Source organism: Ylistrum balloti, unplaced genomic scaffold (genome assembly GCF_031769215.1).
Source record: "Ylistrum balloti isolate Yb309-2 unplaced genomic scaffold, AGI_CSIRO_Ybal_v1 Utg369832, whole genome shotgun sequence".
NCBI classification, from domain to species: domain Eukaryota; kingdom Metazoa; phylum Mollusca; class Bivalvia; order Pectinida; family Pectinidae; genus Ylistrum; species Ylistrum balloti.
Genome location: NW_026781994.1, coordinates 487316 through 631494, shown reverse-complemented (window position 1 = coordinate 631494; position 144179 = coordinate 487316). Strand labels below are relative to the sequence as shown.

Sequence of the window (144179 nt, the reverse complement as noted above, 5' to 3'; positions counted from 1 at the left end):
TTCGATTTTAAATTTTTAATGCTATTTCTTATAATTTATGTTCATCATAAACCCATTCCCATGATATCACTGCCATGCAGATATGTACAACCTTTGTACTAGTTCCAATAGCTACCTTGATGTGCTAGCGATAACCTTTTGGCTTTTTTGTGATTTGACTGGCCCCGCTGGTGTGATACTGGTAGATGTCTGATATCGTTCCTGACATAAACAATCTCCAGCCACACTCCTGACATAAATCTGTTGGAGGAATAGTAATGTTGGTGAAGGCTCAAGTTATTGCTGTCGTTCGTCATTTTGACAAGGACGGCTGCAGCTGTATCAGTCCATATCTGACGAGTCATAGAAGGACGAAACAGCTATAAGATGCATTTTATATCAGCTGTACCAGTCCATACGCTGACGACTCATAGATGGACGAAACAGCTATATGATGCAGTTTGCTTCAGCTGTATCATTCCATACGCTGACGAGTCAAAGAAGGACGAAACAGCTATATGATGCAGTTTGCTTCAGCTGTATCATTCCATACGCTGACGAGTCAAAGAAGGACGAAACAGCTATATGAAGCAGTTTGCTTCAGCTGTACCAGCCCATACGTTGACGAGTCGAAGAAGGACGAAACAGCTATTGATACAGTTTACGTCAGCTGTACCAGTCCATACGCTGACAAGTCAAAGAAGGACGAAACTGCTATATATACAGTTTACATCAGCTGTATCAGTCCATACGCTGGCGAGTCAAAGAAGGACGAAACTGCTATATGGTGCAGTTAACTTCAGTGTTTGGTTATCTATCTATCTTCACAATAAGAATAGCCATTAAAAGAAAACGTGTATGTGTTTTTTTTATGATATATAAACCTCAAAGATGCATTACGTCACAATTGTCGTACAGAAATTATCGCAGAAAATGGGTTTTTTTGCATGTTACACGAAAGTCTTCTCCGCTTATCCTTGGAATTCATTGTAACGTTAATTTTATCTGCCAATGTGTGACGTTATTCCATTATCTAAAAGCTGACGTCACAATACTATACATACCGTCATGAACTATACCACAATGTAACATTACATCTTCTGGATTTTATAAATAAAAATACATAATTAGTGATGTGGAATGTTGCGAACGTTTTTACGATATGTTTTATTCATTCTTGATACCATATTGAATATAAATTTCATGCGTTCAGGTTTGGTAATGATCGATTTCTAAAAGTGGCTGTCTTATGACGAATGGTGTCAGAAATACACACCAGACATCTCCAACAAGTACAAAATAACACCCATCACAGCAGCCGTCTTAATTGATATTTGAAGTTTAATTAAAAGTATGATGATAAAGAAAAAGTATACCACTCAATGTCATTTTAAAGTGCTTTTATAATGTGCTAGAAACAGAGGCCGGTGACGGGAACATCTCAATCCGGAAAAAAATGATATTCGTGTTCCATGATTAAAGAGGAGTACATATACATGAATTAGTTTCACTAATTTAAATCAACGACAGAAAGGAAATTATAACGTGTAATTCATATTAATCACTCTCAAATTAATTTTTTTAAATGTAATAAATTGTATCTTCAAAATATATTGAATGCTGGATAATTTCATTGTGAAGTGGGTAAGACAGGCAAACCTAAGTCGCAGTATGTGTTGCTTTTTGGTTTAAGTTGGAATTGCAATGTGAAAATCTTAATACATATGCTGTTTTAATTATTGATATCTCACTGTTATCAACACCACAGCAAAGAAAATACCGATATGTTCATAGAATCCCAATACTAACTTAAATTTAATAAAATTAAGGCAGCATATGAACACATTTCCACGGACATTCCTGAAAAAAATATAAGATAAAAGATCAAGCAAGCGTTCTGGAAGAGTAAGCGTCTTCTGCTTAAACGATGATACCTGTTATGTTAATCTTGATCAATCAAAGGAAGAAATATTAGGATCCCAAATCGGGAACAAGGTATGCAATAATGCATTCGTAAAACTTCCAAATAATTTTCATTAATTCTCATCTCTCGAATCCATAAAAATATTGCTATATTTGCTACCGGTATAAATTGAACAAAAACAACAAGAAAATACTAACATGTCAACATAGTCATAGGGCAACCTCAAATTCAATTAAAGTAGGGCAAAATATGAACAAAAAGATGATTTATAGGAGATTCCTGAAAAAAGAACAAGAAACATAAGACCAAGTGTTCCGGGGGAGTATGCATCTTCTGCTTCATCACCTGCAATGTACACCTTGTTGGATTCAACTTTAAGCTAAGATCAAATACCAACATTTTCGTACATTTTAACTACTTAATGCTACAATATGGAGCTTTTAAACGAACGTACGATATTTTCCAGCCTCCATCTCTGTAAATTTAGTCACACAGTGTCTGTGTCATTTTATTTGGATGCTTTAAATACTTTTAAGACATTCAGGATTTTTTTTTCGACACTTTCTAGCTAAAGCTGTCGCCATAATTGTATTTTACTGATACTGACGGTTGGCAGTAATGGGATAATAAAAAAGAAACCAGCGTGAAATGAACTCACAAATAGTGACTGTTTAAAAACCTGTTTATTACATTGATCACGTATTTTCATCAATAATAGTGTTCGATTTTATTTCCAATAATGTTAATCCTTAGTCGACCTCCAAAGGATCGCGTTGTTATTGCTTGAGACAGTAACTTCCGTGTTAGGTTCTAATTCCTATCACACAGGCTGACGTAATCAATATGTAGCTTGTAGCTCGAACTATTTGACCGTATTTGTGAAACAATTCCGGTCTGTTTATTTCTATTGTAATTCTAACCAATTCTGATTGATGGGAATTTCACAAAAGCCGTCATCTCTTAATGGAATTATTGGCAATGCTGTGATATTGAGAGAAACTGGTCGTTCCTGTACTGTTCACTTGAGCTTTACCATCTCATTAAGAAGACAAGACATATATTTGCTGCACAATGGCATCACGTGTAATAGTTTGTGTTTGCCAAGTCAAGAGTCAGGGCTACATAAGACTCCTGTACAAAGGAAACATAGCTAAGATAATACAATCAATACAACATTAAAAACCATTTGTTATTCAACAACTCTTAAAATAAAAATACATAAGGTTAAACAATCTACATTGTAGGATTTTTTAATGGAATAACGTTTTTATATAACACTGAATATGATTATACGATGATATAAGGTGATTATGGTTTCGGCTGATTTTCGTAGGTTTAAAATTGTTCTGTAACAGGTCGTTTAGATATATTATAAACACCAAGATATGTGAACACATTTACATACATGTACACGTATCTATGTCAACACTTGAAAACGAGATAACTATACTGATATCGACAACTTAATAAATAGACAATATTAATCCTATTCACAATTCGGCAGTAACGTCATTAGATCTAAATGATTTGAAGGATATTTGAAAATGAAAATTCTCGTATTTTTCGATCCCTTCCCATCATCTTAGTATTGTTCTAAAATTATTTCAGTTTAACTTGATCTTGTAATTGATAATCTTGATAAGTACGGAAAATATCTATTAAACTATGTCAAGGTTAAGTTATTTTCCGAAAGGTTTCTATTTTGGGAGGCTATTAGTTTGTTTCTGTGACAGTTTGTCACGATATGGATATCCTGATGTCTAAAGGTAAATAAATAAACAAATAAAAACACTTGTTTTTCGCTGTCATATATCATTACGTAATATTTCACCAAGCGGGAACCATGAAGAACGAAACAGCTGCATGGTCTTTTATTCGGCTTTACTTCATCTGATTCTAAAACTTATCCACCTATGTGTCTCTTCTTTATTATATTTTAACTCTAAACACCATTTTGGTACAATTATTCGGTGAAATATTTGGCAACTGTGAACAATTTTTACTATTTGCTATTTATTAGTTCCTGTGAAGGCAATCTGTAACCCCTTAATTAAGGGCTATCAATTCTTTAATGTGCAGATTAATTAGAGTATAATTTCCTCGGCCTTTCCATTTAAATGATATTGCAAAATCTTTACGACAAATCAATGAATTTAGGGGCTTCACTACGATAGAGCTATCAAACTTGATCATCACATTTATGTGAATAAGATTAGTTCATATTCTTCAACATTTCAATTTCAACTAGTAAATAAAAGAGTTTGTGTAAATATTCCTTACTCCTTACAGAAGCAAATCTATTCAACATAGCACAGATAATTAGATTTGGCAGCAAGATATAACTGACGATTAGAAGAAATACCATTTGATACTTGAGTTATGTCATCTGATTGCATCCTTGGAAGGTTGAGTCTGGGGTGTCAAGCGTAAATTAATGTATTCCTTGATTTGATGGTGCAGAAGTCTCATCTTGAAATAGTGAAATACAAAAATAAAATCCACTATCTCAATTTAAATAATGTTACTTTCAATGCTAAGATAACTCATGATTTAACATAGTTTCTATACGACGTTAATTCAGTTTTTAACCGCAATAGTTTAACTTCATAAAGGTTTTATCGTTATATTTGCGTAAACTATGCGTTGACATATACGATCAAATGACAACAGTCTCGTTAATATGAAAAATCAATTTGAACATTTCACTGAAAGCATAGTTTAAAGAGTAACCTTTCTCTTCCATGCCCTTTTCTTCATTAAATGAAGTAAAGTTTCCTTAAAAAAGGTATGAAGTTTTTGAAACATTCATTCTCTTAAAAGGTTTTAAACACTGTGGTATTCGAAGTCAGGTTTGGTTCACGTATATGTCAATAATCTGAGTAATGATACATGTATCCACTTAGATGCAACGTCGTCATTGCGTATAATTACCAAATTCTTCAGATCCAGTCAATTCTAAACCCACAGCCCAAGGAACAAAATTTTGACATAGATACCACAAAGAAATAGACAAGTTGCTTATAAGTGTGCGCTGATTCTGGCGGTCGATGTCTTCAAATTTGGGAAACAATACTTGGAGAATAAGACCAGGTGTTCTGCTAGGATAAGCGTCGTCCGCTTCATAGATGGCACCCTCCATGTTGCAATTTCACTTCCTCAGTTGAAAAAAAAGGAAAACAGCAACGGAACAAGGAGGCAAACGAACGAGCATCAAACAGTGATATAATTATTTTGATTGTAAAACTTTTAATTTCCAACACTCACTCCAAACCCATTGCATCCATTCATTTCAAATACAAGCAAATGCTGCAACAACTGAAAGTAGACAATCTAAGGGATACACCTCCGTCAGCCCGTTCTACCTCTAATTATAACTACATTTGTTTAGTCCAACTGGGGACAAACTAACTGGTGATTTAAGCAAAACGTTAAACTAAACTCTAAATATCGTAAATATCGCGAAATTCCCTTCTTTAGTTGGATTGACTTTCTGAGTGGGTTACATCCATTCGGTCCATCATTCTTCAAAAATCTTAAATTCTCAAAAATGAAAACATAACACAGATCTGACGTACTCAGTTCAAATTTTTCCAGCGTTTATTGAATTTGAGTTTGGATTATGATTATGTTGATATGTTTTTTTCTTCTTGTTTTTATTCACTCTACAGCTCTCGAAACTCTGTGTTGTGAGTGTATCTTATGTGTCGGTTTCCGAAGTCTTGCGCGAACATCATGATATTGGGAACAATCCTTTAAACATTGAATCAGCTACAACATGTAAATACTATTTGGTTTGGGAAGGAGGGATGTTGCTATCCGGATATAAAATGAAATACTTTAATTGAAATATCACGCGCTTATCCTACACTTTGGGGTAGCTTTACAGTCGCCATAGTGATCTTATTTAAAAATATTGTATTTCTTTGTGCGATATGAAGCTGGACGTGTTTGATGGTATTAAGTTTGCCTGTTGGTTCCGTTGTTGTATGCCTTGTTCTCAATAGAAAATGTGATATATTACTTAATTGAATTAGCATTTTTTATCTGGCGGTGTCGTCGATAAAGCGGTAAACACTTATCCAGAGGACCTGATCTAACTCTCCTTATAGTTTTGGAGAAATCTCCATGAAAAGCTCTTTTTGGTCCATATTTTGTCCTAATTTTATTGAAGTTGAGTTTGTGTCATTGTTATGTTGACATATTGGATTTTTTTCGTTGTCTTTAAATATCTCTAGCAAGTGACAAAAAGAAATGTCTGTTCTGCATGAAATTTGAATTATAGATAAATTATATTGATGGCATCAGAGCAGAAAATGGAATTGCTTGTTATACTGCCAAAATTTCTACTTAAAGTTTAATTAATTCTACATCGAAATCATGTTGCACCAATTTTTTCCCGGTGAAATTAACTTTATCATTTTCGGATATTAAATTTGACTATCCTTGAAGGATTCACTCCAGTAGTTCGAATATTATCACCAGTAATAAAAATGAAAACTTAATAATAACCGATATTTGATTACAAGAGTCGGTTGGATACTGAAGAACATGAATATCGGTACATGATAACAATATTAGTGGTTTAGTATTGCTCGGGTTTACACGAAGCTTTTTAATGTGTGGTAGCCAGATCTATATTAGAACAGGCTTATCGTTGGTGCTCGTGCCTTCTGTTTATGGCCCAGTGATGGTCATATACCACTGTGCCCCGTCCTATAACAGGGACGATAATACCGGTGCCAGATAAAGTCATAACTAATTCATAACCTGTCAATAATGCATCTCTTTTATCATTTTTTTCTTTGGAAAAGTTCCACTTTATTTATTTCATAGTGATATTATGTAGCCCGTGTTACCTTACGAATAACTACGTTCTATACGAAGATATCATTTTCTCAATTTTGAATATCTAACTAATTATGATATCATCATATCGAAGATTACAGCGACGAATTAATATTGTACGTAAGACGCACATCTTAATAGCACATAGGAGAGCAATATTAAATATGAAACTGCATCATACAAATTATTTCGGCCTTGATACAAACATAACCAAGGTTGAACTGAACTTAACGGTTGATAAAGCAGATCAAAATCCTTCTAGTATTGATTACAGATTGCTGTCGGTAGCGTTTTAGAAAAAAAAAACACTAAGAAAAAATAGTGCCAAAATCATTTCATCACGAGTATCGAAGAAAAGGCTATTTAAACATATCTTCTTGTAACATCTTTGATTTCATTTTCAGATATTCCAAACATATATGAGGAATAAATTGAATGATCACATCAAAAGTATTTAAAACCAGTTCTAAATACATCAATGCCAATAAGATGCCAATATATTTGGTTTAGTATTGTGTCTGTAAGCAGGTTTTTTTTAAGTTTGTACAAAAGACTCACAACTAAATAGCATCTTTTCAATACAAATATAGAATAAGACTAGAGCCAAACAATTAATCAAACTGCACAATACAGCTGCTTCGTCTTTCTAGAACTCGTCAGTGATGCTAAGGGCGCAAACTTTGAAACATTGGAGGTGACTCATAAATTAAAACGTGTCATCCAATTACTGCAAACTTCGGGCAACAGTGTCTACCACCTGCAATTTCGAAGATTATACAATACGAACACAAGTTACCTTTAAATAGCCAGGGTCATTTCAAGGCTGTGTACAAATTTAGCAGCTGACGGTAACCTCACTGAATGCCATGCGACAAGCTATCGCATGTTTTAAACCAGTTTAGTGTTTTCCCGATGGTACAGGAAGACCTTTTGTCACAGCTTCCTGACAGATAATCACTCCCTGGTTGGCAATGCAACCAAACAATTCGATTTCTCAAACGAGTCTTATGCTATATGACCAATAGTTACATGTCGACCTCTTGGTCTCGTTGTGAAAAAGCCTTATGCGATATTTTATGCGCGTGACTTATTATACCCAAGTTTTAATCTGAGGATGTTTCATTACTAGGATTTCATTTTCACGGCGAGGCATCTTCAACAGTGGTAATTTACTGTTCAATAACACTTATTATACCATATTATTCATTTGTTGCGTTCATACATGTATGTTGACCTCGACTTTGAGTAACAGACGTCATTTGTCCAGACTTTGTACCGAGTTGGTAGGTCATTAAGTTGTTGATACCGTTTAGTGTCAGTGATCTATGAGCTGATACGGATAACAGGACATTTTATTTGGTATAGGCCTATTGGTTTGATGTAATATACCCATTATTGCTCTCATCCATTACTTTTTTATGAAGACTTTGAAAAGTGACTTCTTGTCATGCCATTGTTTGGTTTGTTTTTTATATGATTTATTGTTGTAACGATTGTTGCTGATGATATTATCAATATGTATATATAGATATAGGACATCTCAACAAAACATTACATCATACTTTGTTACAATTAAATTGTCATCGTGCTAAACTTTCGTCCACTCATTGTTTTCGTCCTTTTTACGTTTGAAAGTATGAAAGCTCATTGCTTTAATGCTATGTCTTTCAATATATATCCCTGTTGTAAATTCTCTTGGAGTCGGCTGATTGTATCCAAGACAAGCTTCTTTTTCTTTAAAGATTAATGCATAATTTTACACTTGTACATTATTTAGGGAACATGTACATGTATTTGTAGTAATACAATTATACGGTTTTTTAACTGGTCACGTTAGCAGCAAAACTGATTAATTCTGACAATAAATGTCTCAGACGGTATGTCAAGTTTCTCTCGGTTGAATTACTCGAACAACGGTTCGGTAGATTCAAACAAACACTACTTGTAAATTTCGCATGTGGTTTATTTAAATCAGTCTTAAAAAACTGATGATATTTTATTGAATTCAGATTTTAATTTCAGCCTTGCACAAAATCTCCATTGAGTGGAAATAAATAAACCTTTAGACATGCGATTTACCAATGAACGGAACATAGACATGATGTAGAGATACTTGAGCATGTGTACTGAGATTTAGAATGCGAATTGTAGCATATTAGGAATTGGGAGCAATGTAGGAACTGCAGAAAATAGTGGCCTTCAATCACCATAAAAGAATGCTGCAATGGTCTTGTTACATGCATGGTTCACTCTGTAAACTAAGACAGGACATTATTTAACCGTTGTTTCGCTTTTATGTTAGATTTTAAGAAAGATTTAATGGAAGGCTGTTGGAAGATACAACAAGAAGATTTTATTTCGTGAAGTGCATCTATAAAGTCCTGTGGATTTATACTCAGGTGATCAGAAATGCTTGTATCAACATTTTTAACCAACAAACAAAGTTGTTTAGAGAGTTTCTCTCGTGCTTTAACAGAATCATTAATTGCAAAGACAAAGATTGTATTAACACTCCAATATTGGATTCCCTGTTATTGATAAAGATGATTCGGTGGCTCGAATCCATGTCTACATGTAACAGACAAATCCGGTTTGAATAATTCCATGTATCATTGTAACGTTAAATAAAACTATACACAAAGTGCACTTTTAACACTTTTGAAACATTGGTTGATATATCATTTTTGTTCCTTGTTTGACCCTCCCGTCTTCATGCTTGATTGATTTATTGATATTTTAATTCTACAACGCTGTGTTTGCCTGATGTATCAATTTCCTTTCCAAATGAAGGCATGCCATATGGTTAAAACACCCTCACCATGCAGGTTTTTACTCACTGATGCAATATATATATATATATATATATGAGAACAATAATCAGAAACGCGATGTGCATTTAAGTGTAAAGCATGAGCGCTTTTATGTATTAATCTTCAGATGCTTTACACCATGTACTGTCAGGCTTACATGGTTGCCTACATGGTTACAATCTATGACGTCATCATGCTTTACACTTAAATGCACATCGTGTTTCTGATTATTATTCTCATATATTGAACCGGACACTGAGCTGTTGATATTTTCATTATATATATATAATTCCTTGTTTGATATGTAAACCAGGTATATACTGCATATCATCTGACCGTGACCCTGGAAGGAATCTGATTCTTGTACTGGAGTGACGCCCACTACTATCACATATATCCTACTAATAGACATGAGTAGTTGTTCCCCTCGGAGTTACGTCTGTGGTAGACTGACTTGTCGTGGGAGGATTCTGTCACAAATCTTCTTATAGTACTAGAAATTAGAGTCTCAAGCTTAATTTAGATATGGTTGCATATTCCTGCAACCATTTGTTTTTTTTGTTGAAATAATTATCTCGCCACACTGTCGACTTATCATGATAGTTAAGTCTTCTTATCATGATAATATAAGTCGAATTATCATGATGGCTATCTTGCCGGTTGATATAAATAACTTGATACATCTCCTAAATATATCATGACTTTACCAATCGCATCTACTGCTATTACTGAATCATTTTTGTGCGTTATGTTAACAACAGGACAGAACTCGGGATACAATGTGCCTTTAGACATTTACGGTGCAATATTGATGCAGGCACGGATTCACACGTCGTGACTGCTTCAAATAGACACCACAACTCGACACACCTCGGGCCTTTTTTGTGTTAGCAATGATAACCACCACGAGTCTCTTTGTTGTAACAGCCCGTCTCTGAACTACTGTACTGTACGCTTCGATATCACATAGTCGCAACTGATACATAACAATGTGGATTAAAAACTCATAGTTAAGGGTATATAACTATATTAATACCACAGATACAAATTAGATATTATCATTCAATGGCGATCAATGATGGAAATTATAATCAATTTAACACTATTTAATCCTCCATTAAGTCGTCCTGGAATTTACCGTGAAAGTTTTTTTTCTGTCACTGTTAAATGAATTAATAGAAATGCTGAGGTGGCAATCCGCATTTAAGATTTTAAAACATCGATGTTCATGTAACCAAAAAAAAAAAATAAAACACTTCGTCAATGAAGAAATACTGCCAGCAACTTTGATTATAACAGTTACAAATATCGCTTAATCGAGTCTCCATTATGTTATTACTTCTTTTGTGTAACAGATTGGTAACATTATCAGATTGGTAACATTAACAGAATTGTAACATTATCAGGTTGGTAATATTAACAGATTGGTAACATTAACAGACTGGTTACATTAACATATTCGGTAACATTATCAGATTGGTAACATCAACAGACTGGTCACATTAACAGATTTAGTAACATTATCAGATTGGTAACATTAACAGACTGGTCACATTAACAGATTCGGTAACATTAACAGATTGGTAACATTAACAGACTGGTCACATTAACAGATTCGGTAACATTAGCTGATTGGTAACATTAACAGACTGGTTACATTAACATATTCGGTAACATTATCAGATTGGTAACATTAACAGACTGGTCACATTAACAGATTCGGTAACATTATCAGATTGGTAACATTAACAGACTGGTTACATTAACATATTCGGTAACATTATCAGATTGGTAACATTAACAGACTGGTTACATTAACATATTCGGTAACATTATCAGATTGGTAACATTAACAGACTGGTTACATTAACAGATTCGGTAACATTATCAGATTGGTAACATTAACAGACTGGTTACATTAACATATTCGGTAACATTATCAGATTGGTAACATTAACAGACTGGTTACATTAACATATTCGGTAACATTATCAGATTGGTAACATTAACAGACTGGTTACATTAACATATTCGGTAACATTATCAGATTGGTAACATTAACAGACTGGTTACATTAACATATTCGGTAACATTATCAGATTGGTAACATTAACAGACTGGTTACATTAACATATTCGGTAACATTAGCTGATTGGTAACATTAACAGACTGGTTACATTAACATATTCGGTAACATTATCAGATTGGTAACATTAACAGACTGGTTACATTAACATATTCGGTAACATTATCAGATTGGTAACATTAACAGACTGGTTACATTAACATATTCGGTAACATTATCAGATTGGTAACATTAACAGACTGGTTACATTAACATATTCGGTAACATTATCAGATTGGTAACATTAACAGACTGGTTACATTAACATATTGGTAACATTATCAGATTGGTAACATTAACAGACTGGTTACATTAACATATTCGGTAACATTATCAGATTGGTAACATTAACAGACTGGTTACATTAACATATTCGGTAACATTATCAGATTGGTAACATTAACAGATTGGTAACATTAACAGACTGGTTACATTAACATATTCGGTAACATTATCAGATTGGTAACATTAACAGACTGGTTACATTAACATATTCGGTAACATTATCAGATTGGTAACATTATCAGATTGGTAACATTATCAGATTGGTAACATTAACAGACTGGTTACATTAACATATTCGGTAACATTATCAGATTGGTAACATTATCAGATTGGTAACATTATCAGATTGGTAACATTAACAGACTGGTTACATTAACATATTCGGTAACATTATCAGATTGGTAACATTATCAGATTGGTAACATTAACAGACTGGTTACATTAACATATTCGGTAACATTATCAGATTGGTAACATTATCAGATTGGTAACATTATCAGATTGGTAACATTAACAGACTGGTTACATTAACAGATTCGGTAACATTAGCTGATTGGTAACATTAACAGACTGGTTACATTAACAGATTCAGTAACATTATCAGATTGGTAACATTAACAGACTGGTTACATTAACAGATTCAGTAACATTATCAGATTGGTAACATTAACAGACTGGTTACATTAACAGATTCGGTAACATTAGCTGATTGGTAACATTAACAGACTGGTTACATTAACAGATTCGGTAACATTAGCTGATTGGTAACATTAACAGACTGGTTACATTAACAGATTCAGTAACATTATCAGATTGGTAACATTAACAGACTGGTTACATTAACAGATTCGGTAACATTAGCTGATTGGTAACATTAACAGACTGGTTACATTAACAGATTCAGTAACATTATCAGATTGGTAACATTAACAGACTGGTTACATTAACATATTCGGTAACATTATCAGATTGGTAACATTAACAGACTGGTTACATTAACAGATTCAGTAACATTATCAGATTGGTAACATTAACAGACTGGTTACATTAACAGATTCGGTAACATTAGCTGATTGGTAACATTAACAGACTGGTTACATTAACAGATTCGGTAACATTATCAGATTGGTAACATTAACAGACTGGTTACATTAACAGATTCAGTAACATTATCAGATTGGTAACATTAACAGACTGGTTACATTAACAGATTCGGTAACATTAACAGACTGGTTACATTAACATATTGGTAACATTATCAGATTGGTAACATTAACAGACTGGTTACATTAACAGATTCGGTTACATTAACAGATTCGGTAACATTAACAGACTGGTTACATTAACATATTCGGTAACATTAATAGATTCGGTAACATTAACAGACTGGTTACATTAACAGATTCGGTAACATTATCAGATTGGTAACATTAACAGACTGGTTACATTAACATATTGGTAACATTATCAGATTGGTAACATTAACAGACTGGTTACATTAACAGATTCGGTAACATTAGCTGATTGGTAACATTAACAGACTGGTTACATTAACAGATTCGGTTACATTAACAGATTCGGTAACATTAACAGACTGGTTACATTAACAGATTCGGTAACATTAACAGATTCGGTAACATTAACAGACTGGTTACATTAACAGATTCGGTAACATTAACAGATTCGGTAACATTAACAGATTCGGTAACATTAACAGATTCGGTTACATTAACAGATTCGGTAACATTAACAGACTGGTTACATTAACAGATTCGGTAACATTAACAGATTCGGTAACATTAACAGACTGGTTACATTAACAGATTCGGTAACATTAACAGATTCGGTAACATTAACAGACTGGTTACATTAACAGATTCGGTAACATTAACAGATTCGGTAACATTAACAGACTGGTTACATTAACAGATTCGGTAACATTAACAGATTCGGTAACATTAACAGATTCGGTAACATTAACAGATTCGGTAACATTAACAGATTCGGTAACATTAACAGACTGGTTACATTAACAGATTCGGTAACATTAACAGATTCGGTAACATTAACAGATTCGGTAACATTAACAGATTCGGTAACATTAACAGACTGGTTACATTAACAGATTCGGTAACATTAACAGATTCGGTAACATTAACAGATTCGGTAACATTAACAGATTCGGTAACATTAACAGACTGGTTACATTAACAGATTCGGTAACATTAACAGATTCGGTAACATTAACAGACTGGTTACATTAACAGATTCGGTAACATTAACAGATTCGGTTACATTAACAGATTCGGTTACATTAACAGACTGGTTACATTAACAGATTTAGTAACATTAACAGATTGGTAACATTAACAGACTGGTTACATTAACAGATTCGGTAACATTAACAGACTGGTTACATTAACAGATTCGGTAACATTAACAGATTCGGTAACATTAACAGACTGGTTACATTAACAGATTCGGTAACATTAACAGATTCGGTAACATTAACAGATTCGGTAACATTAACAGATTCGGTAACATTAACAGACTGGTTACATTAACAGATTTAGTAACATTAACAGATTGGTAACATTAACAGACTGGTAACATTAACAGACTGGTCACATTAACAGATTGGTAACATTAACAGACTGGTTACATTAACAGATTCGGTAACATTAACAGATTGGTAACATTAACAGATTTAGTAACATTAACAGACTGGTCACATTAACAGACTGGTCACATTAACAGACTGGTCACATTAACAGATTGGTAACATTAACAGACTGGTTACATTAACAGACTGGTCACATTAACAGACTGGTCACATTAACAGACTGGTCACATTAACAGACTGGTCACATTAACAGACTGGTCACATTAACAGACTGGTTACATTAACAGACTGGTCACATTAACAGACTGGTCACATTAACAGACTGGTCACATTAACAGACTGGTCACATTAACAGATTCGTTGACATTAACAGATTTAGTAACATTCGCCAAATCATAGTATTACACTTACATATTGCTATAGTTCAAAATATACTTACAGTGTATATATTTGGTGTTATAACCGATCATATCTATGGAAATTCCACGGTAGTGATAATATAACTTACCATCCAGATTTTGACGTTTGATCGATCAAAGGTTTTTAATTTGGTCCTTAGTATTACTGACGACTCCTAGACTCTACAATATCTAATTCTAAGTCTGTATTTGATAATATACAGATTACCTGAAAAAATGTGTTTTTATCAATAATCTATATGATCATACTTCAAATACTGAAGAGAGGCTACAAGGTAGTCAGTGTTCATATACAATGTGTTACCTCATCACGTTTTTGTGTACATGCATTGTTTCATCAGTTGTTGTGCTTAAAGCTATTTCCATTTACTAAGTTTTGACTATTTCATAATTTCAAAAACAAACAGTCACGATTTCTGGTTCACTAAATACATCTATATTTTATAAGAAGGATCTAAAGGCTCGAGAAGTTCCGAGTTGTGATGTCCATTTACGTAGCGTATCAAAATACATGACAGTTGATGGCATCGGTTATGCCATGATGAATTAAGACGATATAGCAAGTTATTTTTGTTTATCCAGAGCAATGTATATACCTTTCGAAGAATTCGACTTGATTACCATTATGTGTCGAGTTAAGCAACATGATATGTCGACTTTATCATCATCATTTAACATCATAATGTGTCGACATGATTATCAAGATGTGTTGACTAATATTAACCATTTTAACAAGAGGTGAATAATAAGGAAAAAATTGTTAACATGAGCATTATACAACAAATCTAAAGATGTGTCATTTGAAACCAGCACCCTTTTTATCGTTATCTAATTTATCAAACAATTCTCCAATAACGAGAAATATTGCACATATAACCCCCTCCCCCAATATATATATGCTCTTGTAACTTGTATAAGGGTTTGTGATCAGGTCATTTACAAATGCCCCATACTAGTAATCACTGTTGGTGTAATGCTCAAAATGGTCCCAAAGATAAGTAATAGACCTGGAGTAAGTTCCGAATTAACTCAATCAGGTGGGAAGATTTTTCAAAGTGCTTTCTTTTAAAATCGATCACCGGAATTGAAATCCTATCAGAAGTCCTTTGTCTTTAGCGCGTCAGGTTTTCCACTGAAGAATTCAACATTAAACGATGTTAAATGCCTACGTGCGTATTGTTTAAACTGCTATTTCTGTTGAATTATTTTAACGAATTGTAGTCTGCCCAAGATAAAAGATGATTTATCAAATTTATTGCCCAGCGCACAGGAACAAGAGCCACAAGGATGAGCAATATAGTCGGAATCAATTTCAGTCCTATGATACAATAATCTCCCGACTCACATCCATCTTCTCTCTCGTTAGGGCATAACACCATTCATCATTGGTCATAAATATTACTCTTTTTTTAAAAGTTGGCTCAGCTCATGTTTGAAATATTAAATGCCAAAGAGATTATATCTAAGGTCTTTGATTTTCTCATATTTTAGATGCCAAACGTCTATTAATAGCGAAAATTAAGATGAAATATTAGAAACCCCTTAGACCTGACTAAGTTTTTGCAATTAAGACTAGCTTTTCTGATTGACATAATATTCCCAAAAGCCATGATCTCGGTAGTTCAATCGGTATGATCCTGGTTACCGAGTCACTGTGATCTCTTTTGCCCAAAAACCGCTACTAAGGTTGCCAGTAACTATGATCTCGGTCTCCTTTCCAGAAACCGTGATATCTTTTGCGGTAATTTCGGAGCAAAGTAACAGTTGTGGATTGGCCATGTTATTGTGGTATCTGTTGTATAGCAACAATGATATTCGTTACCCAATAACTGTGATATGGGTAGCCAAGTTAATGTAGTCTCTTTTGTCAACCCATCTCTGCCGTCAAATCACCACGATCTCGATTGCCAAGAAATTGTAATCTCAGTATTTGAGTTGACAAACAAATGAGAATCACTTGTAGATTTCGTTCAGACTGTCATCAGTGTTACATATAGCGACATTGTGATATACCGAAAATCTAGAATATAGTAATTTACACTGCGACTTTCCGAGGAATCCACTGTATAACAACGTATTACACGTATAAATTTCTAGGTAAATAATTGACACCGATTGTGGCATCGCTTCTATTGAGGCCAAGCCATTCAGTGAAAACACCATTATCACCTACGTATAAGGTAATGTTTAAGATGAGATAAATGTCTTGTATTGATTTCCCACTGTAAGGTTGATCCAATAACAGAAAGAAGCCTTAGACCTTAACAATGTTCAAATAAAAGTGACGGCCTTTGTTCTTATTCCTTTGTCTCAGAGTCTCACGGAATAGCCACCTTGACGATGATTTAATCTTTAGGATTTTTATCAGTATTTTCATATGTTGAACTCGATACACGAGGAAGATTTCAATTGTGTCTGAAAAAATTGTGCTTTGAAGTATTTCTGAGAAATCAAAGAATTTAGCAGTATTAAATGTTTTGGTGCAATTTATAGAGATAACAATAAATAAAAAGTAACATTACTGTTCGTTTGTATTATCACAATGATATTGTAGATGTCGACTTTGGACAAATATAATAATACGCTACAACCAATGCAGGTTGATCAAAATAAAGGTCAACTCCCAAAGTTGGCATTATGGCTTTGGTTTTTGTGATTCGTGCCATGAAACCAAAGTGCCTAATTTATTACTATCGAAGTTTATGTTCATTTCCTCAATTAAAATGTGAATGAATTTATCCATTTGTTTGTTTTTAATAATCTGTAAACCTTTCGAATTTTAGTTAATGAGTCAAGGCTTTCTAGCTGCGCTGCTGTACTAAATCATTACTCCCGTGGTGTTTCATTTGTAATTGTCGTTATAAATAGTATGACCTTGACGTAAAATGAATAGTTATGACAGCCATTCTATAAAGATAGCGATTGTAAAATGAGAAATCAAATAGTCGAGAAGGCGTCGAACCAATATGAAGATATCTGATTTCGGTCGAACTCGCAGTTGAAATAGGTCTTCACTCAAACTGATGTTTGTAGTATCTAATGGAATCGAAGATGAAACTGAAACCTCGCAGTCATTTCATATGGATTCCTGCTTGTTAATATCTATACATGATCTGATCTTGTTAGTGACAAATCATGTCGGAAGAATGGAGCTGGCTGTTTTAGAATAAGGCCTATTTTTACAGAATCCCCTTAGAAAAAACGTCTCTCTGAATGGTATGACATAACTTTATAAGCGTGCAATTACCTGGAATAAATTCGCAAAAAAATATTCACCGCGAATTTCGACATAGATGATAAACACATTTTATATCTATCGAAAGCTAAACTGCTAACTTCTGATTTGAAAATTGCGGAGGTTAATCAATTTGGTCTACGGAACACATCTATTTTCATTTACCTTCCAGCCCATGCCCTGTGTAAATGCATTAAACATGAAACTTGATACAGTCAGTCATTGTTAAACATATTTAATTAGTTTTCGTTTTCTGAATTTGACAGCAGATACGGAATTTCAAATCTCAAAGTTAGGTGCTCAACCAATATTAGATTTCAGCCAAACGAAAAGACAGAGGGGAAAGGCCGAATATATATATCAATTTGTGTTATTAATGCATAAAGTTTTTAGACCAATCGATCAGTAGCTTAATGTTTTCGCAATGATGTCACTTTATAAAATATGTTGCATTTTAATCAATATTGTATCTTAAAAACATGATATGGTCCATCCGCGAGGAAGAAACCAAGCCAAGACGTAATGTGAGATTGGGGATTTACTGTCAATTAATGTCAACCGCTGACGGAGCAGAGCGAACCAATGGCAATGTGGTTGCAAATTACAGATTGGAAAATTAATAGGGAAAATGAGGACACGACGTATGGTTCATGTTTTACTTTTCGACACATGCAGTCACACCTGCATCCTTACGTTAGCCTCTAGCTTGAGAACATAAGGAGTTAGCTGCTCTGCCGTCCCCTTCTTTTCCATTGTCTATGTCGTTCCAAACAATTCTGTTGAAAGTAAGATAGGAAGGTAATATAGAACACATTTTGAACAAATACGCTTTTCTAATTCTTTAATTGTGTGATATCACCATTGCGCTCTTCAAGGTTCGATTACTGAAAACGAACTACAATCGATTGTTTGGGATTTGTGATGTTATAACTTATTATTTCTCAAACTTAGTATATATAGATATATTTATGAATACTATTTGAGTATATTTCGACGCTTTTAAAAGGGCACAGCATATTAAACTGGTGTCTATTCAACATGCCATATTTCAAACTGTAATAGTGGTTATTTGGCGAAGACGGCGGCGCTCATTGAAATAGAAGCACAATGCATCTAGTCGAAAGGTTTCTCTTTTGACATTTAAGAGTGACTCAGTGGTAGAATTCTTTTTTCTTTTCTTTTTTAACTATCATAATATTACATATGAATAAAACGATAGATAACAAACGTCACGGAATGGTGGAAATAGTTGGGAGATTGAACAATGAGACAATGAGCTAATGGAGAAATGGGTGTTATGGCCGTTTATTAAGTTAAACTACATCAACCAGCGAATCGAAAACTGTAATTGCAAGCTTTCGAGAACGTCTGTCTCCTTTATCAAGCAAAGAGTGCTTGTGACGGTTTATTCAGTTTTCAGTTGCTGTTTCTGATAATGATGAAAACATCTTCTTAAAGTATTCTCATATCTCATTGGCAACATCAAATCAAATGAAATAAAGACCTGTAGGCAAAATAGACGAAGAAATCTCATCATCAATACAAATTAATATTTACGAAATCTTTTATTTATTTTAGAAAGCACTTTTAGTGTTCCATAGTATCATCAAATTTACAACTTCATATTAGCTTAAACTTTGTAAAGTGATGGTTAATTCTATCGATTACTACGCAAATTTACATACACACTTTGTGTGAATTACAATTAAACCGTGGAACTCGCTCAATAGCAATACGTGATATGATATCGAAAATATCTTCAGTGTAGAAAACAGTTTGACTGAGTGATCGATGGATATCAGAGGGCGCTGATGGTTATGGCTTCCGCTTGTGATTGCATTTTGGTGTTGGCAGTCTTGGAATTGCACCTGGCTCGTAACTATGTACTTGTTCATCGGGTCGCTTTATACTCTGTGAGGTACAATGGTTACCTCGGTCAAGACAGTAACCAATTATTTATGTCGGGAAAATTGGATTTTTTCAGTACTTTTATTTCCCAGCGTCCACATGTAATTATATTGCCTTTGTCCTGAGATTATGTCTGGGTTTACAAAATAAGTTTACAAAACGTTGAACTAGACATTTGGTAAAATAGCGATGCCTTTGCATACAAACTACATTTGTTTACGAATTTTTTTTAGAGATAGGTTTTCAGTCTTTTTTTAAATTTCGATAACAATTTAGTTAAATTATAATGATTTTTTTCAAGTAATCGTTATATCAGAATAAGGAATGTAACTTTCAAAAGCCTAAGATCAGCATAAATTTTCACCTTGGAATTAGATGATGACGTTTATGTATATTCATAAATGAACATAAAAGAGATGTTCAAAACAAAACGATAAAACTATCGATTCTATAGTATATGTGAGGTAATGAAAACAACATGTCAACAGAATTCTCATGTCCCTTTCTGAGTGCGAAATAATTGAAGGTTTTATTAAGAACTTAAAGAACACAATGTATAAAGATATCAGAATTGGACAGCATTTAGTTTGAAATTGTCGCGAGCTGAGAGTCTTGTAATGTCTAATAGGATCGGAAATAACCCCTCCGGGATTAACATCACTAAAGACAATATGGATCTGGCGCACAAATTCAATAATAAGGGCATCAACATTTATTTCACATTTCAAAGTTATCTAACTCCAAATATTATCTGACATGAACAGATCCTCAGGCTAGTGTGATAAGATAACAATACACAGCACGTGTTAATGCGGCCCTAGCGGGTTGTATAAAACAGTGTATTTTATACGATACCAAAATAAAAACAATTTGGTGGGTTTTTTTTTTTTTTTTTTTTTCATTGTATTGCTGATGTTAGTCTACAGTATCGATTTTCTTTTCTTCATCAGTTAATCAATGGCTGAATTAATACACTTACACACAGTTTACAGACCATGAGTAGAAACTTCGAAAGCAATGTAATAAATCGGTCTTGGGAATGTCATCTCGTGATATATGTGTCTGCATGACATACATTCATACCCACAATTCACTCGTTCTGTCTGGCTTCAAGATTTGGACAAAGCCAATTTCCTAGTTAATGATTGGTTCGTCAAATGGTTAAGGAAGTGCTTACCCTTTGGGAACACTCGCTTCCGGTATATGTGTGGCGTAGCCTTATATCTAATATTTGTGCTGACGTTGGCTCAAATTTGATGGTTTGGCGTTAAATTTATTGTCAGTGTTGACGTTGGTTCAGATTTTGCAATCAATATCGGGTTTTCGTTTTCGTTTTTTTTTTTTTTTTTTTCACTTGGGCTCTGTTGATGAGGTACGGTGTTATAGACATGTAACATTGAAACGTTTAACGGCAGGGATAATACGATTTTCATTTTAAAACTTTTTTGCTGAGAAATATAGAATTCTATCAATTTGATCAATACTGGTATTGTCACTAGAGCGGTGCTGTCCTGCATCTAATTTTCCTACTCGGATGCAACTAAAACGAACGTTAAATAAAATGTTTTTTCATCAATATGTAAATTGGTATATCAAAATATTTTTGCCGGCTGACTTGTTTTTTGTTTCCGTACCAGGCTGAATTTATTGAAGGGCTTATCCATACAGGTCACAAGGACACTGCAAACCCATTTGATTTCCCTTTCAGATATATTGATGACGTGTTGTCTTTAAATAACAAGACAGCTATCGACCATCATATATACCCACCAGAATATCAAACACACGATAGACGCTTACTCTTGTGGTACACGCGGTCTAATTTTCATTGTCCTTTTTTAAGAGTCTGCATATAATAATTATTTTGTTTCTATTTTGACCTAGTTTTATTGAGTTTGAGTTTAGATTATCGACTATGAATATGTTGACATGTTTGCATTATCTTTTTTCTTTTGTTTTTGTTTTTTTAACATACAGTTCACTCGTACAATAACATTACATATCTATATCTACGCTTTCATGATCGTAAGATATATATATATATTTATCAAAGGAAACCATTAAATATTATCGATGTTAATCTCTCCATATTATTGATGACCATTTGATCTGGCTGCTAAATGACAATATTGCAATATATATACTTAGCATATGCATAAAGAGGTTACAAGACATCCCTACCTGCAGACAAAGACAAATATATTTATATATTGATTTTAAATTGTTTACAATGAAATTCTATGCGATTTTGACCTGATTTCTTATTAAGGCGTCTTAACTCTTCAATATGACAAGTTAATTGAGATCACAACTTTTTGTTTCACTTTATCTAATATGTTAATACATGGGTTTAAACTAATTCCTTAATTCCCATTTGATTTTTTCTATATAGTTGGAGTAAATTGAAATAATTTCGGTTATCAAGTTTAAATATCAGGAACACAATTTAAAAATAATTATAGTGAATGAAATAAGTTGTAATGTTTTGTGCACATACGAATTTCCCTTGTCCCCATATACACTAGGATATGATATGTGAGATGAGTGTAATGATATTCGTAAAATCAACAAATGTGTTTGTTTTATGGGTATCTATTATTACAAACAACTGGATTTCAATGACGTGTACTTGTCTTGTAGGGCCGGTGGATCCTTGGTGGGAATAGTTATAGGGTCATTGGTCGGGCTCGGAGCCTTCGCCTCCATTTCTTATGTCATATGTTCCATCTGTAATCGTGGAGGAATGCAAAACTCAGACCGTCCGATCATCAACCGGCGGACACGCCCACAGGTGGCCTTTATACGTACAAGGACAAGGATACCGAAAGGTAAGTTATCTGTGGGATCAATTCTCTACAATCTAAATCTGGCGACGAACAAAATGATGACAAATGAAAAATAAGTGACAAATATCTACAATGAACTGAAATTCTAATTCATACTTGGTATAGGAAAAACAGAAACAAGGACACGAGGAGACAAATAAAACTAGCAATAGTAGTACTCAAGAAAAAACGGAGAAACACTTTTGTATAGTGAAGTCAATGATTTTTAACACTCTGAAGCAGTCGATTTCTTTTCAATTACTCTTTTATACATTTTCTTGTCACGTTAGTGATTTTAACTATATTACCAAGACATAATCGTAAAAAAGCAGCTGTTATGTTTATAAAAAATATGAATATCATCAGTAAAGTGCTGCCTAGACAGAGTATTGGCACATCAATTCAGAATTGTATTCTTGTGTGAAACTTTGCAAAAGATATTTTTATTTACTTTCAGTTACTCATGAAATGTTCGTTTGTTTTAGGTTTTGTGTCGTTATTGCTTGTCCCGTTTTTATTTGACAGCGAGGCCTCGATAATGCATAGCTACAGCAAACTTTTTGTTATGTGTAAGAAATATGAGGATTGATTGAATTTAAACACCCGGACATTTTTGTGATAAATAAAAAAAACTCTCGTTTTATACATGTACCTCTTTTTCTCGTACAAAATATTTACCTGAAATAAAAGACGCCTTATTGCATCATTATAAATGACTGCCTTTATTCTTACATCTCGGTCAGTGAATAATTGATTAATTTCTGTCATGTTTTAATTCAATACTTTCGTATTATAGACAAATTGAGGTTATTAAAGTTTATTTCCTTCAGCGAGACCAATAGGGACAATTTCCCGCAAGCTTTATGAAAGGCATAATGGCTTCAATTTCGTAATTGTGTTTCCATTTCTAAGCAGCAGTATTCCTGCTTCCACCACTTATGGTGCTGACATGTGTGGCAGTTGATTTGATATCCCAATAACAAAACAAAAACAAACAAAACCAAAACAAAACAAAATAGTTAACTCTATGTTAAAATGTTCATCAAAATTTAAGATAGGAATATTGATATCGACTCTGCTCGTAAATCATCTTCATTTTACATGTATCGTGGGATAAACAACATTTAGAGGTAATAATGTTTTATGATTTCAGATTCCATTCCCTCCTGTACCGACCTGTGGTTGCTGGAGGGAAGCACGAGCGCCAATAAATTATTACGCCCAGTGCAGCCTCCCCGCCATTATTCCCAAGGTGAGAGGGTGAAAGTGAGTGTAATTTTATAATCTTAATAGTTATTCCAACGTGTATATAACGCAGTTGTAATATACTAGAAATTAATTGTCGCTACATGATTATTAGCAAGTCTAATTAAGTTTCGTTAATTTTTCATTAGCACGGTCTTGAATATTTAATAATTGTTGATTGCCGTTTCCAAATAATTTCTCTCCGATATAATTCTGCGTATTGTTCATTTGGTCATTTGTTTTACGGCGTCTTAAACATTTCATTTAGGAATCTTTTTTTGCATACACAACTTAAAAATGGTTAAACAACTACTGATATAAAATGTTTGTAATTAATCATTATAGCGATGTTTGTGTCTTCAAAGTACCTAGAAACACAATTCAATTCTGCAGAAAAAAACATGCGATGAACAAGAAACTGCTGTTCTTTGGCAGCGTAGGTTTTCCTATCGCTCTCCGTACTGCAAACTAGTGTAGAGGGAGCTGTAAATTCGCGAGCCCGATACACTAAAATATATTGGCGTTCTGATCAAAGGCCCTTATCATGTACATGTTCCTGTGACCCAATCAAATTTTAGCGTGATGTAACGCATCTCAATGTTCGAAAACGAATGCTGTCGCTGCCACACAGTTTGATGTCTTTCGTTTAAGTATTGCAGTGTTTGACTCCCTATCCCCATGGAGGTGAAAATGGCGCTTTTTTGTCTTTGTTGTTGGCGTTATTAATTGTATCATTGAGAACGTTCATAAAACCTCGCTTTAAACTGAAGATAAATGAACAATAACGACGAAAATATAATTTAAATGACGTTAGTAGGTATCAAACGGACAACAAACTGATATCTGTTAGACCGTGCCACACACAACCTGACACCGCGGGGAGCAAATATTACCACCAAATTTTCTACAGCTTTTATCAAAATTAACGGTATTATCCACCAACAGACCTTTAAAAAACAAAAATATTCTTAATTTTGATGGTGTTTATCTTAAGTACATCAAGATGACAAAAGTTTTTTAAAACGGATTCCTGATAAGTAAAACCTTTTATTTTGAGTAGGATACTTTCAATTGAGTATGTCTTATATTCCGAACAATTACTATTTTGTCACGTGATCTTTCAGAACCGAACATGAAAGGAGAAGTATACAGCTCAAGGTGTCCTACTTACCTTCAAGCGGGTTTTAGATATGACGTGGCTCTGGCTGGTTATCCTCCACCAATGTACTCAGCCCTGAAACATGTACAGGGACTGACCAAAGGATGACCTCTACCTGGGAATGACCTTTACCATGGGTGGTCCCTACCGGTGTTACGCCAGCAATCCGTCCATCCCCGTGCCAACAGTTCAGCTCAATGTGGCGCTATCAGACTTTATTTTATCAGAGTAAACGATGAAGATATTGTACATCGCAATTTTTCTCTCATCTGGATTGGATAAAAAATGCACTTTGCAGTTATTTGAAGCGTTGGGTAGAGTACGTGTTTGATCACCGGAGACAGTCGGGACAGTTAAAAACCGCCAGTGGGACGATTGTGTTACAAGGAAAGACGAGAAAAATGCTAATTAATTTCAAAGTGAGGATAGGAATAATCATTAGGAACGCATGGAACTTTATGGATGGAGGTCGCCTGGTGACCTATCAGTGTCAGGCATGGTTGTGATGCCCCGTGGAAAGACATTGGAAAGATATCATGACATACTCTCATATTGTTGAAAATGGGTAAAGCATACCAAATATGTGTGATATTGGACATAACGTGCTGTCTAGTTGTTATTTACGTTTGGCGACTTGGTGTTTGGATCAATAGCGAGCTAGGATTATGTCACCGATAGATATCAAGCATCATCTCGTTTTTCTCAACCCTTGATAACGGTCATCATTGTATTATGTAGTAAAATTTATCTTATGAAGTTCTGAATTAAAATGAAAGAAAATAAGAAAATACATGACAAATAAACAATACCATGCACCCTGGAAGTAGGCGCTAGTAGAACGGTACGTATATCGCTAAGGTAACTTTACTTTGTGTGATAACAGTGAAACTAAGTTTACAAAGTTAAAAGGTGTCATAATGTCTAGGCATTATTTAATAATGATACAAAATGTTTACCCTCGGTCGTAAAAAAGTGATAACATTATTGCTATGTACATAAACAGAAAGTATTGGAACTGTGCCTACAGTAAGGGGACTTCATAAATAATAGTTAAAAAAACTGGTCTGTGTAACAAAATGCATGATATCAATCATATCGTTACGTTGCAAGAGTAAAAACTGAGGGTGAACAACGATGCCAATAAAATGAGGGTCCTGGAACTTTGTTAAGTGAGGTAAAACTTTCTACAAACTGAGAAGGGCTGTGTAGCACTAGTTGTAAAGTGAGGGCAGTGTAATTCTGTTTACAAATTGAGGGCTGTGTAACTATCAATACAAGGAATACAAAATAAGGACGGTTTAGCTTCGTCGACAAAAGTGAGTGCTAAAGAACAAGGTTTATTACTAATTATAACATGATGGTTGTGCAACACTGTTTACAAAGTGAATTTTAAGGTGTGTGTAAATTTCGCAAAGTGAGAAGGTTGTGCAACACTCCCTACAAAATGAGTGTCGTGGAAGTACAAGTATATCTATAAAGTAAGGGCTGTGTTATTCTGTCTTTGATATGATGACTAGGTATATACGAGTGTTGGCTATGTCACTTTATTTACAAATTAAGAGCTGTGGTATCATAAATACAAAATATAGACTGTTTAACTTTGTCCATCAATCGAGGGACCTTGAAGCACTGTCCAAAAGGTTATGTAAACCAGTCTCTATAATGAATGCAGTGTAACTCAGTCCAAACCGAGAAGGTTTATTTTAATACACTCTACAAAATGAGGGCTGCCAAACAATGTCAATAAAGTGTAGGTTGCGTAACATTTTTCGTAACTTGAGAGTTGTGTAACACATTCTACGTGGTTGGACTGCATAAAATAGTGTGAGGGCTGTTTAGATAAGGTTATAAAGACCAGGCTATGTAATTTTTTCCTTGATGTAGGGACTGTCAAACTATGATTAAAAAGCGTTGGAGTTGTTGCCTTGTCAATGTATGGTCGTTGGAGCTATATCTTCAAAGGAAGGATGGTTTAACGATGTTTACAATGTGAGTGTTATGAAACTATATCGACGGAGAGGGAACCGTGTTACAATGTGATAAAAATGAAGGCCGTATACACATGGAAAAAGAGAAATAAATCTTAGCTGCAATATCAAGCAAGGAAGGAAAGTGTAAACGAAGTGTGCAAAGTGAGTGTGGTGCAACTTTGTTTTCAAATCGATGGCTTCATGTATCATGACATCATACTATACTACACAATTCAATCATAACGTCATAATTCTCTACTTGTGCTATAAATATTTGGTGCTTATGGGCAACAGATATCTGCATAGTATTTCATGCGTTAGTACCGTTTATTTTTAGACGGCTTGTGTCATTTTCATCATCATCATTATTATCATAGTTATAATAGATAAATTATTTCATTATCAATCGTGTCATCTTTTACACATTTTAGAAATGCTTTATGAAGATATCCATTCTGTATTTGTAAGCCTTGTAGATTGTATAAAAGACATACATGTATATAGCACCTTGCAATACATATTCACAATCATGTACCGAAGGGCCACATGATGAATTAAACTGCATCACACAGTAGTTTAGTCCTTCTGGGACTCGTCATTGAGTGTTTAAATACATAGGAGGCGACTGGAGAAACTGAAAATTGATCGAAAGAAATGTCAAAATTGATATGGAAAGGCGCAGTTACCCCATAATTCATATAAACGTAATTTTCATCTGATTTTTTTCAGAAGAACATAAATTGCATGTATATATTGTAGATGAGCGATCTTCAGGATTTTTTTATCGCTTTTATTCACTTTTGAATCCGCATCGATCAAGATGAAACAAATTGTTGAGTATTTCAAATGAATGTTCAGTTAATTGAGTAATATGTCAAAATATTGACCAAAAGATGGCATCACTTTTAAGATTATATATTTGGCTAGATAGACGTTAGTGTCTTGTTTGATGCATATATCCGACAAATCACAATACAACATGTAAATAAATAGACGTTACGTACTGGTGAATGATTATATGACCATTTATCGCAAGACAAAAAAAAAATTAAAAAAAAAAAATAAAAAGAATTGGCATTCTTTTAACTACCCCTATATTATACCACAGTTTGTTTTCGTATTTGGGAGAAATACATGCCAAGCACATGTAACGCCTTTACCTCTATTGGACATTTAATATTTAACATTGTGATTTCAAATATAACTTGTGAAGCTTTAATCTATAATGACTTTCAAAGCATATTGTTGTGGGTTTATTTTTCTCCTTTATCTTTATTTTATATCAACGTCAGTAATCCATCATATTCTTTGATGGGGAAGTTCGTTTAATGTATTGTCACTGTCTTTTTTATGTGGTAATTTTCAGTCACTACTAGATGAAGGAGAAATGAAATATATATTATTTTTGTATGTCTTTTGATATTTACCATAACTATAAAACTAACTATGTCACACAACGGTACGGTAGTTACGTGGCCAACAGATTATGATACCGGTATTCCATATCCCAGGAATATATATAACTTTGGTTGGAATAAAAAGGAGTTATTTTTTCAAAGTAATGACACGATTTTCATATGCTGTAGACATGTCAAATAAGCATAATTGAGTGGATCGCAGTCCTTGCCTTGTCTCGCACGGATATCTTGTGAATTATTCGATTTGACGGTTGGTAGCCGCCCTGTGGTCCCTCGAGTGTGTACATCGATGTTCTTCCCGATGTTTTACGAAGTTGTCGATCCATTAGTCAAAACGATGTCTTTACTTTTGGCAGGTGGAAACGACAGAGGTACGACTTCGATGTACGTTAGCTGCGGACATCATCGATTTTTTCCGTGTCACTGGTCAGTTTAGTATGAAATATTCCTTCTTGTGTGTGATTTGGTCATATCGATGATAATCTCTGCCTGAAAATAAGTACTTCCGTTGTGAATGACACAGAGATTAACAGACTAATGATTGTCACGACTCCTGCTGGTGGATTTATTAACTATTCAGGCCTGGTATGTTGCGTAGATATAATTGAACAACGTTACTTCCTGCCATTACGTTGAAATTTAAGCATGATTGTTCTTTTTATGTATCGCGCTGAAATCGCTCTGACCACGTCGAATCAAGAAAAAAAAAACTTAATGTCACTTGGAAACGCATCGTCTGTTACCGTTAACATATATACGTACAGATACTGAGGTTTATTTTACCGTAACATGTTCAATGATGCGTGAAATGACCATACCGATCACCACGCGGTCCCGACACTAAAACAAGAAGAAAATACTAACATGTACTCATAATCATAATCCAAACACAAATTTATTAAAATTAAGGCAAAATATGAACAAAACAAATATATTTGACACTCATGTGTTTAATTTTTACCAGCTTACATTTTCGGAAAAAATAATCACTGTGATTTTGTAATTAAATGAAAACAAGTGTAAAAACAGATTAAGAAAAAAATACTTCCGCTAAAATGAACCAAACAAGTTGGGGAAAAATGAAATCATTCAATTAGCGGCAAATTTTTACAAGTTTGGAATATCCACTTGCCTTGATTACATGGCCATTACGAACAGATTTTAATGATTGCAGAATGCTTTGCAATATTGTGTCTTACAGTATCATCGAAAACATCTTCACATAATGTTTTACAAGATGGATGTAAAGATGAAGAAATATTGATAAAGATGGAAAAACACTTCTTAGCTTGTATAAAATTGCAATTGAATAGATCTATTTTACATTTGTGTATTGAATTTCCAATGGTATGTCTTCATTTGATTGCATTTGTCTACAAATCCTCTGTAAAGCTTTAGCACTGATTCCCTGTATGTTCAAAGTCATCAGGCAATCATTTGTCAAATGCTACAAGCCTATCGGTGTTGTGTGTGAAATTATCTAGAAGTCAACATCCTCATTTCATGTTTTAAAAAGTCATATCTTCCAAACAGTAAGAGGGAAAAACGAACATTTCGTGCCGAGAGGCTTTGAAGCCGTAATGTGTTTAGCAAAATCACAATAGGCATTCTGATGACATTACTTTTAAATACTATTAACATTTATTTTTTCCAGCATACTTCAGGTAAACGAAAATTCAAAATTCGATTTGAAATTCTATCGAATGCTGCTTCTTCAATAGTATCCTGGGACTATTAAACACTGCATAAAAATTCCAGAAGACGAAATAAGATGTTTTAATGTTGTAATAAAGAAGCTGAAATATTTTGTACATGATCTAAGAAAGTGTTATCTCAATATTCAAACACAATTTACATGGTAGTTGTAGCTCATCAGTAGGTTTTGTTGTTGGAAAATCTTAGCTTAAGGAGATCTCCTCTTTATCATGTATTCAAACGTTACATGTATAGGAATTTGCTCGCCTTAAAACATTATGCATTTTCCTGATGTACTGTTAACATGATTTACCGATAGAGTCAGTATGTACTGGGTGCGACAAATGCATATATGATATATGAATGTGACGTCATGATCATGCTTAAGATTATCATTCTTAAAGAGATGGAAAATCACACATTTTTTCATGATTTAATTATCCAATAAAATTGGTATGACCGTAATGTTGTTGACAGTTCGTTTATTTATTTGTTCTCGTGCGAGGCAAATTGATTTCACAAGGAAGTCAATATGTTCAAGCTTGGAAATATTTCAATTGATTCAAAATCGCATGGGAATACACGATGTTATCAACGGGGATGATAGAATCAGGAGAAGACGTGTCACAGGTATTAGTTATCGCAGTCGGTGTGAACGGCTACATGTGTCAGCGCAAGACATCCAAATTAAAGTCGACCTCTTATATCAATTATAGCCGTTGTGTTGATCCGATTTATAACCGACGTGTTATTGTCAACATGTACACGTCAACAAATAGGACTCCACGTGCTGTAGCACACATTTACAGCCGTCTTATTGTTAGATACAGCTAATACAGTCGAGACATTATGTTGACATAACTCAGTCCTTGTTATAGCATGTACGTTAAGATAGAAGTCTTCAAACCGACCTAGCGGAGTCGACGTGCTGCAATTGGCAAGCCATAGCCGATGTATTATAGCTAATGTGTCTATGCTCATGTTACAAACGACCTATTGAAGCCGATGTCCCTGTGTCATCCGTTCTAAGCCTTATGCGTTAATAAATCCAAAAATGTTCGTAGCTGAGCTGTACTTGGACCGTTTTTTTTCATAAGATCTATGGACACGTATCAATTTGTATTGATCTAAGCCACAGTATCGGTTTGTGTATATATAACTTCATTTAGCTGAAAGGTATAATATCATGAAATCCCCCGGAGGAAACCGTAACAACTATTCGTATTGCAAACACCCTTAGTGACCCTTCGTAACTCTTTGGTCGTCTAACGTGTAAACCAATTGAATTGGCGGGAAATCTGAGTAAATTAGTCTGCTGATACGGCATCTGATCTCCCATGCCACTCTTCAACATCGAAAGTACATACTATCGTATAACCAAGAAAGTTAGAATTGTTCAATACGAAGATACACGCATAAAAATATGCCAATGATTCTTCCCTTAAACATAAAATACAATTACAATGTCTGACAAAGAAGTATTAACGGTTTTCACAAGTCTCTACAGGTTCAAGTGGTGAAAGGTCTCAGCATACCGTCATATTCACACCAACATAAAGCTGTGTCCTTGATCAATATGAACGCCGTTAGTGGCACTATTACCCAGTGCAGCTTATATACCTTGCGCAATAAAATTGGAAACACCAATTCGTCATTGGCTTTCAGATTGTGCGAGCGTAAGCTTTAAGATATAACAGATAACTTGATAAATTTCTCTTGTCTCAAAGGTGATACTCTCTTGCCTCAGTAATCGGGTCACCGTCTCGGAAATGCCAAGACTGAGTTCTAATTTTGTGTTAGGTAAGGCTTCTTAATATCTCAAATGTAATAATTTCTTGTTAGGAATTGGATAATTGTTGCAAAAGATTTTTAAACGTAGTGACATTCATATTTCTAAATAGTTATGTCCGCCTACCGAGTGTTTTCTTGGATTAGATTTACAAGGCGGGCGTCGTCGATGAAGCAGAGATGTTTTCTCAATCAGAACATCCAAAGCGCATAGTGTTATTTTCCTTGAATGTTTTCAGGAGTTGTCCTTGCATAACCAGAAATCCAGGGTTCTGAACGGAGTTTATTGAAACAGTGATTCCTATAGGAAACATCGTGGTCGAAGGACAAGGGTCTTGGGTTTGAAAGATAGATACGTTTTGTCTAAATTTTCATGTTTAAGTTCAATCTCCTCGCGTTCTATAATCAGTTTATTAATGTAATCCTGGTAAAATACTAGCCGCACTATACCACTCTCTTTAGCGTCAGACTAGTAAGTCAGGGGTCCCGGGTTCGATTCCTAGCGGAGGCATTGAAAAAATAATAACATGAGTTACGTTGGAGGAATAGTGCTTAGCCTAGTCTAGACTGCGTTAATTGTCTTATTAGTCAAGTCTCGTGTCACTGTCTGCACTTGTGTTGTCAAATATGAAGTGCCAAGTGCTTGTGTCTATGTCCTGTCGCCTGTGACCTTTTATATTAACCTTTACCGGTCATATGACTACATTCCTCAAACCTGTTTAACACCTGGGACATGCAGTTGGGGCTTTTTACCGCCCAGACTACTCACCTGGACACATCCAGTATATTCCATATCAGGTTGACTAGATCAGGTACCATAGCGTGACCATTACCTAAGCCAGTAAGGAATGGAACCCTTGTCGCTTTGATAGAGGTGTTATTTTGTATGAACGGAATAGACCTGTGCATCGGAGATACTGAGTTGCGTCGTGCCTCTAAAAGTGGTTATGAACAGAAAGTCGGTATATTGTGTCTGATAAAGGGACTCCTAAAGAATAGGTAATATATTACAATGGATTCGCGTAAAGAATGTCTTGATGCATACGCGTGCATGCATTCAGAGAAATAAATCCTTTTGAACACTATACATGCTATTAGCACAGTAAGATAAATTATGATTTGTCAAATAAACATTGTATTGCAGAACAAATTCTTGCAATGTTTGCTTCCTTACTATGAATCAATGATCAGGTTACCGTGTATGAAGCGACTGATTGTGGATTAAGACACTGTCTAATTCTGCTTCATTCTCTGCTAGCATGTCATATATGGAGCCGGGAGTTAAAGTTTTCGCAGTTTCCATAAGGTTATTGATGATAGGCTGCCCAACATCAGACGCTGTGGTGCCAAGATACAGGGTAACGATAATGAAAAGGTAATAAATTGTATTTTCTGTGACGCTCGGCTATTTACACGTGTGCAATGTCGTATCATAACTGTGCAATTTGATGAAACCTCCGGTCTTGTGGATCAACCCATGTAAAACTCATTATATATTGCAATTACTACTTTATTAAGTTTAATGGTGTTCTAATTTTGTCATTTAACTGAAATATATCCGGATTTAAAACTAGTTCAATAAAAAACACCAATCAAAGCGTCTGCTATCGATTTAAAATGCCCAAATGCAAGGATATTTTATAAAGATTGCCTCTCAATGTATCGGATTTATCGGAGTTTAAGAACTCATTTTCGTGTGTTTGTTTTAAATACTTTATACAAGCGACTGATATAGGTTGAATTCCTTACTACGTTTGACATATAACACATTTAAAACAAATTAAACAATAAATTGTGAATCAGCTGTTTCGTCCTTCCAGGATATCAGTGATGCCAAAGGTTTAAATTGTGAGACCCTGGAGGAATTCGATCACAGGGAGGCCCCACAATTAAAAACGTTGTTCTCGTACATCTGATAATTTCAAAAGATCGTACATTGGGTTTATTTCTGCAGTGTGCCACTATTCGAATGAATTAATGCATGCCATGCAGGTCACGGCTAACCTCGAGAACTAAAAGTACACGAGCAGGGTCTAATGCTTGCAATATCGATGATTGTACAAAGACACACAAGGGAATAGCAACTTTCGATACAAACTAAAATCTATATCCGGTTGAGCAAAATAGCATCGTCCAAAATACAAAAACGCAAGAGTTGAGATCAGACAGCTTAAAAGTTGATAAGAATGTGATCAGTGGGTCTAATTCTTTACAAAAAAAAAAAAAAAAAATGATGCTCGACATTAGTATTCAGGAAATTAATTCTCTTAAGCTGGATATGCATGTATTATCGGAAATATACAGACAAATGAGATTTTCGTGTACATACAGAGTCATGACTGTAGGCAAAAATATATAGACAAATCTGAAGTGCTTAAAACGTTGTTGTTGGTTTCAGTTCAGAATCGATTTTAGATATCGTGTTGATACACATGTTACAGTTATAGAGCTTCTATCCCAAAATAGATACCAATATACTATATAAGTAAATGTAGATGAGTTTGAATACGAGTAATCAAATAAACATTGAAAAGAGTCGGAATGCTAGGGGCCCAGCATCTTGCTGCCAATGTTAGCTCCTTGTTGCACATGCATTGCTAGTAAGGCGAAAATTACCCCTCGGAAACATACAAATATCAGCAGCACTGAGTGCGTGAATTCCCTAAGCCTCCATGTGTAATAAACGATGGAGTGACGACAAATGTTCTGGTCAATAGAGACGAGGCGTCGGCAGGTCTTCGTTTACATACATAAATAGCTAAGTAATTGTATTTAAAATCAATATCCCGGGTAGGTTGAGATTTGTTTCCAGGAGACGTACGACCGTTATTAGGTTCCAGTCAAGACAGTAGTGTAATACATCAACTTGTCTCCCCTGTGTCGTACGCAATACACGTAAAATGAATTAAAACCCCCATGTGTCATCAAGTGATGTTCCCGACGTGCAGGTACATGACTCTTAGCGCCTTCTTCGTTCTTTGAGTCACATTGCGAAAGGAAATAATATTACAGATATCGAATGCTTTTATGGCGGTATACGTACCTGACCTAGGAACGTATTACCAATATGCTATTCAGCAGAAACCACATATTATGACACTTCATTCCGTGACATCTTGACATTGCGATGCCTGCAATGGCTTTATGAAAGGGAGATGTACAATACAAGTGTTGCACTTTAAGTGTTAAAAGACGCACTCATTCACGACATGACTGTTGAAGAATGTCTCCCTTCTGCAATTAAATCTTTTTGTTATATTTGAAATGAAATTTCTTATATTTTAGCGTCACGCACACATCTGAGTTTTTGATCAAACATTTTGGTTAACTGTTTTATATAATAATGAATTCAGTTCTTGCTATTATAAATCGTGCATATATATGTGTTATTACGATCATCTGTATAGATAAAACAGGTCTGCTGTGTTGCTTTTATTGCTTCAGCAAAACATTTAAGTACAATTTTAATAACAGAATTGCTCAAAGTTTTCGTCTTTTTATGTTATTATTTGCAGTTCTTTGATAGTCAATGTTTTTGAAAATGGGCAACCACCCAGACGTTCTTCCTCTTTCTTGATTAATTATGCATAAAAAGGGGTTGACGATGTCTGGTTCCAATATGTCAAATCGGGCATCCTGTGTTACGCATGTTCTGGCTTGCTCACTTTTAGAATATGGGTGTAAACGATATCAGAAAATTGGTATCCTTTTTCTTTTTCACATCGATTATCAATGGTCCTTGTCATCAAATCATGATAAATTGAGCTAGTCCGAATTCTATATAGACCAGACCTGAAGGATGCATTCACTCGACCAAGAAGTTGCGTGTTCTCTGAAATCAACTTGTCCTAGCATCTCGTCCGAAAGCGTTCATGAAATCTACGAGCATAAAGACTTCTACGCTTCAAGACTCCACATTCGCTGCAAATTTTAAACTAATTCCTCAAGAGTGCTCAAGATTGTATTCTTCACATGATCATTTATAAATTACAAAATATATCTTAAATGTAGCCGCGTTGAAATATCTTAATGGACGTTAAACAGCAGTTGATGTTCTGAATAACTTTCTATACGAGTACTATCTGATATTGGATAAACTATATTTCAAAAAGTTTCAAAGAAGTGCCAACCAAATTTTATTCCAAGAAAGGCTTTACACTCCATCTGTGCAAATCAAATCAACACATTTGAGGAGAAGACTGCAGCAATGTTCTTTGCACGTCTAAGTTCAAAGCTGTCATGCTTCTGGGAACAGTACAGAAGCATTTAATGCCAGATAAAAGGAATGTGAAACGACCATATATCTCATTCAACAAAGTTCTTTGTGTCTGAAAAAATATATCTACAAACAAGACAGGATTTTCTGTATTGAATCAAATGAGACATAATGGGAGTTTCCTTTGAGCCATGACCGGGTCGCACGAATGCCTTTACTTCCTGCCAGTGGGACGTTGCGTGTTATGTCGCTGTAACATAACTTCGTGTTGTGTTCCTCTCCAACCGATGTGTACGGTCGGAAGTGGACGTCGGTATCAGGGCCGACGGCATTATAGTTAGACACTAGATGGCGCCACCAATCAGCAATAAGCGTCTTGTCGCGTTACGATGGATAAAGTAAGGATGCCTTACAGTGCGGACGGTCCGATGTTTGTAAAGATTGCGGTGCTGTAACTATCAGGATGACGCGTCCGTCCTATCTATCATAGACATAACAACAGACTGGAGAATACGCTTTCATTTATCAGAATAATTCGGAAAGTAAGGACTATTTCCATAGTAAATTCAGTAAATCTGATCCAATTAAAAATCATTGGCAACATGCCAGTTTACCATCAGCTGATAGTATTTATCATCTGTGTATATTTGACACAGAAGTGTGTAATGTTCCCATACCAATCCTCAAAGTTTTAATGAGTCACTGATATAATTATTTGACTTTTGCTGCTTTCTCTTTCTATTAATTTTGTGTTGGAATAAATGCCTAACATTTTTATGGACCGTTATGTTAACAATATTACAATCATAATACAAAAACTTCATGGCTCAATTGTTGTCCTTTTTATGTTGCCTTTTATCGGATATTGCAGTATATGTATAAGATTTATTTTCTTCCTGAAATCCTGCCCAACTGTAGTCTTCCAATTTTGTTATTCTCAATTTCCGCTAACCGTGCTTGGAATGCATGCAGTCAATGGCACCAGTGCAGCAATACATGATTAAGAAGCAGTTGTGTGAAAATGCATTATCACAAAATATTCATTTAAATTGCTTGTCTCGTGTCTCAGGTGACTGTCACCAAGTCTGTGTTAATGTAAGTAAAAACAACTCTTTGTTGAAATTCTAATCAGAGTGTTCTTCCAAAACAACAATTCTAATTACATCTGGTGATATTCCCATGGATCACCCATCGCGAGATGAAAGAAAAGAGCAATGGATTCTACATCTCTATTTCTGCTTAATCTGTTACACGATTAGGGGTTAGTCATTCTAAAATACTCACCCACATTCAAAGTTTGTGATTTTTGCAATAAGCAACTAGCTCTTTTGTAATCCGCGCCACATTTTCCATGAATAGACGAGTCGTTAAACAATTGAGTGGTTAAATTATTTTTTACTATAATACATCAGCACATATCTTTCACAGTAATTACCAAATTTACTTATTCCTATGAGACATTCACATTTGAGAGAATGAAGTTAACACCACAAGCCTTTCTTATTGTCAAGATGAAATGCATTTTCATTTTTCAATGACAAAGATCATTGAATGAATAGCTTAAAACACATTTCCTAAACTTTTATATCACAATTAGGAACTCGTTCGATAAATTAGATATGGCATGGCCACATTTGGAATATCTATTACAGGGAAATACAATTGTCATCCCCGCAGTAAAAGAACCCTTGTAAACATTCATATTACTGTTATCTTAATCAACTTGCCAGTATTACAGTAGTGGTTGATATCTGCTTGTTTGATTAAATGTACAGAAATAGCATAATAACTGAGAAATAAAAAGTAAATAACGCAATTATATGAAAAACAAGAAAACAAAAACAAACAAAACGAACAAACAAACAAAAACAAACAAAAACAAAAAAAAAAACAAAAAACCAAAACAAAAACAAAATCAAAATTTGAAAGATCAGATTCAGACATTATAGAATTCAAAAAACGTAAATTTATCTAATTCGTGGTTCGTTCCAAGTAGAATTTATGATTTTAAATATTTTATAGAAGATTTATGCCATTAGTGATTTTGTCAACACACGTGCTTGAGCAGTTAAATATATCGGTATGCGCTGGACTGCTATGATTAACAGCATGACACTCCATCTTTTTGGCTATATTAAAATTATGATATTGTTCATGTTGTAAATGTGTCTGTACAACATGGTTGACATTTTTGTGACCCTGTCTACCATGTTAAGCGTGACAAAATAGCAATACTGGATATATAATTTTCTTGTTATTGATATATACCCAAAAACTCGTGATTCAATTATCGGAATGGAAATTAAAGCATAAATCAGTTTATTTCTCCAATTAAGATGCGTAAGCAACACAATGTCGATACGTACATTGAAACAGACTGATTATTACGAGTGATGACGATCGTGGAATGGTTGTTAAAGGAACATGGATATAACAAGCAACGCGATACTTTAACTGGGACACATTGCGTCACTGTAATATGTCCATGCCCTTTACAGACATGATATATAACAATGATTACCGTTCCGCCACCATCTACCTTAAGGGCGAACACGCTGTCTTACAATGACTTATAAAGCCAATGAGGGCATTTCATTAGTATAAGGAGCCGCCGTCCTCGTGTACATTTCAAGCATTGTATGGTAAATGAAGTTATTTAACGGACCGGATCTACCTCAACGATTCCCCAGTAATTAAGGTCTCCGATCAAATAATGATCATATGGTAAGGCGGTATTCTCATGGGATACAGATTGTACGGAAATAAAGAGAATGGGCCGTCTGGATTACTATTACTACCAAAGATCAGGTTTTTTTGGCCGGTTTCCTATAGGATGGTATTAAGAAAGGTCTGGTATATTTGATATGCTGTTGTTGTCCAAAGCTTCCTCTATTCTAATGCAATGACGGAGAGGAAAAGTGTTGTCTACTTATGTAAAACGGTTGGAGACAAAACAGATGGTCGCTGTCTGTTTATTCCTTCAGGTGCTGGCGTCACCACAGTCTGAATAGTCCAACTCCTGTATAGTTTCCTCTGTATCAATATGTATCTACATGTTAGGATGTTGGTTTCCATATCGCTAAAATTTTGTAATTGTGGCAAGATGATAATATACACATGTATTTTAACATTCTTTGGAAATATCAATATTGAATGTCATATCTATTTTTTAAGTATTGTAAACGTTACCATCTCGTTTTTTAAATGTAATTGATTTCGACCAATTTTGGATTTCCTCCGTCGCCTCAACTGTTTAAGTGCCTAAAGTCACTTACGATTTCTAGAAGGATAATTGTATGATGAGGTTATTTCACTGTGTGTCCTTTGTAAATCTTTGTAAGACAATATTACGAAGATATTATTTACTAGCTTTCTGCATCTTTGTTTGCTTTGGGCCATACTTGAGACCTGGATGGTTACCTTACCAAGTATCACATGAGATACCAGACGAATGGTATCTACAGCAATTGAAGCATCGAGTTTTGTCAAATTTCCTGAGAAAGACAAACAGCCTCGAGTAGGGATCGTCCTTGTGTAAGTTTTTTAAAATTACTATTACATTGCAACCGTTCTCAGTGCCTGTGCAGAACCATTTTTAATTGAAGAGAACACATTTTTGTAATTATTATATAAAAGGCACTTATATGAATATTAATAATAACAGAAGAAGTGTAGTATGGTAAGTGACTAATGATGGAGTATTTGACGCTAGATTATGTAACTATTGTCTCAGATCCAGGATCTCAACTTTACCTGAGAGATATGTAACAGAAAGGACACGGTGAAGCTTTGGCATTAGATGTTGAGCAAGGTATGAAAACATGAACATGCTGCTATATGTTTATGTATCAATGGTTTGAGGAACAATGTTACAGTTTATATAGGAGAAAGCCTAATTAAAGAAATAAAGTATAACGAAAATTTGATTAAGGCAACAAGATACAAGAATAAAGGTAATGATTCAAGTGAGTAACGAATTGATTAATGGTTGTGTAAAAAGAAGGGATTGCCTAGGAAGGTGTTACTGGTACAGGGGAAGTGATTTAACGTGATTGAATTACAGGACCCTGGACACCCTCTTGCCTACCATAGAGAAAATGGCTACGGGAAAGTGTTTAAAAGCTTGCTGGAACAATATCAGAGACACACTTTGATTTCACAAACTTATTGAATTAGCGAGTCCCCCAATTTGTTTCCAACTGAACAGGCCAGAAGGAATTTCTTGGGAGAAGCAATTGGAGACAATTGGCGATTCGTGTACAATGTTTGTTATCACGGAGACGGATGTTGATGGCCACTAAAGCATTTGGCTGCAATTAAGTCGAAGACACGAAAATACAACTATAAGTACAAACCGGTACATGTACGTTGAGAACAGTATAGTGGATGAATCGGAAACTTAACAGTAATGAAACCAGATCTAGGGGCCTACAAAGATAAATATATAACACCATCCACATGATGGGGACATGCATTGCAAAGAAGCGTATATACGTACTTACGATCGTTCAAAACATTTGCAGGACTTCAGAAACGTGCTATAATAGTACGTGTAAGGAGTTTCATGACTGGCCAAAAATATCACTTTCATGTGAAGAGACGTTTTAACATGGAGCAGACATGTCGATGAATTCTTAAGATAGTTAAAAGACCAAAGTTCACTATCCACAAAACAGACGATACACACAACGCAGTAAGCCATTTGTAGTATACATTAACCAGGGATTCTGTTTTCAACCTAAATTATATTTCATTGTCATTCGACGAAAAGAGATCAGATACGAATTGTCATACTATTAAACCTGAGAGCATACATGTCATCGTCTAGTGCAAAGTATACAGAATGTTTGCTTAAGATAGATTAGATAATTTACTTTACTCCAATATGACCGTCAAAAAATAGCAAACAAAAAATACCTTCATGTCAACATAATAATTATAAAAAGTCAAATTCAATAAAACTAGGACAAAACATAAACATTTAGATTTTCACTGATAATTCCTGAAACGGTACACGGAGAATAAGACCAGGCCCCACTTGTATAAAACATCTCAACTTGAGATTTCCTCAGTCGAGATTTTCCTCAGCTGATATCTCCTCAAAAACGGCTTGCATAAAATTTTCTCAAGGAACAGGAGGAAGTCATCGGCTAGGATGTCCTGAAATTCCTTGAGGAATTTTCATACAAGATATTTTCAAGGAGATATCAGCTGAGGAAAATCTCGACTTGAGGAAATCTCAAGTTGAGATGTTTTATACAAGTGGGGCCAGATGTACCAACTTATCTCATACGGCTTTGTCAGTTCGTCAAAGACAACCGCTATGTGAATCTTGATCAATCCAGGTAAGTAATGTCACGTTCTCAAATGAGAACAACGTATACAACAACGGAATCAACAGACGATTTTACAAATATCATACACGTTCATCTTAGTTTCGCACAGCGAAATAGAAAATTTCTCAATTAGATAACTATGACTTCCAAATAATTCTGATTTACCTGTTTCTCTTGACATTCAGTGTTACTAGTTTGTCCATCACAAAAATCATGATAATGGGAACAGGCTCTTAGATACCGAATCAACTGAAACTTGTAAAAGTCATACATGTGAATATAGGTTGGAATGTTGGTGGGCTGCTATCCAAATATAGGAAATTCACAAGGGAAATCACCTTATATCATACAGCTTGTTGGGATGCTGTTCGTGTTTGTTTCGTTTAGGAAAAGATTGCGATAAGCGACTAATATGGATGAGTCTATAGTGTCTTTGATTTCCAGATCTGGTGGGCGTGGCCAATAAATCCCTTGTTAATTAAAGACATAACGTCATCAATATATCTGCCTGCGTAATAAAACCATTTTTCAAGGAATTTGTGACTTGTTTTGTTAATATATCAGATATATTCAGCCTCTTATGAAAATCAAAAAAAAAAAAAAAAAAAACCAACACTGGTCTAAGTTAATTCCCATTAGTTTATTTGCATGCTGATATATGTTTCGAGAAATTTAGGTTGATGAAAGTAATGCTGAAGGATTAGGGTTGCCATAGTGATTTAATCGGGAAATATACTATTTCCTCGTGTCATATGACGTTTCATGTGTTTGATGTTTGTTAGTATACCTGTTGGTTCCGTTTTAACCATGCACTCATATGGAAGACATGAAATTATTTACTTGGATTGACGAAGGTTTACATGACACGTGTGACTGCTGAAGCAGAAGACGTTTACTCTAAAGGAATGTATGTTTCTCCTTGAACAAGTCCCCGTGTAAATCTTTATTTTCCTTATATTTTTCTTTTTTTATTGACTTTGAGTTTGGACATTTATTCTTTGACATTTTTCTAATAATGTAGGGAAACCTTTTTATTTAAAGCATCTCGTATCACCTATAGAGGAACTCAAATGTTCTGGCATACAACCACTGAATAGTCTCTGAAAAAAAATCGTGAATGGCGTTCTCATACTAGACATTGTAATTTTGATAACGGAGAAAAAAAGGTAGTTTTGTCATTATACGTTTTAGCTTAATATCTTTGTTTTGTAAAATAATGAATTAAATTAATCGTTAAAGAACACTCTGAGAACAATAATAAGAGACTGTGGAGTACAGGAAACCTCCTGCTTTAAAGAGGGAAGACACATCCACTTTATATACTCGTTGATTGTAAGACATTGTAGGACACTATAGGGAAATCAGAAATCAAATAAAGCAAAGACGGTTTAACAAAAACTATATTACACGTGTCTACAACACTGAACAAAGGAGAACCCTGTAGTCTTATTGGAGCGCCATACCTTCTGATAATGGGCGTTACGTAACATGTGATGACACGTGGTAATTGTGTTCTCGTTGTGTCAGGCAGCCGGAAGGAAAAGACGTGTTTGGCATGTACAATGTAAACCCTGCTGCTCCACTGAAATATGCAGCTCCAGGGAGCGTAGGCTATACATGTTTGGCTCTTTAGATAGGATTTAAAAAGTGCAATTTTGACAAAAATGCTATAATATCTTAGTATTGAAGTATAAGTGCGGATGCATTTAATATTAAAGAAATAACATCCTGATTTGCTACATAAACAAACAACCGACACGCCAACAGAATCTTTATTCTAACACAAATTCAATGGAACTAGGGCAAAATATGATCATGAGAAGGTTTACAAGGGGCACTCACGGAAAGGTACGAGGAATAAGGGCAAGTAATTATGAATGATTGTTGTAATAAGTGTTGTCCTTGAAATATAATACATCATGAAGCTGGATATATTGCCCGGACATGTTTTCATAAAAAGGGATAGCTTCCAATTGATGTATTGCACGGAGAGTTGTGAAGCAGAGGCTGTCAACCTAAAGAAGGCGTTTGTGTTGGTTTATCAATTGGGAAGAACCTCTCGGGAAGAATAATACATATTCGCGTAAATTGAAATAAAAGCTTGTTTGTTAGTCAATGTATAAGCTGCTTACTGCTTATCTTAATGAGCGAAGATAATTGTCGTCCTGTTATTATCATCAAATGAAAGTCAAACGAAATTAAATATTGTTACAACTCGTGGTCTGGTTTCCCCTGTTCTAAATAATTAGTAAATCCCCATGGATGACTCTCTTAAATAAATTTCAATCCTGTTACAATGTCTAATTAACGTTCCATAGAAAAATGAAAAAGTATTTTACAATGATAAAAGGTATGTACATCAACATTACATTATATGATTATTGCCACAATTTCTAGGTTATGATTGTACAGTTGTACGGGTCCCCGAGATATTTGTTTTCATTAACCACACATCGCTACAGCGCCGGATTCCCAGGGCGAGTAATACAAAGCATTGATTAGCAATCGTCAAAGGTAAGTAATTGCTAGTAAATACCGGGTTTGAAATTGTTTATGGGTCATTTGATTGCATAGGTCTGCATCGATCGACAAAGTATGGCTCACTTTCGGGTTTCTTGCCACACAACCTGTCAGCAAATGTGATTCAATCATTGCAGAGACGAATGGTAAATGAAAACATCCCAAACGAGAGAAAAAGGACACACGTTTCCCTTGCCAACCTATTTCATTCATTTGATTATTGACATTTATAAACACATGTATAAGACTATTTTTATATTACATGAAGCGAGGTCACATATACAATTTAACCACGTTTTGGTTTTTATATGCAATACCATAAAAAGTTCGCTTCGCTCGCTTATAATGTTTATCTATATATAATTGTCATTAAGAAGTCAAACAATGGACACTGTAATAAACAATGATATTCATCCTATGTGTAATTCGAATCACAAAGCCTGTTTTGGTTTGTTACATAGCCAAGCCAATTTCTATAATGAATTTATGATTACTTGTTCTAAATATTATCCAAAGAAAAAATAGCTTGATTTTTTATTATATTCGTTTTTTTGGGTTTTTTTTTTTTTTTTTTTGCGGTAAATGATTTCCGCTCAGCTTTAACTTTCCTCTTCGTGGATTAAAATATTGAAAACATCAAATATTGAAGCATGTTGAATATCATGTTTGTGAACATCATTAAAGGAGCATGTCTTCATAAAACATGAAAACTGTTCCTAACTTCATAAATTGTTTAACATATTGGATAGCTACATTTATCGTATGTGAAAGCAGAAGGGTAAAATTGTGTTCGTGTGGGTGTTATGAGTACATATGTAGGTAACATGTATAATATATTGTGATATACAGCAGAGTGCACAAACATGATATTTCAGCATTGTGTTATGGTGAAAGGTTATTCAACACAAGATAACTGAGGTTCTAGAGAGAGTAACAGATGCGTATCGCCTGATTCAGTCCCATTACTTACAATAATAGATTACATTTTCACATGATGTACTATTTCCTTAAAAAAATCACTCCGTCACACAATAACATATAAAATAGTATAAGTGCATATGATATATGTAAAAGTCTCGAGTTAACGGATAGACAAATATCCTTTTAGCAGATAATAACTTCGGCGTACAAGAAAAGACATCGTGTTGGTAATACTAGATGTAGTTTGTAAAGTGCATCAAGGTGCATGTTTCTTAGATGGTAAGATTGTCAACTCAGGGCCTGTATGTCAGCTTTTTGCGTGTGGAGTGGCATTCCATCTTGGTGTGAAACATGACGTACCGTGTGCAAATATCACCTAGCATGCCACTGAGAAATAAAACTGATTGAAAATCAATATATCGCACTATGTTATAATATGAACGACTGATGTTGTAACGTCATACACTGTTATTGCATAGGTGATTTATATTAGATTTGTTCATATTATTATTACCACAACAACTATACCGTAGGTGTTAACATGGTCTTTACACAATAACAAAATTGATTTTTCATGGTGTGGACTAGAAAGCCCTGAGAATTCCAAGTATACCAACAAGAACGTGTCTAAGATGAGAAAGTATCATGTGGAAAAATCAAAAATTGATTTATATCAGAACAATATTTTCTGAACGTAAAATCTTGTTTGAAATGAGGATGTTGCATTAAAATCAATAAAGGAATGACATTTCGAACGACTTTTTCAAACATCTTCTTTGATTATGGAGATAGCACACAGGAAGAAAAATTGATAGAACCTTACTTTGTAGCGAGATGCAGAAGCGCTGTCAAGACCTGACAACAGGAGATATAGGCTATATAGAACAGCTATTGAACACATCCAGGTCGAATCCAAAATTATCGATGCTGCATGTCGTATGGAGATCAGAGATCGATATTAAGAATAAAGACATATATCCCAGCGTATCTTAAAGTTTCACTTTTTGAATTGACAGCATAGACTCTTCATTAATTACCATTGACCTAATTTTGCAAATAAAATTTATCTATCTGAAATTATGACATGTATATCTACAAATATCAAAAGATAGCTCATTCTACTTTTCAAATTTAATAAATAGTAAAACATGAAAGTAGATCAGTTGCATACTCATTGTGTGTTTACACATGATTGCAGAATCGTAGAAACGGCATCAAAACCACTCCTTAATGTTAATAATTTAGATGGTTAGTGTAAGATTGTCGGATGCTGTATTGGTTAGTCGCAGGAAGCAAGCCAGCAAAACGCCCTCAATCAGAAACGTTAATGTATATAAAGGACTTTCATTTATCAAGGGAGTAGACCTAGTGACATTGGACACACTTGGCACATTGTGACAGCTACTTTTTTTCCAAAATAAATTTTATGTGTAGGGAATGCTGAATTGTTTTTCGTTTGATATCATCTATAGATCACCAGAATGACAGAATATATATACAGACATATATTTATATTTATACATTGCCTCATAAACAAATAAAAAATGTAAATCTTAACATGAAATACACCTGTGTTCAAAAACATTCGGGAAATATTTGCGTGTTTTTGAGTCGGTCGAGCTTTACGTTTGACAACAAGACGACATAATTTTAATTGGCCACGTCACGTGATCTATTATTCTATGCTGTTTTCTGGTAAGAATCACGTGTGGAGAAGTATTTATATAGAAATTACAAATAACCTAAAATGCACACTGAAAAGATGAAACGGAAATCCAGCTGATTTAATATAAGCTTCATTTGCGCCGAAACTGGAAAATTGGAGAATATTTCAGTGTGACTAGAACGAATCACTTTTCTTGGTCAAAGCTACAAAAGATATATCATCACTGGAAAAATTATACCATTATTACTGTCTACATAAAGGTTTTGTGGAATTTTATCGAACTGATCTATTTCTTTATACCACTGACAAAACGTAAAGGCGATGATTAGAAATTTTGATCCACAAACCCACAAATGAATCGCAAATACCAACCCCTCTGGCAAAGCAGAATGCCGACGTTTTCATTAAATTGGTCTGAGGGAATGTATTTTATACAACATTACATTGAGCAGTTCAGCAGTTTTAGTGCACATTCACTGTCAAGAAAATCAATACTTCAAACCCAGTCAATATAATAATGCCCTACCGGGGTTCTTTAACAGTTCTAGTTTGTATCAATTCTATTTTGTTAATAAAACATTTATTTAAATTAATATCCTTAGTACAATCTGTGTTTTAATGATAATGCTGCCTACAAAATGCACGGGTATATAACATGATTCGAAGGTTCAAATCATCCTCTTGGATGCTGCAATCGTATACTCATCATTTTTTAAACAAAAGTTCAATAAAGGACCTTTTATGAAATTAAAGCTATTCAATTCTTCAAGACTTGGAGGAAAAGAAAAGAATGGACAGTCAGATCTATCTATGATCTTATAATAAAGCAGTGGTTTGTGAAGTAATTACTATCTCTATGTATCAAAATTAAAAATTAATTATTGACAAAGGGAAGCAACTCTAAGTCAACACATGATTCCTGTGTTGCTCCATCGACCAAGACGTTGAAGTGATAGTGTTCTTTACATGTTAATGTTGCCGAGTAGTGCCTTATCCGTCAAACAGAAGAAACGTGTTACTGAAGATTTATAACAGTTTCAAATGATATATATTTTGCCAAATACTTGACCATATTTTTTTCACATAATGAAGCTGACGAAACGCGTCTCGATATTCCAAAAAAAAGTCACTGATTGAGTGTTGCACTAAGTACCTAAGTATGAACAGTACAGGAGAAAATGTAATATTCACAGTGTTTTCTGAAGTGATGTGAAATATAAAAACATGATACGTGTTTAAGTTTTCTTTATATTATCTAACATCCTATTAACAAATATTGTCATTTGATAAAGAATTTTCTGCCATCGTGTGAGTAAAGAGGTGTGTTGAGTTAGAGATTTATTTTAGAGGAGGACGGTGCAGCGATATATTCGTTCTGAGCTTCTAGCGACACCGTGGTTCTGAAGCCTACATTATAGTGCTGCCACATTGAAATATACTGACGAAGGTCCCATGCAGGACAACGGGCAAACAAGTCGTTACACTACCACACTGCTCAACGCTAAACATGGAGTAGTAATTACCATATCTACTGCCTCAGGTATGTCTCCACAGGCCTACAGAGCCAAAAGCCTTTCTTACAGCGCGAACACTCAACTGAAGGTCACACGTGAGGCATTGGCAAAGAGGACAGGAAGAAAAAAGATCTTAAGAAAAGAGAGTAAATATAAAGATACCAAAACAACAAAGAAAATATTAACACGTTCAAAGGAACTTAGCTCAATCTCAAATTCGATGACCATAGATCAAAACATAAACAAAACACAAATTCTTTACACCGAGACTCCTGAAAATGTAACAGGAGAATGATACTAGGTGTTCCAGACAGGTAAATGTTCTCTGCTTCATCGACACCAACCTTGTAAATCATAGCCAATCCAAGTAAGAAGTGGCAGGTTCCTAATCGAAACAAGGTAAGAAACAATAGAACCAATGAACATAACATATGTCCAATCTCAAATCGTTATAGGAACTATGATATTTCCCAATTAGACCATTATGTCTTTAAGGCAAATGATACATGTATGATATAATTGGTCACGATTTGATATACATTTATTTGGATTTGTTAAATTGTAAGTATTTCCGGTGTTAGATAAAACTGTACTTATGTTTATGGTCTTAGTGTTAATTATATGTCGACAACTTGCGACAAGTCATATCAAGTCATCAAGCCATGACGATACGAGAAAATCTACCTATCAATATTGGTCAGTCAAATTATACCTTAACGTGAACGTCATTCATTATAAAGTTCCAAGCTATCAAAAGTGTGAAGCAGTCAAACCGTACTCACTCTTTTGAGAGATTTTAAGAATGTACCTCTCTTTAAGACCCCCGCTATTGCAATATCCCTCAACATGCAATGGATAATGGTAGGATGGATATCTGTTTTCAATCACGGACATTAAAGGAAGATTAATATGGTAACAGGATGTTTATTTGGTTGACAAAACCCATACAACATAATCAGTAATTAAATCTGAAGCCTTGTTTTACAGCAATATCCTGTTTTTAAAGTCGGTTCATATTTTGAATCACTTAAATTTGACTGGCAATAATATCATCAAAGGTTTTAAATGGTCGTGAATTATATTAAAACCAAAAGCTAACGAGTAAAATCCACATCATGACTTGCTGAACGATGAAATCGCTTGCATATTTACAGTTGATATCAGCACAAAGTAAAGTACCTTTTTTCTGTGAACTCATAATGTGTTGACTTCTGCTGTCATTTGATAGTTTTACCCATTTATTGTAATTAGAAACATTTTATTTCTCTATTGCTTTCGAATCAATAACCTCTTGACAATAATGCGTTCACAATGTGCCTATAACAGTAAAGGTACAGTGGTATGAAATCGCACTAATAACATGATAAATATAATTGCCACATTTCCTGAGAATTTCCAGCGGGGAAATTTGTCCGATGCTTTCCTATTGTCATTGATTATTTTATTTCATTTCTGAAAATTAAATGTTGGAAAAATAAATGGCATTTTTAAGAATAAAACACGTGTGTTTTATGTTTGTGGAAATGTATCGTTTGGTATCTAAGTAGGATATTAGTCTCATATAAACATTCTTAATGTTTTGACACATTCAACCTCAAAAAGAATAGTTAATACACATTTGATGACACCTCTTGAATAAAAAGTAATGATTTCAAACATCTGAATGCATTTTACATTCTGAAAAAGGTAAGTACACATTTTTTTATTTCCAAATACTAAAACGCTTTCTTATGATCTGTTTTTTTTTTTTTTTTGTTTTTTTTTTTTTTTTTTTTTTTTTTTTTTTTGTTTTTTTTTTTGTTTTGTTTTTTTCGTTTTGTTGAATCGTTTCCTAAAGTCATACTAACTTTTCCGGGAGAGATGGATTACCGCGTAGGTTGCGATGAGTCATAGTGGCAGTACCGCTAAATAGGAGAAAGTAATCATCACAATCAAATCATTGTTAGACCTTTGCTTACCGGTACACACGTATATTGCCGATTTTCGAGAAGTATTTTTCAAAGTTGATACCTACTATTGACATTTGCACTTCAGTTCAAATAAACGATAGTCTGTTTGATGAAAGGCTAACTCTACTGTTGAATTAGTGACTCATAAACAAAAGACCATCGAAACGGACAACTTGTATGGGCTGCCGTCAGGTGCTATTTTATTAATGAAACATCCGGACTTTAACCCGAATCTGGTATTTTTTAAACCATTTAGTATCCACCACTTGTAATCAGCCTTATTATTGTCTTGGTCAACGCCTTTATTTGATTCTTTGTAAAATGATATTAAAACATATAAACAAGATATATGAACAAGATATATAAACAAAAGAAACATTTTTATAATACTAAAAATAACAGTAAACGCACTTTGTTTCTTTGATTCCCTATGTTCACTATATCTTGTCAATCTAAGAAAGGTAATAACAGCGAAAGAACTTTGCATATTAGCGAGCACCGATTGTACGTAACTTACTATCGCACAGGGAAATTGGGTGATTCCTATAGAAATGATAATTGACTTTACGAAGTAGTCCTGATCAAATCTGAGTCTAAAGGTCATCGGTGGACATGTTTAATTGAAATATTCATATTGGAAACAATTACGCTGTTTAAAGGCGAAAACACTTAGTTGTGTAAATACCGTATACTTGAGAACACGGTTGTCACTATCTGGAAAATAGAAATTCACAAAAGCCCGTATACATCGTGACGTTCATTATAAAACTAAGTTGAAAAGTTCCTCTGCTTATTGCATATTATGGAGAGAATGACACACAATGTTAGATCGTGTCCTTGAATTCCTGTTCGTTTGGTTACATACAATGGTTATGGTTTATTAACTGTTACTTCAAATCTGGACATTATCAATATATCTAAAAGCAAAATTAGTGAACTTTTCGAGTTGTTTCTTTACGATTCCATACTCTGGCTATTTTATCACGGCATGAGATGCACATTTTGAATGTGCCGTACTGGCTGCTTTGAAAAAGAAACCTCTCATAACCAATGGAAGAAAACTTTCCTTTACTGAAAAAATAGTATATTCGTGTACAGAGCACAAATCATACATGTTCTTATAAAGGACATAAAAAAGGTTTTCTGTAAAACTTTGCCGATGATCTTTTTGATTTAAAGATATTTCTGTTTAAATTGGTATAAGAACAAAACAGTAATAATATTCTAGACAATGGATTCATCTACAGAACTGAGCAGGTCTGTATATTTTGGTATTTTGTAAATATATCGCACAGTTAAAATTTCAGACATGTTGATGAATTCCAAAACCGATCTCTTTACAATATCTGTATCTAAGTTATTTGAAACAAACGAGTGCAAGTGCTTTTTGTTTCTATTATGCCATATATGTTATTTGGTATCCATTTCTTTCAAAGTATTGTTGGTAATACAACTTATTGTCATTCAAATTCTCATTCGTGTTAAAGACGCAATTTGAGGGTTTTTAGTTATTTTTATTACTATTACAAGCAAACCGGTAACAAGTATTTCTATATTATGTACAATACATGAAATCTGCGTTTTTAATTTAATAAAAAAAAGCGCTAGCAGGATTTATCAAAGTAACACCAGGAAATGAATACTTGATACATATACTGCCAAGTTCCGCTGATATCGGTCGGAAACTACATTCAGTTTCGTTACACTGTTGTAGTAGTCATTTGCTTTTGTTTTAGATTCCGCATCATTTAGCATAATATTATTTACTTTACATTGTATATAAAATCAAGAACTATCCAGTTAGGACACCGTGGTTTTATCGAGTGTTTGCTCCACAATACATTAGCAACTACAAATCATCTAACCGTTGTGTATCTTACTACTTATAGTGACTATGGCATTATGAATTATATGAATTAAACAAACTCGCAGCTGGCATACCAGCATACGTCTTAAATTGTTATTCAATTGTATAATTGTAGGCTAATAAATCTTTACAATGGTCCTGTGTGGTAAGATCATCTAACTTATTCAAGATGTACCCTGAACAATTGCTGTATGGTCACTATAGTCATTAACATAAGAATAAGTAAGATCATATCAATACTTATTTAATTTCTATAAGGTTTTAATGATAAGCTGTTTTCGACTAACAGTATTTTAAAAGGTGTTCAATATAGAGGATAATAAAGCCAAACAATGCTATTCGTCTTCATATTTTCGAAATGATTGTTTTATACAAAATGGAACTCTTTGTAAATCCCTGACACTAAACTCCGGTTACTGCCTTGTTTTCAATGTGATTTCTTCCTTTACCTTTCTAGTATTTAAACATGGATACCCGAGGAATTCTGCTGACAGTGGTTATACTTTCCCTGTTCAACATATTTGAAATATCTGGAATGTGTCCGATATGCCCGGACAAGGTTCATCCACAGGAAGCATTTTGTGCTGCAGATTTTGGTAAGTTGCAAATAAGAAGTAGCAATGTTTAGTTTGCTCAATGAAAAATGTTCCATGGAAAGTGTTTTGATACTCCAAAATATTAAATACCATGTTGTTGATAAATTACCAGTGATCAAGGCAACCGTGGCTGATCTGACATACTTCGACGATGATCCCCTCACAGCAAACAACGACCCACAAGACCAATACAAAGTTTTTGTTGACAAAGTCTACAAGGTTTGTCTTTTTCATACCTTTGCGTGTTCTTGATTTGAACCGATTTTGGTTTATTGTCTCAGCAAGGACAACTTTTTTTCATTAAATTACCCATTCTATACGCAAGATCCCTGAAAAAAAAGGAATTAGCGATATTTAAAAGCATATTTCACTGCAGAAAATTGCATTCTTCATAGCTGACCTTTACCAAGTAAAGGCTATATGAAATCCAAGGAAGTAAAAGGAACTGACTTATTGAAGACTAAGGATCTCATATCAATTTTATAACCGAGATGTTTACTGGGGAAAAATTACTAGATAAACTTTCCTCCCATATATTCAAAAATGACATTTTCCAATCTGAATATTTTGGGTTGTTTCATTAATTAGAAAAAAAAACTGTAAAAATGTTAAATGCATGCTACACTATATTTTGTTTTTAACTAACCTAAACCCTCACTTGTGCTTCAGAAATTAATTTTTGTTTACAGGGAAATGTGACTGAGGGCTGCTATTCATATGTATGGACACTACGAGACACCCTGCCTTGTGGCGTGGGACTTACGTTAGATGAGACATTCCTAATCAGTGGTCAGTATCTTTTTCTTCATCGATTTAAAAAAACACTTATGATACTTACCATAATGCTCAAACATTATAACTTTAAATTGTAGTGAAAAATAATCTAGAAATAAAAGTAAATGCCTTCGACGAAAGGAGATGCCTCTTAAGACATAAAAACACTTGTCTGTCACGCGATGTGTAGACGAAAGGATCAATTTCATAAATAAATACAGGCACATTGAATATTTAAGGATTAGATGTCAAGCTGTTGGCAAAAGTAAAGTTCACCATAAAATGCGAACTTGTATCCATAACGGTATATATGCTCTTGCACGAATTCTTTGATTAAACCATTACTTTGCCTCCTTCGACCAAACTAACGAAATAAAACATGTACGGAAACGTATATTGTAAATGGTATCCTCTACATTATGTATTCTAGTCAAAGTACTATAAGAGGTAAAATGAGTGGCATATAACAAGGTTTTAATGCAAATGATTCCTATTGATTTCATCAATAGTCATGTTATGATAATATCTCAATTCTCTTTTAAGTTTAAGCTTTTGTCAATTTGCTTACGTTATCGACATTAATAATAAATAGTTTTATTAGCAAATGAATTTGCCAGTTTTCATTGTTAATGGAATATAGTTTTACATGTCAAAGAGCTGTCTTCTATTTTTCTATTATGGGTTTTCCTCAATCTCCTCCTAGTCGTCAACATGTAGGCCTTGAACACCACTGATGAGTCCTAGTAGGACGATTCAGTGTACAATACAAGATAATTCCTTGTTTGGCTCCACTGCATCTAACTCCATCTAACTTTCTATTCAAAGGTGCTATTCACTTGTGTGTCTTTCGTACAATCTTATAACAGCGCTTCACTGACATTTGATGTTGATAAGATATTTGACACTATTTTATGCATGGTTGAATTGTACTACAACTGTATAATGAGAGAATGCATTGGTTTCTCATTAACCAATACTCGACATTTGATATCTTTCATCATTTAGGTTACGTTTGGAACGTGTTGTGATAAAATTAAGATGTTATCAGGGTAAACATTAAACGCCTCTGTAAACAAATTTGTTTAGAAGGCAAGTTCTATAATGCATCGTGCTTGTTACATCACTGATCTATAAGATATGAAAACTTCACTCACTCGTTCAGGGATTTCGAGTAATCAGCATTGCCTGGAAATACACGAAAAAATCACTCAGAGAAAATTAATTTACTACAATGAAGCGTGGTAAAACTGGATACGAATGTTCAAACGTAATTCTTCGGGGAAATTAATAAGCAATTATCATTTTCTGTAATACAGATAGTTTAAGTGTTTTCCCCACATTGCAGGTAGCAATGATGAAGGTGAGCTCATAGTCGACCCTTGTGGTCTACACGTGTTTTGGGGTAACGTTACAAGTCACATGAAAATTGGCATCAACAAGCGGTATGAGAAAAACTGCCAATGCGAGGTAGGTAGGAAATCGGAATAATAACACCAAATATTCGATTATAAGATGTTAAATTCAAACGACCGAATTTTTTGCTGTTTGATACGATAAATTGTTGAAAGAGTAAACTTTTACAAGTATGCTAATGAATATCAACTACAGTGCTTGCTAACTGAAAATTATTTACTATTGTATGAAAAGGAATATTGTAGCGATAACGTTTCAACGTTTAGACGATAAGTATTTCTGCTGGTCGCTCAATCACTATCAATACATTTCTTCAATTGTATTTGATGCCGTTTCCGACATTTGACATGGTACTACCTTACCACCTTGGTGCTCGCAAATAGACCCAGCTTTCACATCTTAATATTTTTAATTTTCTTTACGTCATTTCATAACAGGTTGGTGCTGGCAGATGTCAAGTAGATCCACTTTTGAATGAGGATTGTTACTGCAAGTATGCTACCTGTGTAGTGTTTACCAAAACTGGTTGTGCACCTGAATGTAAATGGAAACAAAGTCAGTCATTCACACCATGTCTCAGCAATGGCAATCCTTGATCTCTGGCAGCAGTCAAAGCACATAGTTTGATTATACAGAGCAAACCTCAAATTGGAGCTTTACCAATAAAGCTATACATCTCTAAAGTTCTGTGTTTTAGTGGTCAATACGCTGAAGAATTTCCCTATGACTTGTGTTACAATTGTTTTTTTAAGGTTATACATGTGCTACACTAAAAGGATTCCAGACATATCGCTGAAAATGCCATACTAAACTCGTTCTGAGAGGAACAAATAATTTGGAACATAATCAAGCGTCTTTCATTCTGCCAAACAAACATAACGATACTTAAACGAAGTATTGAAATATAACGAAAGATTGTTGAAATATGAAATGACCATGTCGAGCGAAAATATCTTCTTACCAATGTTTCTTTGGTATATCGGTCAAGGGGAGATAAATGCTAACGATTTCTATTGTATCGTATGTACAACCAAATCTTTCTTTATATCATATCACATTAACCATTATCTTTACTTAAACATTATAAGCCAACAGTTTGCAGTAATGGTCAACGGTCACAACCAAGATGTACACTTTGATTTTAGGTCACGTAACCTCGAAAGTAGATCTCTAGTTAAACGTTAGTGCAGTCATGTCATTTAGAAGAACACCAATAAAAACAACATGGTAAAATCGTAGTTCTGTTTAAGAGTGGATATATCATACCCCATACCTGAATTAAACAAAGATTTTCTACTGAGACCACTGGAAATGTGGAAATTACTATTTATCACATTTTTTGCCAGTGAAATATAGGGAAATATCCCAATGATAAAAGTGTTATTTTTCACTAGTGAAACATAACTTTCTGATTTTTTTACTATAAAAAACAACACTTTTGCAGAATTGCACTAAGGAAAAGAAAGAATATATATCATCTTATAAAACTGACGCATAATAAAGCCCGGTACAAACAAATCACAAAAACCAAAAACCTGAAGGCGTTGTTTACTTGTAGCACGACATTCAATTCCACGGTAAACTTTCTTTTCCATGAAATTCAGCAAACAATGCAGCATAAATTACTTTATCAGATATATATCAATCCCTATCTCCAACCAAACGTTATTAATGTGGAGCCAACACGTTAGACATTTCAAGAGAATTCCTGTCGTCAACAGCAAAATCTGTAGGTTGTCGGCATATTTTCAGCGGCTGAGTAACTTGTCCTAGGTTAAACTCTGCGAACATTTACAGAAACGTGCCTCTGTTTGATAGATGAATAAGTAGCATTTTCTATGTGAATATTAAAATAATATTATATCAAAGTTTATTTTTGTGTTTACAAAACGGATTATCTTGTGTCACGTACAGCGAAGTTATAATGAGTGAATAGTTTCCACCAAAAGCCCAGGCAGCTTTCTCCTTTTATATTCAGTTCTCAAATATGTCAGTAATTCGGCTATTTCATTAGTGAAAATGTAATAAATAGAATATTCCATTGTGTCTCCATTACTCATGTGTCTAATATTTCAGTATTTTCACGAGTGCGCACTCATGAAATGTACAGCAAGTTTCCGAAACATATGGTTTTATTATGCTTGTACTTTTCTCCTTGAGATACGTGTCAAACATTCTTTTGTTCATATTTTGCCCTAGTTTGGATTGTGATAATGTTAACATGTTATTTACTTTGGTTTGCCTCGTGATTTAGATATCATGTTACCGGATGTTTGAATGAGTCCTTATGATTTGCCATAACAACATTTTAGATGTGTGATACAGTTTATTGCTTCGATGTGCTTGCTTTTTGGACAACACTGTCACGAGAAGATCCTGTCTTGTTGAGCCGTTTTAGTGCTGTAAATAGTCGCTATTAGCAATGTTTATAAAGCAGGAATTTAAACAAAAGACATAAACTGTATAATATCTTTACTGAAAATTAAGATCAATAACGACAAATTCATGAAATCTTATCAATGAATTGGTAGGGAAATATTTGAGAAAAAAGTTGTAAAAGTACTGAAATACCGCAATATATCAATATATCAACATTTTTCGTAGAAATGTACATAGAAATCTCCATGTATGCAACACTTCCCCATAACTCCCTTCAACTAACATCCCCCTCCCCCACTCTTTATTTTTTGTTCTTTTCATCAATAATTATAAATAAACTATTGGAGTAATCATCACATCAGGATAAAACCCTCAAGTAGAGCATCGTCTGTGCATTGTTAAATCAATGGTTGGAAAATAGGTTTGTTACAATCTAAGCTGAAAGTTAATCAAAAAGCTTGATTGTTATAAGAATTTACAAAATAGATACAAATATCTTTTGATGCATAGTGTAATTATATACACTAAAACAGTATGAACTCAGTTGCACCATATAGCCAGTTTAATACTAAGTTTGCTAATTAAGATATTGCCAAAACGACGGTAATCTGTAAAAAACTGAAGATAAATGAATTTCCAGAGCCTGTTCTTAATAACATTTTGAAAAATAAATTTAGCAGAAAAAAATTAATGTTCAGTGTTTAAGAAAGTAAAATCTTGTATTTACAGTATTATTCACTTTCATTTTACCACTGAAATTCTGATACATTTGTATATGGAACAACATGCACTTTAGACTATCTGATGTGGTGTGACGTCAGAGAAAAAAACCCAGCTGTTTTTGCAGTAACGCATTATAGTTCTCAGCATAGTCGAAGCAACTTTGCGGACAAAATCGTCCACAAAATGGAGATTTATCGGCAACATTTAGTCGTGTGATATTTATCTGAAAGAACTCAACTTTAGTCTAACGTAATAACTTTGTTTGATTTGTCTATTAAATGTATCACAAGGGAAATTGTTCTGAAGATTTAAAGAAAACGGTGTTTACGGTTATGGTCATATTCATGTAAGTTTGACATCGTTACACCGTCGTTGACGTGGCATTTGTCGAAAAAATCTGTGGAAATCTAATCATTAAGGGTATTAGTAGCTTGTTGTAGGAATTTGGAGAGATATTTATTGGATTCAACAGATTTGCTTCAATTAGTTGACCTGAATGTGTATTAGTCTGAGCAGCCGAAGCGTTTAAAATCTCCGGTTTTTGTTTTTGTTTGCCGAGACCAACCTTCAATAGGATTGTAAACAGGATGCACTTCGATGAGCAGAAATAAAAATGAAAACATGTTTTGTTTCTACATGTAAGATTCATCATTGTTGTTCATGGCATCGTCCGTTATTTGTGGTCGCGGTAATTTTTATACAAAAGGACGTCTTTTTTCATTGTTACAGTCATTTTCGTTGGCCTCTAATTCAGAATGATCAATAATACTAATTTTTGTGTTTATTATGAGATAGTGATACTTTAAAAACTGTGATCTAATAATACATTCTGTTTTCTCCAAAGCTTTCAGGCCTGCATTAGGGTGCAGTTCTATTTCCCATAGATGACAAAACAGTAGTTTTAGTTCAAGTAGAGAATTCTTTGTAAACAAGCCAGGATGGGCCAAGAGCAATTAAACAACCATCATTTTGTGACATGATGTTGTCTAGAAATAGATTTACTTGGAGGACAGAGGACGCGTGTTTTCCTTACACGTTTTTCAAAAGTCCTCCTTTAAATGTAATGTGTGGCTGGTAGCTACGGTAACTTTCAGCATGAAGTTTTTACAAACTGCTGTCTACCTGGATCACAGTAGTCTACGTTGATCTGAACAGAGGAAGCTCTATTAACCTCCTCCACGTTTCACCTGGTGATTCTATTTTTCTGTCGCTCATTATCCTGTTCACGTTTTTGTTCTTCGTTTTTAAGCTGACTGATTTTTCAATCTCTTTATAAGCTATCAGTCATTTATGTTTTGTGTTTGTCAACTACAATTTGAGTATTTTAAATATTTTGCAAATTAAAATCTCTAAGCTATCCTTGGAGTTCGGCTGCCACGTAAGTGTTAAGCGTTTAACATTATTGCTACATTAGAAAAATACAATTCACTTTAATTTTGTCAAGGACATTGTGTTTCTTTAATTGGTTCAATGTCTTTTGCATTTCACTTTACAAAAATTGTATTGAATGAGTGCAAAATGAAAAAAAATGTAATAGGAAAACTCGTACCAAACCCTTGCAGATTGACTAATACATTGTGTACAAAAGATTACTAATGATTAATCTGACTTTAACAGCATTACTCATACAAAACGGATAAACCAAATAGCAAGAAAAATGTCAATCATTTAATGAGTGCTGTCTTCCATTAACATTACGCTTATCTGATTAATTCACTAATGGAGAAAACTGCAGAATCCGACGAGATAAATTTTTGATACAAGTTTGTTAGCTATTAAATGGCAGACTAAGATTAAAAGAAGAACTCAAGATGATTCTTGAAATTATTTTCATAAGATCTTACAATCTTGGAAATGCTAAAATTCATTTAATTTTAAGTACGTACACGTCCTCCGGTGACGCATTCGAGAAATACACTCCGTAATCTGCAGTTATCTTGTTGATGCAAACCTTGCGCTGCGGAATCTAATGTTGAAGAGTGACTTTGCTCATAACACGTAAACAAGACTATAAACAAGCACACTTCATTACGTATTGATTCTAAAATTGTTAATATGATACCGGATGTTATTCCAAACCTCTTACCAGTTGTCAAATACAGCCAGCGAAGCAGACGATTATAAAACAGGAGACATTTTCACGTAACGACATCGTTGTTATTCTACCGAAAGTTGATAGTATTATTTCCTGGTAATGCTAGATAAAACTAATACATTTTCACAGTTTAATGAATATTTATGACAGTATGAAAGATATCCCATTAATGTTAAGATTAACAGTGAATGCAACTCGTTATGACTAAAACAACCAATACAATACTGACATCTTACCGGAATCATAATTCATTCACAAATACGATAACACTAAAAAAAATACGAACAAAAGTAAAATATACACGGAGATTCCTGAAGAGTACGAAGACAATAACACTAAGTGTTTCGGAAGGGTAAGCGTCTTCTGCTTCATCGACTATACAAGCTATGTAAATCTTGGTCAGTTCAAGTAAGTAATGTTACGATCCCAAATGAGAGCAAGGTAAACAACAACCATTAGGTAAAGTCACTTACATCAACCACTTTCAGCTTCATGCACAGCACAAAAGATACATTATATTTCTCCATGAGAACGTTATGGCGATGCTGACATTTCTTCGTCAAACCTGCGAGAAGAATTATTGTGTAGCACAAACAATGGTGTCATAAATGGCGTTGTCATGGAGCTACCTGACCTCAATTTCATTGTCTGTTCAGTAGCGCGATTGTACTCAACAAGAACAGGATACTACCAGCGCCATCTGTAAGCTTACATTTTTCATTGATTGCTCCATCAAAGGTTCACAATTATAAAAAAAGATCAGAAAATTTCAGCATGTATGGAGCCCTTAGACTTTATCCATTAATTTTATTTGTGATTGCATTTCTGCACTGGACGAAAGAGAAAAACAAAAAAAAAGAAAAAAAAAAAAAAATGCAGGGTAATTCCTACGTTCACTATATAATTTAACATGTAGATTGTGTCATGTTTGCCAGAGAATATTTTTTGTAAATGCATTTATTTAGTGTGATAAATCAGTTGATAATATCTTATGTTTTTAATTTTCCGCACTTAAACTGCTAAAGCACCTACCAATTGATTAGTGTTGTTGTGTTGTAAATCGTTCTGCCTTATCTTCAGGATGGATGCTCTTAATAGCCCATCAAGTCCGTTACAATAATATACAGAGGGACAAATCTTTCGAGTCAAAAATTTAATGTTAAACTTGTAATATTGCTACTTCGCACAGACTCGGCTTTGAGTATTAGCCAATCAGCTAGTTCTTCTCTTTAGATGCCGAGTTCGATTTTGAACGGAAATTCAAAAGATACCATCAATGTCACATCTTTGATTTATTGCACTTAAAAGTACATAAGTCGGGTGATTGATTTTTGTTTCCAACGATGTACGTCTGGCGTACAAATGATGAATATTTCTTGTAAACACGTGTTCTTTATGTTTGAGATATGTATCGTTTTGTCGTTAAATATTGCTAAATCGCGATTTCAACACATCAAACGTTCATTTCTTAGCTAATACATCTTTGATGACAACATTTCTACATAAAAAGCAGTGGTTCATGACTTGTCGAAAAGCATTTTGTTGTCTCACATCAGATAAGGTAAGCTGTCACTGCACTGTAGAACTAACAAATTTTATATCACGATTTTTGAAAAGTAAAAATACCGATTTTCAGTAATTTGAATGCTGATGGTTTTTCTACCACTTTTTCAAATACACATATTGAAAGTTCTTTTAAAAGCTGATTCCGTAATAATCTTTTGTTTCTATTTTCAAGTGTAGATATTATGGATCTCCGAGGATTTGCAGAGACATTGGTGATTTTAGTCATCGTGAACTCGCTGGAAACATCTTGCACATGTCCTGCGTGTCCGACAAAGGTTCATCCACAAGACGCGTATTGCAATGGAGATTTTGGTATGACAAGTACTAGGAATTCCATAATTAGTTTCCTTGTTACGGTATTAAATAGTTCATCAGTATATCTGCCAAACATTTTATGAAATTTGGCTTTTTAATAACTGTGACACTGTCATTTTTTTTATTTTGTCATTTGACAGTGATCAAAGCTTCTATTACTGATATGACAATGGTAGGAGATGATCCTGAAACCCCTGAAGATGATCCAACAACACAGTACAGCATCTCCATTGACAAGGTATTCAAGGTATGTAAATAATTTAATTTTAATCGTATTATATTCACTTATAAAATCATACCCATTTGACGTTTACTGTGAGGTTGTATATGTCAAAATGCTCAAAAAGGTAAACGAATGTGAATCATTTTAACAAATACAAAACGAAATCAAATATAATATTTAAAAAAAAAAAATTATTTCCCTCTGTGGTATTGTTTAGACTAAAACATAAGAAATTTCTTTTAAGATCTGTTCAAATTTAAATTCGTCATTGTTGTGCGATATACAGAAAGATGTCTGAAAGGAATTCAACAAAATTTAAACAGTTGCGAATATTTCCATACGTTGTAAATAACTCCAACCCTAATTGAAGATTTTTCTTCTTATCTCTTCCCTTCTTTTCAATGAAGTTGACTATACCCATCATTTCTACTGGGTAAGCCATGGAACTAACATACTCTTATCTAGTTTTACCTTAACTGGACAAATTGCAATTTATAATTCTATTTTCTGATACTGATGATGTGCTTTACGTTTTTAGGAGCCGCCAGTTCCTACTGTAGAAGCAACATGTGTCGTAGAGAGCCTGGCGGTATGAATATCTATATTATTTTCCTTTTATCTTTCATATGAAAACATATAGAAAATCAAGGTTCTATTTTTTTCCAAAATTACTGTATATTAAATAGTACTTGTCTGTCGATAATTACATCTCATTCAGGCGACATTTGATTGGCCATTGGGATTAACAAGATTAAGCAAGAATATTTTATCATTTACATAACACTAGTATATTTTATCCTATGACATTTACCTGACACAGTAAGAGAACGGACGTAATTCTTGCTTTGCGAAATAACCATTGGATTTCTGTTGTTGATTTTCAACACATTTCTAAATTGTTTATACTTTTACTATATTTGTAATTCTTGCTTTGCGAAATAACTATTGGATTTCTGTTGTTGATTTTCAACACATTTCTAAATTGTTTATACTTCTTTAACTATATTTGGAAAATTTTCAGACCTGTTTAGATGTTCAATGTTTTATTAATGTACACATCGTCGTCCCCTCGCATTATGAAAATAAAAGTTGTACGTGAAATTTATCACGTCTTTCAGTGAGCGGCAAACATAACTGTTAAGTAACGTAGGTAGATCGATACAACAGCCGACATCGCGGAGGTGGACAGCACATTTTTTTCAGATGAATGAATTTTATATATCATTCGTTACAGATTTTTCCACAAAAGAATTGACTTTATGTTGGGTCATTGTAGCAGGCTATAGTTGTTCAGGTAGATTGAGAATTAATCTGTCGTATTTCTAGATATCCTGATATTACCGACAAATGGTCGATTGAGTTGATCTGGTGGATTGAAATTTAATCTGTTATATTTCTCGACATTTGTATTCTGCCGGCACAGGATTTATCAAGTAGCAATTTTAGAAGAAAAAAAAATTGGCATCGCCGTTCGCAGAACAATTTAATGTCAGATTATGTCCTGTTGTTATGAAAATGTCTGCGATGTCAACGTCGATTTTCTGTCTGAACATGAACGATTGTCGCAAGTCATGATTACCATGATGATATTACAAAAGACACACAATTGAATAGCATATTTCAGTACAAATTTAGAGTTGGATACAGCAGAGCCAAAAAATAATCTAACTGCATCATACAGCTGTTTCGCCCATCTAGCACTATCACTGAAGTTTAAGAGGTGATTGAGGAAGGTCCAAAGTGATCGAAAGAAAAGTCAAAGTCTATATAGGAAGGTGCACTAGCCCAATGATTCAATAAATTTTGTAATTTTTATATCGATGACAAGTGTATATAACAACATATTGGGAATTCAGTAATAAACCGGTGATAAGATGAAAGCTATCCAATAAAAATACATTATATCAGCATCATTTATGATATTATTACATAGGTTTCCTTTTATTTCTCGATAACGTTGCACTATATCTTTTGAAAGGAGAAATATAAAATGTTAATTCAAGATTATTACAGAAAATATTGACATGATTGTTCCCGGTCAGTTACATAAATGTATCAACATGTTTTCCTATTTACAGAGTAATGCAACAGCTGGATGCTTCTTTACTCTGATCACATTGAAAGAACCACAACCTTGCGGTGTAGAACTTAATGTGGATGAAACATATTTGATAAGCGGTCAGTATATTTCATTGATTTATAAGTAAATATTATATTATCATTATTATAAACTAGTTTATAATAGCAATAAATAATGGTACATTTAAAAAGTTCATATTATACACTTGTACATTAAATTAATTACACATTTCCAGGCTTTGAAGAAGATGGAAAACTGAAAATAGATGAGTGTGGTCTAAATATTCCATGGGATGAAGTTACACCACACATGAAGATAGGATTAAATAAGCGATATGAGAAAAATTGTCAATGTCCGGTAAGCTCCAGTTGACATGTAAAATTTGTTGTCATGAAGAAAAATTAGGCACGAGAAATCTCTAGTTATGTGAATCAAAGAGGGATGAAAAAATACGTTCTGTTATGTTTATTAAATGTATGAATAATTGATAAATTAACTAACGATTTAAACACCATATTTAGTCATTTGGAAATCACATGTCCCTTATGACGCCAAATTAGCATTCATATCGACGGCAATGGTATAACGTCAAAATGGCTGTTTCATCGACTCAGTTCAATATCTATATTCTTAACTGATTTTAATGCTGATAACTGTAACCTCAATACACTGACAAGTTAAATTTATGACAGAAATTTTCGCAGCATTTCTTGAAAAAATGACAAACCTAACGGATATAATTATGAATTCGAGGATATTGGGGGGAAAAACAGAAACTGAGAATATGATAGACAGTCTTGTAGGAGTCAAGCGATAATCTGACAACGAACTTCTAGATGCATTTCCTTATTTTATTATCATTTTTATTTTCTCTTACGTATTTATATCTGTTCTGCTCACTTTGTGAGAAGTTTGCCTAACCGTTGTTCTTCACAGACTGGGGAAGGAAAGTGCGTGGCGGATCCCGCTTCCGCTGACATTTGTTTTTGCCGGTATGCTACCTGTGTAGAGGTCCAGAAGGAGGGCTGTGCACCGGAATGTAAATGGTTTAAGAGTAGATCATTGAAGCAATGTGTTGAAGATAATTGATGCATCTAAAGACTTTCTGTTATCAAAGATTCTGGACGAGCAGAATTGTTGTGATTTGAAATATAAATAGACACACCGACAACATTAAAGTTCTCCATTTCCGCATTCTTTTAAGAGTTCATGTTTTTTGTTGAAATTGTACTATTGAGACGTCACTAAAATTGATATATTGACACACCTCTTTCATTTACTATATTAACAAAACAGATATATGGGTTATTTTTAAAAAACACGATATGCTAAATATATAGGTTAATGTGATATAGTAAAAAAAACTTGATATCCTGTTAACTGTGTCAGAGAAATCATTTTGATTATGGAACCATGATGCCATGCAAATGCCAGGTTGGTTGTACATTTAATTTGAAAGATGCTAGAGCATGCACCCCCTTTCCAAAATATTAAAGAGATGATTTACTTTCATGTTAACAGACACTGAATTCGAATTCAAAATCCATTATTATAGTTCAAAATATTGACAAAGTATACCTGTCACGTACACTTTGATCAATTTAATTGAATTATGACACGTTCCCAAATGAAGATTACCAACAACTGACCCACCGGGCATACGCGTGAGCATCAAATACGTCCAACTATATATTGTACAAGAAAAGAAATCGAATATTTTCCGATAAGATCATTCTGACGACAAAAAAAAACTTCCATATAATCTGCCCTATTGGTTCCATTGTAGTAATAGACTGGGGTAGACGATTGAATAGAAAAGTCTGTCGTGTTATACACTACCATCTCTGATGAGCATACAATAATGGACATGGTAGATGCATTTCTTGCTATTTGAATACTAGACATTACGGCCAAACATTAACACTAGAAATTATAAAATATTATCTAACAGTGAAACAAAGGTGTTGGCAGGATACTTTTGTCCTGATTTGATAAGCTCTTTGATTAACATATCTCCAGGCTCTTAAGGAAACATAAATCAATCCTACCAAAAGAGAAACACAGTTCGCTCTATTTGCTATGTCAAAACTTGAAAAAATCAAATGTTCTTCAAGTCAAAAGTTCTTTGAGGTTTTCATTACAGACCGTAGCCTTGATTTGACAGCTAGTGGAAAGATTTCAACATAAAGGTTTGTTTGAGAAAACTTTCCCGTAGCCTAACCTTTGGAATTATTTATAAATTGCCATTCCAGCTTGACCACATCTATCTGTGAAGATCTGTGGGGAACTACGGCTAGGAGACAAATTTACTGGAATACGCTTGTAGTTTTCTGTAACACGTACCTGAAAATGTTGTCCTACCTGAATTAATATATATCATTGTATGTCTAGATTTCAACTTCCAGGGTCCACAATTTCTAAATTAATTCACAGATTTAAAATCCCGAACTAAGAGTGAATATATAACATAAAGATGGGTGTTGACTTTAATAACGCTTGTTAATTAAACTTTTACATTCATATTTTCAATAATTCTCTTGTTTAATTTAAGCTTTTGAAGCATTTTTTCGCATCTTTCCTTTTCCTCCATCGGCAACGCTTTCCTGTGTATTGGCACTTGAGAGTTTGTGCATAACACGGTTTTGCATCAGTTAGGCACTGCCCAGCTGCCGGTTTACTGCAGTCATTATCTGGACACCTCTCAATCTGGTAAAATAAAGACAGATTGACTATTGAAGATTTTTGTATGTAGCGAAACAACGTCAGTAAACAAGTAATAAACTAAAAAGAGCAAATAAATTTCATTTGTTACAGAGTATAAAATTAGTGTAATGTAGAACCGGTCGAATATGTTTACTTCAAACTGTTCTGAAGAAGGAATGTATTTATTATGAATTAGTAGATGAAAATATAAGTAAAAATAAAATATAAAGTGAGATTATAGGGTTATATATCTTTGTTGGATAGTCATGCTGACTCTGATAAAATTATTTGTAACATAAAACTAAACATAACGTACTTTACAATTCTTGCAATTGTCTTTTCGTCCGAAATACGATTTTCGGCCTTTTGGACGAAGGAAAGATATCTGCTGTGGAGTAAGGTTGGAGCATTCCGTATTCCAGTCACATGAACTGATAGAATAAGGGATATCCCCGCTTACCGTTTTTCTCCCTGCAACAAATAAAGTAAAATAATAATGAGAAACAGCCAATATTCTGACCGAACTACAAATAATACTTAGGACAAAGAAAGGAAATATTTACTGTGATTGTTTTGGTTAAATATTTTGTAGCTTTAGAAATAATCTAAATAATTATAAACAACTGTTACTGTTGGGAACGTTTTAATTTACAATTTTGTTTTTTATTTAACTAAATGACACGCTTTGTGACAATCAGTTTAGTATAGTGAACAACGTCAACCCGTCAAGAATACTGCTATATGATATCACAAAAAAAAAACATTCTCCAAGAAAACTGCAATATAACATTATACACAACAGCCATCCACCTAGAAACTTCTTCATTACCACCTAGATGATGTCATTTTAGGAAACCTGCATATAGCATTAAAACCAATTTCAGTTGTTAGGAAACTCTATATGATAATTACAATGTCACTCACTTTCTGAGAGATATCTGAATACGTTTGAAAACGTTATCCTCTATCAACACAGAATATAAGTAATATTGCGTGTGAATTTCAATATAAAATTATTGTTAACAATAATTGGTAATAACCGAAATTCGTTAGAAGGCGATTGAGGAAAGTCAAAACTGATCGTAAAAAGTCCATATTTTGGAGATGCACGAGCCCCACAATTTAATAGTTTTGTTTAAAAGAACATCTATACACATTATAAACAACAGCTGCTTTTTGAGATTCATATATGTTCCGTTTCATTTGAGATGTTACATATCTGATTTGTCTATTAAATGATTTGTTGATTGTTTATTATGTCATTTACCCCGACAAGTTATGAAAAAAATACCAACATGTCAACATAATCATAATCCAAACTCAAATTCAATACATGTATGGCAAAATATGAATAAAAGAAAGATTTACTCGCGGACCAGGTGTATCGGAAGAGTAAACGTATTCTGGTTCATCGACGACACCGCCATGTAACCTTGATATGTCAAGATAAATAGTGTCGCTTTCTCAAATGCGAACAAGGTATACGACAACGGAACCAACAGGCAAAGAATCGTGAGCAAGGTAATTCTTATTATCACGTGTTTTCTTGTTGAAAATGATATAAATTACATTTGGAATAACCTTGTTGCATGTTTATGTTTTTTTTTTTTTTTTTTTGCGGAGGGATATCTTGTTACATATCTGAAAATATCAATTTTACTATGTTAAAAAAGAATGCGAAATTATAAGCACGACAAATTGCCGGCGCTATCAAAACACACTCTGGTTATCCCTTAATCATGAATATCTTCGGGTGCTTAACGTATATGTATTAATGTAAATTAAATCTAACTGATCTAAAATCCTCTATAACTGTATACTATAATTAACATTTGTCAACCGTGTAGTTGTATCTATATTACATGCCTGTTAATAACCATAGGGCCCCAGCGGTTATGCTCACACCACAAGCGGCACTGCTCGAGCCTGTCCTGACTTTGATAGTATCTCCGACTTTTATCCCTTCACCCTACAATGAATAGCATTGATAATGTCTTAATACAGCCAATAAATTGAATAGCATTGATAATGTCTTAATACAGCCAATAAATTATTTATTTTTTGACTGAAATAGACAGGACAAGTGGCAAAAAACACGAACGAAAAAATGAACATAAATAAGGCAAGTACACGTGTATATTTTCTCCAATAGATCCATTGTTATTGTGACAATAAGAAACGACAACTCTAGTAGAGATTGGTCTGATTATTTAACTTTACGCTTAGCAATAAGACGTCGCTATTATGCAATGGCAGCTTTATGAAGTATTCTACCAGTTTACAGTATCATCTGACAAAAATCACCTACAAACTGTTTTTCAATACTAAATTAGGGAAGGGTACACCGAAAGATTTGAAATGGAAAACCAACCTAATCGTTGCCTGATTTGCTGCAGCATATGTAGACATCTTCTAACATACAACTTCTCTAATCAAAGAGCAATCGCGATGGTTAATGTATTGAAAGTCACGAGGAAACAGTACATTTCAGGTTCAACAACTATTTACATGTTTAGATAACGTTTCAAATAACTTAGCCAAGTTCCCATCGTTGATATGATGTTAAAAATAACGCACATGTCGATGGTATGTTTGAAACAATCGCATATGTTTTGAACAGTCAAAATACATGAAATGGTAAGTGGAAATGTTCCCATAAACCCACCAATAATGTATAATTGTGTACATATATAATGACATGTTGTTTTATTTACGACGCGAAATCTAGCGGTGAGTACGAAAAAAAGTACAGCAGGCATTTCTCTAATTGGTCAAAACTACAAAAGTGTTTTTATTTTCACTAGAAAAGGTATATCATCAATTATCATTACTAATGATGTTATCAGGTTTCGTATTTTATCACTAAACGTTTATCACATTGATTAATTCCTAAATTTCACTAGCAAGAATTTTATTAAACATATTTTGTAGTCAGAAATATGCGTAATTTCTATTGGAGTTAATGTCCACTACTGAAGTACTGACACAATTTACTGGAGCCACCTAATAAGAATATGTCTGTAGGTGAATTGAATCATATCCATATGGATACATGGAAAAGGAATAAATCTGACGTCGTACCTTGATGACATATTTAACCAATATATCGTAAACAACATCACCGCCAAAAGGTGGGATGCTGCCAGGAATCGGGACGCCTTTTGATCCGACTTGAATTCCTTTGATAACTTAAACAAACAAATGAAAAACAGTGGTCAAAATTTGCAAAATAAATACTGGACATCAAACAAATAGTTATGATAGATATACTGAACTAATATAATAGGAAAAAAACACAGAATAACAAAAGTACTGAACTTTTTACGAATATCTACCTTTAATATTTGTTACAATCAAAGAAATTCTACGTATCATATATTGCGGTAGGGCTTTACTCTCTTTATACAGATGTGCTTTGTGTTTTTGAGAGTTCGTTTAAAGGACAAAATGTTGATCTTTATTTTTACGTACCGAAATCAGATTCGCAGACAACTTGTTGTGGATGTCTGAAGACGCAGGAACAGCCATTGCTCGCTGGCATGAAAGACAGCAATAAACCGGCCACTAAAAAGATGGCGACACCCAACATTCTCGACTGCTGCAAAAAGTTTTAAAATATCAAACATGACACATAAAGACTATGAATCACCTTTAAGGCTGAGGTGAACTTGATAATAACACTTACATAGAAGTTATTTATCATGGATTTATATAACGTTAACACTATTCCTTGTTTTTCCAGAATTTTAGCAGCTAACATATTGCTGTTGGCATTCGTCGTCAGACTCAAGGGCTTTGGAAGCTTTGCCTGGAGTTAGCCTGTGTTCTTACACTGACTGTTGTGGATGTATAGCCCAATCCTTGAGTAGCATGATCTGCCGCAGGTGATCTCTTCAGATGGAGCAGCAGTGGACACTGACTGTATTTTTACTGCCTTCTCAGCTGTCGGTCTTCCAACTTAGTTTTTCTCTTCAGCTCGGCTTTATTGACGCTGGAAATCACGTTGCTTCCCAGTTGTCTACTTCGGAAACTGCTGCTTTTGTGGTGCCTGCTCTCAGGGCGCTCATTTTATCACGAAATGCAGGCTGTATAACAGGTCTTATTCCCAGACAATTCGGCAAACAAAACTTCTGGGATTCGGACATCATCTATGCGACAGACATTACTGAATCACCGCAGGCGTCACTGGGTGAGAATGGTGAACATAGTTACATTCTGGGCCAGGACATCATTGTTGATGGTGCGGTCCTGAAAGGTAATGCCGAAGAGTCTTCTAAGGAAGGCGTTCAAGCAGCGTTATTGTCGAAAGTTCATTTATTTATTTAGCTGTCGTAGAGTAAGATACACCACATAAAAGGTTGGTACAACTTAGTATTGGTTTTCTTAGGACAGATGTTGAATTCAGTACAAGCATTTGCGAGTGGTTGATGAGACGATGAAGGGCTTCCTCTGTGTGTGCAGCGAGTACGGTGTCATCCTCAAATAGCAACTCCCATAGAAGGACTTTGTGCACCTTTGATTTTTCTAAGCGCGAGCAAGGTTCAACACCCTGCCATAGTGTAGAGAAGATGTTGTCCTCAGGCTGTTGGAAGTCGTCTTACATATGTAAGAGAATAACGACATATCCTGCATAACCAGCTACTTCAGGTTTAAGTATTCTCGCGATATTTAAAGATATGTGATCGGAATTCCTGATATTAGACCTGTGTTGACATTAACCAGCCTAATTATCTGCTGCAGGGTTACGTCGTTTATGGAAATAGAGCTATTTCAGCGTTTAGCATCCCTTGTATAGAACAGGTCATGTGACTCCAAACTCCCGCGTCGGCAGAATTAAGGGTTCAAGCGGTAGAAATAGTTATGTTATTGCATCTCAAGGTGTCATCACAACATACAAAATCAAAATACAAAATACTTCCGATTAGTAAAGACCGATTTTGTTATTTTTTCGAATGAAACACAGCATTGTATTGCTACAATCAACATCAAACATGACTAGTCTATACACATACATTATATCGTAAATGTTCAATATGCAATCGTTTATATGCGAAACCTATCTGGATATCTTTAAGAGGTAGGATTTGTTAAAGCTATAATCTACCTTTAACAGAGTTTGTAAATGCGTATATATTATTTGTTACATTTAAGTTTTTATTCAGATTAAAAAAAATATTGGTTTTCCGTCCCAATTACGTTTTATATAAAACATTCGTATTGCTTAATCTTCAAAAACATGCTTCTTCAGAAAAACACGCATACCTTAGAAACAAAAAAATCTTGTGTTATACTTACTCTGGTTTTGTATATACCAAGTCGAGAAATCCTTAAGTGATTATAGAGTTGAACGTAACCTGATTCGTTTTATATGTACATCATGTAACGGTATAGTCACGTGGTGTATATTGTATCATAATCGGATTTGGAATATGTTAAGATATGTTAAAGATAATGTTTACTTCTGAGGGAAGGGGAGGGGTTGATGTCACGGGAGATGGATTGGTCCTATCATCAGTGCAATAATGTTGAATAGTTGAATTGCTTAAAAATATGTTTTGAAATAGTATACGGGCATACAGCTATCCTGAGAGTGGATTACGCTAACAAACTTATTTTATGACTGCGCCTTCAAACATTCACCTGCAAATATTAGGTGTTTTGGAAAACCCTGTTTTAATCTTCGAGAGTTACATCCCTTCGTTTCACTCATTAAGTGTGAGATTTCAATGACTACATGATTACCTTAATCAAACAAATGACCAGTGTGAAAGGTATTAGTGTATGAGCTGGTAAGGAGTCGACCGACTTGTATTCTAATTGATATACACCATTATAGAACATACTGTGACAAGATGGTAAAAAGATTATATGAAAAGTACACAAGATAGTAACAATACTTTGTAGCTGACCCGGCTATGTTTTGTTTACTACGTGGTTGTAAATGTATGAGAGACAGGGAGACCACAAAAACAGATAGGTATTTGAATTTAACCAAGTGAGACAAGTTGTTACATGTGATTACCAACTCTAAAATACAGTTTACAGATCTACAAACTTATGGTTTGAATAATGACATCGTTCACACAAAATCCAAGTAGATATTGTTCATTGAAGCTACAGAACAGGCGTGTCAGAACATGAGTTAAACCGAGGCTGATCGATGAGATCAATTGCAACAGATGTCTTAAATCCTTTAAATTACAAGTAAACAATATATCAAAGAATGAACGCTTTGCACTTGAACAATTTATCAAAGAATATCTATCACGATTTCACCAGCAGACACAGAGAAACAGCCAAAGCCGACATGGACGCTCGTCAATATAAGAAAGAAGCGGTGACCATGCTAGAAAACAACAAAACATATGGAAATATCAAGAACAATTCTACCAAAGCTTTAACATTCCTGTTATCTATTTTATATAAACTAAAGCCAGAAAAGGAGATCACTGAATCACGATATACATATCTGTATATTCCAAGAATGTAATGTACAATCAACATCAAGAAGGCAACCCTTTACGGCCCATAGTGGGTTTTACTGGTTCCAATGGTTATAATATCTCAGGTCACTAGTAGACATTCTAGGATCCATCATAACACCATATAAAACACTCGAAAAGTCCTTGCAGAACGTATATCTAAGGTCTCCAAAACAAGTCAGGAATTCATTTCACACGATGTAGCGTCCCTTTTCACCAACATAACCTCTAACAAAGCATTTGGTATCATTTGTTGCCTCCTAAAGACATCTAGAATTTGTGATTTCAACATCACGTTTTGTGTTCCTAGATACCATCTATAAGCAATGATCTGCCAAAGCCATAGGCAGTCCAATGTATCCGATTTTGGCCAACTTACTCCTGAAGGTTATAGCAACAGCCTTTGTAGAATGCAAGATAACATATTGGAAATAGTCAAAAAAGTGTCACAGAAGGACATGACTGCGCATATCAGTACCCTAGATACTACAAACATTAAATTCACTTGTAAATCGGCACTATGCGATTCTTTGACACCATTCTGGCAAAGAAAACTGACGGTACTTTAAAAACATGGGTTTGTAAGAAAAGACATACACATTTCAATACCTTAACTTTCAAATTACACCAGAAGTTGGCCTGGTCTTGACAAGTCGTGGCAGGCCAGTATTAAACAGGAACGAGAAGGGGCACAGACTCTCGCACATCTATCACCAAGTGTTAAACGAGGTGTAGCCGAATCGACTATAGAACATTGTAACCATCTTCTTTTACTATCTTGTCAGAGGAGAAAAAGTCGTTCTTCACCATCTCGTATACTAACTAGCCATTTGTCTGATGAAGGTGTCGGTGTAGTCATTGAAAGTGCGAGAACCAGAACAGGGCCGGTTATATCAACCGTGATGATCAAGATTTTTGCCTTATTTTTGTATCCTTATGATGCACAAATCGTTTACTAATCTATTATTATCAAAACATATTAAATGTCATTGTAAAGGCTGGTCATGAGTTCGACTACTAATTTACAGAAACTATAGCTGTAGTTACATAGCCTAATATACTAACAAAAACTACAATAAAAAATGAAACCATGTAAAATAAGAATTGATCATAATGCCATCAGGGCTAACAAGTGATGCATGTAACACCTATTGGGGCACTAACATGTGACGTGTCGCGCTACAGTTGACTTCATACCACTATGAACGTTACAAAATGCTATTAAGCACTCGCTGTTCTTAAGCAGACAGTGTAGTACTATGATACAGTTTTGAAATCTTTAGGGATTTTATGTTAATTAATCCGCTCTTCGTGTTTTCTTTTTCTACAATTGAGTGGAGCCTTCATTTCAATTTCAGTTGTTCTCGGTTTCTAGTTCGTCATGAATATCCAGTTTCCGTAAATTCTTTTAGCCTGATCAACATCCTGAAAGGTAATATTATTGTTTTCACTTGTCAAATATTTCAATTAATTCTGAAACTATTGGTTTTGTTCAATTTGTTTAATGGGTTTATTGTCCCTTGAACATACATGGTCATTTTGAGGCGGAGTCTCTTTTTAGAAACTTCAGTACAAAGGAAAGATTCACTCGGAGACCATAAAAGAAGTTAGAGAGCAAATTAAGCCATTAATGTGTGCACATTGTACCAAACAACATTTTGATACCATATATCACACTTTGTTAGGAGAAACGTTTGTTTTATGTTGAAAAATGCAGCCGAAATTCATTTAAAAAGCCATTACTTTTGAGAAAAGTACTGTTTTGTACACTTCAAATTTCATACTTCCGAAACCGGTCTATTTTTCATACTTGCTTTACAGTTGGCCACAGATGATTTCTTTCAAAAGGAAGTTTCTTGGAAAAATTAAGAAAAACTGATATATTTGTCATTTTACATATTTGCTTAAAAAACCAAGAAATATTGATTTCTTTTTTCTTTTTTTTTTTTAATAGTGAAAGCTTAATAATCAAAAGTCTGTAGGTCTTGCTATTTGACAAGGTGGTTGTGCATGTCAATTTGTATAAGTTTGGTTAACATTGCTGAACTTGACCTTTGTTCAAGATCACACAAATGAAATTTGTTAAAATAAAGTTATTTTGTGCAAGTTTCACAATTTGAAGATTTAGTTAGCAGCTTTATACAAATCTTTTGATGAAAGTCAATAAAGTAACGTTATTAGATAGATTATGTATAGTAATAGTGACAGGTTTTGCCATAGGCAGCTCCATTCCATACTTTATGGCACTTTGAGAAGCTAATAAGAGATAGAACAGTTGCAGTTTGCAGCACATTATATTGCGTTTTAGTATAGCAGAACTGCTCAAGTGATTGCCTGTTTGAACTTGAGTGTTGCATGGACTGGGTTAGTTTAATCTTGATGCTGAACATGTGGACACATTCCAAAGGTTAATGTTTCTAAACATTCCATATCCAGTACTGGAAACTCTTTTGAAAAAGTTTCACCCAGTTGGCCTTGTTGCGCCTAGAAAGGTCAGGTTCATCTGCTAACCTTGAGGCCAAGGTGTTGGGCAGCGCCAAACGGGATAGCATTCGCTCAGCAAGGCAACGGTCCCTCAAGTACCTCTCTGTTGTGGACATATAAATTGGACCACGTACAGCATTCATGGAAGCAATTGCTACTTTAACCAGTTCCTCTATGACACTAAGGAAGTAGTTGGAGCTGAGTTGTTCTCTGAACAGTTTCCACTGTTTCAGTCGACCATGGTAGCTCTCCACAATCCATTTTGGCTTAGTACACTGGCGGTTCTCGTTAGCAGTAAGTGTGTCATGTTGTGTCTGACCTGACAGAAGACAGGATGGCATGTACACAGAAAACCCTGAACCTCGCAGCATCTCAACACATCCCTTAACCCCCGGTCAACAATCACATTGTCATCTTCACTGAGCCACAAAGTCAGGTTCTCAACTGTTCCAAGAATTTTTGTCAAGATAATTGCATCATTTTCATTTCCATAAAAAGGCCATCTGGAAAGACAATACTCATGAATTTAACATAGTTGCGCTTCTTTTGCCCACAGTATGAGGATCTTTGAAGGGGGTGACATAAATATAGGTACCATCAGGGATTACAGTTACTTTGTCCCCGTAGAAACATCTTGTAAAGGCAGTGTTGTGGCACTGAGCTTCTTCGCGGGTAATGTGTTTTGGACCAAGGAAACGGGGCACAATAGTCTTGCTCAAAGCTTTTTTAAGAAACTATGAAATGTGGGAGACACATACTGTTTTTGTCAGACCACACAAGACGCCAAGTTGAGACCATGAAAAATTGGTCTTCAGTTTAAACCAGAAAAGAAACAAAGCATGGAATGTAGAGGAACACGATCCTCTATGGATGTGTGAGGAGCAAATGCTATGAATTTGCTGCATTTGTTCAAGTGTGTAACCAGTCCATGCTTTGATTTCTTCATTTCTGAGATGGTCTACATATATGCCTGTGTTGGTTGGAGTACCAGCAGAAAGGAAATGGCTTAGTTACAGAAGGTAATTGATAACCTGATTAGCTCTTTGAATTTAATACAGAATGTCTGACATAAGTGTAACTTTGTCTATGTAAATGTCTATAGATACTTAGCAAAAATGGTATGAATACTTTATAGAAATACCTTTTTATGTTTCAGGAAATTAACATACTTGCACATTCAGGTGTCAGACAAGGTAATTATTTCTGGCCTCATATTTAATGATACACAAAGAAAAGTGTAATGACGATATGATGTTATCAGTAATACTGATTATTTTATCATTATGAAGTTTTTATAATACAAACTAAACTGTCAGTTGTTCTTTAGAGCATAGATTTCTAGTGCAGAAAACACCATGTTAAGCTATACCTACTGAATTTAATTTTAAAACAAATACACAATACTTAATGTGCTTTGGTACTACACAAAACTGGAAAATATAGCAGTATTTGGCACAAAAAGCAACGAAAATTAAATCTTCATGATTATGGCAAATTATGCAATAAGCATGATTAAATTACTAAAAAAATATATTTTACCGGTTTTGAAATAACTTAAAATTTATTCAATAGACAGCATATATACAATAAAAGTTTGTAAAGAAGTATGAAATATAGACTGAGATTGCAATCAAGCAAAATGAATTTGAATTATTTATTTTGTAAGAATTTTGCATTTTTTAAATCAAAGTTATTATTATGCTTACATTTTTATGCCAATATAACATATGTGGTATCAAAATAACTGATATTATATGTACTTCAGGCTTGTAAATAAGGTATATAAATATTTTCATTTAAAATTCTCATGTAGCAAGTATTTGTCATTATGTTAGGGTACCTTTGTCACTCAACCCGGTGTTATACAAGGAGGTCCAGTATGACTATAAGTAATTATGATGACTAATCACTTAAGCGGTGGTAGGTTATTTTCATGTATCTACATATGGCGAAAAAACAATAAAAATCTATGTGGGGGGCCAAATGTTGACCCCACCTTTATTTCTGACTTGTATAAGTAGATTTTAAAACATATGTTGCCCGGTACACAAATGTGTTCTATGGTGATATTTCACGATGTGGCTAGTCAATCGATAGCTTTAGATCTGACATAACTATTTAATATAATTCTAGACTGTTCTTCACTCTTATTTCATGGGGTGAACATTTTTAACATAAAGTTTGTGGAGTTCAATAAAATTACTATACGATAGGGGATGTTGTAGGAAAGAAAACTATATGCACAAATGTCTTGAAAATGATGGTGTTGTTAAAGATATCATTCGGTTATCCTCGACTAATTCCGGTACTTAAAAAAGGATCACTATAACTCGATCCAATACAAAATGCAGGATTGTCGTAAACCTATAAAGCTAATGTGATAAGATCTTAAACGTATGACTTCTTTTCACTGTTTTCGTGGAAATCTTTATTCTTACTCTTATTTCATGGGGTTTTAACATAAAGTTTGTTGAGTTCAATAAGTTTACTATCCGATAGAGGATGTTGCAGGAAAGAAAAACTATATGTACAAATATACACAACCATTACATTGGGGAATACAAACTAATTCGTCCTGTTCTTTCAGTCAACATTGCTATATTTCTAAAAAGAACTAAAGTTTCAAAAGTTTTTTTTATGAATTATTAAATAATATAAACACTCTAGTTGCTGAAGGCAAAGAAAAGTGGGAGAGACCTTTGATTTTAACGAGGATGACTGGAAGAGTATATATGCAATGCCTTTTCTAATTACTAAAAACTCCAAACTTTAGTGGTTACAGTTTAGAGTATCTCAGCATATTCTAACTACCAATTCCTTTCTTTTTAACGTAAAACTTGTAGATAGTCCTCTCTGTAATCTTTGTAACTCAGAAAGAGAAACCATTGAACATTTGTGTTGTGAATGTGATCAAACTCATAATCTTTTTCAAAGTTTAGAATTGTTATTAGAAGCTCTTTTCATTCCGTTTACTTTAAACAAACACATCCTACTTTTTGGCAAGATCAATACTAAAACCTGTGCGTTATTTAAAATTGACAATCAAATCATTTTACTAATTAAACGATATATTTATAGAACTAGATGCCTACACAAGTCACTGAATATCAATGCTCTGATTTTTACTATATTTGACAATTATAAAGTTCAAAAGTACATTTCTAACAGTAAAGGGGAAATAGCTAAAGAGAAATTTGTATATGGTTGGAAGAAGTGGGAAAAATTAATGCAAATGTTACATTGACAAATGTATTACCTACATGTATTGTATTGTTCTTGTCAAAAGGTTAGGTAAACTTCAGTTTCTGTCTCCAGTCCTTGACAAATGCCCTTTTGTGCAGTATATATATACAATAGCATATATAATTTTTCATGTATCAAATATCCACAACTACCCAGTATCGTGTAGCTTCAGGAACACAAATTTTACTTATTAATCTTTATCTCCATTTCTATGTCACTTCCTCTCTCGCTTTCTCTCTTTCTCTCTCTCTCAGGCTGTGTTTTTGTAGATGTGCATGTCTATATGTCTGTTATGAACGTAAATGTGTATGGATGTGTGGATGGGCAGATATGTAAGTGATTGCATGTATGTGTGATAATGATGAAATAGATGATGATAGGAATGATGCAGGTGATGATGGTGATGATGATCATCATTATTGTCATCATGATAGGATTGGACGCAGGCGATGATATGAATGATGATGATGATGATGATGATGATGATAATGATGATACGGATGATGATACATGTAAGGACGATATGGATGATGATGATGATGATGATGATGATGATGATGATGATGATGATGGTGGTGGTGGTGGTGGTGGTGGTGATAAAAAATCATTACATGTGTGTATGCATGAATGTATGAAAATGTACGCATGGATGAGAATGTATTCCATGTTATTATGTATTATGTAAAATATCTTGTAAAAATAGTATAAACATAAAGAAAGTAGATTTTAAAACATATGTTGCCCGGTACACAGATGTGTTCTATGGTGATATTTCACGATGTGGTTAGTCAATCGATAGCTTTAGATCTGACATAACTATTTAATATAATTCTGGACTGTTCATCACTCTTATTTCATGGGGTGAACATTTTTAACATAAAGTTTGTGGAGTTCAATCAAATTACTATACGATAGGGGATGTTGCAGGAAAGAAAACTATATGCACAAATGTGTTGAAAATGATGGTGTTGTTAAAGATATCATTCGGTTATCCTCGACTAATTCCGGTACTTAAAAAAGGCTCACTATAACTAGATCCAATACAAAATGCAGGATTGTCGTAAACCTATAAAGCTAATGTGATAAGATCTAAAACGTATGACTTGTTTTAACTGTTTTCGTGAAAATCTTTCAAACTGAAAAAAACGAGGTAGAGTGCCTCTCTAGTGCGGTGACCTCGATATCTAATGTGTCTGTTTTCTCCTGACAGTCCATTACCATTCCTGATAAAATTGATCACATAACCCGCTACTTGTCCGGTCTGTTTTCCATAGTTTGTTCTGACGACGAGCAGACAGTCTCGTGTGGACGATTATTTCAAAGTCCATCCATTCCTATTGAGGGTTATACTTACATCTAAACATAGATAAAATATAGATATTCAGGATGTAGGTTTATGTAACATTCTTCGAAATTCAAACATGCGTGTAACTTTGATATCATATATCACTATATAAATTTGATGACTACTCGGGCGTCTGAAACTGAGGCCAAAACTTTATTTATGGAAGCACATATTGCAATAAAAAGGATTACTAAGGACACTTACTAGAAATTTCAGAAACCCTAAACAATTCCAACATATCGTAAACATTTCTGATATGTCAGGTGATACAAGACGGTACCATGTCATCCATTTCATACTACATATAAACAAATGAATATTGACAGATATCATAAACAAAACTTACCTAATGCTGTTCATTTCTTAACCTATTTCTTTTTAAACTGGATGTGTCTGAGCGATACGAATGCCCAAGCCAACAACAAATGAGAAATATTTTGGTCAAACCGTTTATTTTTTATATTAGTTGAACTTTAATATGACAATACAGTATCTAATTCAAGATACAGATGACAGTGTAGTATCTTAATTAAGACACGGGTGACCGTGTAGTATCTAAATTAAGATGAAAGTGACCGTGTAATATCTTAATTAAGATGAAAGTGACCGTGTAGTATCTAAATTAAGATGCGGGTGACCATGTAGTATCTCAATTAAGATGCAAGTGAAAGTGAAGTATCTTAATTAAATGAAAGTGACCGTGTAGTATCTCAATTCAGATGAAAGTGACCGTGTAGTATCTAAATTAAGATGCAGATGGCCGTGTAGTATCTAAATTAAGATACGGGTGACCGTGTAGTATATAAATTAAGATGCAGGTGACCGTGTAGTATCTTAATTAAGATGTGGATGATCGTGAAGTATCTTAATTAAGATGCAGATGGCCGTGTAGTATCTTAATTAAGATGCAGATGACCGTGTAGTATCTAAATTAAGATGCAGATGACCGTGTAATATCTTAATTAAGATGCAGATGACCATGCAGTATCTTAATTCACATGAAAGTGACCGTGTAGTATCTCAATTCAGATGAAAGTGACCGTGTAGTATCTAAATTAAGATGCAGATGGCCGTGTAGTATCTAAATTAAGATGCGGGTGACCATGTAGTATCTTAATTAAGATACGGATGACCGTGTAGTATCTAAATTAAGATGAAAGTGACCGTGTAATATCAGAATTAAGATGAAAGTGACCGTGTAGTATCTAAATTAAGATGCGGGTGACCATGTAGTATCTCAATTCACATGAAAGTGACCGTGTAGTATCTCAACTCAGATGAAAGTGACCGTGTAGTATCTAAATTAAGATGCAGATGACCGTGTAGTATCTAAATTAAGATACGGGTGACCGTGTAGTATCTTAATTAAGATGCAGATGACCGTGTAATATCTTAATTAAGATGCAGATGACCGTGTAGTATCTAAATTAAGATGCAGATGACCATGTAGTATCTTAATTAAGATACAGATGACCGTGTAGTATCTTAATTAAGATGCAGATGACCGTGTAGTATCTTAATTAAGATACAGATGACCGTGTGGTATCTTAATTAAGATACAGATGACCGTGTAGTATCTAAATTAAGATACAGATGACCGTGTAATATCTTAATCAAGATGCAGATGACCGTGTAGTATCTAAATTAAGATACGGGTGACCATGTAGTATCTTAATTAAGATGCAGATGACCGTGTAGTATCTTAATTAAGATGCAGATGACCGTGTAGTATCTTAATTAAGATGCAGATGACCGTGTAGTATCTTAATTAAGATGCAGATGACCGTGTAATATCTTAATTAAGATGCAGATGACCATGCAGTATCTTAATTCACATGAAAGTGACCGTGTAGTATCTCAATTCAGATGAAAGTGACCGTGTAGTATCTAAATTAAGATGCAGATGACCATGTAGTATCTTAATTAAGATGCAGATGACCATGTAGTATCTTAATCAAGATACAGATGGCCGTGTAGTATCTTAATCAAGATACAGATGGCCGTGTAGTATCTTAATTAAGATGCAGATGACCATGTAGTATCTAAATTAAGATGCAGATGACCGTGTAGTATCTTAATTAAGATGAAAGTGACCGTGTAATATCTTAATTAAGATACAGATGACCGTGTAGTATCTAAATTAAGATGCAGGTGGCCGTGTAGTATCTTAATTAAGATGAAAGTGACCGTGTAATATCTTAATTAAGATGAAAGTGACCGTGTAGTATCTCAATTCAGATGAAAGTGACCGTGTAGTATCTAAATTAAGATGCAGATGACCGTGTAATATCTTAATTAAGTTGCGGGTGACAGTTAAGTTTCTTAATATCTTAACAGGTTCTGTCGTTTATTTAACTTTAAATCGATTGCTGTAAATTGAATTCTGACGATTTGATGTATGATCTATGGGCCTCTTAGTATGAATGTCAAAGTAATGTAATTCAGAGTATCTATTCGCGTGGGTTTTTTTTTGTAAGTGTACGTTAAATGTCGTACGATAGATAACCTGTATTACACTTATAGATGACGCCTGTAGTACTTGTTTCACATTTTCTACGAATTATGTATAATCGGTACAAAAGTTCAATTTTGAATGAAACGATGATTACTTGTTAGTCATATTTCATTCAATGAAAAATAAACAAGTTCATTGTAACATTTTACTACCTTGCGATGATAAAAAGTGAAAAGGTAATAAGTAAGCCTGCTTTTTTCGATATTCCAATCACCAGCAAATTAAAATCTAATCCATCCAGTCCACGTCTCAAACCAGCCATTATGAGTGTTTCGTTGATTTGGATTGACTCCTAAATGCTACATTCCATTTCCGCACAGTTTGGCCATACTGTATAAGCATGTTCTGATATAAATCGAAGGTAGTATATATTAACTCAAGTGACTTTCTGTCAATTTCGTATTTAAACATCCTGAGTATTTTCAGTTGTATGCTTTGTTATAGATATGGTTTACCATATGGCGAGACCAATTAGCATGACTGCAAGAAAAAGGAACCAATGTCCCTATGACTATTGGCATTTCACATGACTAAGTTGTGAAAATGCAATCATTATAGGATGTAACTTACTGTGTTTTGATTTGTTTGTGTGTTTGTTTGTTTTGGTTTTGTGTTTATACTTTCCCGTCAGGATCATTTTAAGGTGAAGCCTTTTAGCAGCTATTTGATATTTTGAAGAAAAAAAACAGCATAAGGAATGCCTGTCGAATGCTTTCAAAGCGATTCAGTAAGGGATTAATTTCCTCTACGTATAGAACATGCACTTGCAGTACAAAAACATTTTGTGTATATTTTCAAAATAGGAAAGACACTTATTCCTTTATAATATAAAATTGCAATCAAGTGAATTTATTAGGCTTTACCAACATATTTCTAACAAATAACGTATTTTTTATATGACAATTCAAATAGCCCGCACTGGTCATGCGAGAAATCGGATGACCAGTAAAAGTTTTATTACGAGTTAGTTCCCCTTACACAGTCATATGACACGTCACATGTTCATAGCATATCAAAATGGCGACAGACGTTCTATTTACTGTGCCCCTGGCTCTGTTTCTATTGTCAATGTTTCTGCCCGGGGCAGAGGCATTTGATGCAGGTGATGCGATAGCCCTGGTCTTAGGGCTTGTTATTGGAATCCTGGGGATATGTGCATGTCTGGGCTACTACGCCAGGAGACGATCGTCGTAATGTTTCGTAAACCGGAAGAAAGATGTGTGTATTGATATTGTGTGGAGAATATTCGTCATGTATCATCGGGAGAACGAGACATCTAATGGCGTTGTGAACATTATTTATAATACAAAATCATAATTATGAAGACAGACAAGATGATGATTCCTGTTTCTGTGTCAAGCTGTCAAGTGATTTTTGGGACATACTATCACATGACACGGTGAAGCTGTTCAGTGAACCCAGGTACACTGTACACCTACCAACAGTTAATACTCAACCTCACAAGTGATTATATATGGAGAACGTTGAATTTCCATCGTAGATGTATCGTGTACTAAAATCCGTGTGATTTATAATTATAAAAGGACATGATTTAGAAGATGCCATTATGTTACCCAAGTACTGTTACAGATTCTAGGATAAAATTAACTTAAGCAGCAGAGTGAATAGTGATATTAACCATATCTCTCCCGTTTCTTTATCGTCAGAAACTTTTACAGTAATTTGTATGTCACTGTTGTAATACATTCCATCCATACCAGTTTTCTATCGATGTCGTAATCCAGGGAAAGAAGCGGGAGAAAAGGAGATCGCCAGTGTCGGATGGTGAATGACTTTGATTATATGTGATTGAAATTGAAGGGTGTCTGCCTGTGTTTGTGAGAGAATGCTGAAGAAGACGGACATGTTTAAAATTAAATCCAAAATTTGTGCTGTTGTGTCCCAAATAAAACAAAGCTCTACTGTTGAAGATATCTTGTTTAATATAATAATGTAAATAAATCAAATTTTAGATATCGAATTTTGTTTGTACTTCAGTCATCATTTTCAATTTATCAGCTGTGTATAACAGTGAAAATGTTTTCTCTTTACTGTTATTGGCGATATATGACAATGTCAGATTATCAGAAGACACAGATTAAACATCAGAAGACTGCAGCTGATAGATCTATCATGACAACTTTGCTCGGATGTAAACCTTTACCTTAATAGATATTCAATTAATGTACATGACATCATGTCCATGTATCAATATGCATCCGGAGACACCATATGATATACATGCACAAACGTTTCTGATAAAATCGCTACGTTCTTGTTTTAAACAATAGAAAATGTCGGTATTGGTTGTATGGATTCAAATATCAAAGCTTCGGCTTGAGTGTTTCCGATAAAACTATCAACCCCACCCCTACAGTGATGACGAAAATTACCAGTTCAGTAACATCTAGTTACCTAGAGAATTAGTGATAATTATCGACAACAACTCGAAACAATACTTACACCGTGAACATTTACAGTAAGCAGCTTATGAATTGATATTTCGTCTAATTATCACCAAAGAATTTATAAACTCTCGCATCAAATCAGAAAAATGTTGTTAAGTAGTAGAAGCTTTAGAATATGTTATAAATTATCTGATTTATGTATACTATATATGAGAGTAGGGATACGGTATGTGGTTTGACATCGCTCCCAGGAGTATGAAATTGTGAAAGGTACGATGGATTTTGTTCCACATTAAAAAAAAATTTTAAAAAAATAAACAAAAAGTCGCTAAAATACCAAATGAAAGACAAGATGACCAAATCCCTGTGTGTTTTCCTGAAAACCTTCAAATAATCATGTTTATTAATTATTCTCCTTAACGTTTGCAATCAGATGCACATTCGACGTCAGTACTCTTTAATAGATTCAATTACATGGAAATGTCTTTGTGAGAGTTTAACCAAATGATCAGACATGATAATAACTGAAAAAGAGTGTCACGTCTGAATAAAAAGTTGTCTCCCTTGCAGCATTGAATTGTTTTACTGTAGATCCGAGTAGATAAACTGTGTATTTAAGATTAATACTCATTAATTGGGACACTGTAATCATTGCCTGCTTCCATGTTTTGCTTCAGACCTCGTGCCTAAGATCAAATAAAGTACAACTTCCATGCAGTATAACAAAACCGATTGATAATGATATTCACAAGCAGTTATATATATAACTGCATTGGAGGTTACTAAGTAGCATTTGCATAAACGCATGACACGGTATAATATCACGACCTAATTTTACTCTGAATTATCATTTCGATTTAAAACCACACTTTCTTCAATTTGTTTCACTGTAACGAAATAACAGTAAAAATATTACTGAGTAATTCAAAAGTTTAGTTTTGTTCGTCGTTGCTTTTTAAATAACAATAATTATGATTAGTGAAATTTTCAGTTACATAACGGCAATCCCTTTTTCAATTTGACGTTATTTTCATCCAACAGAATTTACGTTAATTCGGGGGGGGGGGGGGAGCATCTATTTAAAGAGCAATGAAAAACAATTAATTCCATTACTTACAATGGATTTGTCGACTTTGAGAAGTCTTTAGAGAGGCGTCACTTTTCCGAATTTGAAAGAAAGAAATTCTCGAAACCCATCGGTCTCATGTGTATGTACTTTTCTCAGAGATAGTGGTAATACATAATGATCGCCCGTACACCTTGTTCATCATGTATATACCACCTCTGTGATGATAGATCGTTACAATAATGTTAGTAAAAGGTTTGTAAAATTATCTTCGAATAGAGTTAATGACACACGGAGATATGCGGAGTCTCACAAGACTACACCTGAAACGTTTCGAAATGAATATGGAAATATCCTTGTAGATGTACATAAATTTCTAAATTTCAGAAATGTACTTGACGAGTGATGAATGTAATGATACAAATAGATTTAACCTTTCAATTTTACGTGTTGTATTGATTTGATTCACTGACACATCGCACTAAATTTAGGATAACTATTTCAGTAAATGAAATGTATTTATGCAATTATTCTTATAATTGTTCACTTATACCAGCTTGAGCGGAAGACCAAAGCATTTTGTAAATCTGACGTACCATTTAAGAACGCCTTCCTTTGATCTTTGTAACAGCTTAATTTTGGAATTTAATTTGCCTATTCATTTAGAGGGCATTCAATTTCTAATCTTTATAAAGATATTTAGCTTTATTTTCACAGTAAAATCACAATGATCATAATAAATGTTTGATTTTTGTGCATGCCGTGTCGTGTGTTTCGCAAGGAAATATAAATTTGATATGAGAAAACACAGGAACGGTTTCATTCCCTAGTATCCTATATCACGATATATATGTGATAATTCTAGGAGTTTAAGATTCATATTTTATTAATTATCTTTGACTAATTGTTTATAAAGAAATATTTCAATTTCAAGTTTCAATACCAAATTCAGCCTGGTTTATTTGTCCACAAATTTGATCTGGACGTACAACTGTATGAACACATGCCATACCGATACTTTTAAGGGAGAGTAACTTCACAAATATTTAATGCTAAACAGTAAATAAAATTATTAAAATTTCCTCAAGATTTGCAGAATATAGATAAATCAAGGAAATTTATGTATATAACAAATATTGTATAAATCCAAATACGATATTATAGTAATTTCCAGCAAAACTGATTTGTTTTCCAAGTGTTGATATCCTCTTGATGTCTTGCAATCGTTGTCGTCTACTGACACAATGTTTAACCTACCACTGCCTGAAAATGAAAATCTCCAACAAGGCAGAGAGCGTCGATCCACTGAGCGATTCTGATACAGAACCGCTTCTTGATTAAGTTCTTGATGTCATGGATACATAGGCTTCTGTGAAAGGTCAAAAACACATTCCATGACAATTTAAAAATGGCTGCGGCCTAGTTCGAAGCATGAGGCGACAGAACTCGGTATAGACTCCACGTAGTTGTCGGAGATTTTTCATAATTTCATAAATACATTGACAAAATCAATGTGTGGTATAATCGAATTTTGCCTGGGTAATACTTTTTAATCATCATCTAATTAAAATATTGGACGACATTTTAAACCCAGTCCATTAGACTTGCACAAGTTCTAGTAACTACACACTTATATTTGTTCAAAATATTGAAAAGAAACCGTCTTAATTTAAATAAGCATCGATTCTCGCTGTTGTCGATTCCATGGGGTGATGAATTGAATTGATCTTGAGACAACAAGAACTGCTTCGCCGCTCATTAAATTGGTCACAAGATCACCCCCCCTGGAATCGTTAACAGATTCAGTGCTTAGCTGATTGTTATTTGTGCGACCCTGATGTTTTTCCATTGGTAACATAATCATAATTCATACAAAAATAGCAAGAAAAGTGATACATAAAAAGCATACGTTATAAAATGTCAGATTTGTCAGAGCAGAACAATTTTGTTAAAGAAAGTAGGGTTGTCAACAAGCTTCAAATTGTACCAAAAATGTACTGCCATGACCTCAGATATAGGGATATAAAACGTTTGTGTCGGCAAAACACCAAAATCCTCATTTATCATTTACATCTGAACATTGGCAACAGCTGGCTAAAATTGCCATATGTACTTGTATATAACTCACTTCATCACAGTAAATACAGGTACAGATACAGATATTTTATCAAATAAAGACATCGATACATATATATATATATATATAAACATAACAATGATTAAAAACTTTGCATGAAATGTACGAAAGTATTTAATTCTTAACTAAGGACAAAATTATATAACTTTTAAAAAACTGTAGTTTTATTCAATTGAATCCTTAAAAACAGCTCTAAACATATTATCCTAAACATGTCGGGACTGATAAAAGAACATTTAAAAACAGGTGGTATATGTCTGAACAACAGTAACATTATCGACGAACTAAGCATCTACGTTTCATTGAAATATACACCAGTGCCATGACAATGTTCTTAAAGAAACCTAGAAAGAAGATATATTTCATTACAACATGACATTAAATCATTATCAATATTACTGGATTTCTTTCCACATCAAGCACCTAAAGAGTGTTACAATCACCTTACTTATTTTCTTATTTTAAAACACCACTAAACATTTACAGTCACGATTTACCACAATATTCATTATTGATTTGCCGATTCCTAAGAAGAAACGACTGGAACAGTATTGTACCGAGCTGTTACATTATTGTCACAGGGAATAGTCACGTGTTCCCTTTATATCAGTCCCATAACTTCAGCAGATTTTCTTATCGTAAAGTATGTAGCAGTCGGCAGACTTCATGTAATGTATATTTAGATGAAATTACCTAATTCACGGCTAGCTGATCAGGCTGTGCACACTTTGCTGTAACCGAATCCTGAATCCTAGATAACAGTGATTCTCTGTTATGTTGATATAAATCCACCCATATTTGGAAGGATACTTGGAACACGTGAAAGCCCCGTTGCGGAAATGGAAAACTTTAGTCTTATTATCTTTGGCAGTTTTGTTGTTTCCTAAATACCAATCCGACATAAATCCCAGAGACATTGGCAACTCTCTTCACTCGCGGCTAATGTAACTCAAACGTTCGTATATGATGGAGATCACAACCATATAGTTATTTTACATATGAGTTTCCATAATCGCTACAGAAGTGAACAGTTTCACCTTAATATATGTTGTTTCAATGTACATGTACTACGTACTCATGTTACTATGTAACAGCAGAAGTTTGGTATAACAACAGCCGCAAACATTGTAAATCTAGCCTAAGTTTTTTTTTTTTTTTTTTTTTTGAAATTTCTACCAGAGTGCCCTACTCTACATAATACCTTTCTAAACGGTTCATGTCATTTCTAGATACTTTAAAAACCTACTGGTGTCAAATAAAAAGTATTTCATCATTTTTCTGTTTACATGGCTGGAGATGTTAAAATGGTAAATAAACAGTCACCAACCGCATATAAAGAATAATCACAGTATTAATCAGATGAAGAATAATCACATTTTTGATCAGCTGAAGAGTAGTCACAGTGTTAATCAGATGAAGCATAGTCACAGTTTTAATCAGATGAGGAATAATCACAGTATAAGTTAGATGAAGAAGAGTCACAGTATTGGCAGGATGAAAAATCATCACAAAGTATTGATCAGATGAAGCATCAGCGCAATATTGATCTGATTAAGATTAACTTCAGAATTGTTCATAATAAAGAATAACCACGGAATTCATTAGATGGATAATAGGGAGAATAATCACAGTATTGGTCAAACGATACACATACACACATGTTTTGTTCTGATACACACTAAATCCTGTACCAGCATATGTTGTTAACGTGTTACTTTCCTCCGAAGTTTTGGCTGTTGTTTTTTCAAGTCCTCAATTTCATCAATCAGCTGACGTTCACGTTCACGTAACTTTCGCGTTTCCTCGTTTCCGACATTTTTCGCAGAACGGATTTGTCCAAGAAGACCCTTGACTTTATCAAGCTCTTTTTTCAGTCGATCTATCTCCGTCTGAAGTGATGCCTGAACCTCCATTCGCCTGTTTTCCTCGTCTGTTGCCCTTTCCCGCTCTTTCTTAAGCTCGTCTGCTTTCCTCTTCAGCTTGCTCTTGAGGCTGTTTATTTCGACTTCCATACGTTTAATGTCCTTTTCTTTTATATCAACTACATCCACTATTTCTCGGTTACACATCTCTTTCTCGAGTTTTGCCTGTAGGATCTTTTTCTCTAGTTTCATTTGTTTGAGGTCTCGTTCACGGCCGTTCAGTTCATCTTGAAGCTCCTTGACCTTCTGTGACTTCGAATCCATTGCTCGGTCTGCTGCTTGCTCTGCCATTCGCTCAAATTCTGGCTTCAACTGATCAATGGCGAGTTTCACCATCTGTTTGGTAAAACTTCCGACGATCCTGTGAATAAAAGATATAGTTTGAAGTACTTCTGACTTCGATTTGTCTCATGCAAAATAAATACATTTGTATACTTATCGCTTTCAGTACAAACATGCAACGTTAAGGTCTCATTCTGCGCAAAACCGGAGCAGGACGTACAACATAATTCATATGGTTATATATTGCATTATCATTAAGATTAACTGCGTTCTTCCAAGATAAGAGAGGAAATACGTTCCGTCGTTATACTGAGAGACTAGCAAACTCATACCAAGATCAATAGAGATTTCCTTCTCCAAATTTTGTAATGTTGAAAGTGTGAAAAATCACCAATAACGCGACAAAGCTGTTAATGCAGGAATCTCGAAATTTCTTGTCACCGAAATGCGGCTTAAATAATGTTTACACAGGACGAAATGTTAGTGTCGGTTGTCACAAACAAATGTCACTTTCGTGTTAGGGAGTAAAGTTGCACAAATCCGAATCAGTATATTCAACAACTGAATAACTACGTAGGATAATATACACTTAACCATCAATTTATCTTATTCTTTTGAATTTTTTTCTGAATCCTTATTTTTCTTGACTTCAATTATGCTCAACACGAAAATTAATAACTAGGCGATAATTGACTGGTCATGGAATAAAAGAACAGGAGTACAGAATAGCATAGGACCTTTATAAACATAACGAGTGGGAACTGAACTCAGAATGTGTCACGATATTAAGAATGACTTTCCAAAATACCAAAAATACCATTAAAAAAGAAAAAGAAAAACTAGATAGATTCAGATTAGTCTCACTTAGACGTATTAAAATCTAAATTTATTTTAACCCCCACAATTGATTTATTTTTATAGAGGGGGCATATCCACTTCCACTATTACCTTTGTCGTTGAATGATAAGATCAAGTTAATTAAATCAATTAATGAGGCCCGCTTCTACTTAAAATAAAAGTGAATATATATTATGATTAAATATAATTTTCTTGTCCTCAGGTTATGATTCGATATCCATTACTTTATAAAATAAGATATTACATGAGACAATTTAGTTACTTTGACTCTTTGATCTGTAGGTTTGTCGATGTGAGGCCAATATATCACATAGAAGGGCTTTTTTAAAATCATATCTGCAGCAGAGTAGTTCTACACATTTATAAATGTTTGGTGAGTAGAGTGTCTACAGTTAGATGAGTGTAATCGTTGAACTATCCTAACATTGAGTTGTAATTCTACAGATATTTTTCAATGTTTAGCAGCAGTCCTACCCTAAACTTTTCCTGAAGTCCTGGAAATCCTTGTTCTCCTCTTCCGATAGAACTTCCAGAGCATTTGTCACATCACCTAGATAAGAAGAAAAAAAATCACATCAAAGATATGCCAAACGAAAACAATGAAAATATCGATATGGCATCAAAATCTTTAACTCAAACATAAAAACGTACAATGGAGAATAATTCAACGTGTTCTGAAAGGGTAGGCGTCTTCTGCTTCAACGACGTTGTTTGTCATGCAATGTTTTGTCTGTAAAACACATTAACGTTCGTAAATGGAACACAATATTTCCTAGTGAAATCACATTGACGAACATAACATTTTCTCATAATCTTTGTCTACCTGAATCTTTCGAACCTCTGTCTGGTACGTTAGTCTGTCAGTTGCCAACATCTTGCAAGACAATCGTGATATTTGGGACAAACCATTGAATATCGAACCAAGAGCTACATTGTTAGAGTATTGTAGTGTACATTACCTGTGTATCTGTGTGTTAACAGGTATTGCATTTGTGACTAGCAAATTATGGTCAACCCTTAAATGATGATATTTATTCCGTTTACTTAGACACCATTTAAAAAATCCTACTACATTTTACATATTACTGGTAACAAGTCAAAGTAAATTTCAAATTACAGCATACAGTAACAATATGTGTAATCTGGATTTGTTTTTATTGTCAACATTGACAACTGTATATCATTCGTTCATTTGCATTGTCTCGAAATATGAGCAATTATCAATTTTGTTAGAATCAGAAAAGGAAATTACGAATTTTACATTTTCAGAAGCTGATTGAACATGAACGGATATGATACCAAATCATTGGTGTCCCTGTTAAAAAGAATACCACTTTCTCAGACAGTATAGAACAAATGATCACTAAAGTAACAATTTAAGACTCACGTGATGTGTCATTTGATCTCGTATCGTCACCGTGATAAGCTGCCGCCATAGTGAAATGTGTCACCTGCAAAGAGAGTGAAATAAATTACCTAGTAAGCATTTTTTCTTTAAAAGATAATCAGACAGCCTCTTAATTCTATTATTTTTTTTTATTTTAACTTTTTGCTTACCTAATAATAAAATGAAATAAGATAACCAGCCCTGACTACATTATGAGACGATTATGTTGATCGTGACAGATAAAATCTTATGGAAATCTGCTGACTAATAGATAACAGAGTCTTACCGAGCATCAGGTGACAATGGAAACAAAGGGAACCTTCAGCAAATCACAGTTCGACTAAGTAATATTACAAATGTGTCATGACTATACCTTTTACTCTGCAGTATTCATAGTGCAACTTTAAAAAGGATCGCGCTTTCTCAGATGTGCGTCACCATTCTTTGAGACGTTTAGCATACAAATTGCTCTTTAAACACTGTTATATAGGAAGTCATTCAAAAAGTTTTAAATTTCTAGCAGTGTCTATGCCATATGTGTATCATATCTAAACTTACCTGGTTCTGTAGTTTCACATTAAGATGAATACTATACAGTCACATTTTCTTCCACTGCAAAGTAACTATCCCATACAGCAGTCGATACTGTTACATATGATAACTATAAAGTGTACAACTCGCTAACATGGTGTTTTATCTAGGTGTCACCACACCGAACCACGGTGTTGATATAACTTCTTCCGCCAAACCTTTGTTTGCTCTGGTGGAGAACTGCTTTTTCAATAGTTTGTGGACCTTCTGATAACATGTCTAATTTATCTTTAACATTGTATCAGGGACTATTCACAGAATATAAAAGTATCGACCGGTACCTTGTGTCTGAATACGATCGTTTGAAAATCAAACGATAACCTAGACCTGATACCAAATTGTACTGCAGAAGTTTGTTTACAACTAGAAGTTAGAAACTCGCAATCTCTACAAAAGGCATTTTGTACATTTTCCATGTAAAAATAAATAATAAAGCGATTGATAAAATGTTTACTCTGATGCTGTTTGATTCAATGTACTGTGAAAAAAGACTGTCTCGAAAGTATGAATTGACAAGGTATTCTTATATAATACATCAATCTGGGACAACTCTACATTAACCTGTGTGATAATCACGATGCTTTCAATTCACGGGAAAGTCGACCAATGATTTAAACTGCATCGTACATGTGTTTCATCCTTCTAGGTGATGCTAAGGGCCAAATGTTTGTGGCAATTGTGGTAAATCAAAATTGTCTAAGGAAAGGTAGACTAGGGCTACACTAGCCCCATAACTATGTAAAATTAATAATTTTAGAGTCTAATATTTTAGAGGAATGTAAGTACATGTTTGTATATATGGTTACATATATATATAAAGGTTATGTGACCAACTCTAGTCGACATCAATTGGTCTCGAAGCTAGTTAGAATGCATGGTGTTTTTTTTATCCGCTTTTCAAATTTTATGGATTGATTTAGTTGGCAATTTGTATTGGTCACAGCACATCATTTCATTAATAGTAATCGTAATAACATCGTTGTTGCTCGGTTTTCTTGTTGTCATGCGATACAAGCCACTTGACGCTGAATATAAAAAAATCTACAGGGATGAAATTGTACTTGTATGTCAATTTCAACGTTATGTTCTGTGCACTTGTTTAGTAAGATTGTTATGTTATTGGTGGAATTTAAGACAGTATACAAAATTATAATGTTAGGTTCGTGTCTGTTTACCTTCTGTACTAAACTTTAAGTCCTGTTACTAAGAACTTCGGTCTTGACGGCATGGTGCATACATTTCCTACGTGATCAGCAATATGTTTAAAACAGGTAACAAACAAAATGCACAAAGTAACAAAAGTAATTTCCATGTACGTATAGATATTATTTATACGGTAAACTTGGCGAATTTAATGTGAATTTTCGTATATGTATATCACAACCAATTAGGAAATTATGCATGATATTTTAATGACTATCCTGATATATGACCATTGTGAATTGTAAATCCAATGAGGTATACAGTGTACAATATGGTATTTATTTACAGGACTTTTAGGCTGTAGTACAACCGAGCACAACACATTAATAAAATCATACCCATAGTGCGAGGATGACAGGAGAGAAAAGTCACAGAGAGGAACCATAAAGGAAAATAAGAAATTACAATGACGAATCATCACCAACATTGTCATACATTATCATCATGAAGAAAACATCGCAGTGTTTACTTGCCGAGAATAATTCGTTGTACAGTTGTAGGCTTTGTAATCGTGATATAAGAAGATGTGGTAATTTCTTGATTGTATGTCTGCTGGCTGTTTTGTTGCATATATGGAGCTCAACGTCGCATTAGTTTAATTAGACGTAGAAATAGAGGACTGGTGTCATTGATGAAATAAATGCCTTACATCCTTTCAGAGCTTCTGGTCTTATTCTCCTAATTCTTTTTAGAGTCTCCGTGTAAAACGTTTAATCGGATTAAAAAGGTAGAAAATACAATAAAGGACTATTTTAGTAGCTAATCATTTATTACTGTTTGTAAATAATATTTAAACGGTCCGTAGCAATAACTATTACATCCATCCCTACAACAGGCTTCGCCTAGTGGGCATGGATTGTCGAGGTCACACTGGGAAAAACATTTTCCTGCTCCTGGCGGATGTGACGTACGATCCACGTGATCACCACACTTCGGAATGATATCTATACAGCTGGCACAGTAGTCATAGGAACAACACTTCTGGTAAGGCTGACAATGGAAGTCGTTCGCACAATCGGACAAACATCTTAAAGACCAATTTCGCTGAGCCAAAAGTGGGTGCGGACAAAGACCAGCTCGAGAACGTGTGGAAGCTAAATGAAGAAAAATAAATCTTATATGAGAAATATAAAAATGAGGATTTACTAATTATTAAAGCCTAAACAAAGGAAACAGAGCCTATGTAGTTTTTTTTCTGTCAAACATATTCTTGTAAAGTTTCTTTTCTTTATGCATGAGCCACAAACATCGCTTCAATTGTTGATTTCATAATATATGTGATTTCAAAATCTAATATAAAGATTTTACTACAGTCAAAAACACATTTGTTGATGCTATTCTTGAGAAAAACAAATAAAAGACTATATCACAAGATAATACACATAAATGAATAGAAACTTTCAATACATAATTAGATACAGTGAAGACAATTAATTCAACAAACTGCAGCACACAACCGTTTCGTTCTTCTAGGGTTCGTCAGTAATGCTGAGGGCCTAAATGTCCAAATCTACACAATGTAAGAAGCTATTTAGGAAAATCAAAATTGATAGAAGAAATGTCTAAATGTGAAGTGGTATTAGCCCATAAATTCAATAAATTTCATGTTTTCCATATGTCCATTGATTTCAAAGATACATTGTATGGATAAAAATGTGGAATAGAGGTTCGGGAATCCCCACGAAGTATATGTCCGCCAGTAGTGTCTACCACCAGCGATCTCAATGATTGAACAAAAGACATATAAGTGAATAGCTGCTTTCAATACAAACTGCGAGATAGAAACAGCAAAGCCAAATCATGAATCAAACTGAAACATATTGTTGTTCTGTTCTTCATGTCGATACAAAAACTGTGGATAAAGGAAGAGAAGGCGACAAAAAAAAAAAAAAAAAAACAGGACAACGGGATTGTACTATTTAGATATAACAGCAAACGTACCATTATGTACAATAACAACTAGCACCAAAATTCCGACCACAGTTCGACAAATGTTCTTGATTGTTCTCATTCTTGACTGGTCCTGCAAAATAAAACCAATGTGTCAAATATTCATTAGGATATAACAGCAAAGAGGACGAAAAGTAGAGAGGGATGTTAACATAATTGTATCGTCGCCTTACTTCTCTTGAATATAGTCAGGCTCACTTCAGCGCGGTAGTTGCTCTTTATAACAAAGGATAGATATTCCATTTTTTGTACTAATGTTAATGTTCTACGCACTTCCAATTTACCTCTCATTCTATCAGAAAGAGTTTTTTTCTGAAGATGTTTGCGGAAATAGGGTAATATGGCCTTTTCGTACTGTCGGAAACACAGGGGCGTGTCGCAAATTTCCAACTCACGATCCATATATATGTATTACAGTAACAATAATACATATATTTTAACCGTGGACTGGAAATTCGTGCCAGGTCCCTGTGGCATAAAATCACACGATATTTATGCACCAGGATGTTTACCACAAAGTGACGTAATTAACCATCTTTCTATCAATCTTACATTGTTTATCGCATATTAATGACCATTGCCTTCTGTAAGATTTACAACAGACAGGCGAGTGAATAGCACCTTTTAATACAAATCTATAGTCAGATACAGTGGAGCTTAATAACTGCATCAGACAACTGTTTCGTCTTTCTAAGACTTGTCAGTGATGTTAAGCGCCTGAATTTAGAAGCGATCGAAATAATAGAAAACAATGTCAAAATTCAGATGGGAAGATGCACTTCCCAATAATTAAATAAAAACCGTAATTTTCATATATCTGATAATTTTTAGATGAACGTCGAGTGAATTTTCTTAACCTGATCACTTTTTGAATGAATTGGGTTTTCGAGGTTGGTATTAACATTCAGTTGTAGTTTTGTATGACACAAGAGATGCGAATGGCATTTCTGCATTTTTGTCCATATTGTTTGTCTAGATGATATATAAGCAATTTTCGTAATATTCAAGGAAACTTGTGTTAAATAATCATTCTATTGTTTTTTTTATCGTGGAGAACTTATGAATACGCATGAAAAAGTAACCCGGATAAAATGGGTATGTCGTATTCTAAATTTTATAGCAAGAAATCATAATATATCAGGTTTTCTATTGTGTCATATCTAAACATTTAAGTTACAATTTCTACCTAATGCTGAGAAAATTGACTTAATAACGGCAACGGAAAGACGATATTGATAAATTTTCCGTTGTTTTGTTATTATTCTTGTTGTCTTTCTATTCAATTAGTGACTTTGTCACACCATCTAATATATCAATGCATTTTGAACCATTATGAAGCATCAATTTAGATTTAAAGATTGTTTGAAGGTAGAGTAATCTTTTCACAACCATTATGATACCAAATTGAATATCACTCCTGTTGGTCCACATGCGAGGCTTTAGTCTTAAAAAGAAATTATCAAATGTGTGGGCTAATCACCTGATAACTTCTAGCATCTGACTGGAGAAACGAATCGATATCGTATAACTTAATGGTGAATGAAATGCATCATGAACTTCTGATCTACTCTTTGCTAAGTAATTATTTCCATATAAAGAATGTTTATATCTTCTAACTCTATCAACACTGTTAATAGATTACTGCGTCCGTGACATACATTACCTGGCGATGTTTGAAACAAACAATATGATGGGTGCCATTTGTTGTTAATAATTGTCAGTTATCTGACTTTATATCATAGAAAATATCAGTTCTCAGTAGACGGACGAAATAACTGTATGATTTAATAGTTCATTATCTAGCTCTGCTGTCTATAATTGTTATTAAAAGGGGCAATTAATTCATTTGTCTTTCATACAATTCTATCAGATGTTAAAATTTCTTAACAACTCCAAGTTGGTACCTATATATATCTTGTAATTAGCATACTACTGACATACTAATTAAAATTTATTAATTTTAAAGCATTATTCAGTATGTTTCAATATTTCTAAGCTTTTCTGCTTCAATTTCCCAATCGTCATTGAAAAATGAAAATAAATTATCTATTGAAAAATCTTTAAGCGTTAAAAACACTCTTCGGTCGCTATGGAACTCATTCTCTTTCAAATAATATATGAATGTAAATTAATTCAAAATACTGATAATTATAATGGAATTCATCCTAGATATGAACCTTTCAAAGAATATCAATCAATGATTTGAATTTTCGTTGAATTAGTTTCTTCTTTTAAGTTGCTTAATTGGATTTATATATATATTGATAACATAAACTGATAGACGTTACAGTCTTAGTTTTAATAGTATAATTTGTAATGGAATCGATCATTATCTAGACATCGAACTTTTTCAAAGCAGATAGTTTTGTAATAATAAATATTCAAAACAATAAATATTCTAACCGTCCTTATGTCTAACACTTACTTACCGATATCAATCTCAATACATAGAAAAGTTAACAATGAAGTTAAGAGTTATTACCTGTCTGTCTGGCCAGGTGTTCCACACCACAACTACACGTATGAACTTTTCCCAGTTTATATATAGTTGACATCAGAGTGAATGTACATGGTAATGAGGGGTTAAATCAATTACCGGCGTATATACAAAGCTAGAAACACTACAGGTTATTAAAGAATATGACTGGTCACCTTGTCAAACCGTCATGGTCTGTATGTTTCTGACTTTGTTAGCTGGTTAATGTCAAAATCAGGTTCTAATTTAACGTATTTTTTCTTTCTTCTTTTAGATATTCAATTATAAAACATATGAATTTCCTTAAAGTTTAAAATAATCTTGTATTTCAAAATCACATTTTAATGCCAGATCTTTAAAATTTTGGAAATGAAACAAGCTTAAATTATTCATTCATTGATTATGTTAAACATGCTCTACGAAACAGTTCATGACGATTTAAGACACGAGACACATTATACTCCACACCTTAGCAGGAGGGTTAGAATCAGGTGAGATTTTTAAATATACATTTGACGTATGATGTGGAATGACAGGTCACTATCTATGTTTTATACAATCTTTGTGCACTAGACTCAAATACTTGTACAGACACACGTATTCGTGCATGATCGATCTCCGTGATGCTTGAGTTTATATATATATATATATATAAGAAGGGCCCCAAGCACTCTGCGTACGGAATTACGTCAATGATATACTCCCATTCAATAGTGATTCTTTGTTTTAAATTCTATAAGTTATCCTGATTTTTGTCAGATGTATTATGTAGTATACATTACCATTATCTTGATATATTACACGTGACGTCTCTATGTGTGATATAACAAATTCTTTATATGATATTGCCGATTAATTAAAAAAAATATCTAGTTCGTTTATTAATTTAAATATTGCCAGAAAAATCGATAATATAGTGGGGACTTTTTTCTGATATCAAGAAATACATATACTTCAGGGAGCTTACACCCATTGCCTATCCTATTGTAAACCGATATCCTAATTTCCTTCAGCAGATTAAAAATATACAAACCGGATTCACTTGGAATAGTTTTTTCAGCATCATTAGATGTAAACAACATAATATTCGTTCATTGCCGAGTGCTGTTAATTTTTATTCAGTTTTTTTTTTAATTCGTATCTGCTTGTAGAAGTTATTGAAGAGTAAAGATTTTGTTGTCAAATTAACTGTTTTACATAATGAAACTTACTATACAGCGAAAGGTTTGTCTCAAGGATTATCTTGATCATTATTCTTAGCTACACTTGTGAAGTTTAAAATGTGTGTCACTTTGGAATACTCAAACAAGTCAAATCATTATCAAAGGGAAATCGATAGAGGAAGTGCAAATTCTGTATGCTAGGATATGGGCTCCTTACTCAGAATCCGAACGGATAAGAAAACGCTATTTTACATAAGAATTAGTAAGTATCGGAATCCAATATGCTGAGAAAAGACAACGAAAAGCGTTAGAAAATGAAAGTATTAATTATTCATCAAGTTTCAACTTCTTAATCAGGCCCCACTTGTATAAAATATCTCAATTTCAGATTTCCTTAAGCCCAGATTTTCCTCAGCTAATATGTCCTTGAAAATATCTTGTATGAAAATTCCTCAAGGAATTTCAGGACCTCCTAGCCGAGGACTTCCTCCTGTTCCATGAGAAAATTTTATACAAGCCGCTTTTGAGGAGATATCAGCAGAGGAAAATCTCGACTTGAGGAAATCTCAAGTTGAGATGTTTTATACAAGTGGGGCCAGGTTCCAGATATTTGATTCTGATTTGTAAATGTTATACTAACCATTCTGAAGCAATTAATACATAAGACTGAATATAAGACTGAACAAAAGACTGACCAAAGACACATAAGACTGAACAAAAGACATATAAGACTGAACAAAAGACATATAAGACTGAACAAAAGACTAAACAAAAGACACATGAGACTGAACAAAAGACATATAAGACTGAACAAAAGACACATAAGACTGAACAAAAGACACATAAGACTGAACAAAAGACACATAAGACTGAACAAAAGACACATAAGACTGAACAAAAGACACATAAGCCTGAACAAAAGAAACATAAGACCGAACAAAAGACACATAAGACTGAACAAAAGACACGTAAGTGGATTACATTATTCAATAAAAAATATTAGAATCGGATACAGTACAACTAAATAATTAATTAAACTTAATCACTAGATGTAAATAAGAGAGCGGTTTCCACTTTCAGCACTGAATATCTGGATTATGGTGTAAACCATGATTCAGTCTATTTATATATGAGCAAACTATATTTAATCATATAAATTATTAAGTTTCGGAACTAATTCACAAAATATTCAATTGACTTCTTGATTCATTATTGTCTCTCTGTGAAAAAATAGAACTTATTATCTGTGCCATATTTTACGAGTTTGATTGATTATATTCATAAAATCAAGTTAAATTAAGTGATCAAAATTAAGGAGGCAAAACTCGTTGTATTGCTTCAAAAATGTGAGGAAATACATATTATGTTACAATAATAAGTGGTTAGACCTGGTGTAAATAGAAGTTATACAGCTAGTGGTTGTGGTATAAAAGGTTATGTAAAAATTGTAATCATATGTCGTCATAATAAACAGCAAATATATTTATTGATTTATTGACTTGATTAATTGATTTTATTTTTCTTGACTATTAAACAAACTGGTGGTATGACTGGATGTGCTTGTAACGAATAGTTATGCATCATGGTATTTCATTCACACTAATTATATTTCAAAAGTTACAAAAAATACGAGCTTTAGTGAGTGGTTTTGTAACCTTTAGGAAATAACTATTGAGTGTGAAGGAAATACCATGTACTAGTACAACAGCCATAAGTGTGTGTACCTGTTTGTACAAAAAAGAAAGAAAAAAACTATTCCGAACTTGGATTGGCTTGTTATGTACCTACGAGTGATTTGTTCATCAGTTTGTGCGTAATGATATGGCCTTTGGTACTACGTCGCTTATTCTTATGCAATACTGACAATTTCGTGAAAAATCTTATTTCGAAATAAATTAGGTTGTTATCTGCAGAGCAAAAGTAAAGTTAGAAATAAAAAATCAAATTATGATAAAAACAACCACGAGCTACTTACTGCGCGTTCTTCTTTTCAAGAGTCCGTAACTGGATTGATGTTAGTCTATATCGGAACTCTTGGTGTAGTAATGGTGGAACATTTAAGGAAAAGATTTGTGATATAGTTTCTTTTTAACGATGGAGTTATACCAATTGTGAGTAATTTTGAAATCAATATAACTTGCCTAAATTTCGATGAATATAAACATGAATATTTGCAAAATACAATTATCTGCACACAAGCTGATTATAAATGATGAAAGCGGATTGGTAATATTGAGGAGTAAGACAAATTATACAAAAATGGCATATTGTCTTTCTTACATATCATCTTTCATCTTGAATGTCTCCACCGAGGATTCTTTCCTCAACAATGACACAAGTGAACCAAATATATTGCTGGATTACACAATGTCAACGTATGATATCGATTCGGTATCTTGTAAACTTTTCTTTCTGTTTATTCGTCAGTGAATAATTCTTACATCTGTCAAATAATAGTGTTACAAAACGTTGGTATAATTTAAACAAAGAACTACAGTTATATGTGTGATAAAATTCTTCAGTTTTATGTCATTAACTTCCAAATGATTTTATGAATTCTCGATATATGTCAGTTTTAACTTTCATGCTTAATTAATCTGTCAAACTTATCAATATTTTCGTGTTTCCAAACTTTTGTGTATTCAGTAATTTTATTGCTGGTTGATTTTTATTATTACGGATATATTGGGTTACATAGACAATAAAGGCGCTGATTACACGGAATTATACGTTTAACAACAACTCATTTAGATATTATTATAACTACAGATGACCTACATATAACTGTATTTCATCAACCTTATCGACTTTATAGGAATTTGGTGGTGGAGGTATTTTGGTATATACTAACAATAAGCAGAGACGTGTAAAACACGTGTTATAAACATCTCTCCAATAAGCCAATTGCTTATCGAATTTGAAATTTCACCAGTGATGAGGTAATTTGAAATCTATTTAAATGTCATATTATCCATTTTCTATCGTTGGCACTGCTTCCAGGACAAAGCATTCTGTTTCACCTTTCTGGGAAAACCTACATACCTCTATTAACAGTAATATCGATATCTCACCAAATACAATAATTACTGGTGATCTAAATGTCGACTTATTAAATGTATCTACGAACTATGTTCTTTTGGATGTTATGAACCCATTCGTCCTGGGCCAAGTAGATCCATCTGACTCGACCTTATTCTTTTAACTCGAACACTTTCTAGTATTGATTCTCGTGTGATATTAGTTGTATATTAATTTGCTTTTAAATCTACGTACAGGGCAGACTCTCAAATGTTCTCAATAATCGTATATCTGATTAGAACAGGAATGATCTTTTCCTCAAATGCAACTCAGCTGACATTGTCTGTGAACATTTTATAGCATTCTCCCGAAATTTTGCAAATTCATGAATTCAATCTGAAGTTAGCAGAATAGGTCGTATCGTTGGAAACCCGCGAGACTCTTCTGTTTCCCAATTTGACACATGGATCCGGGTCTCTTGGGTTTCTGACGATCGGCTAAAGCACTGAGCACTGAGTCTAAATCAAATCTCATATTTGAAAAAAAAACAAAAACAAAAAACAGAAGCCATAGACCCGTGATATGAAAAGATCGTGTGTGAAGGGAGATAACTAGTGCGTTTCTCAAAAAAATGTGTTAATTTAATTTAGTATTTTTCATCTTTCTGTTTGCAGTAAAATTGTATTACCGAGGTAATATTACTATAATTTTACAATTTGAGTAATAATTTCTTGTTTCATGTATGAAAGAAAAAATGATATTGTGCATTACTTCAGTAAATTAACCGCAAACTTTTTGAATGTTTCCACCGATATCCTACCCTCAGTAATAAGTCTATTTATTAATACTTGTTTTCCCATAGCAATGTTTCTAGCTGAATACAGTTTGAGCTGAAAAAAAAAACTTCAGCAAATCATTAAATAACAGATACAAGAATGTGAACAGACCAATATATTATTCAAAATTGCAAAATGAGAAATTATTTTGCATTTTTGGTATTATGCTGATAAAGTATTCTTTATAATTATAGATACATATATATATGTATACAATGGCAGATGCCAGTATAACAACATAATTAATTTGGTCAGGAGTTTGATCGCTGCGTTATTTACAATAAAACATTCGGTCTTGAATATAATTGTAATTAAAACATGAGAAGTTCAACTATGTAATTTTAATAACAAGAACTTGTTTTATTTATAGCGTTACTATATCTTTTTAGCTTTTTGAATTATATATAACTTATCCGATGTTTATTGCAAAAAAATAGAATCTCTACCATTTTTTCCGAGTAAAGTGAGGTGAAGGAAATTGCAAACTGTATTTGAGAGGTAAGCCATATTCCCTGATAAATAAATTATACAATGCATTTTTTACATCATGGATAACGTTAATTCACTACAGTTAAAAAATAACAAAATAAATAGAAATTACAGCATTTACCCAGAATGCACTTACTGATAATATCCCATTTTATAACGGAACGGTCAATAGTACTATCAAAACTTATTATTACAAGTTGAATAATTGAAGATTTCGATGAATATGTTATTGAAAGCAAATGAAGGTATGGTTGACGATAGTAGATGTCCAATCATTTTAAAAGTTTAATATTGACATACATGAAATTATAAACATTAAACATGTAAACAATGTTGGTAAATATTTACAATAACTATGCCTTTACCACACTTAAGTTCTGATGTATGAGTTGGACGTAGAACGGGTGCTCCGCCCATAGAGAACCACCCTCTAACTCTCGCGAGATCTCATGTGTTTAGATGTTAAATAGTAAATGCTAAATAATGTGACATAACAAGGTAAAACATTGCAACATGTCCCAGGGACATATCAATCAATAATACCACTAGATATATGTACATGATATTTCACACTGGCCAGTTATATTAAAATTGTTTTTGACAGAATCCGACGGCCATTTCGTTACCCAGTCATCAGCTATTTAGCCATAATGCTTAACTTCTAATGTACTGGTGAGAAATATATTTATTACCTTTTTTCAAATAAAACAGTTACCTCATCACCATATTAGTGATGTCTTTCGCGCTTGTCTTTCATGTCCGCTACGTGAGTTAATAAGACATACCTCTATGTACTCTGGCAATACAAACTGCAGGAAGAAAATGATAGGAAATTGTTAAATTAGGTTACTTAATTAAATATATATATATATTAATATAAAGTCAATAAATGTAGGAATTCCAATTAGAACCAATTTCATAACAAAATCTAGGCTTAATTTAAAATCCATGGTTTTCACTTGATAGAATTTTATCTATCAAAAGTTGCACGTACTTGCATTGATTGGAAAGTAACTCGTATTAGTTTGCTGTAAAAGGCTTACTTACACGCTTATACGACTTAAGGGAATCGATCGTGTATATTGTACATATGTGCGTGTGCCCCTAAGCGACAGAGACGCTGAGTAGTTTCACAGTTACGTCCCTTCGGCTTCCGGGAGACGTTTCAGGTCTTAAGGTGCCAGAACTGGCGGAATGACAGCAATCTGAAAGAGGTGGACATATTGAGAAACTTCTTCTTTTATTATGAATATCTTTATATCAGGGTTTGCACTTTTGAGTGTAATATGCATACTACTGTTTGTTTACACACGTACGTCCTTGCCGACCGTGGGAGATGCCAGCTTCAAGCAGTTTCAGAGGATCTATCTGGTAGTGTACATGTTGGCTATGGGTGAGTGCACAACCATCATGTTAAGTCTTGTAGTTTTATTTTACCGTATGCTATTTGATTCGTGTGATTATTTATAAGATTTGGGGGACAGGAATGATAAGTAGGCTTTGTTTTTGATACCACTGACTCCGTGGCCAGCTCGGAATTCAAGCAATGATATATTTAAATGAAGACCCGTTTGACCACTTAATAGTTTATGCATGATTTATGAGAGGATATTTCGGGAATTTAATTTTGTTTTTATTTTCAAAAGATATTTTCTCAGTGACATATCTCTTGCATGATTAGAACGGATTTAAACAATGGGTATAAAGTCACTGATAATTATGATAAAACTGAAATTATTGCTCAAGGAGAAGGAAGCTTTATTCTTGCCAGCAGGCATTGATAGCCTGATCACACTGGATAGCATGGATGATATGATGTACATCTGAATGCCATTATATAATAGCATTAAGGGATTTTTGGGACTCAGATATTTCAGTCTTTGTCTTGTGTTTTTCCCCTGGGACTCACTCAAATTTTTTAACATACTTTATGTAGGGGTGACTATTGAGGCCAAAAAAGCTATCACTATATCATTGCAATGTTAAAATTATTGCAATAGTCATGTAACGATTGTGATACTATCCTATGTTCAATTTAGCAAATGCTAGGACTGTAAAAAAACATTTACAATTTTCACACAATCAAGTATGATGCATGGTGATATAACATTAAAGTTGTTATTCATTGGAGTTTAATATCGCAGGTGATTTTTTGAATGCCTGCTCGATATGAACAGAGACGTATATAACACAGAGACTGGAAACTCCCGCAGTTCTCGTGATACCACGCACGTCCTATTGTCTTCTCGAAGGAAATGTATCGAGTGCGAGATTTGGTTGTGCGCTTGCGCTGTAAGGCGGAGGCTTTCCGTGTGTTGTTTTGACTCATCACATGGTTTAGCGTAATGATGAAGGCGACAATGGTCAGTGAAATACATCTGGGAAACCTCACCTAATGTATTGTTATGGAGTATCTGTGCCCATTTGGCATTATATCCAAAATAACAGAAGAGAATGTAGTGACTTTAAAAACAAAAACAATTGTTATTGCTTCTTGTGTATCTTTTGTATAATCATTAGTCATCATGGACCTCAGTGTCATGTTTACCTCATAATCCAATTCAGGTTTTATTCATAAAAGATTCTAAAATTAAAACAATCATTTGATTAAAATTCAATATAAAAAACACAGCTGTTTGCAAGTGGAGCACTGGCAATGATTGTGTTAATATCCTCGATCTTTTGAGTTCCCTTCCACGTAAACTACCTATATTCTGTTGTAAAATAATAAACTTTCCATGTGTTTGTCACTGGGAATTTCATGTTGTCTGAATATGATATGCACTACGTATAGTGTATTTATGTGTGTTTTGACACAATTCAGATATTAATTTACCAATTAATAAGACAATTTCTCAGAATTAAGAGACTGAAAATATATATTTTTGTCTAATCTAAATGTTTGAATATCTTGGTTACAGTCAACATTCCAAATCCTAAAAAATAACAATAACAAACAGCAACAACATTTCCCTCTGTATAAACCAAGAACTTGTCACATATAAATATTTGATAATTCAGAATTAATGATCAAAGACTTTTCCCTGTATAGATTGTTGACACTGATATGAGTTCTACAGGTTAACACCTCAGGCAATGATCTGGCAGTGGTCTCTCAATATAATGATTACACACAATGTCCATCGGTACTCTATACACCTCTGGTTCTTCAGGTGTTTCTCTCGGTAAAGATCCAGCACTTGTCATGCGTAAATACTAAGTAATTCAGAATTAATTATCAAATATTTAAAAACAGACCAAGAGATTCTTCCAAGTTTTCTTTATGACTTATTCATTTGAAGGTGTATAGAGGCTTTGTTAACTCTGACATAAGTTCCACAGGTTAACACTTCAGGCAATGATCTGGCAGTGGTTGCTATTACTGCACAGTGTCAATCAGTAACTAGTATTCTGTACACCTGTGGCTTATCATGCTGTTAGAAAAAAATGTCCAAACTATTGCAGAAATATCACTTAAGTCCATTCCATTACCCGAAAGTATTTTTTTGAACCGGAATTCCAGTTTCCGGACTGGTGAGTACAATTAACATTTTGAAATTTCTTTCTGGATTGTGAGTTGTGTGGACTACTGGCGTCCAGATTATCGCAGGTCCACTGTACGAAATATACTTTGGAAAAACCAAATAGATTATAAAGGTACTATGTGTATGGAAAGTCTAGCAATTTGAGAACCATACAGTGTACTTATAAAACTTCTTCATATTTAATGAAAACATATGAAAAGTGATAGCTTCATCAGTTGGGTTGTGTTTATACAAAAATGTAGCTGTAGATCTCTGACTGTATATCAATTCAATTTTTTGTCATACTGTTGGCTATTTTATCTATGGTCTGTCTGTTCCTGAGCAACCCATGCTACCTTTTTTCCATTGAAGTATTGGGAAAAAAATCTATTTCAAGCTTTCTTATGTAGGTTTCCGTTCTGTCCATTGCCGTGCCTATGGAATTTTGAGTCTGATCAGTGAAACAAAATGAAAATAGATGGCCAGTGACAATTGAAGTTTGTTTTCAGTATTTCTGGAGAAGAACTTGAGGGATATTTCTTACACCTATTATGTGTGTGCCTCATGGTCCCCAGCTTTGCCCATTTAATTTTGAGACTGATCAGTGAAACAGATTAGCAAACAGCCAGTTATCTTTTCTTTGATAGTTGGTTTGTTGTCATTTTTTTCTTTTTGAGAAGCTCGTTTGATTTCAGTGTCTGCGCCAGAAATCAAATGGTGACTTGAGGCCATCTTGGATTTTTATTTCTTTTTTAGATTTCATATCATGATTCCCTTGTTATCAAATGATTATATATGTGGAAAAAGAGTAGGAAAGAAAAGGTATAGAAAATATCAGACTTGCATAGAACCAATAAAATCATTCAATGGTTGGCACCGAAAAAGATTTCAGTTCCGGACGACACACTAAAACTGCAAGTTTTGTTTGAGTACCGGCTATGTACTTATTTTTTTTCTGACACTACCTGAAGTAAATGTGGAACTACTCCTTGAATAAATGTGCACACAAGCTTAAGGTTGTAATTTTATCACGTGTGAATGATCTAGTGAGAATCTGTGTACTGCCCTAGACAGACAAATATTACACAAGTACATAAATGTATAAATATTTACTAAACATTCTCTTGTCACCCTGTTGTGAATATTACCATGGTTATTATGTGTTCTGACTTTGAAGTATGACCCAGTATACAAGAGCGTATAAGGTAAATTTATCCTCAAATTGTGATACATGTATATATTTCATACAATTAAATTCCAAATATAGAATTCCTACAACAGTCTGACCTTTTTAATAAGATGGGGCAGGTTTTTTCCTGGTTGGCTTTGTTGATATGAATCAAAATGTAATAGAACTAGTGTAGCCTCTTGGTTGAGTTATTCCTCAACAGCCAGGCTAGTTTATAAGGTTCTTTTATTGCATGAAAGAAACTACAACACATTAATCATGAAGATAATACATGGACATAAACATCAAATACATTAACGCTACAAATTATCTGTGATGTAGGTACACTTAAGTGTTTTAGACCAATTATGAAATAATAAACTCGGCTCAGTCCATGTGTATGCAACTTACTAGGGGTGGTTCACATGATTATGAGCATAAGCTTGATATACAATATGTTGCCTGTATGACGGATTTATGGAGATTGATGTTTTAAAATTAGTGTTTGCTATCTGATGTGAATCAGCAGGTAGCACATTCACTTATTTGTATCTGCTGATGACATTCAATGGTAGAGGTAGATCTACCTTGCAATGGTTAAAAATGTTGTTTTTGGTTTATATCAAGCATGATTGAACACTAATCAAATCTTTCATATCTGTACACAGATGTAGACATGCTGTCCTCATATATCTGCTATTTATTCATATTGAAATAGCTATATAGCCAAGGAAGAAAGTAAACCTGTATTTTTGAAAAGGTTGCTATAGCATTCCATAATCAGTATGCTATCCTGTTGTAATGGACTGGTTTATTTCAGGTTAACGCCCAGACAGACACAATAGATATGCTAGGTGGAGTCCTTATATTGGAAGATTAACTTGAGGTCTTTTGTGCCTAGTTTCCCTGTAAATTTCAAGGGTCAAAACAAATATTAAATAAGAAATTCATTTCAAATCAGCTGCTATCTTCATCATTTTTTGAAAAGATTTTTTAACTCTATTGTACTGAAATGCCAAGTGAGCATAAGGCATACTGCGGTGTACATCATCAATCCATCTGTCAACTTTTCCTACAAATCACTACTTGCCGTGATCAACTAAGCTGATTTTGACCAACTTTGGTTACACACATCCTTTAAGGAAGGAATTTCGTTTTGTATAAATGATGGGCCTGGCCATCCATGGGGCCTGATAGACAGGACCCAGAATGAGAACTAGAACAACTTCTTTGAAATGCTTCTTCCGTCAAAATTATAGAAATTTATCCATATTTTGTTTAAAGAGATGGGGTCCAATGGACAATAAAATATTTAAATCTTTCCTTTTTCTTGAGTTTGGATAAAGCAAAAATCAGGCAAGTTATACAAGCCCTATGTGCCTCTTGTATAAATCTTTGTATGAGTGCCCAGTGAAACATTCAAACATTATTTGGATGGAAAATGATCAACAAAGCCACATTTTCTAATGTTATGTGGAAACTTTAAAACGATTGTGTGAGTATGAAAATCATGCATCAATGTTAGACTTTACATGTGAATTCAGTCATCTTAGACTGGTGTTACAGTGGCACATATAACTAGGTAGATAATGAATTGTCTACAGCTGTGATGTACAACACTTAATTTGACTATATGGTTATCAATTTTAAAAGAACAAGAACTGCAGAACAAATCATATTTTTTTTCTAATCCTAGTAAATGTAATGTATAATAATATCTGGTATTTTGAGCCAGTCATGAGCACCTGGTAGAATCATGTATGGGTTATTGCCTGTGGCAAATAACTGCTACTTCCTGAAACTTTTGGTTAATCACTTGTTCATGGGTTCTGTTGCACTACTGATGTACTTACGGCTAATCTCAGTCTGTAATGGTTCCTTTGGTACACTAGGTTCTCTTGGTCTGGTCATCTTAGGTCTGATTTTATCTGAAATAAAAATTACCATGATTTTTAATAATAATGTTTGATACTGACCTTTTTCTGGTGCAGTTATAATTATACATATATTTAATAATTCAACTTTCTAGTTTTTAAAGTTAAAGCAGATTTCAGTGACAAATCATTACAAAGAAACATGATATTTTCCCATACTTGCAATAGTATATGTGTTACTCTATAATAAAAATTATCATGCCATTGGCATATATATGCACTTAAAATTATGCCTCTCTCAAGGCAGTTTATATGGTAGGTATATTTAATGGTTTTCCATTGAATATTATATAATGAACTGTGTTTTTTCTATGGAAAGTGTTCAGTAAATATATCCAAACCATATGTCGGCAAAACTTTGTCTGATGTTGGAAAACCCGTTCAGAGTGGCATTTAATTTGTATGGAGTTTCATTTCTTGACACAACTATGTGATAAAACACATACTTATAAATGTTTTCTCTAAGTATAATTAAGAAATATTTGACTGGAAGTGCTAGTATGCATAGTTGACCATGTATAACTCTGGACTTGTGACATATGGTCCACTATATTGTACTAGCACCTTAGATCACATATTATTGACTGTAGCATGGGTAGGCATGAAATGTCTGCATGAGAGCACAAGCTTGGTAGATTGAAGATATTTTTAGCCCACCATCTGGTCCACTGGATGTCCTTTTCTTAAACAATTCTTGTTATGGGTATTTCTTTAGAAATACGAGACGGATCCTTTTCAAATTTCACAAGTAGAATAATCTTAGATGAAGCTAGATCTACAGCTGTGGTAGAGCCATCCTAAGATCTAGAATACCTGTTTAGAATTGGTGCTCTGTGAAATAATAATAAATTATTTATATTCTTGATCCTGAGTATTGGCTCTCTGAAAGAACTCAATTATCATGTGTGCATGACATCTGCCTATGGAAATCAAAATGCTTATTAGGTAGGTTTTCATGCTGTCTATAAATGAATACAGTCACAACTTACATGTAGCCCTGTAAATTGTATTGATCAGTTACCTGATGTTACAAAGCGTACATTAAAATGCAATAAAGAAATGTCTTGTCTGTGAGTTAAATCTATTTAATTATGTGCTTAAGTCAGTTCTTTAACTTTTTCTACCAACTGCTACTAGTGACAAACCACTGTGTGGATTTGACCAGATTTGGTAAGAAGCATTCTTGGCTAAAATTAAACCAATTTTGTATGAATGGAGGGTCTAGATCTCTAGGGGCCCCTGTAGAGGAAATTTAACCAATTCAATCAAATTCTTCTTCTTTAGGAATGACAGTTTTTTGTCCAGATTTGGTCAGAAGCGTCTCAGGCGATATTAAACCAATTACAATTTTGTGTTAATATTGAATCTGAGAGATGGGGCCCCAATGCAGAAATAGGAGAATGACTTTAAAAACATTTTTCTGCTGGGTTGAACCTTAAAAGTATTGAGACAAAATTTGGGCAAACATGCTTTGGGGATTATAGAATGATCTCTTTGAAATTGTTCTTCTGTTGGAAGTATTATGACTTTATTTCTTCAGAAGTGTACTTAGGGGGAGGAGGGGAAGGGGAACCAATTTTGTATAAATGATGAGTCTTTGCCCCCTGGTGATGGAGGGATAGGGCCCAATCAAAGACAATTCTTAGAATTCCTTTTTCATTTAAAAAAGGTCAGAATTGTGTTCAAACTTCACCCAAACATGAAGAGATTTCAATTTTGTGTTATTAGTTGTTCTTACCCTCCTGATAGTTGATTGGGTTGGCCCAATTGAAAAGTAAGATAATAATTTGAAATTTATCATTTTCTGTTGTAACGAAAGTATTTTGGCCAATTTTGTTATTGTACTTCGGTAAAGTGACTTAATTTCTAGTTCACCTAACTGAAGAGCATGATGCCACTATGTGGCTTCTCATCTATTGCCCATTTCATTAAACTTTTCCTTAACAAATTCTTTTGAGGAACCAAAAGTAATGTAGTCATGCTATTTTGCTAGTAGCTTCCTGGTAGGGAGCCTGACAAAGGTCGCAAGAAATGACCTTGACTTACCATCAAGTTATACATAGTTTCTGTCATAGTCTCATTGGAGAACGGAATGCCATTACCTACTTTGATTGACCAAGGCTTTCATGGCGGGTTTCATCAGTGAAGGAGAAGACGAACACCTTTCGAAATACCTGGATTTATTGTTTTTGTCTGGAGGTCTACAAGTTTATCTTTCCTTTGTTCATATTTTACACTCAGTTCATTGATTCTATGTTTGATGGGTGATTTTGTTACCAGTAAGTGTAGTAACATATTGATAAACTTCCAAATATTGGTAACCTTTTTTTTTTCTGTTTCCAAAGATCTGGACATTATGTTTATTTAGGCAATGTTAAGTTAGCATTAATCTGAAGATACCACAACAATGTTAAATGAGCATCTCTGTTACAGCTGGAGACTGGCTTCAAGGACCACATGTGTACGCTCTGTATGACAGTTATGGCATGTCTGCCCATGACATTGAGGTCCTCTTTGTCGCCGGCTTTGGATCCAGCTTGATATTTGGGACCATCGTTGGATCTTTTGCAGACAAATAGTAAGTACCTGATTGCATATACCTTGTCTTGTAACACACATATATATATATATATAATAATCAACATATATATATATATATATGTTGACTATCTGTTTCTGCATTGCTGTAAGACATTTTAAAGTGAATTATTCAAACATTGTAGATTATTCAAAGTAGGATGAATGTATTATTGTAATTACTTTTAATGATATAGTCCCATCAGAGAATGTTTCAACTTGTCACATAATTTCAAATTTAATCATGTTATGTAATTCAGGTACATGTATAGTTAGTAATGTGTCATGAAATGAATATGTGTGTGATAATAAGACCACCTATTGATTTTAGTTCAATAGAAATACCATTGACAGCAGTATCGATCATGTCATGAAAAATTCACAGTAACTTATATGTGTGTAGAATTGGTCCTAATGGCGTTGTGTTGAATGTTTTATAGTTGTTAGGACACTTGTTCTCATTGGTGTGTTATACAGTGGTCGCCGTGCCAACTGCATCCTGTATGGAATCCTTTATGGCGGCGCCTGTATCACCAAGGTAACGTCAGACTCTGATGACATTATGCCTATAATGCTTGTATTAGATGTGAATCCAATAGTTGCAAGGGGACATTGACACAAAATTGTTATACATTATTTATGGACAAATTTTGTATATGGACTTTCTATATTGTTAAACCATTATTTCTAATATTAATTCCTAACTTTAAAAGATGACTTACAGAACTGGAAACATTTTTAGTAAATTGTGTGGTATACAGGAAGTTTTTGTAAAATTCTGTTTAAACTGATACATTGAAACTTGATCACATGTACAATGTATGAAATAACCCTCCTATTTCTGTCCTGCTGAAGTATGAGCCCTCTTGCCTCCTCAAGTTAATTTACCTGCCACCAAATCTTGTATTTTGAGTAATTTGACCAACTAAACCATTATGCTTACCAATGTGAAAAGCACATTCAATTTATATCAGTAACCTCTTTTATAAAAGACACTTTCCATTAAAAACATTGATTGTGTTAATTTGTAGCATTTTAACAACTTCTACATTCTGATGGTTGGACGTTTGTTGGGTGGTATTGCCACTTCTATCTTGTACAGTGCCTTTGAGTCCTGGATGGTATATGAACACCACAAAGTAAGCAATCTTATATCTTGTATTGTCATTTTTATGTGTATGAAATTTGTCTTCATTAAATACACTATTTAGAAAAATATAATATGATTTATGGAATATGTCTAGAAACTCAATTTTCCTCTGTCTTGTTGGCATGTTGGAAAACAAAACAAAAGGCTTCGATGGGATTTTACATATGGTACATTTGAACATGCACAGCTCATTGTCTCAGAATTACTGTTTGGTGAAATGTTCTGTTTAACATACATGTACATTTATGATATGTATATATATATATTTTTTTTTTGAAATACAATGTAGTCTCTTTTAGATATTACCTTTTATACCCCACACAGTTCAAGTTATCATTAACAAGTGGATCAATTTTTAGAAATCATTACCAAAAAATTAAAGACATTTTTGGCCTTTAGATTTAACATTCACCAAGTGTATATATTAAGGAAATGATGTTTTATAATCTGCATGATTTACTTACAGCGTGGTTTCAGCCAAGATTCCCTTGGAAACGTTTTCAGCCATGCAGTACTTGGAAACTCTGTAGTAGCCATTTTTGCTGGGTTAGTCGCTCAGTTCTTTGCCGACAAATTTGGATTTGTGTAAGTTGACATATATTTATATATCCTTACCATGTAGTGAACTTTTTCTCAGTCAGAATCATTCGGCAATAAACAGACAAAAATCCATTAATATTTAATGGTGTTGTCTTGCGTTGCACCTTTTAATGGAAAATGTAATATTTTGCCTTGTCTTGCAACACGTTTTGATGTAATATTTTGCCATGACATCTTGTGCCTCTTTTAATATGATTTTTGTCTTGTCTTTTAGTTCCCTTTTTTGGTCTTTTAAATGTCTTGCAGTGCCCCTTTTGATGTAATATTTTGCCTTGACATATAGCACCTCCTGTAACCTAATATTTTTCCTTGTGTTGTATACCCTCTGCAACGTAATATTTTTGCCTTGTCTTGTAGGGTCCCTGATTTTTGTCTTGTCTTTTAGTTCCTTTTTTTGGTCTTTTAAATGTCTTGCAGTGCCCCTTTTGATGTAATATTTTGCCTTGACATATAGCACCTCCTGTAACCTAATATTTTTCCTTGTGTTGTATACCCTCTGCAACATAATATTTTTGCCTTGTCTTGTAGGGTCCCTGTGACTTAATATTTTGCCTTGTCTTGTAGGGTCCCTGTGACCTAATATTTTGCCTTGTCTTGTATCGCCCCCTATGACCTAATATTTTGCCTTGTCTTGTATTGCCCCCTATGACCTAATATTTTGCCTTGTCTTGTATCGCCCCCTATGACCTAATATTTTGCCTTGTCTTGTATCGCCCCCTATGACCTAATATTTTGCCTTGTCTTGTATCGCCCCCTATGACCTAATATTTTGCCTTGTCTTGTAGGGCCCCCTATGACCTAATATTTTGCCTTGTCTTGTATCGCCCCCTATGACCTAATATTTTGCCTTGTCTTGTATCGCCCCCAGTGACATTTTTTACCATGTTTTGTAGTACCCCTTGTGATGATTTATTTTTCTTGTCTTGCAGTGCCCCATTTGATGTATCCCTAACTGTTCTGACAATAATGACAGTGATTATTGTGTTTACCTGGAATGAGAACTTTGGAGACAAGACCAGTGACCTTTCTGTCAGCTTCAGTAATGCCTTGAAGTCCATAAAAACAGGTGAGTCATCAGTCTGTTACCTATATTCAAGATCACAACATACATTGTTCACAGGTTGTTAAAGTCTTTATTAATCAAATGTTTTCATTCCCATCCCAGGACCAGAGAGAGCTCAGTCATTTAAAATGTTGGCTACTTAATTTCAGATGAAGATCTGTGGCACTTTGTGTTTCTCAGAAAGAAAGAAATAAGTCTGTGTTATCAATGTTGTGTCCTTGCATAGAATACTTTACCATAATGGCTGTGGATGTCATGTGACGGGCCTCCTGTATGTTGTTCAGTGAGGAAGCCACCAGCTGCTACAAGGACATCCAATCTCAGAATAACTGTTCACGGGTGATGAATCCAACAAACAAATAGGCAATATTCACGTCTCTCCAAAAGACAAAGATGACATGTACAATACCACCTAATCAGATCATTACCTGTTTGCTGTGTATATTACAACAATTGAAAAACAGATTATTCCATCTTATATTGATCACTCTTGATGTCCCAGACGGAATTATGTTTGAGGTCTTAATGTGTAAGGAAACTGGACAGTTAACTCCATACCTCTTCATGTCTATTCAGGGAATCAAACCCTGAATGACGAGTTGAAAGGCGATAGTGTTAACGATGCTTCACCATCTACTTAATAGGTATTGCTTATTTAAGATAACACTCTTTTGTCAAGATCCTAAACTTATATTTTAGTTTGTCAGTATTTTAGTCACTATATCACCAATATCTTGTGTTTACCTTACTATTCATTGTTAATTTCAGACCACAAGATCCTGTGTCTGGGCCTGATCCAGTCACTGTTTGAAGGATCTATGTATATATTTGTGTTGGAGTGGACCCCAGCCTTGACACCTGAAACTCATGAACCGGCCACAGGCACAGTGCGCCATTTATTGTCTTCTAGCGAGAACACTATTCCTCATGGACACATATTCGCTGGTTTCATGGTAATAAATAAACTGCAGCAACTGTGTTGTTTAATTTTCACAAAATTAGAGGGAAAATTCTTAGTTATTCTTTTTATTTCTATGTCATGATTTTGAATGGAAATATTTGAGTTATTAATTAATTTTCCCAAAATAATGGCACATTTGAAAAATTGTGACTGGGTACTGCAAAAATCATGTTGTTGAACTCTTGTACTTGAAGTTGGTTTGACTCAATAACCAATGCTTAAACTTAAGTTTCAGAGTTGATTTTTTTTTGGTCAAAAGTAAAATTGAAATTCTTTCCTCCCTTATTTGGTATTCTTATTGTGTCATAAAATGTCCTAGCTGGTATATATATATATGAATCTATGAATGTCATATTATGAATCAATTTGTTTTGAGCTGAAACAATCTCAGTGTGTCACATTTTTCAGGTTCGATCCTAGGGGACATTTGAATCATATACAACAGGTTTATTTAGGCAAACAGAAATTTTGCTATTTGATGTCAAATCAAGAAAATGTCATTTTATTTTTGGTATTATTTTTACCGTTGATGAGTAAGAACTAGAAACATGTAATATAGTTATATTTTGATGAATATTTGCCGAGAAAATATATCCTGTCACAGCAGTAATGTAGTTTCTGGAGTTAGATACTACTAACATGTACTGTATGGGTGGAGTGCTCTGTCATACAGCAAATATATATAATTGATATTAACTTCTTTTTCTAGGTGTCCATCATGATTGGATCATCACTATTTAAAATTCTATCCAATCATAGCAGTGTAGAATCATTTATGAGGTAAGGCATTATTCTTCATCATGTGTTAATTTCTGGTTCAATTTCCTGTATATTACTTCTAAAGCAAATCAACAATGAAATTGGATTGTTGATGCCACTAATTAAAACTTAGAGTTCTCAGTTGGAATAGCCCTGAGGTCCTTGAGATCATTGAATAGCCCTGAGGTCATTTTCTATCTGATGGTATTCTTCAGCAGTTTTCTGGTTTCTTTCAAAATGCTGTTGTTTTTTTTTTTTTGTTTTTTTTTAAACAGTGTACTTTTCAATAATTTAATTACAATACAACAGAAAACGGATCCAACATCCGGAAACAGGCAAATCAGTAGAGATGGTAATTTTTCTGTAGAATGGATTCCTTAGGGAATAGAGAGACCAGTCCAGAAACTAACGATGAAGACAAAATAGAGAACTGGACAACATTCTCAGAAGATCTTGGCTAAGTTTGAAATTTTCATTGTTCTATAGACAACATAACTAATATATAAAATCTGCCAAGATCTTCTAAGATTGTTGTCCAGTTCTCTATTTCTTCTACATCTCCAATAATTTGTAAGTAATAAGAACTTCTTGTGTTTAATGTTTTTATCTTACCTCATTTTTGTTTCATTTCAGATTTGTTCTTTTTATAGCTGCTATTTCCTTATCTACACCGATTTTGTTCAGAGGGGTGAGTTTTTCTTCTGACGTCACAAATAGGTATTATTTGATCAACATGGAAGATTAGAAAAATATCTCAAAAAATTTGTCATTGATTTTTTTATTGTTACACACTTGTTGTATGAAGTTTTGATGATAAATGTGTTAATTGAATTGATACTAGGTAAAATAATTACACAAACATTGATTTTTATTTCAGAACCAGATGTTTGTGTTCATAGGCTTCTTGGTGTTTGAGACGTGTGTAGGAATATTCTGGCCATCATTGGGTCAGATGAGAGGCAAATATGTACCAGAAGCCAGTGAGTATAGAGAGATTACATCAGTTAGCTAATTCTATTGTTGGTTCTACTTAAAGCTCCAGGAATGACTGCTTCAATGGAACAACAATTATCGCATTAATATGTTAGTTTTTTACAACAGAAATATATTTTCTCACGAAATGATGAATTACGTATGTAAAAGAAATAAAATCTTCCCCAAACAGTCAATAGAAAGAGATTCAAACATTTTGTCACACAATCTTAATTAATTGGTAGTTGAAGCACATGGCACACCATTGTGAATAATGAGATTGAAGTATTTTGCTGAAGTTTTCACATCTAAAGTAAATCACATTCCATGTGAATTGGTTAGACGCCCTCACTGTATACCTACCTTCTGGGGCGAGTTTTTTGTGGGCGACTGATCTGGGGGCCATTCAACCATATTCGTAATTATTTTTTGTGCATTTAACTGGTCATTTTTATCGAAAATACTTTTTTAATTCTGACTACACTTGATAAACTTTTTACAATGAAATTTGTGATTTTCATGTATCAATTCCTTATGTAGAATAAGACAGAGATGTACTGACAAACTCCTTTTCTTTGAGTTTAACACTGAAAAATGTTTACTCTGTTATCACGCATATATCCTCAGTGGCTATCACAAACACAGTAGATTTACCTTAGAGTTGGTATTTGGTTCAGATTTTTCAAACATCAGCTTAAGATAGTTTTTTGCTTCTTATAAAGGGCCTTCAGTGCCCATCGACTGGAGAGATTGTTGGGATGTTATGCACCATCGTTCTTTATTATAGATGTAACATTATCTTTGTTTTGTCTTCTTTGGATGTGATTTAACTTTTGTAATATATTGTGCCAAGATAAATTGACAGATTGTCTTGAAAATTTGACAATTTACTTGTCAGTACTGTTATTACATAATATATCTTTAAATACTAGCTTTAAAGCAATATACTGAATTTGAGTCTCACATTCCAGAGTTGTGGCCCTTTGTTCTTTGTGGCCATGTCTACAGGGTGTATCTTATATGCCCTATTACTTAATAATATCAAGACTATTTATAGGTGACAGAGTGCTATATACACATACTGAAAATTACTGTGTATCCCACCTTATACCAAGTTATGGTCCTATTTCATGTTTGATATTAAAGTTTGGAAGTAGGTAGGGGAGTGAACTGTACTATGTATTGTTCTCTGTAGTACTGAACATTATTTTTTAATGTATTAATTGGAGTCCTTTGGACCTGACTTACAACTTTAAATCATTTGAATATTCTTTTGTAAAGATTTGATAAAAAATATTCTTTGACATTTCTTTTTCAGCAAGGGCAACAATTATGAATTTTTTCAGAATACCATTGAACTTTATAGTCGTTGTGATACTCATGCAGGTAAGTTTTCTGGCTTGTTATTTGTTCTACATTCTCCCAAGTTCACATTGATATTCAAAAGACAACACTAAAAATTTAAACCTTACTCACAGCTTGATCTTTTCTTGTTGTGTGTTTGATTTTGGTAACATCAAAGATGATGCAAGGTGAGAGGCTAATAGGAGAATACAATAGACCTCTAGAATTTCCTTTACTTTAGCTTGGATAAAAAATTTCAGTCAAACAAAGCCAGAAGATGAGCGATACAGGCCCTATGGCCAAATTGTATAATGGTGCAAGACAACCAATCATTGATATGTATTTCTGTTGAAATTTTGAATTCTTTGTAGTACAAGTAATGTAAACTGCTGTAATATTAGACCGTGGTATGTTTTGTTTCAGGCCTTGCCAATGAAGACGATATTTCAGTGCTGTGTTGTGTTTCTCATCTTAGCTACGATATGCCAACAATGGTTGTACAGGTGAGCACTCTACTTTACAAACCTCAGCATCAAACAACCCTACTGACATCCTCAACACCAAACAACTCCAGCAACCAGACATTCCTCTTATAAAACAACTCCCTCAACCAAACATCCTCAGCACAAAACAATTGCCAACCCATCATTCACAACACCAGGCAACTCTTACAACCAAACTTTCATATTACCAAACAACTCCTTCAATCAAACATCCTCATTAGCAAACAACTCTCACTAACAGCAAATATCATCTATACATGACATCAAAATTTTGCCATTTTAAAAATTTCAAAATGATGCCATGAATAAGGTCACATATGACATGTGGCCTCATGATACAAGTTCAATAAGAAATAAAACAAATAAAAGAGGCAAAAAAAATTCATTGATCACGATAAATATACCCTGTATAGATTCAGTTTAAAAAAATATTCATGGTGATTTAGTCCAACATGAAATATCGATGGTGATATTTTATCTGCTCAGAATTGAACTGTAAGTGTCCATATTGGACACCTGGGTTCTTCCTTGTCACTCTAATAATCTACTAGTTATCACCTGAAGCACTCTGAGGCAGCCAGTTCCACATTTCAGAGTCTTTTTCTAACAATTTCTGACATCACTGGTTGTAATATTCACGAAGTTACAACCAGTGATGTCAGAAATTCCCATAAAAGCCATTATAGTTTGTGATGTAACACCCGTTATACAGCAATAAATCTGGTTTGTCTTCCTGTCTCCTGGCTGCATTAACATGCACGGTACTGAAAATAGATCAATCTTTACACAGATGTATACACTTCTATAGTGATCTCTTCATGAGATATGATATTTCTATACAGATCAATAATATCCGAACAGAAATAGTTAAGAGTTAATAAAATTTCATTGAAGAATTACATTATTTTATTTGTAAATAAACTACTTGGGTAGCACAACAGAACATGGGATTGTCCCGTAATCATCTTAGCTTTTCATGCAGCAAAATGGTATTGATGTTTTTAGGAGCGAGGTAACTTTTAGAAAGTGGCTGGAAAAGATAAGTTTTGATGTTTGAGACAAAGAAATTATGGCAGTAATTCGTGTCTATAGGAAATTACATTGGGAGTAAAAATTAAGGTCATACATGACAGGAAAGTGCTTAATTCAGATAGATAAGTAAGATTTTACTATACCCCAACAACTGAAATAACATATGATAATATTATACTGAGTTAAAGCAGCTGTCCACCAGATATGTACCTTCTACACGGCACTAGATACAACATTGTATTACAATATACTGAGGTATAACAGCTGTCCACCAGATATGTACCTTCTACACTGTACTACATACAACATTGTATTACAATATATTGAGGTATAACAGCTGTCCACCAGATATGTACCTTCTACACTGTACTAGATACAACATTGTATTACAATATACTGAGGTAAAACAGCTGTCCACCAGATATGTACCTTCTACACGGCACTAGATACAACATTGTATTACAATATACTGAGGTATAACAGCTGTCCACCAGATATGTACCTTCTACACTGTACTACATACAACATTGTATTACAATATATTGAGGTATAACAGCTGTCCACCAGATATGTACCTTCTACACTGGCACTAGATACAACATTGTATTACAATATAATGAGGTATAACAGCTGTCCACCAGATATGTACCTTCTTCATGGCACTAGATACAACATTGTATTACAATATACTGAGGTAAAACAGCTGTCCACCAGATATGTACCTTCTACATTGTACTACATACAACATTGTATTACAATATACTGAGGTATAACAGCTGTCCACCAGATATGTACCTTCTACAAGGCACTAGATACAACATTGTATTACAATATACTGAGGTAAAACAGCTGTCCACCAGATATGTACCTTCTACATTGTACTACATACAACATTGTATTATGATATACTGAGGTAAAACAGCTGTCCACCAGAAATGTACCTTCTACACTACTAGATACAACATTGTATTACAATATACTGAGGTAAAACAGCTGTCCACCAGATATGTACCTTCTACATTGTACTACATACAACATTGTATTACGATATACTGAGGTAAAACAGCTGTCCACCAGAAATGTACCTTCTACACTACTACATACAACATTGTATTAGAATATACTAAGGTAAAATAGCTGTCCACCAGATATGTACCTTCTACACTACTAGATACAACATTGTATTACAATATACTGAGGTAAAACAGCTGTCTACCAGATATGTACCTTCTACACGGCACTAGATACAACATTGTATTACAATATACTGAGGTAAAACAGCTGTCCACCAGATATGTACCTTCTACATTGTACTACATACAACATTGTATTACAATATATTGAGGTATAACAGCTGTCCACCAGATATGTACCTTCTACACTACTACATACAACATTGTATTAGAATATACTGAGGTAAAACAGCTGTCAACCAGATATGTACCTTCTACATTGTACTACATACAACATTGTATTACGATATACTGAGGTAAAACAGCTGTCCACCAGAAATGTACCTTCTACACTACTACATACAACATTGTATTAGAATATACTAAGGTAAAATAGCTGTCCACCAGATATGTACCTTCTACACTACTAGATACAACATTGTATTACAATATACTGAGGTAAAACAGCTGTCCACCAGATATGTACTTACTACACTGTACTATAAACAACAATGTACAATTTAGTATATTACATTTTTTTATACTTTTTCTTTTTTATCTTCACTTATGCACATGCATGTATTTTTATTTTTTTGTATTTAATATTATCGATGATTCACTAGCAATCATAACAGAAAGGGATTTATTGACAGCATCTGTATACCAAGCTAGACGATAACAACTCTTGTTTTACATGTGTTATGTAGCTACCTACAATGTGAATATAGGAAACTAGTTGATGTACATAAAGGAAATTACCTACAGTATTATCTGTATAGGACGATTTCTGTTTAGTTGTCTTTGATTATTAAATATTTTCCTACAAGGTATTATAAGTGTATCAGTTATATATTTCTTATCATTTGATATATAAATCTTATTTATTAATAAGGTCTTCAAATGTTGCTATTGCTTTGAAATAAAAACCTACCGGTATATAAATTAGAATGTGAAAGGACAACACTTGTAACCAAACATCCTAATTGTCTCCCTCACTGAAGTGTATATCTGAAACATTTTAAGTTTGAAACTCCAAGGAATTAGTTTGCAGTAGAACACTACCACTGTCAATTCATAACATACTAAATCTCATTCACACACAGTAACTGTTTTCTAGGCCTCTTGTTTGGGTGTATTTTTCATGTATATAGGATCAAGCATTGTTACATAGTAAAACTAAGATAGTCTTATCCATAATCCCTAGAGAACCATTTGTCATACATCAAAGCACCGTAACTGTTTATATTACACTGTCCATATTACTTTTAATGTACAACTGTATAACTGTTAGTCTCCCTTGATATTGTCTACCATGATATTGTATCTGTCTCCCCAGACATTGTCTACAAATGTATCATAACTGTCTCCCCCAGACATTGTCTACAAATGTATCAGAGCTGTTTCCCCCAGACATTGTCTACAAATGTATCAGAGCTGTATCTCCAGACATTGTCTACAAATGTATCATAACTGTCTCCCCAGACATTGTCTACAAATGTATCATAACTGTCTCCACAGACATTGTCTACAAATGTATCATAACTGACTCCCCCAGACATTGTCTACAAATGTATCATAACTGTCTCCCCTGACATTGTCTACAAATGTATCATACTTGACTCCCCCATGACATTGTCATTTTTTATCAGAGCTGTATCTCCAGACATTGTCTACAAATGTATCATAACTGTCTCCCCTGACATTGTCTACAAATGTATCATAACTGTCTCCCCAGACATTGTCTACAAATGTATCATAACTGTCTCCCCAGACATTGTCTACAAATGTATCATAACTGTCTCCCCAGACATTGTCTACAAATGTATCATAACTGTCTCCCCTGACATTGTCTACAAATGTATCATAACTGTCTCCCCCAGACATTGTCTACAAATGTATCATAACTGTCTCCCCAGACATTGTCTACAAATGTATCATAACTGTCTCCCCCAGACATTGTCTACAAATGTATCATAACTGTCTCCCCCAGACATTGTCTACAAATGTATTATAACTGTCTCTCCAGACATTGTCTACAGATGTATCAGAGCTGTTTCCCCAGACATGGTCTACAGAAATCCCCTCTCACACAATAATGATCACTTTAACCTTATGTACCCAGTCATTGAGCACTATCCCAGTATACACATCAGTTTTGTTTTCTTATGTTTCTTTTGCGTGGCAATTTATCAGGTATGTGTTTTAAAGTATAGAAGAGGTGATCATTTCATGAATGGAGAAAGGACAGAAAGTTATCATTTTTATCCTCTCCTGCCTTCAAAAAAAGGAAAAGTAATGAAATTAATGCCAACTCTTTAAAACATACTCTTCATTCCATGTATACAATGTATCTGATGTATGGAGTTAATAATTTGGTCTTCCTAAGTGTTGCAATTTCTTTATTGTTGTTTCTTTGTTTACAATTTGCACATCATTAATGTGATCTGCAGACAATCATTCCTCAGCTTAATTAGCATGTGTGTACTTAACTCATAACCTAATACCAAAGGATTCTTATCAATTTATGTTCATCTATTGATTTTAGGACCTTAGATATAATTTGTGCAGGGAACACCGATACTCACATTGATATTGACCTTTGACCTAATACCCTAATCCATTGCCATTTGGTCTTTGTTGTTACTTTCAGTATGACAAAAGTGAGGGAAACAAAGGATGTTTTCCTGGCTTGATCAAAACATCACCTCAACTTGGGTAAATCTACCTCCTTTATTTCTGTACCTTTTTAGTCCATTGTCTCCTGTCATATCCAAATTAAAAAAAAATATCAAAATATGGAAAACAATCTTTTTAAGCAGCAATAAATTATAAAAACACTCTGATGATATAGCTGTCTTAGGTGTTTTGCATGTTTCTTGGTGTTAACAAGTCTTCAAAGAACTGTTTTAAATAATTCAAACCAAAATTATTAAATATTGTGATTTTTAATTGTTTGTGTTAATTGAAGGAACAGCTAATATATTCTGTGTTTAATTGTCATGGTGCACAGTCTGGTTATCATTATCTTTTAGCATTAACCGACTTCTATAAAACAGTAGACCTAAGTCTTTGATAATGATTCATGTAGTTGACTATCGATTCAAAATATTCCTCAGTTTCTTAAATAAGTTACCACATTATCCACTATATATAAATAGGGATCAAGGGTGTTGAAATTTGTATACATCTTATTTTGAACAACAAGTCCTGGAGTCATAATATTGGTTGTTTGCCAGGATGAATGTTTATCATTTGCATGTATTAACTTTTAAAACATCTAAAACAGCATATTCAAATAAATCTTTGTGGTTTAGATGAAGGATACTTACCGGTATATTATTAACAGTTAATATAATATCTTTGGATAAATCAACATTTACACTTTAAAGATATTTGGGGACGTAAAGATCACCATTATTCACATACAAGATTGTGGAAATGAATTGTATGTAATTTTGAAACATACTCTTTAAGTTAAGTATGAAGACTTATGTACAAAGTACTTTATCTGTAGAATTTGGGGATGAGCATCAACTTTAGTTTAAAGAAAATATTAGATACTGACCCATAGATATATATACAGCAGCACCTTAATTTTGTTCTTTCACAAAGTCTCAGCAAGTTTTCCAGGTGGGTGATTCCAGTCCATAGGGGGCTCTTGTTTCAATTATATTAATAACAAAACGTCTGTTTTTAGGTCACCTGAAACAATGGTGATCTATTGTGATCACCTTCATCCGGCGTCGTGCATCCGTAAACAATCTTATATTTTAATCGTATCAAAAACTCCTGATCTAATTTCAATTAAATTTTGCAGAAAGCTACCCAGATCTATTAGGAACCAAAATAAGGGCAGGGACAAACATGGTTAAATTGACTCAGATTTCAAAAATTTTCTTCTCAACACCCAGATATGGTAGAATCAAATATTCTTTATGAGTGGGAAAATCTTAAGGTGCATTACCCAACTTTGAATTTCATGGCCCCAGGGTTTCAATTTCCCTGTGGGGAAGGGTTAAAGTTTACTAAAGTTATATAGGAAAACTAGATTTTTGAGCATAATCTGGTTAACTTCCTTTGAAAATATTTCAAACTTGTTTAAAATAATGGGTGAAGAATGATGGCTTGATGTTATGCCCATATTGATCCTGGCTGACTTCCAGGGCTGATGGATGGGGCCAAAACTGGTTAAATTGACTTAAATTTTAAAAATCTTCTTCTCAACACCCAGATATAGTAGATCATCAAATGCTCTGTATGAATGGAAGCATGTTAAGGTACTTTAATTACCAAAATGGGTCTCACATTTCTTTCTGGGGAGGAAGGTTTTTTAAACTTTTACTGTAATTTTCATAGAACAATTGCATTTTTGAGCACAGCGTTAGTTATTTCTCACTAGAAAGTTTTCACTGACAGTTTTGATGGTATGCATGTATTGACACAGGCTTATTATACTCGATGTCACATTTTCTGTTCACTTGATAACTACCCTTTAAGCTTTATATTCAATATTGCTTATCTGACGTGACCATTAAAGCCACTAGGCCTCTTGTTAAATCTTGTGCTCTTATTCAAAAACTGATATGAACAGAGATAAGAACCCAAATTGTAAAAATCTCTTTCATTTTTAATTCTTCTGATTAATTTTTCACTCTGGTCATATCCAAAATACCTTTATTTGAATTATTTTCCTTTGTGAAGATGGTTTTTCTTGCACAAACGATATCAGGATATTTTATGAAACTCAAAATGTCTAGATTGATTATTTTTCTTTGATTTTTTATTTCCTCATCTACTAAAACCTTTCCTCATTTATTTCACTGTGCTGTTTCCTTATATTAACAACCTTTCACTTATTGTGTTCCTCCCTACAGGATTGCACCTTGTATTCATATATATATATATATGTATGTACTAAATACATGTAGACCCAGTGTCAGTTGATTCTTATGCTCGGCATGCAAGGTTAGAATTTATGTTAAAGAAGCTTTCTCATTAACAATAACTTTATATTCCCCCATTTGAATACCTCATTCTCTGTGAGTGAAGGATGCTTTTTGTACACGATACACTTGTAGATGCAGCTGTATCACTTATAATAACATTGCACATCCTTTGTGAAATTGGTATATATAAATTGTCTCAATGTAGCTTTTTAGATAGTTCTGAATGCTGTCACATATACTGATATATATACAATATACTGAGGTAAAACAGCTGTCCACCAGATATGTACCTTCTACACGGCACTAGATACAACATTGTATTACAATATACTGAGGTAAAACAGCTGTCCACCAGATATGTACCTTCTACAAGGCACTAGATACAACATTGTATTACAATATACTGAGGTAAAACAGCTGTCCACCAGATATCTACCTTCTACAAGGCACTAGATACAACATTGTATTACAATATACTGAGGTAAAACAGCTGTCCACCAGATATGTACCTTCTACACTGTACTACATACAACATTGTATTACAATATACTGAGGTATAACAGCTGTCCACCAGATATGTACCTTCTACAAGGCACTAGATACAACATTGTATTACAATATACTGAGGTAAAACAGCTGTCCACCAGATATGTACCTTCTACAAGGCACTAGATACAACATTGTATTACAATATACTGAGGTAAAACAGCTGTCCACCAGATATGTACCTTCTACACTGTACTATATACAGCATTGTATTACAATATACTGAGGTAAAACAGCTGTCCACCAGATATCTACCTTCTACAAGGCACTAGATACAACATTGTATTACAATATACTGAGGTAAAACAGCTGTCCACCAGATATCTACCTTATACAAGGCACTAGATACAACATTGTATTACAATATACTGAGGTAAAACAGCTGTCCACCAGATATCTACCTTCTACAAGGCACTAGATACAACATTGTATTACAATATACTGAGGTAAAACAGCTGTCCACCAGATATGTACCTTCTACAAGGCACTAGATACAACATTGTATTACAATATACTGAGGTAAAACAGCTGTCCACCAGATATGTACCTTCTACACGGCACTAGATACAACATTGTATTACAATATACTGAGGTAAAACAGCTGTCCACCAGATATGTACCTTCTACACTGCACTAGATACAACATTGTATTACAATATACTGAGGTAAAACAGCTGTCCACCAGATATGTACCTTCTACACTGTACTAGATACAACATTGTATTACAATATACTGAGGTATAACAGCTGTCCACCAGATATGTACCTTCTTCATGGCACTAGATACAACATTGTATTACAATATACGGAGGTAAAGCAGCTGTCCACCAGATATGTACCTTCTACACTGTACTAGATACAACATTGTATTACAATATACTGAGGTAAAACAGCTGTCCACCAGATATGTACCTTCTACACTGTACTAGATACAACATTGTATTACAATATACTGAGGTAAAACAGCTGTCCACCAGATATGTACCTTCTACACTACTAGATACAACATTGTATTACAATATACTGAGGTAAAACAGCTGTCCACCAGATATGTACCTTCTACACTGCACTAGATACAACATTGTATTACAATATACTGAGGTAAAACAGCTGTCCACCAGATATCTACCTTATACAAGGCACTAGATACAACATTGTATTACAATATACTGAGGTAAAACAGCTGTCCACCAGATATCTACCTTCTACAAGGCACTAGATACAACATTGTATTACAATATACTGAGGTAAAACAGCTGTCCACCAGATATCTACCTTCTACAAGGCACTAGATACAACATTGTATTACAATATACTGAGGTAAAACAGCTGTCCACCAGATATGTACCTTCTACAAGGCACTAGATACAACATTGTATTACAATATACTGAGGTAAAACAGCTGTCCACCAGATATGTACCTTCTACACAGCACTAAATACAACATTGTATTACAATATACTGAAGTATAACAGCTGTCTACCAGATATGTACCTTCTACACAGCACTATATACAACATTGTATTACAATATACTGAGGTAAAACAGCTGTCTACCAGATATGTACCTTCTACACGGCACTAGATACAACATTGTATTACAATATACTGAGGTAAAACAGCTGTCTACCAGATATGTACCTTCTACACAGCACTAGATACAACATTGTATTACAATATACTGAGGTAAAACAGCTGTCTACCAGATATGTACCTTCTACACTGTACTATATGCAGCATTGTATTACAATATACTGAGGTAAAACAGCTCTCAACCAGATATGTACTTACTACACTGTACTGGTTTCAGGGTCTTAAAATCTCCATTTTTAGGTCATCTGACCCGAAGGGTCCGATGACCTATAGTCATCATGCTTCGTCCGTCGTCGTGCGCCGTCCGTAAACTTTTCATTCAAACGACTTCTTCTCAATAATTGGAAGGCCCAGGCAACTAATATTTGGCCTGTAGCTTGCTTTGATGAAGCCCTACCAAGTTTGTTAAAAAGAATGACCTTGACCTTCATTCAAGGTCACAGGGGTCAAATGTCTTAAAATCTTCAAACGACTTCTTCTCAATAACTGGAGGGCCCAGGCAACTAATATTTAGCCTGTAGCTTGCTTTGATGAAACCCTACCAAGTTTGTTCAAATGAATGACCTTGACCTTCATTCAAGGTTACAGGGGTCAAATGTCTTTAAATCTTCAAAGGACTTCTTCTCAGTAATCAAAAGGCCCAGGCAACTAAAATAAGGCCTGTAGCATGCTGGGATGAAGGACTACCAAGTTTGTTCAAATGAATGACCTTGACCCACTTTAAAGGTCACAGGGGTCAAATATGTTAAAATCTTTAAACAACTTCTTCTCAATAACCAAAAGGCTCAGATTGCTGATATTGTGCCTGTGGCATGCTGGGATGAAGGGCTATCAAGTTTGTTTAAATGAATGACCTTGAACAACTTTCAAGGTCACAGAGGTCAAATATGTCAAAATCTTTAAATAACTTCTTCTCAAATACTAGAAGGCCTAGGGGGCTAATACTTGGCCCATAGCATGCTGGCATGGAGCCCTACAAAGTTTGTTCAAATGAATGACCTTGGCCCACTTTCAAGGTCACAGGGGTCAAATATGTTAAAATATACAAAGGACTTCATCTCAATAAGCAAAAGTCTATGAGTGCCGATATTGGGTCTGTAGCATGCTGGGAGGAAAGGCTACCAAGTTTATTCAAATGAATGACCTCAACCCACTTTCAAGGTCACAGGGGTCAAATATGTTAAAATATACAAACAACTTCTTCTCAACAAGCAAAAGTCCATGAGTGCTGATATTGGGCCTGTAAGATGCTTGGAGGAGAGGCTACCAAGTTTGTTCAAATGAATGACCTCAACCCACTTTCTAGGTTTGGCTTGCTTTTTGTCAGATGACCGTTAAGGCCCATGGGCCTCTTGTTTTGTTTTTTGTTTTGTTTTCATATTTTTAACAAGCAAAATTAATTCCTGGGAGAAGTCATTAAAAGACTATGAAGAAATGTTATAATTAAAGCAATCTATATGTCAGGGAGTAGGACACATTGTGTCAATGAATAATGCTTCAAAAAAAGAAAGAAAAAAAATCATGATTTTATTAGTGTTAGCTCTTTAATCCAGATGTCATATAGTGGTATAGTTACTAGTTACCATTCTGGAAAAGCAGAACATACATTGGACCAAAACTCATTCTTCATAAAGAATAAAATTGATCAAAGTCAACTCACAGTTTTATTGTGAAAAACACTTCACCCTGTCAGGTATTGTAGTATTTTAAAGATTTTGATGAAAAACATTAAATATACCTGTAAGAAAGCAAGAGAAACAATGAAAGATTACCATAGCAAATGATCTTTCTGTTTGCCAGGAGTGTCTCACACTGTAGATAACACTGTCAGGGTTGTTCATAATGATCACAGACATCTGACCCCAACACAGTTTGTACAATCCTGGATATAAGATATATTGGAAACGTCTGTACATTGTATATCTCTGTTATTGTATTGCACAGTGTTCAATGTATTGACAAGGGCAGGTTTTTATCTGCGTTAAGTGTTAAGATCATATAGACATTTGGATATTATTCCAAGTACTTTGTATTATATCATTACAAACTTATTAAATAAATGCTATGTATCAAGTGTACTGCTTGTTTTACTGCCTCTCCAATAATATTGAATCAGATCATACTGCATTCCTCACCACTAGTACTATCAGGACTGTAGGTAGGCTAAACCCCCCACCACTAGTACTATCAGGACTGTAGGTAGGCTAAATCACCCACCACTAGTACTATCAGGACTGTAGGTAGGCTAAATCCCCCACCACTAGTACCATCAGGACTGTAGGTAGGCTAAATCCCCCACCACTAGTACTATCAGGACTGTAGGTATGCTAAACCCCCCCCCCCACCACTAGTACTATCAGGACTGTAGGTAAGCTAAACCCCCCACCACTAGTACTATCAGGACTGTAGGTAGGCTAAATCACCCACCACTAGTACCATCAGGACTGTAGGTAGGCTAAATCCCCCACCACTAGTACTATCAGGACTGTAGGTAGGCTAAATCACCCACCACTAGTACTATCAGGACTGTAGGTAGGCTAAATCCCCCACCACTAGTACTATCAGGACTGTAGGTAGGCTAAACCCCTCACAACTAATACTATCAGGACTGTAGGTAGGCTAAATCCCCCACCACTAGTACTATCAGGACTGTAGGTAGGCTAAATCCCCCACCACTAGTACCATCAGGACTGTAGGTAGGCTAAACCCCTCACCACTAGTACTATCAGGACTGTAGGTAGGCTAAACCCCTCACAACTAATACTATCAGGACTGTAGGTAGACTAAATCACCCACCACTAGTACCATCAGGACTGTAGGTAGGCTAAATCCCCCACCACTAGTACTATCAGGACTGTAGGTAGGCTAAATCCCCCACCACTAGTACCATCAGGACTGTAGGTAGGCTAAACCCCTCACCACTAGTACCATCAGGACTGTAGGTAGGCTAAATCCCCCACCACTAGTACCATCAGGACTGTAGGTAGGCTAAATCCCCCACCACTAGTACCATCAGGACTGTAGGTAGGCTAAACCCCTCACAACTAGTACTATCAGGACTGTAGGTAGGCTAAACCCCCCACCACTAGTACTATCAGGACTGTAGGTAGGCTAAATCCCCCACCACTAGTACCATCAGGACTGTAGGTAGGCTAAATCCCCCACCACTAGTACTATCAGGACTGTAGGTAGGCTAAATCCCCCACCACTAGTACTATCAGGACTGTAGGTAGGCTAAACCCCTCACAACTAGTACTATCAGGACTGTAGGTAGGCTAAACCCCCCACCACTAGTACCATCAGGACTGTAGGTAGGCTAAATCCCCCACCACTAGTACTATCAGGACTGTAGGTAGGCTAAACCCCCCACCACTAGTACTATCAGGACTGTAGGTAGGCTAAATCCCTCACCACTAGTACCATCAGGACTGTAGGTAGGCTAAATCCCCCACCACTAGTACTATCAGGACTGTAGGTAGGCTAAATCACCCACCACTAGTACCATCAGGACTGTAGGTAGGCTAAACCCCTCACAACTAATACTATCAGGACTGTAGGTAGGCTAAACCCCCCACCACTAGTACTATCAGGACTGTAGGTAGGCTAAATCCCCACCACTAGTACTATCAGGACTGTAGGTAGGCTAAATTACCCACCACTAGTACCATCAGGACTGTAGGTAGGCTAAATCCCTCACCACTAGTACTATCAGGACTGTAGGTAGGCTAAATCCCCACAACTAGTACCATCAGGACTGTAGGTAGGCTAAATCCCCACCACTAGTACTATCAGGACTGTAGGTAGGCTAAACCCCCACCACTAGTACTATCAGGACTGTAGGTAGGCTAAATCACCCACCACTAGTACCATCAGGACTGTAGGTAGGCTAAACCCCTCACCACTAGTACTATCAGGACTGTAGGTAGGCTAAACCCCTCACAACTAGTACTATCAGGACTGTAGGTAGGCTAAACCCCCCACCACTAGTACCATCAGGACTGTAGGTAGGCTAAATCCCCCACCACTAGTACTATCAGGACTGTAGGTAGGCTAAACCCCCCACCACTAGTACTATCAGGACTGTAGGTAGGCTAAATCCCTTACCACTAGTACCATCAGGACTGTAGGTAGGCTAAATCCCCCACCACTAGTACTATCAGGACTGTAGGTAGGCTAAATCACCCACCACTAGTACCATCAGGACTGTAGGTAGGCTAAACCCCTCACAACTAATACTATCAGGACTGTAGGTAGGCTAAACCCCCCACCACTAGTACTATCAGGACTGTAGGTAGGCTAAATCCCCACCACTAGTACTCTCAGGACTGTAGGTAGGCTAAATTACCCACCACTAGTACCATCAGGACTGTAGGTAGGCTAAATCCCTCACCACTAGTACTATCAGGACTGTAGGTAGCTAAATCCCCCACCACTAGTACCATCAGGACTGTAGGTAGGCTAAATCACCCACCACTAGTACTATCAGGACTGTAGGTAGGCTAAACCCCCACCACTAGTACTATCAGGACTGTAGGTAGGCTAAACCCCCCACCACTAGTACTATCAGGACTGTAGGTAGGCTAAACCCCCCACCACTAGTACTATCAGGACTGTAGGTAGGCTAAACCCCTCACAACTAGTACTATCAGGACTGTAGGTAGGCTAAACCCCCCACCACTAGTACCATCAGGACTGTAGGTAGGCTAAATCCCCCACCACTAGTACCATCAGGACTGTAGGTAGGCTAAATCCCCCACCACTAGTACTATCAGGACTGTAGGTAGGCTAAATCCCCACCACTAGTACCATCAGGACTGTAGGTAGGCTAAATCCCCCACAACTAGTACTATCAGGACTGTAGGTAGGCTAAATCCCCCACCACTAGTACTATCAGGACTGTAGGTAGGCTAAATCCCCCACCACTAGTACTATCAGGACTGTAGGTAGGCTAAATAGTACCCAGGACTGTAGGTAGGCTAAATCCCCCACCACTAGTACTATCAGGACTGTAGGTAGGCTAAATCCCCCACCACTAGTACTATCAGGACTGTAGGTAGGCTAAATCCCCCACCACTAGTACTATCAGGACTGTAGGTAGGCTAAATCCCCCACCACTAGTACTATCAGGACTGTAGGTAGGCTAAATCCCCCACCACTAGTACTATCAGGACTGTAGGTAGGCTAAATCCCCCACCACTAGTACTATCAGGACTGTAGGTAGGCTAAATCACCCACCACTAGTACCATCAGGACTGTAGGTAGGCTAAACCCCTCACCACTACTACTATCAGGACTGTAGAAAGGCTAAATCTCCCACCACTAGTACTATCACGCCTCCATCATTAATGTTATCAGAATCACTTTTTTTCTGTTTCGACAAAAACAAAACACGAAAACAGTCACTGTTTTTTTTGTACAGAGTTGTAAATAATTGTGTTTATCTTTAACAATGCTACGAGAATCAGAGAACTACACAAATTTCTGCATGGACATCTGTCTATTCCCCCACCACCTTGGAGGTTGACAATAGGTGTATGTCAACCATGTCCACCTATTTCATCCTACCCGCATGCATCCGATCTTAACATTGACAACTTCAGATCCAGAAAAAGGGTTAACAAATATCATAAAAAGATGAACATTTTTCTTAACTTGTGGTGAAATGGAATAAAGCTTTTCCATATCGAGTGGAAGGGTTTAAATGAATTTCTTTGTATCAATATTCATTGTAATAAATAAAACACATTTAATATTCAATTTCAGTGGGACTAACATATCTTAATTTTTTTCAGTTTGTACAGGAAAATGCAAACCCCTGAAAATCTTGGCAGCTCCAAAACTAGTGAGAGTGTTGATTTAACCTTGGTGGAACACAAGACGCCTCTTCTGGATGTCAAGGCAGAAATGGTGTGAGACACCTGGTAGAAGAGATGGCTGCGGCAACTAAGCAGGCAGACACTACAGAGATTGCCAACACAGCCAGACATATATCTGCTTTTGTCTCCATAGATCTCTTAAGCTACTCAGCATAGATATCAGATATGATATTTCTGTCAGTCTGGGGATCATAATATTTTAGAAATATTTCCGTTGTTTAATCATTTAGCTCTGCTGTTTATGACCAACCACCTTATTGCCCAAAATGTAAAGTACTGCTTCTTTCCTTGAATTGCGTTGTTTATAGTTAAAATTGTTTAGCATTAATTCCAATTTCTTTCATATATTTAGGGGTCCATATAAGTACAGTTATTGTTCATTACCCTATTTTTTGTTTTTGTTTTTGTTTTGTAAAGTGACAGTACTCTGGTTGATTGTGACAGACCTTTTTTAGATTGAAACATAAAACAATTGTGAAAATGTTGGAATTTTTATGTTGTTAATTGTTAGAAATGTAAAATTTTAAGATTTTTTTTTTATTGTGAGGAACACATAACTGTGATGATTGTAAATTGTCAGAAGATATATATATGTTTGATGTTGTTATTGTATGACACTGTATTGTTGAGTTAGAGGATGTCCATATAAATACAGTTATTGGTGCCTTGATTAGGTTCAGAAAAGATTTATGTAAAATATTTAAAAGGTTATGAATCATTCTTGATCGCAAAATATTGCAGATTAAATATTGTTTTGTGACACGCATTTAGAAGAGGGGACACGAGGTTAGGTTATATAGTAATTATATTGTCTCTGTTTCTTTCTGAATATCCATCCTTAAGTAAAACCATATGTACAGTAAAAGGTGTCTTATGAATCCTATATTTACATGATTTATAGTGAAGAATATCAAGTTCTAGTCCTTATTAAATTTTCTTGGAGACTAGTCGAGGAACAAGGTGGCAAAAATCACAAATTATTTCTTTAAAAATAAAAAAACTTAAGTTTGATCAAGATAATTCCACAGCATATCTAGTTGTGATTCCAATGATATTGTAATATCTTGTTCTACTTACAGCTGATCAGATTTTGGTAGATCAGACAAGGTTAAAAGGTCATATCTGACCCCTATTTGAATAAAAATCTTGTGCACAATGTATTTCATGAATCCCTCAATAGATTTGATCATTGTTGTGCAAAAGTATTGAAATATAAAGTTATTTCTACCAGGTTAGATTTAAGCGCTCACTTTGATTCCATTGGTTACAGAATTGAAACTGTTTTGTTTGAAAGCATCTAATTCGGTTTTTCATATTACACAGGGATTGCTGTAGCTTGTACAGCAAGATCTGACCAGTACACTGTAACTCGGGTCCTGTACTTTTTGGTTTATCTTGCTATTAACTGTACGATACACCAGTATTACTTTCAGAATATCTGTACTTTATATAATGTATTAAGTATTTATGAGGATATGAATTCTCAGCAGTAATCATTCTGAATCCAACATTTATCTATCTTTCATTTCAAAGTGTCACAAAAAATATTTTTATCACAAAATATAAAAGAGATTTTCATGATGGATTCTGTGAATATGATACAGGTATTGTAACACTATTCTCTCCTTTCATTGATTTTATCTCTCGAAGCCAGTGTTTGTTTGTTTGGTTTTTTTTCCCTTCATGGTGTTTGTTTGTGTTGACATCTTTACTAAGGATAAACAAAATACCTCACTTCTGATGTTAGACTAATAGAATCTTTCACCCACTTAGGGATCAGACAAAAGGGTCTTAACTCAAGGGGAAAGATTATTAAGGGATGTGATCTCCATATTTCATATTCAAGGGAGTGAATGATTTACAGAATCTTTCACCCTCTTCTGGGAAGGACAGGGGATCTCGACTCAAGTAAAAGGAATATTAATGATTGAGATCCCCATATTTCACATACAAGTGGATGAATGATTTATAGACTTTTTCACTCTCTTCTGGGCTCGAGTAGAAAGATTATGAAGGGTTTCCTCATATCTCACACACAAAGGGATAAATGAATATTTTTTCTCTTATCCTCATGGTCTTCTAATATTCTGTTTTGTTGCTCTCTAATGCTTTACATTGGTGATGTGACATCCTAGATATGAAAGAGACAGGGATATCTCGCGATAGTGAAAGAGTGGCTACAACACCTGTCAAGGGTAAGAGAATATTGATTCTTTCAGTTGTTATGAAAAGTTAAGAATTAACTTAGTCAAAATTACTCACAATAATTATTACAAATTATCGATTTCCGTTGTTGAGAATATTGAGAATTAAAATCATCCATTGCATTGATAGAAACATGTGGGATGATTTTTTCAGTGTCCAACAAAACTGATAGTACAGTATGAGTTGATTAAGGATTTACATGCTATCAGTGGACCAGTCTGTTGGTCAGATTTTTTTTTAAGTTGTGGACCATTTTTAAAGATTATTTTTGTATATAATTTTTCCACATGCCATTTCTATATTTTGTATATATTAAGTACACCTTACAATGGCAGTATTGGGCCAGGTGCCTGGCTCTTTACAGAGTTAAGGCCCTTTTTCCACGTTTTGAAAATTTGTGGAAATATAAGATTATTAGCAGTTATTAAAGGACCAATAACAATCATAATTATTTAATTTTTTGTGAATGTTTTTCAAACAATAATATTTCATTCTCATTTAATCTTAATTTTCATTTGAACAATGTTTATCATTTAAGTTTATAAGCACCTTTTTTTTGCCTAAAACAGCATTTAATGTCCATTTTTAATTCACTCTTTTTTGATAGTATATTTTATTATGTGATATCAGAGGTCTCAATATAGGTTTCTTCAGTAAAATACACAGTCATTTATCTGACGTGTCATCTTGTGATGTTTTAGTGAACTCTGACGAAACATGTAATTCTGGACAAATATCTGCTCAATGGACAATGGACAGCTGTCATAACTTAAGTCAATAAATCATTAATCGTACCCGCTGTGTATAAAGTGAAATCTTATTTTCAAATGACTAAAATCAGACAACTTATCAAAAAAATTGCCTAAGAATATTTGAATATGACAGTACCAGTATATATTAATTCTTACAATGTTTATTACTGTTTGGTTGCAATTTTTTTGCTTCTAGAAATAATTGAAATAATACAAGGGGCATTACATTAAATATCAAGTCCTTAAAAAAAAAAAAAAAAATGATGTGACCAGATCACACAGTCTGATAATTAATCTTGCCTTAAGCATAACCTTTACAATTTCGTGAGGTTGGTGCATGAAACCATTGTAGCGTTTTGGGGAATAGCTAAAATTCAATTGAAAGAGGTTGCTAATGTATTTCTTAATTATATTTTTTGGGCACAATATTTCAAGCACTGTTCTAACATATGTTTTAATAATGATACAAGTGTTACAGAAAAAAAAATTTAATTACCAATTTATTCGGATTTTAAAATTATTTATTTGTAAATGATAAGTTAAGTATGCAATGATGATATATTGATACTTTACAAAATTAGCTTTATTTTAAATTTTGGTATTTTTTGGAGTATTAGTTGTTTATCTTAATGGAAATGGAATTAAATTTTATCGAAAAAGAAATAATGGTTTTTTAATGAAGAAAACAGTCTCAGGTACTAATTGATGGTACGTAAGTACCAATCCCATGTGATGGAAGTGGTGTACAAAGTATAAATGAAGAGAAGTTATTCAAGTGCTCTAACTTATAGAAACTAGTTGTATTTAAAATCAAGATTGAAATGTTTTAACTGGATCTGCTATATTTCTCTCAATTATTTCATGAAATATCATGATCCTTAAGTATGAATTATTTTTATCCAGTAATAATTCAGGGGAACAGAAATTACGGAAAATCTACAATTTTTAGCTGGTTCAAATAACCATTTTTTTCGAACCAGTGAGTGTATGTTATTCCGTTTGCTTCTGTTGTCTGTCCATGGTTCATCGTCCATCTGTCATTCATCCATCAAATTTTTCTACAAATGACCACTGGTCATGACCAGTCAAAGTGGTTTTGACCAAATTTGGTCAAAAGCATACTTGGGGAAGAGGAGCAAATTTTGTGTAAATTTTGAGTCTTAACCCCAAAGGGGCAGGAGGGGTGGGGCCCAATAAGGGAAACAGAGCAATTTTTTCTGTTGGGATCATTGGATTTTGCCCAAATTTGGTTAGAAGCATTCTTGGGTGAAGGGGAATCAGTCTTGAAAAAAACGCTTGGTCTTGGCCACCTTGGATCTGGGGAGAGGCTAATAGAGGAAATGGAGCAAATTCTTTAAAATTCTACTCTTTCTGTAGGAATGGTTGAGTTTTGCCAACAAATTTTGTCAGACACATCCTTGAGTAAATTGTAATTAATGTTGTATAAATGATGGGTCTAGGCTCCTTGTGATGGGAGGGGCAAGACCTATTTGAGGGGAAATAGAGCAAATTCTTTTGAATTCTTTAGTTGGAATTGCAGGATTCTGTCCCAATTTGGTATGAAGCATGAATTGGTTGGCTTACCCCACTAAGCTCAAGATGGCTGGGGTCCAATGGAGAAATAGATATAATGTGTTTTGTGCTTGGAAATTTAGAATTCCTTTTCCTTTAGTTTCGATGAAGTAATTTCAGCCAACAAAACCAGGTGAGCAAGACAGGCCTTATGGACCTTTTGTTTGATGTGCAACTGTTTCAGAAAAGTAGATATAAAATGTCGTCTTTAATGTATTAAATTTAAAAAAATGAATAAAATACATTTATTTGTAGAAATTAGTTGTGTTATCATTTCCATACAGTCATACTTGAACTGTCTTTCCTGCAGAATGTTGTTCAAATGAATAAATAACCCTTTCTTGCCTTTTTAAAAAGCCACGAAATAGAAATATGAACCAGAGTAACATGAAGGAAGGGCTTGTTTGCATACATGGAGCTGGAGCCGATAAATGACTGGGATTGTACAACTATGTATTTTACACAGTATTCTGATACAGAATAACTGGAGAATGCTTTAAACTGCCTGAATTGCCAAATGAGCTTAATAATTGCTGTAGTGTAGCATATGTAAACTGTCCTGTCTCAATTTTTTCTCTTTGAAATACAGCTTCCAAATAACCAAAAGGCCTAGAATCATATTTGGCAAGAATTCTGTTGAGATGAAACTCATTAAAGTTTTTGAATGGAAATGACCTTGACCCATATTCAAGGTCACAGGATAAAAGTTTGTTAAAATTTCCAAATGATTACTACTCAGTAATGTAAAAGCACAGAATATTTTTCTGGAAAATTCCTAGGGTAAAGCCAAACAGTGTTTGAGAAATGAAATAATCTCTACCTTATTCAAGGTCACAAGGGTCAAATATGCTAAAACCTTCTGAAATCATCTTCTACTTCACCAAAAGGAACTAAATGGATGATTGGTGCCAGTGATGATTACACATAAAAAATTTCAGAAGATGACCTTGACTCATATTCAAGGTCATGGGTCAGTTTTGTTAAAGCCTTCCTATGCCTTCTTATTAATAAAGATTTTGAATGTCAAAGATGTGAAATAATATTTGTGAAAACATTATACCAGGTACATATCTTGCCCATAAATCCATTGCTCCATGATGCACACACATCGCTTAATTTATTATGAAATGCAAGTTACATGTACTGAGAACAGTGCCTCTCACATTCTTACTTTCAGTGGCTTTCTTTGTCTTTTTAGTTAGAGTGAGCAAATATTTGAATAGAACTGAGCAAGTTGTATAAATCTACCTTCCTTCAACAAAAGGCATATGTTTCTCAAAGACTTGTTTTTCACCATACACCATGAAATCGTATTTTACAGCAGTGCTAACTTAGTGAAAATTATAAGTGATTAATAATGTTATTGGCAGCAACATTGATTTGATAGCAATATCTGAATGGCTAAATGAGGTTTTGACGATACATGTGAATTGGAACTTAATATTGTTTCAGATGTATCATTCTGTAAAACTTTTTAAGGGTATGCTACCTCTCCACCAATCTTATCCATATTTCAAAGATTAATTATATATCCGATACTTGCAAAGTTCAGTTTGCCATGGCTGTAAAAGTTGTGATCCAGATAAAATGTATTTAAAAGACGAAATCAATCACTCGACAAATACCAATGTCAGCTGATTCTTTATTTTTTTGTATCAAAATTCTTTAATGACATGACTGATACTACATACTGATATATCAACAGAAATTTTTATCACACATAAGACATTAAAGGGTTTAATTATATGGTTTCCATGTTTATGGACACTAAAGTGACTATTACACAACATATCAATAATAATGCCACATAAAAATGACGACTTTAGTAAAGCAGATAAATATGTACTAGGTGGAAGGAAATATAGAGAAAATATTGACTTTTTTCTTAAGTTTGTTTGATTGTGATTCTTATAAGTAGCCAGTACAATTGCCAACAAGTACAGGACAGTTTTACATCCGAACTTTGAACCGACCTAAATTTTGTATTGTTAACATATTTCTCAGTCTTTTGTCTCTCCACATTACAACATATCATACACCTACATGTTAATGTATCATGTAATGATATATACATCACACATGAAAGAAATTTCAAAATGAAGAAATTTACAGTTTTCTCATTTCCAATTCATTTTGATAAAGTTTAATGTGAATTACAATAGATTACCATCAATTAACATATTTTGCCTTGTTTTAAGTATCACCTTGGACTAAAAATGATAATCAAAATTATACAAATTATGTTGCTTTAGATTTCTAACATCAAGGTGTAAACAAAAGAGTGTGCTTTCTCACTTTATACAGACTGTAAACATATGTGTGTCAACATACATCTTTTTACTAAAAATGTCTTAGAATTAAAGTGTGCACTACATTATTTCACAACAAGACACAAAACCAATTACTGCTTGTGGATCAAGTTTATTTCAGTCTCATTATGACATCTGAGAGAAAATCTTGAAAGATTACACGACAAAGTTAAAATTGTTATTGATGAACAGGGGTATACAGAAATTGAACTGACAGTTTAATATGACTAGAAACAATTCTTGACACGAAAAACTGAAAACCGTTTCTCATTCTATACACTAGTTTACAAACTGTATTTACACTAGAAACCTATGTATAGGTTGTTTCCATTTAATACACACTCCCAATTTTTACATACTTCAAGTTGTCTCCTTACCTACACTCTCCCAGTCAGCCGCTTCATTTTCACAGGGGTTGCCTATTTCTCTACCCCTTCCTTAACATTCCAAAGTCATTCTGTTAAAGGTGTTCTATAACAACTTAACACCCTACATGTGGTCATTCTATCACTGTCAACATTATATCTCACACAAGTTGTTACATGTATCTTAGTGTATCACCTTCACTCGTGAATATTTACCATTATACTCTTATGTACTGACAACTTAATTTTTTCTTCATTTTTTTTTGAAAGACCCATAACTGATCCATTTTTTT

General features: G+C 34.3%; 5 protein-coding genes across 5 annotated transcripts; 3 read left to right on the top strand and 2 right to left on the bottom strand.

Annotated features, from left to right (window-relative positions):
• The first annotated feature begins 52708 nt into the window (after positions 1-52708).
• LOC132545226 (metalloproteinase inhibitor 3-like) lies at positions 52709-55621 on the top strand. The gene is made up of 5 exons (XM_060208902.1): positions 52709-52838; positions 52951-53057; positions 53528-53627; positions 54958-55079; positions 55463-55621. Exons 1-5 carry the CDS (start codon positions 52709-52711, stop codon positions 55619-55621), a joined length of 618 nt encoding a protein of 205 aa, XP_060064885.1.
• Positions 55622-61970: 6349 nt separating this feature from the next.
• Positions 61971-65495, top strand: LOC132545225 (metalloproteinase inhibitor 2-like). The gene is made up of 6 exons (XM_060208901.1): positions 61971-62100; positions 62244-62350; positions 62865-62915; positions 64405-64504; positions 64642-64763; positions 65343-65495. The coding sequence occupies exons 1-6, from the start codon at positions 61971-61973 to the stop codon at positions 65493-65495; spliced, it is 663 nt and encodes a 220-aa protein (XP_060064884.1).
• Positions 65496-66947: 1452 nt separating this feature from the next.
• On the bottom strand, positions 66948-70698 carry LOC132545224 (metalloproteinase inhibitor 2-like). Its single transcript, XM_060208900.1, has 5 exons — positions 70581-70698; positions 70191-70297; positions 68976-69078; positions 67426-67580; positions 66948-67112 (listed from the first exon to the last, which is right to left on the bottom strand). Exons 1-5 carry the CDS (start codon positions 70696-70698, stop codon positions 66948-66950), a joined length of 648 nt encoding a protein of 215 aa, XP_060064883.1.
• A 19794-nt stretch (positions 70699-90492) lies between these two features.
• Positions 90493-93287, bottom strand: LOC132545245 (trichohyalin-like). Its single transcript, XM_060208921.1, has 3 exons — positions 93239-93287; positions 92326-92401; positions 90493-91072 (listed from the first exon to the last, which is right to left on the bottom strand). The coding sequence occupies exons 1-3, from the start codon at positions 93285-93287 to the stop codon at positions 90493-90495; spliced, it is 705 nt and encodes a 234-aa protein (XP_060064904.1).
• A 12907-nt stretch (positions 93288-106194) lies between these two features.
• On the top strand, positions 106195-137123 carry LOC132545241 (molybdate-anion transporter-like). Its single transcript, XM_060208917.1, has 13 exons — positions 106195-106357; positions 114024-114168; positions 114645-114705; positions 115199-115306; positions 115784-115902; positions 116847-116983; positions 117749-117933; positions 118651-118721; positions 119334-119388; positions 119578-119680; positions 120991-121058; positions 121440-121519; positions 136600-137123. Exons 1-13 carry the CDS (start codon positions 106210-106212, stop codon positions 136718-136720), a joined length of 1401 nt encoding a protein of 466 aa, XP_060064900.1. The 5' UTR covers positions 106195-106209; the 3' UTR covers positions 136721-137123.
• Positions 137124-144179: the final 7056 nt, after the last annotated feature.

What these genes read in the sequence shown, in the direction of transcription:
- LOC132545224 (XM_060208900.1), bottom strand. Translation starts at nt 70,698, where the DNA reads ATGTTGGGTGTCGCCATCTTTTTAGTGGCCGGTTTATTGCTGTCTTTC. An exon ending in TGGTTAAATATGTCATCAAG is followed by an intron (nt 69,079 to 70,190) that starts GTACGACGTCAG and finishes TATTCATTGTAG; the next exon opens with GGTGAAGGGATAAAAGTCGG. An exon ending in GGCCCTATGGTTATTAACAG is followed by an intron (nt 67,581 to 68,975) that starts GCATGTAATATA and finishes TATTTGTTGCAG; the next exon opens with GGAGAAAAACGGTAAGCGGG.
- LOC132545245 (XM_060208921.1), bottom strand. Translation starts at nt 93,287, where the DNA reads ATGGCGGCAGCTTATCACGGTGACGATACGAGATCAAATGACACATCA. An exon ending in GAGATCAAATGACACATCAC is followed by an intron (nt 92,402 to 93,238) that starts GTGAGTCTTAAA and finishes CTTCTTATCTAG; the next exon opens with GTGATGTGACAAATGCTCTG. An exon ending in GACTTCAGGAAAAGTTTAGG is followed by an intron (nt 91,073 to 92,325) that starts GTAGGACTGCTG and finishes TTTTATTCACAG; the next exon opens with GATCGTCGGAAGTTTTACCA.
- LOC132545225 (XM_060208901.1), top strand. Translation starts at nt 61,971, where the DNA reads ATGGATCTCCGAGGATTTGCAGAGACATTGGTGATTTTAGTCATCGTG. An exon ending in CCATTGACAAGGTATTCAAG is followed by an intron (nt 62,351 to 62,864) that starts GTATGTAAATAA and finishes TTACGTTTTTAG; the next exon opens with GAGCCGCCAGTTCCTACTGT. An exon ending in AGAAAAATTGTCAATGTCCG is followed by an intron (nt 64,764 to 65,342) that starts GTAAGCTCCAGT and finishes TGTTCTTCACAG; the next exon opens with ACTGGGGAAGGAAAGTGCGT.
- LOC132545241 (XM_060208917.1), top strand. Translation starts at nt 106,210, where the DNA reads ATGAATATCTTTATATCAGGGTTTGCACTTTTGAGTGTAATATGCATA. An exon ending in CTTGAAGTCCATAAAAACAG is followed by an intron (nt 116,984 to 117,748) that starts GTGAGTCATCAG and finishes TGTTAATTTCAG; the next exon opens with ACCACAAGATCCTGTGTCTG. An exon ending in CACCGATTTTGTTCAGAGGG is followed by an intron (nt 119,389 to 119,577) that starts GTGAGTTTTTCT and finishes TTTTTATTTCAG; the next exon opens with AACCAGATGTTTGTGTTCAT.
- LOC132545226 (XM_060208902.1), top strand. Translation starts at nt 52,709, where the DNA reads ATGGATACCCGAGGAATTCTGCTGACAGTGGTTATACTTTCCCTGTTC. An exon ending in ATTTTGTGCTGCAGATTTTG is followed by an intron (nt 52,839 to 52,950) that starts GTAAGTTGCAAA and finishes ATAAATTACCAG; the next exon opens with TGATCAAGGCAACCGTGGCT. An exon ending in AGAAAAACTGCCAATGCGAG is followed by an intron (nt 55,080 to 55,462) that starts GTAGGTAGGAAA and finishes ATTTCATAACAG; the next exon opens with GTTGGTGCTGGCAGATGTCA.